The sequence below is a fragment of the Patiria miniata genome, unplaced genomic scaffold, assembly GCF_015706575.1.
Source record: "Patiria miniata isolate m_02_andy unplaced genomic scaffold, ASM1570657v1 HiC_scaffold_20, whole genome shotgun sequence".
NCBI classification, from domain to species: Eukaryota; Metazoa; Echinodermata; class Asteroidea; order Valvatida; family Asterinidae; genus Patiria; species Patiria miniata.
In genome coordinates, this window is record NW_024037059.1 from 4,969,288 (window position 1) to 5,110,196 (window position 140,909).

General features: G+C 39.7%; 13 protein-coding genes and 1 long non-coding RNA gene across 17 annotated transcripts in view; 11 read left to right on the plus strand and 3 right to left on the minus strand.

The window, feature by feature from the left end:
• Nucleotides 1-8,237: 8,237 nt before the first annotated feature.
• LOC119727495 lies at nt 8,238-22,609 on the minus strand. Its single transcript, XR_005270979.1, has 3 exons — nt 22,545-22,609; nt 21,833-22,047; nt 8,238-9,886 (listed from the first exon to the last, which is right to left on the minus strand). It is a non-coding gene; the product is annotated as an uncharacterized LOC119727495 (long non-coding RNA).
• LOC119727492 lies at nt 11,955-17,583 on the minus strand. The gene is made up of 7 exons (XM_038199380.1): nt 17,311-17,583; nt 16,775-16,835; nt 16,260-16,351; nt 15,402-15,494; nt 15,105-15,167; nt 14,591-14,677; nt 11,955-13,945 (listed from the first exon to the last, which is right to left on the minus strand). The coding sequence occupies exons 1-7, from the start codon at nt 17,383-17,385 to the stop codon at nt 13,742-13,744; spliced, it is 675 nt and encodes a 224-aa protein (XP_038055308.1). The 5' UTR covers nt 17,386-17,583; the 3' UTR covers nt 11,955-13,741.
• LOC119727494 lies at nt 21,914-26,643 on the plus strand. 2 transcript variants are annotated; one of them, XM_038199381.1, is made up of 7 exons: nt 21,914-22,032; nt 22,569-22,641; nt 22,919-23,019; nt 23,729-23,827; nt 24,519-24,596; nt 25,396-25,470; nt 26,323-26,643. In XM_038199381.1, exons 1-7 carry the CDS (start codon nt 21,961-21,963, stop codon nt 26,386-26,388), a joined length of 564 nt encoding a protein of 187 aa, XP_038055309.1. In that variant the 5' UTR covers nt 21,914-21,960; the 3' UTR covers nt 26,389-26,643. The 2 variants fall into 2 exon arrangements, with proteins under 2 accessions (XP_038055309.1, XP_038055310.1); XM_038199382.1 differs by lacking the exon at nt 24,519-24,596.
• Nucleotides 26,644-28,527: 1,884 nt separating this feature from the next.
• Nucleotides 28,528-33,515, plus strand: LOC119727491 (lysosomal-associated transmembrane protein 5-like). 2 transcript variants are annotated; one of them, XM_038199378.1, is made up of 7 exons: nt 28,535-29,021; nt 29,231-29,285; nt 29,693-29,814; nt 30,580-30,684; nt 31,457-31,567; nt 31,760-31,843; nt 32,301-33,515. In XM_038199378.1, exons 1-7 carry the CDS (start codon nt 28,947-28,949, stop codon nt 32,469-32,471), a joined length of 723 nt encoding a protein of 240 aa, XP_038055306.1. In that variant the 5' UTR covers nt 28,535-28,946; the 3' UTR covers nt 32,472-33,515. The 2 variants fall into 2 exon arrangements, with proteins under 2 accessions (XP_038055307.1, XP_038055306.1); XM_038199379.1 differs by lacking the exon at nt 29,231-29,285 and having other exon boundaries at nt 28,528-29,021.
• An 11,605-nt stretch (nt 33,516-45,120) lies between these two features.
• On the plus strand, nt 45,121-55,570 carry LOC119727490. The gene is made up of 7 exons (XM_038199377.1): nt 45,121-45,370; nt 49,372-49,432; nt 50,272-50,387; nt 52,542-52,640; nt 53,352-53,456; nt 53,822-53,905; nt 54,589-55,570. The coding sequence occupies exons 1-7, from the start codon at nt 45,296-45,298 to the stop codon at nt 54,775-54,777; spliced, it is 729 nt and encodes a 242-aa protein (XP_038055305.1). The 5' UTR covers nt 45,121-45,295; the 3' UTR covers nt 54,778-55,570.
• An 8,512-nt stretch (nt 55,571-64,082) lies between these two features.
• LOC119727489 lies at nt 64,083-75,526 on the plus strand. The gene is made up of 7 exons (XM_038199376.1): nt 64,083-64,325; nt 71,180-71,240; nt 71,901-72,013; nt 72,646-72,744; nt 73,485-73,595; nt 73,767-73,847; nt 74,679-75,526. The coding sequence occupies exons 1-7, from the start codon at nt 64,251-64,253 to the stop codon at nt 74,892-74,894; spliced, it is 756 nt and encodes a 251-aa protein (XP_038055304.1). The 5' UTR covers nt 64,083-64,250; the 3' UTR covers nt 74,895-75,526.
• Nucleotides 75,527-79,164: 3,638 nt separating this feature from the next.
• LOC119727259 lies at nt 79,165-86,542 on the plus strand. Its single transcript, XM_038199118.1, has 7 exons — nt 79,165-79,381; nt 82,321-82,381; nt 83,402-83,517; nt 84,105-84,257; nt 84,713-84,808; nt 85,201-85,284; nt 86,279-86,542. Exons 1-7 carry the CDS (start codon nt 79,307-79,309, stop codon nt 86,540-86,542), a joined length of 849 nt encoding a protein of 282 aa, XP_038055046.1. The 5' UTR covers nt 79,165-79,306.
• A 5,399-nt stretch (nt 86,543-91,941) lies between these two features.
• LOC119727260 lies at nt 91,942-95,435 on the plus strand. Its single transcript, XM_038199119.1, has 7 exons — nt 91,942-92,083; nt 92,585-92,639; nt 92,818-92,948; nt 93,353-93,454; nt 93,770-93,841; nt 94,237-94,314; nt 94,756-95,435. Exons 1-7 carry the CDS (start codon nt 92,009-92,011, stop codon nt 94,843-94,845), a joined length of 603 nt encoding a protein of 200 aa, XP_038055047.1. The 5' UTR covers nt 91,942-92,008; the 3' UTR covers nt 94,846-95,435.
• Nucleotides 95,436-96,184: 749 nt separating this feature from the next.
• Nucleotides 96,185-102,597, plus strand: LOC119727496. The gene is made up of 7 exons (XM_038199383.1): nt 96,185-96,561; nt 96,873-96,927; nt 98,120-98,232; nt 99,174-99,272; nt 100,118-100,198; nt 100,525-100,608; nt 100,990-102,597. Exons 1-7 carry the CDS (start codon nt 96,487-96,489, stop codon nt 101,200-101,202), a joined length of 720 nt encoding a protein of 239 aa, XP_038055311.1. The 5' UTR covers nt 96,185-96,486; the 3' UTR covers nt 101,203-102,597.
• A 3,541-nt stretch (nt 102,598-106,138) lies between these two features.
• Nucleotides 106,139-120,060, plus strand: LOC119727261. Its single transcript, XM_038199120.1, has 14 exons — nt 106,139-106,401; nt 106,713-106,767; nt 108,434-108,543; nt 109,457-109,555; nt 110,695-110,775; nt 111,108-111,191; nt 111,568-111,786; nt 114,356-114,517; nt 115,395-115,458; nt 116,534-116,631; nt 116,966-117,064; nt 117,435-117,509; nt 118,054-118,137; nt 118,564-120,060. Exons 1-14 carry the CDS (start codon nt 106,327-106,329, stop codon nt 118,873-118,875), a joined length of 1,617 nt encoding a protein of 538 aa, XP_038055048.1. The 5' UTR covers nt 106,139-106,326; the 3' UTR covers nt 118,876-120,060.
• A 338-nt stretch (nt 120,061-120,398) lies between these two features.
• On the plus strand, nt 120,399-124,674 carry LOC119727262 (annexin A7-like). Its single transcript, XM_038199121.1, has 3 exons — nt 120,399-120,473; nt 123,886-123,969; nt 124,417-124,674. The coding sequence occupies exons 1-3, from the start codon at nt 120,399-120,401 to the stop codon at nt 124,672-124,674; spliced, it is 417 nt and encodes a 138-aa protein (XP_038055049.1).
• Nucleotides 124,675-126,763: 2,089 nt separating this feature from the next.
• Nucleotides 126,764-130,955, plus strand: LOC119727162. The gene is made up of 5 exons (XM_038199027.1): nt 126,764-126,999; nt 128,122-128,182; nt 128,586-128,779; nt 129,246-129,308; nt 129,856-130,955. The coding sequence occupies exons 1-5, from the start codon at nt 126,925-126,927 to the stop codon at nt 129,922-129,924; spliced, it is 462 nt and encodes a 153-aa protein (XP_038054955.1). The 5' UTR covers nt 126,764-126,924; the 3' UTR covers nt 129,925-130,955.
• LOC119727161 lies at nt 130,609-135,093 on the minus strand. Its single transcript, XM_038199026.1, has 7 exons — nt 134,725-135,093; nt 133,442-133,514; nt 133,070-133,164; nt 132,518-132,610; nt 132,110-132,172; nt 131,670-131,777; nt 130,609-131,271 (listed from the first exon to the last, which is right to left on the minus strand). The coding sequence occupies exons 1-7, from the start codon at nt 134,797-134,799 to the stop codon at nt 131,107-131,109; spliced, it is 672 nt and encodes a 223-aa protein (XP_038054954.1). The 5' UTR covers nt 134,800-135,093; the 3' UTR covers nt 130,609-131,106.
• Nucleotides 135,094-137,133: 2,040 nt separating this feature from the next.
• LOC119728184 (pachytene checkpoint protein 2 homolog) overlaps nt 137,134-140,909 on the plus strand; it is a 6,826-nt gene continuing 3,050 nt past the window's right edge. Inside the window, exons 1-7 of one of the 2 annotated variants that reach the window (XM_038200308.1) lie at nt 137,134-137,252; nt 138,052-138,203; nt 138,449-138,614; nt 139,027-139,150; nt 139,343-139,489; nt 140,364-140,436; nt 140,629-140,692. In XM_038200308.1, coding sequence (XP_038056236.1) covers nt 138,082-138,203; nt 138,449-138,614; nt 139,027-139,150; nt 139,343-139,489; nt 140,364-140,436; nt 140,629-140,692 — 696 coding nt within the window. In that variant the 5' untranslated portion in view covers nt 137,134-137,252; nt 138,052-138,081. Of the gene's footprint in view, nt 137,287-138,051; nt 138,204-138,448; nt 138,615-139,026; nt 139,151-139,342; nt 139,490-140,363; nt 140,437-140,628; nt 140,693-140,909 lie in introns of both variants that reach the window. The other variant, XM_038200309.1, reaches the window with a different exon arrangement.

Consider the following 140,909-nt stretch of genomic DNA (forward strand, 5'->3'; position numbering starts at 1 on the left):
GAACACGAGCTATGCATGCACTGTATGTGAATACAAACCTGGTAAGTGAAAAAATACCACTGAAGTCTATTTCGTGGGATCCACTCACATGAGCTGTCCCACGGATGTGTCATTCCTATATTCTATATGTCCAAGGGCGGACCCAGAACACAATTTTAGGGGGGGCCAAAAAAAGTTTGGACCCCCAAAAAAGTGGGTCAAAAAAATTAGGGCGTGGGGTTCGGGGCCCGCTTAAGGGCCCCGAAATTTTTTTTGGATTCTAGATGCTCTGTGGTGCGATCTGAGGCAATTTCTGACCACTTTAACCAATGTTTTTTTGAGGAAAAGATGGTGGTGTACTCATTGCCAGCCTTTATTGCGATGTCACATAAAAAAAAAAAATTGGTCTCGTTTGGGGGGGGGGGGGGGCATGGCCCCCTTTGGCCCCCCCTGGATCCGCCCTTGTATATGTCGCGTGCTCACAATTTCCTTGCTATAAATCTTGTCTTGTACCTGACATCCCTTCCAAATGGCTCTTATTATTTTGCTTACAGTAAAAAACAAAAACAAGTGGACTAAGACAAAATATGAATTAAAATGATCTACAAAGGGTTCTTGTATAGCTGTTCCAACTTGATCCGACTTCGAGCCAACTCAGGGTCAACCTTTGGTCTAAAGTCCGGTTCAAGTCCGAGTAAATTCAATGACACTTAACATTAGTTTTTCTTTGCTTAAACAAATCCTAATACATTTAAACCCTGGTTCCCCAAAATTATCAAACAATCCTCTGATTCCATATGATCTGCGTTACATTGACTTAAAGGAAATCCAATCACATGACTCGATGTCAAAGTAAATCCAATCACATGACTCGATGTCAAAGTAACAAGTTAATGATACCTTTTTCCTTAAAGCGTCTTAAAAAAATGTCAATCTTCTGTCCTAGCTTGCTACAGCGTAGTTTGTAAACAGTTGGAAAAAGTCCAACAGCTCTCATCAAGCTTGGACTATTATATTTCCGTCGACCAAATAGTGGCCTTTGTTTATTTACACATTTTCTGTATATTTAGCCCCAATAAAGTGAGTTATATACCAAAGTCATCATGTTGTCATCATTCCCATATCTTTTGTATCGTGTATTACATGATTGATTAGCAGTCATCTGTCCAGGAAACGATCACACTTGACATGAAATAGTCATCTGCAACAAGTTGCTATGACGTGTAATAAAACAACTTCTGCATGGAAATAAATATGTATGGGGCTTTGATAACGAGTAGTAGCAGAATAACAAGCTTTAGTCGTTGGGTCTAGTCAGCCATATCAGCTGTGGATGAAGGAGCTACCAACAGCTGTGGTAGCTGAGGTCGATATACAACAACCCGTTTTTATTTGCTATTTATTTTATGCGTACATGGCTATGCTACTAACCAACAGTAATGTTTCATTTTCTGATCCTGAAAATCAGCCAAGCCATTGAATCTTAACTATACTTCATGGAATAATGACAACTGTCGAGTGCACCTTTAATCGTTTAATACAGTACAGGAAAGCTGCCTAATAGTCTCCCCCCCCCCCCCCCCCAAAAAAAAAAAACATTTTTAGGGTAAATAAAAAACACTCACTGGTAACCACTGTACACGAGGAATAACTCTTGACGTTATTACTACTGAATGGAACAGATCAATTTCTTCAAGGCAGTTGAACTGTGCTTAGGATCTTGCGTAGGGATTTTAATGACCATCTGCGAATTTTCCCCTTAATATCTAATCGTAAGTATTGAATGCTGCATGGTAGAGGCATCGCGTCCAAAACGGGATCAGGTATAGGCCTATCACACGTAAACAGCACACAAAACAAATGACACATTATTGTGCTATGACCCTCTTGTCTTGGGCATATTCGGCAAAATGCACTTATGCATGATGATCATTGTTCTATGTAGTTTAATACAGCATCGGCTCTATTATTTTGCTGTTTATCCGCATTTTGTTTTACGGAACTGAATTTATAATAAATTATGCATGCCAAAACCATTTCATGTATTTTATTGAAAACCAAAAAGCAATGATATTTCATTGCCGGCACAAGCATGAGGGAGTGTTCGTCATAACAAGCATTTTATTGCCTCATAACAAACAAGCACTTGTCATTATGCGATTTAACATATGTTACATTTCGTTCCATAATGCAGCTTGAATTTGCCGAATTCATACCGAAAAGACAATTAACGAGCGAAGACATGGCTTTTATCTTAGTAATCCACACTGCCGAATCAGCTTGAATGTCACAGACATTTTTCCTCTCGCATAAATATCTACTTGCTCGTCCAACCGCTCCCGGTAACAGCGTCTAATGCGATAATAACGTCTTGTAGAATGTCTCGGCTTACCTCATATGCGACAGGCTGCTCGTTTTACACAAGAGGATAATGTTACTGTCAAGTAATCTCACTAACTGATCACACCACTTGTAGTTCAAGTAAAATTCAGGAGTCGGCAGCACATTGAATAATCATCACAGTGGGAACCCACAATGGTATATGCTCCAGTATTACGCATTTTACAGTGTTATACAGGATGGTGCAAAAAGAAGGAAACCCACTTTTGACAGCAATTTTCACCTGCTTGTTGAGCATATTTGAAAAATTCAATTTAATGGTTTTGAAATATTGATCTTTAAACATGAGTGACGACAAAAATGATTGCAAATGCATATTTTGTCTCTGAGTCTGAGATATGGTAGTTAAAACATTTCATGTGCCAAACCTGTTTGTCCACGGATGGCTTTATTCCATCCGCTTGACTGTGAAGACAAAAACACTACACCAGACTTATACGCGTAGACAACAGTGATTTTGGTGACTTGTATTAAAATTAGCATAATATTGCGCATTTTTTTGTTGATTTATTTTTTCATCATGTATGGTTGAAGAGCTATACTTCACTACATTATATAAAAACAGTTCAGGTAAGTAAGTATCGGTTAAAATTCCTGTCAAAAGTGGGTTTCCTTCTTTTTGCACCACCGTGTAGCTTACTTTTTGAGGTATTTTTTGGGGGGCTGATTATGTAGTCTAAGTGCAATGTGAATTCCCATGGGCAGGTAGAGCTTTGAAATCTAAAGTTCTGTCTGTTTTCTTAAGAGGGGATTAGGTTCGGGGGCTATAACACCTTCAGCGGTCAGGTTGGCAGGCTCGGAGCATCACTGTCAGTGCAACTGTCAAAGTTGTCCGCCTCATCTATTATATGCATATTATCGTCTGACTTCCAGAACGTGATTGGGAACATGGCGCCATACAAATAAGAACATCGTACCAATTACAGTTTTAAAGTAGAGTATAGACTGCACTGTGATATTTTGAACCGTCGGGATTTAGAACAGTGCGAAACCGCGTTATTTTTTTTTTCAGAGAGTTTTGATGTTTTGAATATCTTCTCATACCAGCCTTTTTGTTGGTGAGTCCTGACGACCGGAAATGAATTTGCCGATTGAAGAAAAACGCCACTTGTTCATTAGTCGGAGAAAACCTATTTTCATGGTACAGTTGTGCACTTACATTTTTAACAAACAGGGTACAGACCCACTAAGAACAACATGCGATAAAGTAAAACCTTTTCGAACCTTCAAAACATGTTCCGTTATTGTCAGCTAGACAATAGTATGTCAACGCACATTCGAGGAAAATCTCCAAAAGTTTGCCAGTATCTACATTTCGCAAACAACGTGAATTTTCTCAATGGTACCGTTTTATTACCTCCGCCAAGGAGTTATGTTTTCATCGGATTTTGTTGATTGGTTGGTTGGTCGGTTTGTCTGTTAACAAGATAGCTCAAAAAGTTATGGACGGATTTGCATGAACATTTTTAGGGGTGATCCTTGGTACAAGTACAATTTGCAAATCGATTAGATTTTGGAAGTGATCCGGATCTGGGTCTGGATCCAGGATTTTTTTAAGGATTCTTCACCATTTATGCGAGTATTTCTTTTGGGGGTACTGACAATATGGCACGCAATTATTGTCTAGCCTTGGAGGAGGTTTGCGCTCTCTAAGTGCTTTCTAGTCGTAGATAAATTCAAAATGTCTTTTGGTATAGACTAAGTATATCTTTGTAATGAGAATTTTCAATAAGAAAACTAGCAAATCTTGAGTTGATATCGTCGGATGGACTTTATACTACCCGTGCTTTTTGGATAAGGTATTTCTGCATGGTCTATTTCAATCACAGTCGTTTTGTCTTCTGAATTTTGTAAGCTCTCGTCTAGTGTTACCAAATAAAACAGCAATAACGAATGGAATCGTGCCCAAAATGTTATTGTTCTTAAACGCCCATGGTCTGTTTATCCCCGCTGTTAGCAGTCGTAACGTGTTTTTTTTTCGTCCGAATAACTCGGGCAAGTAAGCCGTTTCCATGTGCTGTCACTCGTCGGTCGGGCACTTCGTTTTCCCGCGCTCAGTGTTTGGTTTTTGCTTGACCTGTTAAACGCGTATACTTCAATGTGACAGTGATTAGTAGCCGTTGAGAGGCAAGTTGTCGATAGGAACTCCGGGCCGGCCGTCCTAATAGATGTACATGTACAGTATACAGGTGAGCCATCCCTAAACATGCCTGGCTAGGATCGATCGAGCGGAGTTTGTTCTATATCATGCGGGGGACTCGCCCACCGTTGTGATCGCTCGTCGAGCACGCTGATCAAATACTCGGCCTGCAAGCCTGGGGGTTTTGATGTCGGGGCTGATTTTGGCGGATGCTGCCGTCGGGTGTTGTTAACGAGGATGGTGAATAAGATGAGAGAAGTAATTTGACCTAAATAGGTGTGTATGTACTGTACTGCAACATGTAAACTGAGATGTTTGGGTTTGAGTTGGTAACAGTACATTGCTCACAAGCCATTATGCAATTTTCATCGACACCATTTCGTTGTAGTCTCTTTCTACTCCAGTTTTAAACCAACTTGTTATCATTACCTGTCAGTATATCTAGAAACTGGTAGAATAATTGATAAGTAACCCCAAAAATGGGGCCATTTCAACTTCCATAACATTATTAAGTTTGGGTGGAAGCCTTAACTGCGGAATACGTTTTGCAGCAGTCTAAAAGGTGGCTCAAAACACTTTAACTATTGGCGCTTTATATAATTCGTCTTTAAAAAGTATTGTGGAACTTTATAATAAATTGCATTGCATCGACATGTTGTTCATAAATAGGCCTACATCAGCACTATATTTGCAGGCTTTTCGCTGAACAAACATCCGCTCGCAATATGAATCAAGAAGTGCATGCTCTTGGGTCCCTTTGTCAAGTACATGAAAAATTGACCACAGACTATAGACATTCTCATGGCTCCGATATTTTTTCATGAATGGAGAGCGAATGGCATTTAGCCCGCAACTCCTTCAGTAGTCAGTAACCGAGTCGTGTGTGTATACGTAGTTTATACATTCAGTCTCCAGTGTTACTTTTTATAAGGAGTACAAGGCAGCATTGCACGGAGGCAATTCTCAGCCAGCCGCGACCGTGCTCGCGATGCTTGGCTTACCGGTCACCGTTGGTTGGACTTGAACGAGGGCTCAAGAAACAGACTTTTTCAGTGCGAGTGGTTCTCGATGCATTCACTTTTTGAGTGCGTCAAAAGTCGATTTTTTTTGAAAGAGTGTCATCATATTTTTTGTCACTTGGTTATTTTCTTCTTGCCCACTGAATGGACATGTGCGGGTAACATTCCGTAGGTAACATTCATGGACATTGGTACATTATAAAAATGACGTTAAGTTAAAAGAGAACCACAAAACCCCTCTACGTACAAAATGAGTTTCTTTCATGAAAAGTACCACCTAGTGACGTAACATAGTGCTGTGCCCAACTCCTTGCTGTTAAACTCTCCACCTTTTTGTCCGAGTAAGGCCACACGTCGCGTTGTTGTACGTCGTGTGCCAGGCATAAGGGCATATGTGCATATGCCCTTATGCAATAGCGCGTTATCACCAAAATGTTCCCAGCAAAAGGGCATATACAGAAAACTGCCTCTTTTTTCATGAAATTTAGAAAAAAATCGTCAGAAATTAATACAAGTTGTTCCAAAACTTATGATTTATACGTGTGACAAATTTCAAATTCGTACGATTTATGTTACGCGTGGGAGAACATTGGATTCATTATACGCGTGGGGAAACATTAGAACCTTTCAATGCAATTTTCTTGAAAATGATTTTTGCGTCAGAAGGCTCGTATGCCCTTCTGCCGGGCAGGTTATATATTTTTTTAAATAACAGGTATAGAGTGCAAATTCTTAGGACTTATGTTGCATATTTTGTGACGCATGCCCCTCTTGGTTGCAGTGTATACAGTGTGTAGTTACTTTGGTTGTTGTGAGAAGTTCCAATCGACTCAGATGACTTGTGTGATGTACATCGGGCGCTGCGCACTGCACAAATCGAGGCCGTACTTGGTCCAACTCGACAGGCTAGAAAAGGTCAGGCGAGATCGCGATGTTTTGACGGACGGATTCCCACTCATTTTTGCCTAGCTGTAATCAACGTGTCAGGAAATCGTGAAGAAATCGAAGCGGTTTCCTTGCGGGCTGGGATGAAATATCGACGATTATGGGCCGCGGGGTCTAAAGGCTGTATACATTACGAATCAGCAGGGCATGGTAAGAACCACGACAGCGAAAATCCAGACAGCTGATAAGCGCAGCCGGTTCTGCAAGACATGCAAGCAATTTTGATATTTAGTCGATTTGGGAGTTATACCGGTACTCTACTCTTGCGAATATTTACAAGTTTAAACAGACCTTTTAATCAGTGTACTGTATCTAACTGTATATCGGGTAACTTTTACACGGAGATCTTTAATTTAGTCACTTCTGAAAACCACAGCTAATGAATGATCAATCTGCTCACGCCGAAATCATCTTTAACGCCAGATAGAATATTGATGTTGGTATGCGTCTCTTAACTACTTTTAGCTCTTTTGGGTTTTCGTTGAACTGTATGGCAGTGTTGCAATCGAGTGCATCTCTATGAGTACGAGTAAGAGTACTTTGCCATTAGTACGAGTATGAGTATGAATACGTTGTCACGAGTACGAGAATGGGAATTTGTTTTCTTGCGAGTACGAGTGTGAGTACATTCTCATGAGTACGAGTACCAAAAATGTACTCGATCGAGTACGACTACGCCACACTGCTATATGGTACGTAGATGTTTCCTTATTGTATAGACTAAACGCAGTCTCGGGGTCGTACGTGACGTCACCAAGACGTCATACCAAAATAAATAACGCACCGATCTGGCTAGTTTTTGGGATGCACAAAAGCTCAACTACATTGGGCGAAAATCTGGTGCCGATTCCTGTCACTTATGGCCCTTTACCGCGGTTTTGGAATGAATGAGAATTTTTGTACACTGCCATTGCAATGTGTTCTTACGTAGCTTCAAGCTACAACGTAACGACGCTAAAGATTGTTTCTTTTGCATCATTTTGAAACTGCGGCACTTTCCTTCAATACGTCGATTCCGTGCAAAGAAAGATAGATACATATAGATAAGCTTCGCAGGAGATCGTGCGTGTCAATTTCCTTTCGGTTAGCAATCACAACAATCTTAATCCCTGACGTTGAGATATTCATGATAAAAAAAGTCCAAGTTCCTATGTTCGTCATTGAGACACCACGACTTGCACTCGAAGATATGCAACTCCGTGCCGCAGGGAAAACGGCAAGAAAGTCGGATTTTAAGTAGAAAACGCATAATAATATGCATGAGACCGGGGAAGAAGTCGGCAACGCGCCCGTGGGGTCGACTCGCTCCGGTCCTTGCCGTTAAATTGCCCGATTTTAATCAGATTTCCTGGTTAGATTCACGCGAGAGGGAAAAGTTCCGTGAACGGGTGGTCTGGATGGGATTGGCACACGCTCAGCCCCGGGGACGGAGAGGTTATTTCGTCAATCAGCACGGTGCTTGCGGGAACGGAGACCGGGCGAAGAGAGTGTTTGCCCGGTATATGCAGATCATTAATGTTTAGTGGTTGCTCCCATATCTCCGGGGTGTTTTGACCCTACATAAAGGCCGGTGTATCGAACCGACTTGCAATGCTGTAAGCTTTTATCTTAAAGAAGTTACTTACTCTGGCTTTCGGCGGTACTTTGGGGGAAAGTTTCTTAAGACCTCATTAGAATGAGCAGTCGACAACAGTCTGGGGGCATTTCTTCTATAAGCATTGATGACCACATTGAGGCATATTTACAGAGGCTTCCTTTGCACATTTTGCAGTCCCGAATTAATTTCATTGCATGGTACAAAATCAAAGGTTTGTTAGTCAACTTTATGTACATGTTCATTTTTTTTATTTTGACATTCTTCTAAATTAAATCTACCTGTTATAGTTTTGGTGTCATATTAGCTTTTTAAAAGTTATTCCATAAGGGTTTTTAGGAACACTCGAATACTGATGATTTTAGACTAAAAACTTACCAAAAGGAAATAAGACAAGGATCATACAACATGTTGGTATTATGTTGTTGGGTGCAGTTTATGCACTTTTCTTTGTGTATAAATATGCTCTCTTCTGATGTTATCTGTACTCCAATCCTCCAATCCATCTGGAATCTGTCACCTAGAGGTCCCGAGATTGAAGAGGTGTGACGAACACTGCACTAAAAACATGATCACCGGCTTGCTAGTGCTCTGCCCGCGGAATGCCTGGCCCGGCCGCTGGGCAAGCAATCGGCATCATGATTCTTATTGTCGCCGCTGTGTGTGCATGCTCAACTTGCGCTGGCGACGCGGGAAAAGCCCCTATGAAATTCAAAGTGGCCACTTTGATATTTCCAACGGGGTCCCGTGGGTGGAAATCGGGCCCGGGACACAAATCCGGAGTGGAACACTATACACTCCGAGACTTGGGCTTATTTGCAGGTGCTTTGATATGCGCGTTTAAGTCCCCTAACTCCCCGTGGAGATGCGTGGAGTGCCGTCAATGTATGTATTTTGAAATTGACCGCGAGACGAAGTCAGCGTTGCACAACCCTAGCAGACGGCACTATGCCCGAATTCAGAAGTGTTATTGTTGTTTTGCGTGTCCCCCTTTTTCAGCCTGCAAAGAGAAGCAATATATCCCACAGGTCCGCTTCAGAGTAAGGTCCCATGCAAACTTGCCACAAAATATTGCCATTGATTTTTTCTTGCTCATAATTATTGATGCTTGATTTCATTCCGCTGTCAATAGCTTTTCCAAAAGACAGTTTTCAAGAGCTGTATAGGTTAAGGTAATATTGACCTGAGTGAATGTGCAATCCGAGGTGAAAGAACGCTTTCAGACTCGGCGAATTCTATACGTAATTCGCCGGTAACTGCGTCAGCATTGACGCTGGTCTCTATTTGTCAGCAGTTATCTTATCGAACTCACGATCTCTGTATGCCTATGACGATAAGCATTGCTCTTTTGGTTGTGGATGAGAGCGACAACCCTCGGGGACGGGGAGAAAATGCTCTCCGGCCCCGCATCAATATATTTTCTTCGAGGGTTTATGGAAAGGGAGAAAGCCAATAACGACAGAGGAAAATGGCGAGAACAGACGTAAAACCTACGTACACGTTTTTCAGCCTGATCAGTATACAGCGCCCCCTGTTGGCAGACTGTACCTTAATGCCAGCGCATATTTTCAAGGCTATAAGACGTGCTGATCGTTTCACACTTGTTGGCTGAGTTTGTTTTTATGGTTAAGAATTACCTGAAATATAGACAACGACGTGTCAGTGACGGAAAATCGTTTACTTAGCTGCTAGGGCCGCCATTAGGCGCTACAGAACGTTATTCGTGGTTTACTTAATTACCTTCTTCATGTCATGGGTAGAAAATGGGTAACTTCATATCTCCGCACGTCATTTCTCCAGTGATATTATCTGAAAATGAAAAGGAGACAAATCACTTCGTTCAAGATGTCATTGATGTTTAAGCCACTTTAATTACTGTGGTAAGGAAATAAATGACTGTCCGTGTTCGTAAAGATAACCATAACGTCATTAATGACATGAAGTGAGAAGTACAAGCAAATGAGACACACAACTAATGAAAGATGTGTCATGTACTCAGTGGTGAAAACTTGTAAATCTTAAATCAGAACATGATTGTAAGCATTCATCAATTTGAAAACGTGCACGTCAATGTTGACTGTCTATGTTGTGGCAACACAGCAAAACTACTGATATTTAGGCCCAAAAAAAAAAGTCTCCGGTTTCTGGTATGCGCGCGAGTCGCCGTAGCCATGCGCGTCGGCAAAATGAAAAAGTTTTTTTTTCAATACAAGATGATGTTTCAAAACCGCCAAACTCACTGGTTTGACTGGAATTCTGCTGCTGCACGATTTTAACGTATTTTTAGATGGGGTTATGATCGAGAATAAGATTTATGTGGCCTCTCTGGACTCCCATATATTTGCACTAAGTTTAGTCGGGCACCATTTACAGTCATCAGCCGACATTTGAAGCCAAAAAAAAAAAAAAAAAACCAGGTAAAAAAAAAAAAAAGCCGCGTCGCCGCACCACTTTTGGGGCAAGCTCCATACCAGAAACCGGAGACTTTTTTTTTTGGGCCTTAGAGATCAGTGAGCAAAACCAACCGCCGAGCGATGCGATCTTGCTACCCCATAGCTGTTTCCCAACATACATTGCGCTAGCGTAAAGGAACGCGCACGCAATCTATCACATGTATCATGGAATATGTACTGTACATCCCTTCGGGGTGCAGGCCAGTAAGTGGGCTCAAAGTTGCTTACGCCAGTGTAGCATGAATTTAGGTTTTATGAAATACGGACTCATTGGTGGTATTGCGCATGCTCATGCATAGATAATTAGGAGAGGGACCGGTCACGTGAGAGGGTTTAACCAATAAAAGGGAAAAAGAGTCCGATTTTCATACGAGTCCGATTTTCATATGACACCGGCCCAATCTCGATTTGCGTGTTGTGGGCCGGTCGATCATGAACTTAAGGGTCTGTAAAATAAGAAGGTGGAAGCCGTGAACAGGACTGCGAGCTGGTATTTCTGTGAAATTTGGATGCAAATGGGATAATTACTCTAGTTTGCAATGGAATGTATAGGTATTATTTTTTTTTCAAAAGGTGATTGGCTTCAGGATTACTTCTACTATAGCGTTGATCATCTTCAAGTGGCTGGAAATTTTCTTTCACAAGTCATCAGATTGCCCCGAAAAATAAAAAATAAAACAGAAAATAAAAGATGAGGAAATAAGCTTTCATTTTGATGTGTGCCTCTAACACCTTGGGAGAGTTGTGAGTATTTTCCTGATTTTTGAAAGTGGGGGATTTATCACAGGGGTCTATAGCAGCTTATTTACTGGTCTGCAACCACGCGCGAGACACACCGCCCTCTGTAGCTCCACGGACACCATACCCTTCCCCTAGACTGGCTCCCAGTCCCTACATCATCGACCCTGGGTTCGAATTTAACAGGAACCAGTATAAAAATAATTATAACCCTTCCCCTGAAATTAATTATTTTTTATGAGTTCTCCAGAGTACTCAACGGCGTGACAGGTGAGTACAAGTATCGTTGAAAATTAAAAGATTTGTAATTCCACTTTAAACGATTTGCATATACATGTACATGTATATCACACCCACACTGAACTTATGTCAAATACAATGTACATGTACATGTACAATGTAAAGTACATTAACCTCATCATAATCTTCAATCAAGAAGAGATCATGAGATGAGATGGACGCCGTACTCGGATTGACACAGAATATCATTTGAGAAAAAAAAATCATGCTTTTACAGTTGCTTCCAAGTCCTCGTTAAGTGATTTTTTTTTTTAAATTAGGACGTCAAGAGTGAAAAATCACTCTTCTATTTTCAAAGTCTGGGGGAGAAACTTGGTTAAAAAGAAATCATGAACGTGTCTCCGTCTCCAAAAATCTTTTTCAAAGAAAAACTAAGACACAACGTGTTTAATAACAACAGGCCGTCCTGCTTAATATATTTTCAGTTTGAGGATAATATTTCATCCTGCTTTTACATGTAGTCAGCCTGCTTTCAGTTAACTCTCCAAAATATTTACAAGAATATTACTCGTTAAGTGACGTGCATTCCATTATTCCTAAAATTAGTGTAGGCCTATGGGCAGTTCCAGCTTTATGAAAGGAAGTGTAAATGTGTATCTGTGACAGAGCAAATGAACCATGATACATGTATCTAATTTGTGTTTTAGAGAAATGATTCAAAACCCATAGTCTGTAATGATGGATGTAAGATTTGAAAATACGTTTTCAGGTTTATGAACACTAAATAGCTATGTCACGAGCATTGCATTACGCTGGAATTGCTCACATGCAAAAACTAACAAACAACAGCTGCTTTGTGCAACCTACAACAAAATAACAAAATATCCAATGTAGGGTGATTAATATGAAAAAATAAACTACAGAATTTGAAAAAAAATCTGCATATTCTTTACAAACACTATTTACAGCTTATTAAAGTGTGAGGTTTGTTTCAATTAGGAAGTGAGACAATGAATAATTTTGTCACACTTTGCACGCTTTTGAAGCAAATATCCATTCAGAATTATGCATAAAAATACATAGAGTTCGTCAGAGTTATCATGATTAGCTTTCAAAATGTTTCCTTCAAATAACCCGCAATTGCGTAATAATGTTAGTTTTTAACCCCTGCAAACAGAAAACATACTGAAAAAAAAAAGAAATAAAATACTGACCAATTAGATTTCACACGCATGTATTTTAAGAATACCATCAACTTCTTTAGATTCCTAGAATATTATCCTTTAAACGCCTCATAACAGCGCCACATTGTAAGATGAGCAGGCCTCATTGGCAAAATAGGAGCCTACTGGGGGATAACGACTAGCAATGGCAAAAGTACACTTCACAAGTTAACGGACAAAGTAGTATATAAATATACGTAAAGTATAACCTTTTTGCTACGAAATATTTCCATGAAAAAAGTAAACATCTTAATAAGTGAAAAGCCTCATTGGTGAAGATACTGAAAATGATTTTATGGTATGGCAAACTAATTTACGGTAGTTAATCAAGCAAAATCTTGTTTGTTTATCAAAATTGTGCAATAAAATATATATAATGTGAAAGGCATCATTGGTTGAGGTACTTGAAAAAATACACTACAAGGTATCACAAAAGTATCTTGCACAAACAACACAAATGTAAAACAAAGTCTCAAATTTCAAACAAGCAAGAAGTAAAGTATTTCATTATTATTTCTTGGGCGCAATTCAAAACAATTCACATAGGGGCCTGCGTATATGTTTATTTCGCCGCGTTTTAGGGCCAGCTCTGATGGTTTCCGGTCTTAACATGACAGTAAAATATTGACTTCGAGTCTCCTCTTTTCCTTTTCTTTACATGTTCTTGTTACTAAGCAAAACATTTTGGAAAATGGTCCCGGACTCGTGGCCCTGGACTACTATGGCAATGGCCTCTGAACTTTATGAAAATGGCCCCTGAATTAATGAAACTGGCATCTCGACTTATCAAAATGGCCCCTGGACTTATGAAAATGGTCTCTGTACTTATGGAAATGGCCCCTGGCCGTATGAAAATGCCCCCTGGAGTTTCTGTGCACAGCAGCTACATGAAGTTGGCTCTTGCTTTTTTGGTATGTTTTTTTTTTTTGGCTTAGCTCATAACATAATTTTGTTAGCAGTATTGTAACTTTCTGCGAAGGAATTCAATGCTAAGTGGGCCCCGGTTTTATTTAAGCTTTGAATCCGTCATCGGGCTGGTTCAAGATGGGCTGTTGTGGGGGCGGGTACGCATACCCAGTCTGGGGTGGTGGCTGTGCGTACCCTTGCTGGATCATGGGCTGTCCGTAGGCCGGAGGAGGCTGCTGTACGATGAAGGTTCCTGCTGGGGCCTGCTGCGTGATCACTGGACCACCGGTCATGATCACAGTTGTGGTCTGGCGTGAAGAAGACACAGGACAAAATCAGTTACGTGGGGATCGCTCAAGTATAAAATATTTCTTTTATCACACCCTAAATAAGCCAAGGGTTTGTTTCTGCATTCAATAGGGTACCTTGAACAATAGAGGACAATAGGACCACAATTCCCGATGGTCCAAGATCGTGTACAAAACATATGGGAGGTCTTCCCTAAGAAGTTATAGTACAACAAAAGAGGAACAATACGGGGCCACCATTGCAGGCAAAATACACATTTGTAGGCATGGATTGGTGTGTTCGAATCAAGGAGAAATTTCGTCAGTTTTGTTGTTTCAAACAATACATTTTCTGATCAGCAATAAGATTTACTGGCACTTATTAAAGTATGGGGTGGACAAGTTTCAAAAGTCAGTTCAGCTTAGTGCCCGATACTCTCATGCACAAGAAATGTCAGGAATGTCTTGTAAGCTCAAGTTCTGGGTTTTTTTCAGCACTTGTTACATGCGAAGTGTCCATTATGTTATCATAAATAAAAAAAAACATGGGGAATGTTGTACAGTTTGGGGAGAAACAAATGTGTCCATATAATGTTATCATAAATGAGAAACATGGGGACTTTTGTACAGTTTGGAGAGAAACAAATATATCTGGAGATATCTTACTGTATTTGCGGCCTGAATGTCTTGGACGGTACCACGCCCTGCCTTCAGCTCTTGGTATTGGGAGATGGCGCACAACAGACACATAATCTACAAAAAAGCAAGTTTCATTCAAATTCAAATACGATATTGAAATTATTGATCTTACTTATGTCAACGACCGAAAATGGGCACGCTACAAAAATGAATTTTCCTTTTTTTGTAGTGATTTTCTTTTTACTGTGACGTTTCAAAATTCTATTAAATTTCAAACTTATGAAGACACATAAATTTAATTTTAAAATTTCAATAGTGCATGTCCCCTTCGAGAGCATAGTTTGTAAGCAGCAAAACCATGTTTCATATATGTATTTGTGAGTTTTCACCGAACCTTTTTTAATTATCTCTGCAGCCTTACTACACAATCTAACTGCTGCTGCTAAACTCATTGGGGAAAAAACAACACATTAAATAATGATGTGCATACAATATTGGCCAGCCATTTGCATCGCAGATATTGAGGGTCAAGTTTACTTACATTGAGTGCTAGAAGCAGTAACCAGATCACAAACGGGATGATGAGTAAAATCGCTGCAAAACCCTAAATGAACAGCAAAAGACAGTGAGACAAAAAAAATTGGAGTGTGAATGTAATACATTTACAACAGAGGTACAATATGTAGCTAATTAATATAGCCATTTCCAATAAGCAGGTCCCTTTTTAACAATTAAAATAACCAGAAATTGACTGTTGTTTTTGTTATTTCCCCCCAATAACAAAAGTAGATGATGTAAAACCGAAGAAAAAAAAAACCATGCAGGGCATGATACTTACCAGTACAGACAGCCACACAATGTAGGATGCCAGCTCAACAATCATCATGACCAGCACGGCAACGATATACGGAATAATCAGTCCGGCAGAGTCCTATGAAAACATAAACAACAATATCAAACTATCGTCTATTTGTGTTGATAAGTTTCATGTTGCGTGTTTATGACCCTAGCTCCATCACGCAGCTAGTATGAAGCGGAAGCAGAAATGAAGAAAAACAATAATTGATATCTCGTGCAGCGGTGCAGAACGCAATATCCTTCGTATCTAGCAAACGATGTATACTGTACGAGTTTATATTTCATTTCAACACAACTACTTTTCTGTTGATTCTTAGCAAACAAAATTTGTCATTTATTTATACGTCAATTTCTCAACATGTCATTTTTTTTCTACTCAGTAGACTAACAACAGCTGTTCCAGATATGCAAGGCTACCAATAAAACTGAATAAGAATCGGAATATGTAGCGCACGTTCAACATCCAAAATTTATGAACATAAGAAAATTTAGCAAATCGACTTTTCTCTCATCAAAAGTCGTTTAAACTGGAAGTGTTTCTCAAGTAAAGTCCGTATATAAAGTATAGAACCCCGAAAATGTGCACTATAATAATATAAGCGTGCTACATAATTGTAGGCCTAACACTGGTTGTTTCAGCACATGGACTGCATGCGGACTTATATACAGAGTCATTCCAGTATATTGAATGTTCTTCCATACATGTACATGTAGCCTATATATATTAACAGATACCGTATTTTCTCGAGCGTTAATCATCTTCATTGTCTTTGTGCATAGTAATCTTCATGTGATTCTGGCCACTCCTACTTATTGGACCGAATATCGATTTAATTACCTTGGAAACGCCAACGATGCCAATAATGGAGCAGACGAAAACCAGTCCATAGACCACAAAACTCAAATAATACATGACCAGGACAATGCCACCTGTTAAGAGAGAGAGAAAAGATCAAAAACATTACGACATTCTACAAAGCTAAAGCTAATGCATCTTTCAAAATGTAACCTATAGATGATCTTTTAAATGAAAAAAGGAAAATCACAGGAATATCATCGACATTTAAAAGGAATGGTTTAAACAAATTTTCGTTTCTAGAAATTGGAGAATATTTCTAAAGTATAAGTACAAAACACTATTTTAACTCCCTATATGGATTACAGGCTACTTCTTCATTCCCGCAATTATTTGGGGAAAATTGTCTCTCATAAATGTTTTCATGTTGGTTTTTTGGGTTTTTTTTTTAAACGAGGCACAGCGTCTTGAATTGGCATCAATGTTTTCCCGCCATTTTCAATGCAATATATTCGGTCGGAATGTAACTGTGACACAGCTATTTTTGTTCAACTTACCTAGTAAGTTCAAGAGAGCAAAGCCCGCACCGGACAACGCGCAAAATATTACTGCGTAAATCTGCAAGAGAAAGAGCAATTACGTTAAATAATGTTATAATGTCCTCAAAAAATTCAATATCATTCACCATTAATGGCACATTCCAAAATGTACGTTTCTTATACGGACAAATACTGGTCACGTGGGATTGTTGATGATCCTACTTTTCCCAACTATGGTCATTTATGACAATAATTTAATGGCGTGGTCCAGTGTGTATCTGTTTGCAGTGGGACCTTACCAAGAAATCTCTAGGCCTAATCGTTGAAGACAATATACCGTAATATCTGATTACTTGCTGTATATTTTGTAGAGGCACGAACGCAACGTTTTCTGTTTAAAAAAAGTTCTAGAACGTCAGAATCGGCGCCTGTGGCATACCGTTGTAATAAAGCAATTGAATGCGTCTCAGACTTGCGAAAGCAGTAATTACAGAGCCTGCTATTACAAAATGTTTTCGGCTGCGAAGATGCAAAAATTACTAAAAATTACTTACCAGAGAGTATATAGCAGAAGCCATTGAACCACTGCGGGTATCATTAAAACAGCAACACCTCTTCATGATGGCCATGTTGGCGGTTTTGTTGAGAGAATTTCTCCTTCGTATTTCCAAAATCTAGCAGAGCTCGGCGCAAAAGCAACAGTTCACAAGCGTGAGAGCTCGGCGTAGTATTGACTTGCCTCGCAATTGGCCTACATTTTGTATGGATTGGTGTATATTCACGTGTTGTGAATAAGCGGTTGTTAGGAAACGCAGACGCACAATATTGCCCCCTCATGAATAATACATGAACTGCCTTACAATCACTAAAAAGGTGTTTGCCCCCTTCAATAACCCCCAATCGATCATGTTTTATGGGGATAATCTTGTCCTATATTGCATCATGGCATTCCGTGAATTGCTTTGGTTACGTTTCTTCTTTCTTACTCCCAGTGAAAAAGAATTCCAATAAGCTCAATGATTTGCTAGGTATAATTTAAAATTAATGATAACGTCGTTCCATTTGTTTTCATGCAAACATGGGGAAAAGTTACACATTTTTATGCCTGCTTATAGTATATGTGACCTTTTGTGAGGATTTAAGACATGTATCCTGAACAGAGGGGTGTTATAGACGCCTTTGTGGTATTGCACAATGTCTCCCTGATGCAAAAGGCATGTGTGCCGTGCGTTGTTGTTGATACCAACGTGGCGCGTCAAGGTGTTACCCATGGCAACCAGCATCAACAGTAGCTGTTGTGATTTCGGTGTAGGCCTATTATATTTTGTGGAAGCTTGTCGATTCGTCAGTATGCACGTAAGCCAGCAGCCGCTGGACAGGTACCCTCCGTGTCTGATTAAAGGGAATATACAACATTTGCAAACATCGAAAAATAAAACTACTAAGTTTTTACGAAATACCTTACTAGGATGTTGGTAAATGACAGTCTAAATCATCCTGTAAAATTATTGCACCTGGTGTGAAGTCATTTTCAAGAAAATTGTATTTTTGTATACATTTTCAACGGTGGTCGGCCGACCACCGTTGGAAAAACCTAACTATTTTTCAACTACTGCTCCAACTTTACACCTTTTTTTCAGTCCAAATTTTGTTTGCTATTGGTTACATGTTCATGAACGGGTGCAGGCCAGCTACACTGGTTTCCTTACCTTACAATTTTCCGGCATTAATAAATTGATCCATTTTATCTTTAGTGGAGTCAAGGAACCAGACTACTTGAACATTTTTGTTTTTCTTAGTTTTTCCAGCATTTTTGAACACAAAACTTCAAACATGTCAGTGTAACAATATTTGATCTATTATACTAACCCCTCAAACAGTTCATTTCTGAAAATTACAGCAAAAGCCAATGATGTACATTCCCTTTAAACCATGAATGGTTTGATAAGGGAAATTATACTGGTTTTGTAATTACCTAAAAAAGTATGCCAAGGGAAATATAATATATGTTCTTGCGAGTCGCTTTCACTTTCGTCGCAAGGCTGCCGTGGTATAGAGGAGCAGGAGGTTGTCAACATTCGTTGTACGGAGGGAGGGAGAACCGAGGCATGGCAACCCACAACAACAGTATAACGACGTTATTCAATTTATCATCATTATAATTTGAATGCGCACATAGCAATGCCACAAAAACTGACGAGAGCGAGAGGTCTATCGCCACGCGCCGTTGCAAATTCACAATTAAAACCTCGACGAGACAATGATGAAGCACTTGGATTAATAAGGGCTTGTACAATCAACGAACAATCTATTACATAAGCCACAGCAACAGTCACTACAACAAAAAAGCCAGACATTTCATCACATTCAGGCACTTCGGAAACTGAGACAAGTTATGAAGTGCAGCGTCTTTCGCACTTCACAATACAATGTACATGTATAAACTAGAACGGTCTGCTCTGCGAATATATTTCAATGAGCTCGCGTGTAAAGCTTTTGCGAACTTTTCTGAAATAAGTAAGGTTTGTTAACGTAAAGGGGTATGTTTTGCATCCAAAGAAACAATTATCCGACATTATACGAATGGTGAAGGCCGAACATGTTTTATCAAGCTGTTAGACACATAGTTAAGGCTTATGACTGCACTGATGATCTCGTTTCTAGAATAATAATTTCTATGGCTTTGTTGCAATAACTAGTCACAACACAAAGTAATGGTCGGTGCATGTGAATGGGGGCTTTTGAGACGTTGGTGGCAACAAACACACCGGTCTTTTCCATTGTTTACGCCAAACGCCCAATCTGCCGTATTAAATGGAATGGAAAATGGACTGGTGTGTTTGCTGCAACCTGTATACGTCTAAAAGGTCCTCCATTGGACCTACATGTACATTAATCATCTATTCCTCCGCTAGTTGATTGCTGAGGGAACTTCAGTGATATAGCCTTGATCCCGTATTTGCATTAAGCAGGGCAAAATAGCTCCTGGCTACTATTTATGGAGCAAAAGGCACGAAGGGCTAACACAATATTCCGTACAGAAAATCTATAAAACGCTACGAAGGTAGTCATGTACAAATACGGGTCACGGGCTGACGTTTGTCAGTATACAGCCTTTCTTTCAACTCAAGCATACAGAAATTAATAATCGATAGAAGATGAAGATGACGTCTCCAGGTCTCATTTTGCGTGAGGAAACTGCGGGACTTATTAGCAACGGTAATTTTTTTCGTTGAATACTATGGGTGCACACCGCTAAATAGGCCTAAATCCATCAGCCGAGCTCATGAATAAAAGTTATACCCTCAACATATTCTACATTAGAGAGTTCTGAGCGCCGCAAAATGGGGGAATTGACTGATATGGTAATGAACCTCTGGCCCGGACTTGGGGCTTCCAATGCTGAGCATTTTGGATGCTGTTGGGCTCGAAAGTGGCGCTATTTTGCCATGTTGTAGAGGGATCGTTTTTCAAGATGGCTACTTTTCCGCTTTGGGGAAAATTGGGGTCGTCTTCTTTGGGTGAGAATATCTCGAAAAGTCAATGGTCAACCCACCAAAAAATGAAAAGAAAACGAAAGATGACATGTTGATCATCATTTTTCTGTGCAGCTTGAATACCTGTGAGAGTTCTGAGTATTTTAAAAAGAATTTGAAGTATGGACATTTAGCACTAGTGTCTGTGGGAATTTATTTGCAGGGTTGCATCCCTATTGGAGTTTTGCACAGCCCCCTCTGTTGGCAAGAACTGAACAGGATGATGGATAGTCCCGTGCCCATTATAGCCATCTGCCATGGGATATAATATTGCTACTCTCTGAGGAAAAAACAACAGAACAAAAACAAACGCCTTTCCGCACGTGTTGCGGAAAAGCAAGTACATGTAACAATAAAAAAAATCATTTGGGGTATCTAGGCCTAGCTTTAATGTTTGCGGTTGAATAAAATCAACAATTCTATAATTCATCGAAAACAGGGACTTTTGTGCGCGCGGCATGACAAAAATTCCAGAAAGCAGAAGCCTTTGGATCTATCTCCCTAGAGGAAACGGAAGAAGTATACACGTAGCATTGCACAGGAAATAATACCAGATCCTGTTTGTACCACAGCTGAATCACGATAGAACGAACGAACGGATATGTGCTCTTGTCGCCATATTTGTGACATTCTCCTTCAAGCATTATAAATATTTTGAAGATAAACAGCCTGCCCGACGAAAAACAAATGTGAGTACATGCACACTGTTTTATTTTAGATATAGATTATCCGATGTGGATGTTACTGGCATGGATTGATCAGTCAATTGTTTTACTGATCTCTTCGGATTGACGCCACATGTTTTATAACGCTCAATATTTTGATGCCACGGTCATTCAAAAAATATTGGAGTGACATCTCACCCATAGGTCCAACGTTCGATTTTCAGGGAGTGTTATAGGGGATATGATTATCACACTCTCCCCCCCTTACTATTATCCCATAATCCTACATATATGTATTTCTCATTGTCCTCTGGCTTACCTTCCCTTGTCCCCTAGGCAGTCCGTTCAATGCGGTCCATGTGTGTGGGTTTGAAAGTTTTACGGTATTTTGAGAAACACTTTTATTATTTAATTAAGTGCTTTTCATTGAAAGTTTTAACGTGTATACTGTCTGTTTTTATATTCAACATTCTGTATTGTGTGTATTTGAAATTTTATTTGCAAACCGAGAAGTAAAATTTCATGCTGGCATGATGAGTAAACAAATTGAATTGAATTGAAAAGTTAATAATCCCTTCACCTAAAACAAAATGCTTTTCATTCGTTCGAGCGTAACATTTAGCCGAAAACTGAAAAATTGTCGCTAATGTAATTATTACCCAATAAATTATACTAAAGCGAACCATTAGTAGCATTTCATCAGTTTCTGATGAAGTTGTTGTAGCTACAAAAGCACGAATTCTTGTTATAGACATTGTGTTTTGCCCACCACTTACACTATACAGGGGAGTACAAGTAGAGAGCTCAATTTTGGGGTAAAGATTCTGAATAAGTGTTTCAGATGAAATAAGAACATGAAACAAAATGTGACTTACATCTGTGTTGAAATAGATGTCCTCCTTCAATATCCGCAGTCTCTGATACATGTCTGGCAACAACTTGACTTGAAGACATTGGAAGACTGGGAGTGAGAGGGTAGGTAGAGCAGTAGGGCGCCATCATCATGCCAATCGTGAAGAACTGCTGCTGCTGCGGTCTTCGGACTGGGTGCATAGTGGTCGGGATCTTCTCAATGGTAAGCTGAAGACATCTGCAAATGTCAGATTTGAAATATAGCCCTATGTATTGAGAATATAAAAGGCGGGTTGTGAAGTGTGATAACTGCAAGGGGAAAGAAAAGGGGGCTGTGGCAGTAAAATTAATAAGGAATAGGGTGGAATTAAGACTTATAATGGGTTTCGAAATGCACTCAATCCCAGCCTTCATTTTTCTGAATAGCGCCCTCAGTGTGGTTCTATTTAGGTGTCTCCTTTTTTTTTATATGTAAAAGTACATTACCGTTCATTTGGGTGTCTTTCTTCTTGGAAAAGTACAGCACCATTCATTGGGAAAGTACTACGTGCAGCAGAAACATATCAACAACAGCAACAGGTTGTTTTCACTGTACAGAACTTAAAAGGTTCATCAATCAAACTTACAAAAAGGCCATGACACTTCCGTTTGTGAAGGATATCAATTCCTGGTATTGAAAGACACAATGTTAGATTGATCAACAGGTTGATCATAACAAATTGACAAACCCATTACCTCATTTAAATACTTCATGCTCAGGTGACGTCACTCGCGTGGGCAGCATGGGGCGGCTACAACCTGTACGAATCAGGAATATTACAATCGGAAACATGTAAGTCAATTCTGTATCAGGTGGGCGGTGACCTCATGCAATGAAGAGGAAATTTATTTTAAAACAATTCCTTCTGAAAACAATGAGATAAAGCAGGAATTCATGCAATATGACTAAAAAGAGACAAAGAGAAACTATGACTTTATTGAATCAATATAACACAAATTTCAATTTATATGCATTATCCTGCTGAGAGCATCATTCACCATAAGAAATGAACTGTAAAAAAAAAGAGGAAACTTCTGTTTTAGATCTGCTTCGTTTTTTTTCTGTTCAGTTGAAGACGTCGCCCCGTTTTACTACGGTTATGCCGTCGGTGTGGGGCTGTGGGTATTCTTATGTCTATCGTCGTTTCTAATGGTGGCGGGAGTTTGTTGTGTAAGTACAATAATTATTTTCTTCCACACAATGGCGTGCTTTTGTTTGATTTGACGATTTTTTTTATAACGCTGGGATGCTTGCACCTTGTTGCTGGAGGTGACGGAGCAGGACCAAAATAAATGGATGATTTCAACGCAAAACTATGAGATATGAAATGACGAGCATGAACATTTCCGAATCTCTTTGAAATTGAATTAGCGCCCTCATTTTTTTCATCGGCAGAACGACGTGGTAGACTGGTTCCCAGTCCCTCCATTGTTGTTTTAACTTAAGTGTCTATTTTGTTCCGTGGCGATTCAGTATTTCAGATACACGTAAACGTTCAAATAGGCATTGTCAACAGTGTATGCCTCTGTTGGGATTTGTTGGTTTGCGCAACCATACGTTTATTTTCTGACAAAAGAGCATGTTTGTTTTTTAAGCTATTCCATCCAGTGACAACAGACATGTTCTGAATAGTTTGTCGATTTGTTGGTTGGTCCATTAAATGACCGGTTACTCAGTTGGTAGATTTGTTTTTAAATTGTGTAACCCCCCCCCCCCAAAGAAAAATGCATCCATTGTGTCACATTTCAAAGTCAAAATAGGAACGTCAAAAAATAATTTCGAGTCTGGCTTTATCACAGCCAAAAATTATAATAAAATATGCACACTTTGTATTCGGCTCGGCAATCACAACTGAATTATTTTGTGCAATTTTACACAGGATCGTCGTGGACTGCTGATTCCATACATAGTGGCGGGGGTTCTTGCTATCCTGGTTCATTGCTCTCTGTGTGCTCTCTATCTGTATATCATGATCTTGGTGAGTGCCAAAGGCTTACTCACAGTTGCAAATTTGTCCCCATAATAATTTGATGGATTTTTGTTTTGCTCACATGGATTGTAAATGACAATACATGTACATTTAATTAGTGTCGAAATACTCAGCACAACGCAATTCATTTTGAATACACTGTTTGCCAATATTACGCACAATAAGTAACGATATTCTGGGCATGTTTTGGACAACCGCACTGTACTGCGCGGCACATAGGGCCTAATCAGAGAATATTGTAATAATTTCAATATATTTCAACATTTCATAATGTGCACAATACAATTTTGGGGCAGAGGACAAGCAAAACATGAGTAATGCAATACTGTGTTTATACGAGAAAAAACAAATATTTGTTTTATTCAAATCCCCCCCCCTCCCAAAAAAAGAATAGACCACACACAATGTAATGAGATTGTGCATGTGGCTGTATAAACACCGTTTTCACCAATGTAAAAAGTGTTTTTATTTGAAAACATGACTTCAAGAATGATGCATCATCTCTTAATTTCATGCTTTGCCACTCAGAATTATGAGGAAGGCCACTATGAGCTCGTCGTTGTTACAAACCCATTGAGTGCATGCGCCTCCAATAATGGGGCCCCTATTACCAGTATCACACTACAACTGGTGAACCCAAGTTCATGCTTTGTTAATGTCATGCTGGTTTATTTCTCAGGTGTTTGAGGATGGTTACGTGCACGACGTGTTCAACCTCGTAGCCCTCTCCCTCTCGGGGATATTTATTGTACTCGATGTGAGTTTGCTTTCTGCTTTCAGAGAACTGATCTCGAAATTCAAAACAAAATAAATAAATCTAGGCCTATATCCTGTTTGAAATTCCAACATGAGTCACACGCACAATACATTGTTTATAAGACCTTCAGTTGTTGGAAAATTACCACGGGGTGATGGAAAACTTTTTGTAACATTTGCAAACCCTGTGTATTATTTTGTTTTCATGCATGACTCATGATGACTGCCTCTTTTCGAGTTTTCAGAATAGGCCTTTCAAAACAGCAGGCCTTGGTACATGCCTGTGCATGTACCGGGTGAAAAGGGGATGACAAGCATTTTCTTTTTACCACTGACGGCTCGATTGCATTCACAGGCACAGAAGCGAACGTTCATGACATTTGTCTAGGTCAAATCCCTTGTATCAAATACCGTTCCTTTCAAGCGAGCATAAATTTTGACAGTGTACTTTTTTTTTAAACTGCAATATAGAATGGTAACTTAGGAATTGCACTTCCCTCATCTAGTTTCCATCTCAACCCTTTACACAGGCCTGTCTGTACCTCACACCATTTGGTTTATAAGACATTGATGAAGTTGTGAAAAGAAAACTTGTTCGAGGCAGTTAATTGATACAGTATAAATCCCGTCTGTTTAAAAAAACCCGGCAGGTTTGAGTGACCACTATCCCTGTAATTTGTGTGCACGATACATGAAAACTCACGATCACATTACAATTGAAATAAATGCAATGTTTCTGAGCTGAGGAAGTGTCATTATCTGTAATTTTGTTTTAATCGGTGGTTGTATATTGATTTCAGTCCTTGAGTCTCCTGTGTGTGATCTCTCGCTACCAAGAACTCCGTTACGGCGAAGATGCGCGGCTTGTCAGACAGGTACGTTTATTTAGGATCCGGCCATCTTGAATCCATATTGAGGCTAACCCTGCCTTCTTTTTGAGACTGAATTGGAATGAAAATGATGCGATATTATAGATTCGGGGAAAAACTTGAGTAGCTGTTTTCCTTAGTGTATATAGTGATTCAACATATGTTTCGTCTCCTCTTGTAACGTACTCCTCAGTTTGTCTTTAGGATGTAAAAAAAAGTGTCAATATTAATTTCAGACCAACACAAACGTTTCATTGTACAGGTGACCGCTTGAAGTGGAAAAAGCCCGTAACAAGCCATTGTCCGTGAACAATGTGAGGCACGCGGGAAATCCCCATACAGTTCCCTTTTCCCCTATACATATTATACATTGGTGCAAAACCAGATTGAGACATTGCCCAAACTACCAGAGACCGTCGTTCCTCACGGTATTTCCAAAGAGGATTGTCATAGAATTTCCGGTTTACGAGTATCCTGCTTGTAAGAGTGATCTTGGGAGGATGTAATAAAAAAAGATTGGGACATTTTGCGGATAGATTTTTAAAATTAATTTGGTACATTATTATTTTCTAAAACTTCCGCGACATTTCTCAACTGAAATCAGGAGGTATAACTTAAATACCATCTGTTCAATGTTTGCCAACGGTTGCTCTTTCCCTATACCCTTGACCTGCTGCAGACATGAGGCATTAATACCAAAGATAACCTTTTCTGGGCAGCATTTTGAGACTGAATGGAGGCTGTCAGCTTGAGTAAAATTTAATATCGGTCAAATTAATGAATCAGCAAACCCATGTTCAAGATAACCCACATTTTAAGTAATTTTCTTTTCTATTTTTTTTTGCACATAAATCTCAGGAGAGTGTTTTCCCAGTGCAAGGCCCGGCTATCGGCATGTCAGTCTCCCAATCAAGACGCTACTAGCGACTGTTTTATTACTGTACAGCTATGGTAATTTTATGTCCTTAAAAGTGCCGAATGGGACTAGAGTAAATTGTAACAGCTTTATAACATTCTTTCAAATATGAAAAATCATGGCAAATTACGTCCGTATTACATCTGTCTTATGTTTAAATTAAGTTTGAAAGATTTAATATTTTATACATGGAATGTGTACATAGGTCTTAAATCAGATACAGCATTGTCAATAAAACGAATGATTTTTGATATGTATAGATAGCAAGAAGTAAGTGTATTTTTTCAAATTCGTTTCTATGTAAATGGATGACTGCATGATGAGACACATCCACTGTGTATTTCGAATGATCCCGGCAATGTTACTGGGGAAGGGGGTTAGTCTGGGAGACGCGAAGACGCTGTGGCTAATAACTTGGGCACATGCAGGAAGCCATGCGTACTTCTTGCGCGAACCAGTTCATACAGTACGGTTCGCAAGGAGCCCTAGGCCTATACGGGGTCTGTAGTCGCGGATAATGGCCCGAGCCGAATGTCCGGGTTCAAAGTAATTGTTTAAAATCGGCCAAGCATATATTTAAGCTTGGAATTTCCTCTTTCTGTTTGTTATTTCCCAGTTGCATGACTGATATAAGTATTACATTTTGTAACGCTTATATTAGTCCTGCAACTGGGAAATAAAAAACAGACAGCGGAAATTTCAAGCTGCGCAAGACTTCACACAATGTTTGTAGGCCTACAGTTTTAATGGAACAAGTGTGAAGTGAAAACGAAGAAATCAGTTGATCGGAGTAAAAGTTGCATGCATGTAATCCATAACTTGGTGAAATAGCAGCGACATAAAATGTTTTATACGATTTTTTTATGCGAAAGTATAGAATCGGTATTTTGCATACATTTGATTTATGCTTTGACAGGGGCATAACAGGGTTACATGGGAACAATAGTAACATACTTTGAGAGCAAACACCCGTTTTAAACATTTTTTACTACAATGTTTTTATCCAGCTCTTTTATATATAATATGGCAAGGTGGGTCAAAAAGAAAGTGACTCGGATTAAATATTTTCCCCCTTAAAAAAGAAATTAAATTTGATATAAAAATGAAGTACGTCTTAAAAGAGCACGTGTTTCCACTCACCTTAAAAAATACTGAAATTGATCCATGCTGCCAGAAGTTATGCATGTTTTTATTAATATAACCCATATTTATAGCTGTCCATGGAATTGCCTTTGAAAGCTACTGATGAGCAAAGTGACAATTTCAGATTTACACACAAGCGTCCAAATACAAATGAGATTTTAATATTTTTTGATTGACCGTCGGACATAATGGATCGGACATAATCGGCTGTCGGACACAATCGGCCGTCGGACAGAATCGGTCGGACATAATCGGCTGTCGCTATAGTCAAGATCTACTGTCGGAAATAACTGGACCAAACGGACATAATCATGGGCGTGAACAATCGTCTGTCAGAGCATCCCAGGGGGTTCTCTTAGTGCATCCCATCAACCATTGCACTTATTGCATAGAAGGTCTCTTAGAGCACCCATGGGGCCCTATTCGGAGCATCCAAGCTCTCACTGCACTGATTCCATATAGTACCGCAGGAGAAATGGGTTCCCATGCACCTCCCCCTCAAACCCACCCCCCACCCCCCCCCCAAAAAAAAAATCCAAGATGATTTAGAATGCCTAGGACATCGGATTAGTGAATTTTGATGTTGCCAGCGAAAAAAAAGTCCCATGATGCCCTAATTTGCATAATTCCAAGATGGCTGCCGTGTGAATAATTAAAACGCTAAGTGTCATATGTAACCAGAACCCCTCACCTACTGTTGGGATAATGTAAGAGAACCACCTGGCTCTAAGAGAACCCCTATATGCAATCAGTATGTGGGCTGGGATGCTCTAACAGAACCCCCTGGGAATGTTCCAACCATGTGTCCTTTCTCTATGCTCCACAGATCCACAATAATGCAATCATGTGTAGTGTGGGCTGGGATGCTAAAAAAAAAGAACCATAGGATGCTATAGAAAAGAATCGTTGGATGGTATAAGAGAACCCCTTCTCTTGGAGAATCCGAATACTGTACGGAGAGGAAGGCAGTTATTATAGTTTTCTTATGATTTTGGTTTCATGAAATTTCGATACTAGATTTGTTTTCAATATTCATGCAATCATGCACCGCACGGTCCTACACACACACAAACAATGCACACAGTCTGCACACAGTGATGCACTCATACGGCTACCAACACAAACCTTAGCAGCCAGTCGTGCCGCGAAGGCACAATGTAAAGTCTAACTTTGTCAAAACAACAAAGTGCAGGGGTCGATCGGGGTCGGTCAGGCGTCGCGTCACACGGGTTCTCGTTTCGAAAGAAGGAAATATTGACCTGCGCATGCCCAGAATCTAATATGTTTCTGGGCGACGCCATGATGCTTTAATTGCACAGCTTACAACGGCTCTTTGCTGCGCCACAACCTACGCTAACAATTGTTGTTGGAAGGACATAATTTTGGACGATAAACAGCCATACCCTTTTTCGGCTGCGTAATCATGGCGATTCTGCGGAGATGCTGCTGCTGGGACAATGTTCGGTCCGGATCGATGGCAGCAGGAATATATACGCTGGTAAGATGAGACATGGCGTCGGAAATTTTGATTGAAATATTTTAATAATATTTATATTGCAGTCTCATTGTGTTGATGCAATAATGTTTATTGTGGATTATTTATTTGAATGCATTAATGTCTAAAAACTATTTTAAGCCATGCATGTATGCCATGCGTGTTTTTTTTTTTTAAAGAGAAATTGTTTTTCTTGTGTTTTTTTTAAACAGATATACAACGCATTGTCTGTGGCAGTAGCTGCTTATCAGATCGCGAAGTCTATGGGTAATTGAACTGTCATTCTTTGTCTGTATTTTTTTATTGAATGGTTCTTATACTTTCGATCGAAAAAGGTAAAAATACTATACATTCCTGTTATTTCCTTCATAGGTTTATCAAGAGCGTGCAGTATACATACTAGTTCTTAAACAATGTAAAATTCAGTCTTAATCTAGTTACAATCATTTTACATTTATGATTGCGCATAACGCGTTCATATAAAATGAGGTCATAATACACAATGATCAAAATAAAGAAATCGTTACATTTCACCGACTTTTCATAAAATTAACAACAAAAGGTCGAAAGCGAGTTTGAAAATCATATATTAATACGAATTTCAATTAGGAAAAAATACAGCTTGAACATTGAGATCATAATTGATTCTTTCAATTTTTTTTTTATTTATTAAGAATCTTCCTATGGGAATAATTCAAACATCCAGGACGATATGACCATCGGATATTGCATTGGCTTGGGCTTCTTGGGCCTGCTCATCATCTCGTCCATACTGCTGCTAGTGGGAGTCGTAAAGGTTAGACCTAGTTTTTTTGTTTTGGTTTCTTTATTTTGGGCAAAGGGGTTAGTGTTGTTTGTGTGTGTGTGTGTTTTTCAGTTTATCGCAAATTTTCTGTTATTTTCTTCAAAATATAATGCACCGTTTCCTTGATCTGAACCAAATTCGTTAAACGAAGAATCATCGTCAATTGCTACACAGCTTCACTGTTAAATTGTTGGATAAAACACCGTTGGGCAATGTAATTTACCCAGCATTGGTATGGAATTACCTCATATTGGGTTGAATTGGGTAAAAACTGTCAAACTATTGGGAAGAATTTGCCCAAGAGTGTATAGCAGTTTATAATTCGACCAGCATTGGCCAAATAACAACCCACTTTGCCTAACTTCTTTTTTACAGTGTAGACCCTGTATTGTATAATATGTGTATATTATTATGTTTGTTGGCTTTGTACAGGAGGTGTGATTTCTTGCAGAAGTTGTGATTTCTATGCCTTGTTGTTAAGCAGAGAATGGTGATCGTATTAAATTCATATACAGGACTCGGTGATTAGCCAAGTCGCAAAATTGAGCCCCGATTCTACTAACCCTGGGGTCAGCAGATGGATCATAGACGCAAGAAGCCGCGAAACGTATCCGAATGGAAAGAATGTGCACATGAGAAACCGTCGAGATTTCCCGAGAAATACCGACCAAAGCTTCGGTTCCAAAACTATTATTCTTCAAATGTTTGTGATGTTTAAGCGTACATTGTCTTTTTAAAATGTGTGTTTTTGTACAGGACAAGCGCGGCTTTCTGCTTCCATACATGGTCATGTTGCCCTTGCAGATACTGATGCAGATCATCGTTTGCATCCTCATCATCTATGCCCTGGCTACCGCATCTGTAAGTTCGACTCAAAGGTGTACATGTACATGCTGAGTAATCTTCACAATAAAATGAAGATGATGCACTATTGAACGGTTCCCACTGAACAAACGTATGCACGACAGCTCTGTACTAGTACAGTTCCGAGATGGTGATCTGGAGCTGATACCACAAAGTCTTGCTTTCCCCAGAGACAAATAAAAAGAGAAAAACCTTAGTTACATTTGACCAGAAACACACACATTTGCACCCAACTGACTCCAGCCAGGGTCAGCTGGATGTAAGTTTGACTTTCTTCTAGTCAAAGTTAACGAGTGTTTTCAAAGTAATTCAGACTTCTATCCCCATTTCGATTTTAAGGAAATACAGGTGTTTCTGTGACAGCATAATAAAACTCGATAATGACGACAGTTAATGACATTCTACATCAACAGAAATAGGCATGTTGCGTTTGATTAGATTAAGATTAGATTAGATTGAAACTTTATTATCACTCACATGGAAAATTAAAATGGCCTTGACAAAGAACGAGTTACAAATAATTATGTAAAAATTCAAAAGTTGATACAAACTTATAAATTCAATAATTACATTTAAAATAGACTAGATATTTACACAAAATCACGAGGTATTATGGATCAGAGTCAGCCACACGACAGCTCATTGCTCCAGCTGCTTAGTGTACCATTGCCCAACTGTTCATTGACAAGAAATGTGAAATTTCTTTCGGGTTAATTATCGGTCGAGAGGTGGCTAACGTTTTTGTTCTCTACCGGTTCTTTGATGACAGCACTCTCAGTATGAGATGCCCGACCTGGACCGCCAGATGACCGCTCCCATGTTCATCACCGCCTTTCTGATCTCCATGCTCATCGCCATTTTGGGGCTCACCATACTCAACGTAAGAATACCTGTAGTTTTTTTTTCATTATTAAATCTTAAAACTGGAAATTGGTGTCCTGTGTCATGTTTATGTCATGTCTTTAAGGTTGTGCAAAAAAATAGATATCTACAAAACTGGATATAAGTTCTTTAAGACTTTTTTTTCTGATTCTGCACCAGTTAACCCATGTGTAATAAACTGCTGTTTCAGGTGTTTTGTTTTCTGTGTGTGGTGTCTCAGTACACGGAGCTGAGGGATGGGCGTGGCCGTCTGCAGAACGTGAATGCAGACAAGGTATGCGTGACTAATAACTCAAAGCATTGGCATGGTGCCATCAATATTGGATATAAACACCAATTAAATACTAAGGAGGAAATGTCAGCACCATTATGGAACGTGTCTAAACTCTCATGTTCATGCAGCTTTACTTCGTCCTTCTATATCATTCGATCCCGGCGTACGGTTTAGGATTTCTGTCATTTTTATAAGTAATCTGTGCTTCAATTAGATAACGTTAATGTATGAATGTTGCTAACATTGTGTCTAAGGGTTCAGTGTTCAGCTGGTCATGTGCCCCTGCCCCTGCAGTTTTTAATGCAATCCTTGAAAATGCAACTTTGTGTCCCATTCAACCTTATTTTCAAATTTTATTTTGCCATTTTCAAGGATATTTGGGTGCCTTTTTGTTTTGTATGCTAATGCGAATTTCCATATTCCTGAGCAAAAGTGTTTGTTACATTTATAACAACAGCTTTCAATGATGGGGTACATGCCACTACAAGAGCAGCATCAGCTGCAGCCAATGTTACACAAGCCATCGCAGCAGCAGCAGCAGCAGCAGGGTGATTACTTGTCCAAGCCCTACACTGACTACCCCGAGAAGGACCAACCACCTACATATTACCCACAGGAAGAAGTGTAAAGACCTGCTGTGTTTCCTCGTCCCCACCGCATATCCAAGGGTGTTTGTGACCTCTAATTTCTTTGAGCTCTGATTGGATACATTTTGTTCAGCTAGTGGCCCATGGGTCGGGACTTCCGTGCACGTGACACCCCCCCCCCCCGCGCAAGAAATACACGTACATTGTTAAGGGCGAGTAACCTATAACAATACTAGACCATGTTACCTGATGTGAGTGTGACGTCATACTATAGCGGCAACCGACAGGTTGTGCATGTAATTTGCCCACTTAAACTGATTCAAGACAAAATGAATATGGGGATAATACGGAGGCCTGTAAATGACGGTTTGGATTCTCAAATACTTTCAACGCTGGCATATCGTTTAACCACAGTATGGCAGCACCTGTTTTGGGTTATAGTCGCTTATTTTTTTGTTTTGGCATGTCTTAGATATTTCACCTAACTAAACGTTCAGCTTACTCAGACGTATTGCATAGAGCATTTTCATTAACTTTGTGTAAATATATTTACTTGCATACATGGGTAAAGATGCAGGCTATTTTTGTATAATGTTGATACTTGTGTGAATAACATCTAAGTAAACGGTCGGTTTTGTAAGAACCTCAAGTGTTTATAATTTTGGGACAAATATATGTGCTGTGTACATGTGCATGAGGTGCAGTCACTTTTTACAGCGTACGGTGCAGACTTATGTTTAATAGAATTCCATGTCAGGCAGGATGCGAGCAATATGTAAATAAAAAACAATATCTATGTACTTAAAAAGTCAATAGAATAATCATGATTTTTTTTTTACCAAACCCTACAAGCCTGCCAAAAAAGATTGGATTTGTTTGTTGATTAATACAAACATTGATCGAACATTTTGGTACTAAATTATTGTAAACACAAGCTAGTGAGGCAGTTTTATAGAAACATCTCAGAGACTAATTTTCATTGTTCTCTTATTTTCATTATAACAATGTCAAATACTGCAGCTTGCCTTTTTTGCACAAAGGAAGATTTTATCAATATTAGTAAGTGCCTATTGGAGCTCTTGTGCATATTGTGATGAATCATCAACTATACGTTTTATACATTAACATGAACTGTATAGTGACTTGTCTGTAGTGCCCAGTCACTCATACTAGAACATCAGCATTTAATTGGCCAGCGCTGTTAATGGGCGTGGCTTAAGTCATCTACTAAGCAATACTGCATTTTCATTGGTTGAGGCACCCTGTGTACTTTAGTAATGAGGGGCATTTATTGTATGTGAATGTATATGACCATGTTGGCCTATAAAAGGCACAGTTCGAGAGAATAAATCTCACTTCTTCGCCTGGTGGGACCAAAGAAGTCAAAGAAGTCTCCTGTCTCTGTTTTATTGTCTAATTGTCACTAATTAGGGTGTAAGTCTCCCCCACTTGAGCCACTTGAGCCACTAGAGCCACTCGAGCCACTTAAGCCACTGGTTAGCCACCCTGAGCCACCGGTCAGCCACCCAGAGCCACCAGTCAACCTCCCAAACCACAGGCTAATCCACCCAAAACCACAGGTTAATCCACCCAATCCCCTAAATCCCAAACACAAGTTGAGTTAGCGCTTTCCCCTGGTGGAGCAGATTTGGGAGTGCTGTTCGTCACTTGGTGCTGTGGCCTCCAACCGCAGGTGCTTCAACTCCATCGGGACTGGGCCAGAGAGGCAAGGGACCGACTAGGCGACGCACGTTACATTGGTGGCAGCGGTGGGATCCACTGAGAGTGACGGGACAGCTAGCCAAAGGAACCACAGGGTGAGAGTGGTCAGAATTGATCTACCAGAAGCAGTGATTTGAGGATAACGGAATTCAGGGTGGACGTGGAGAACCACTAGTCACAGTAACAATGGACAGCAGAGACAGGATGTTGGAAGAAAGTGTGGGATACTTTGAGACGACACCGGCCAGGGTGACCAGCAGAGCAAGCATTAGGCTACACCCTGCGGTAACACCATCGCCTCCTATATTGACACCGGCAAGATCTGACGAGAGGATGCCGGGTGTTGGCATCAGGGCGCAGGAGCCAGTGACGGCACAAAAGCTCTTCCAACAGACCGGAAGAGTTGGGGAAGTGATGACGCCTACGGTCGGCACAGCGGAGGCCTTTCCTCAGGCAAGATTCATGTCAACACCAGTGACATGGGGACCGGGGGTGGTAGAGCAGCCAGTCTACCGGAGTTTGACTGATTGGGGTGGAGTAGAACCAGCAGAGGTTCGACGGCAGAGACCTACTGGAACGAGCGATGGTCTGGTGGAGTCTGGGTGGCCTTCGGCCCGGCCAAGGATGCAGGCTCCAGGGGAAATGCCAGGTAGCTTAAACACCCCACAGTCGGCGTTTGATGCGAGGTGTAATCTGCAGCAGCGGTTGGGAGAGGCGCCTGGACATCAGACGTGCACAGCACCACAGCGGGTGGTGGAATAAGTCAGGAGCACAGGGCAGCACCTGAGGAAACCAGTGGATCCGGGAGAGAAAGGATCAGTAGAAAAGAAAACTCTGCCTGAACAAAAGGGGCAGGATCCACCCAAGAGAGCAGCAATTGCAGGGGCAGAAGGAACCAGCAGAGTTCATCGGAAGCCAAATATCGTGCCGGATCGATTCGCCGGGGTGGTGCCATGGAGAGACTACAAATCTCATTTTGAGTCATGTGCAGTTATTAATAGCTGGACGGCAGAGGACAAAGCTTTCTTCCTGGCAGCGAGTCTCAAGAGTCAAGCACAGCAAGTGCTGGGAGACAGGGCTACTGGAGAAGTGCTGACCTATGCGGAGCTAACAGCAAGACTAGAAAGACGTTATGGGCCTGGTGAGCAAGCCGAAACGTACCTAGCCGAGCTTAGGAGCAGAACAAGGACAGAAAACGAAAGTTTGCAAGCGCTGGGGCAGGGAATACGTCGACTCACGGAGCTGGCGTATCCTGAGCTGCCCGAGATAGCAGAGAGCGTCTGGCACGAGGGTATCTGGTGGATGCCATACCTGATGCAGAAATTAGAGCAGGAATCTTCAGAGCGCACCCTAAGACGTTGGATGAGGCGATCAGAGCTGCGCTGGAGACTGAGTCTTTTCTGAAAGCGGAGAGACAACGGCAGCGAAACCAGGGTGGTCGCCCAGACAGAAACAATCGAGTCACAAGACAAGTGGAGATTGTCTCAAGGGATGAGTTTGAAAGGCAAACACGGGCAATGTCGGAGCAACTGAGGCAGGTGCATCAGATGTTGGCCGGGCTAACTCAAGCAATGCAGAATGACACACGGCGCCCTGAACAAGCCGACTTCGAACAGAAGCGTCAAAAACTAGCCTGCTACCACTGTGGAAACACGGGGCACTTTAAGAGAAACTGCCCTGAACTGAAGAACAGCGCACCGTCGGGAAACGACTCCGGACCAACCCAGGGGGTCGTGGGAAGGTCGGCAACACAAGACCCCAAACCTGTGATACAGATCCAGAAAAAGTAGAGGATGGTGGAGAACTTCCAAGGAAGCAGCTCCACCCAGTACCACTACCAAGTGAAGTTGCTTCATATGGGGTATTCGTGCCGGGTGAAATTGGGACACATCCACTGCCATTCCTAATAGACACTGGGTCGTCAGAGACATTGATAGACACAAAAGAGTACAACCTGATGGATCGAGAAACCAGACCTATACTGACACCGGTCGATGAAGTTATCCGCCAAGCCGATGGGAAACCACTCCCAGTAAAAGGAAGTGCCCAGATGGAGATACAAATTGGAGGATATAAAGCGGAGGTGGAAGTCTTGGTTGCATCCATCAGAAACCAAGGAATACTCGGCATGAATTACCTTCTGACAACTGGCAGTGTACTGGACTTGAGACATCGGCAATTGAAGATTGGGGAGCATGTAATTCCTTTACAAGGAAAAGATCAGACAAGCATTTTCAGCTGCCGAGTGCGAGCAGACAGGACTACAAGGATACCACCCGGGCATGAAGCAATCATCACTGGTGTCCTGGACGAGAAGAAAGACCTCCATGGATGGGGGATCATCGAGCCAAATGACAGGAGTAAGGTGGCAAAACGAGGTCTGATGGTAGCGAGGGTACTTGTGGATGCCACTGCAGATAAATATCCGGTTCGAGTGTTCAACCCAAGTACTACAATTGTGATGATAAGTGGAGGAAGTGTCTTGGGGACCATCACATCCACGGCTGATAAGGACATTCAGAAAGATGATCAATCTACGATTAGGATGATGGAAAGAGGGGAAGAAACAGCAGAGAACAAAGCTGGTCAAGAGCTTCCAGAACATCTCACCGATCTGTACCAACAGAGTGTTGAGAACTTACTGGAGAGTCCAGATAGAGACAAGGTGAAGAAGCTACTCATCGAGTATCAAGACGTTTTCTCAAAGGGCACGGGAGACCTGGGGAAAACGGACCTGGTGCGTCACGAGATCAGGACAGATGATACGGCCCCCATACGCCAACGTCCCAGACGTCTCCCTACCTGGCAACGGGCTGAGGCGGACGAGCAGGTACAAGACATGCTACAGAAGGGGATAATCGAGCCATCAAATAGCCCATGGGCATCTCCAGTCGTCTTAGTGAAGAAGAAAGATGGATCCACCCGGTTCTGCGTGGACTACCGGTTTCTCAACGAACACACACTGAAAGATGCATACCCGATACCCAGGGTGGACGACAGCTTAGATTCGCTAGCAGGGGCACAGTGGTTTTGTGCCCTAGATCTGGCCAGTGGATACTGGCAAGTGGAACTAAATGAGGATGCCAAGGCCAAATCAGCTTTCGTTACTAGAGGAGGACTGTACCAGTGGAAGGTCATGCCTTTTGGCCTCTGTAACGCCCCGGCTACATTCGAGAGGCTGATGGAAAGGATTCTCTCCGGGCTTCAGTGGGAAACACTACTACTGTACCTAGATGACATCGTGGTCTTCGCCAAGACGGTGGATGAGGAGATAGGGAGACTTGAGGAAGTCTTCCGGAGGCTGAGACAGGCCAACCTCAAACTAAAGCCGAAGAAATGTAGCCTCTTCAAACAATCGGTAGCCTACCTGGGACATGTGATATCTAGTGAGGGCGTAGCCACGGACCCCGAGAAAGTGAGAGTTGTGGAGGAATGGCCAACACCTCGGTCCACCAAAGATGTAAGGAGTTTCATTGGATTGGCTTCTTACTACCGACGGTTCATTCAAGGGTTTGCCAAGATTGCCCAACCATTGCACCGACTTATGGAAAAGAACCGGATGTTTCTGTGGACAGAGGACTGCGAGGTTGCTTTCCGCACTCTGAAGACACAGTTGACATCAGCACCCATACTAGTCTACCCCGAAGAAGGAGGAGAGTTTGTACTAGACACGGATGCCAGTAGCACAGGCCTGGGAGCTGTGCTATCCCAAAAACATGATGGTGTGGAGAAAGTCGTTGCATATGCCAGCCGCACTATGTCAAAGCCAGAAAGGAATTACTGCGTCACGAGGCGAGAACTCCTGGCCGTTGTGACATTTGTCAAGCACTTCCGGCATTACCTGTATGGTCGACACTTTGTAATCAGAACCGATCATGGAGCCTTGAGATGGTTGCTAAACTTCCGTGACCCAGAAGGACAACTGGCTAGATGGATGGAGATCTTGAGTGAGTACGACTTCACGATCCAACATCGGCCAGGTCGAGTCCACCAGAATGCCGATGCACTCTCCCGCATGCCATGTAAGCAGTGCGGAAGAGGTATGGAGCAGAACGAAAAGGACCAGGTGGAGATGCCTAGAATTAGTTGCCCAGAAGATTCGGCAATTGGCGATCCTCGGAACGAGGGAAGACAGGAGGAGACAGAAGGGAAAAGTCAAGGCCAACAAAACGTACCGACGTCAGGGGTGAATGCAGATCGTGGGACCCGAATGATAAGTCTCTCACCAAAATGGACGCTGAAGGAACTGAGGGAGAAACAGTTGGGTGATCCTACGATTGGACCTATTGTCAGAGCTAAGGAGAATGGAGGGGACAGACCAGAGTGGGAATCTCTCTCCACTGAGTCAGCAGCAACCAAAACATATTGGGCCCAGTGGCAACAGCTGAAGATGCAACAGGGAGCTCTATGCCGACGCTTTGAGACAGATGACGGAAGGCAATGTAAGTTGCAAGTAATTTTGCCATCATGCCTGCGGGAAAGTGTCCTGGATGAGCTCCATGATAGTAAAACGGCATGTCACCAAGGAGTGCGCAAGACCCTACACAAGGTCCGACAAAGGTACTACTGGGCAGGAGTATCGGCCGATGTGCGTTCCAAGGTTCGACAATGCACAGTGTGCGCAAGGAGGAAATCATCGGGCAAGAAACCCCGAGCTCCCCTTCAACAATACACGGTTGGCGCACCGATGGAGAGAATCGCTCTGGATGTTATGGGCCCCCTGCCCAGGAGCGACCGAGGCAATGCGTATGTTCTAGTTGTGGGAGATCCATTTACGAAGTGGATTGAGGCGTATGCACTGCCAGACCAGAAGACACCGACCATAGCAGAAACTCTGGTGGAGCAATTTGTTTGCAGATATGGCTGTCCAAAAGAACTCCACAGTGATCAAGGCACAAACTTCCAGTCTGCCATATTCAAAGAAGTTTGCAGATTGCTTGGGATCGACCAGACGCGAACTTGCCCATGGAACCCTAAGTCCGACGGATTCATTGAAAGATTCAACCGAAGCTTGGTGAATCTGGTTGGGCCGTTCGTAAAGCCAGACCAGAAGGATTGGGATGTCCAGTTGGCATACTCGATGATGGCATACCGAAGTACGGCTCAAGAAAGCACCGGAGAGTCACCTTGCACCATGCTTATGGGGCGGGAGATAGCACTACCACTACACGCGCTTACCGAACTACCAAACGACAGTGATGACCACATGTCGACTGACTATGCCAAAAATCTCCGACAGAAAATGAGTGAGGCACATCAAAGAGCTCGGAGCAAAATGAAAGTAAATCTTCGGAGGCAAAAGCGCAACTATGATCGCCATGTTTCGGGTAGCAAGATACAAGCTGGAATGTTTGTATGGCTGCACAACACTGCACGCAAGAAAGGATTGTCTCCCAAGCTGCAGTTCAAATGGATTGGCCCGTATCTAGTCCTGCAGAAGTTATCAGACGTGACCTTCCGGATACAGGAGAAACCAAGATCAAAGCCGAAGGTTGTGCATTATGACAAACTGAAGATCTACACAGGCCCAGAGAGAAGAAAATGGCGAACCGAGGGGAGAGATAGCGTTCCTGTGGAGCCGGAGACCGAGGATGAGCAGGAACCTCCACCAACTGACGAAGATGGTGTTCACTTGGTGGACGATGATCCGCTTGGAGAAACCACAGACAACATCGGGGAATGCCCACTTCACCTCGAGCCCTCTGTTGAACGATCGACAGAACAAGAATCGGCGGGGGAGGAACGAATTTCCGTCCAAGGAAACGGCAGTGAAGATATCACAACGGGCCTAATTCCAGACGAGGAGCAAGAACCAGCATCAAATACCCAACTCTTCGTCGGGCGGTACCCAAAACGCCAGCGACGACGTCCCGCTAGGCTACAGGATTACGAAGTTTAGCCCATACAAGAAAGAAAGGGATTTAGCAGAAAAATCAGCTAAAATGGTCATCGTTGCGGCAACTTTTAACTGCCGGCCACCACAGCCACCGCTAGTTCCACTTCAGCCACCACAGCCACCGCAATTCCACCTCAACCTCCACTGCCGCACTGGCCACCCCAAGACTGGGGGAAAGTCATTGAAGCTGCTTAGGCAGCTTCACACTGAGATGGTGCCCCAAGTGAGCTCCTCCACGGAAAGTGAAGACCCAGCTGGGGAGATGGCGGCAGATCACATCGAAGTAACCACCATCACAAGAGTTTTCCGCCGAGGGGTCCTGTTCAACCAGAAGGAGGCCAAGCAGGACTTTTATTTCTAGAGAGATGAGAGAATTAAGTCCAGCTCATGTATAAAGTTACACAAAAGTTGTCAAGTATTTATAAAAGTTAAAAGAGTTTTGAAGTTCAAAGTTTTAAAGTTTAGTTAAGTTTCAAACGTTTTACAGTTGATGTTAAAATTTCTAAAAGAGTTGGTTTAATATGAACCACTTTATTTTGTTATATATGTACATGTACTAAGAAGACTTTTATAGAAGTATTTTGAAAGTGTTGCTCATCTTTTTTATATAAAGCCATCTATTTTATATAAAGTCATCTATTTCATATAAAGCCATGTGTTGATAAAAAGGAATAATCATTCCATTTTAGAGTTGTTCTAAGATGATTGTTAAACTAGGTTTGTGTGCACAAATATTGCTGCTTATGAGATTTATTAAACCCACTTTGTCAGCTGTGAAGATTGTAAACTTTATACAAGAATACTGAATGAAGGATGTGGCTCTGATTCAAAATCTTAAGTTTTCAAATGTTGTTGTGTGGAAACTTTAATCAATTAAGACTCAACAGTTTCAGGGACTGAAAACTCTGGGGGGAGGTCATGTGATGAATCATCAACTATACGTTTTATACATTAACATGAACTGTATAGTGACTTGTCTGTAGTGCCCAGTCACTCATACTAGAACATCAGCATTTAATTGGCCAGCGCTGTTAATGGGCGTGGCTTAAGTCATCTACTAAGCAATACTGCATTTTCATTGGTTGAGGCACCCTGTGTACTTTAGTAATGAGGGGCATTTATTGTATGTGAATGTATATGACCATGTTGGCCTATAAAAGGCACAGTTCGAGAGAATAAATCTCACTTCTTCGCCTGGTGGGACCAAAGAAGTCAAAGAAGTCTCCTGTCTCTGTTTTATTGTCTAATTGTCACTAATTAGGGTGTAAGTCTCCCCCACTTGAGCCACTTGAGCCACTAGAGCCACTCGAGCCACTTAAGCCACTGGTTAGCCACCCTGAGCCACCGGTCAGCCACCCAGAGCCACCAGTCAACCTCCCAAACCACAGGCTAATCCACCCAAAACCACAGGTTAATCCACCCAATCCCCTAAATCCCAAACACAAGTTGAGTTAGCGCTTTCCCCTGGTGGAGCAGATTTGGGAGTGCTGTTCGTCACTTGGTGCTGTGGCCTCCAACCGCAGGTGCTTCAACTCCATCGGGACTGGGCCAGAGAGGCAAGGGACCGACTAGGCGACGCACGTTACAATATAGTTGTCATGAAATAGTTCCTTCTCGCTGTAGTTCATATTTTCTTAAATAACCGATTAAACTACTTGTACATTGCCGCTGCAATTGTCGTAACTTGTTGAGCCTTGTTTCTCATGCTTGCTTTGAGAGTCGATGAAAACTGATGAGATCAGTACACAGAAATGCAGAGGGGAATATTGTGATACCGACTAACGATGGACAATGAGAAGATCAAAATCGAAAATTTACCGGTGTTCACCCATGTAACAATTCCCTTCTTAGGCTTACAGCCCTATTAAGGTCGGTATCTCTTGTATATTCAATTCTCTTTTTTATACTATCAAGTAATACGGTGAGTCAAAAAGCGGAACTCAAACCCCCAAAATTATATTTAATATAAGTAGCACCAAAAAATTATACTGACTGGAAAGCCAATTTCATAAGCTACTTTTAAACAATACTGAAATTGCTCAATCTGTTCAAAGAATATCACCACTTACACATAATGACCCTAAAACCTCTTTCATCCAAAAATGTGATTTCAAGAATCGTCGTCACAATTATCTTCAAACATCACCAGCGATAAAACCTCAGTTTAAATATCAAAAACATTCAACAAAAAATCCTTTTGAAGGCCGTCTTTAAAAAAAGTAGATTTGATAAAATCATACTGTTTGCCTAACCAGGGTCGTTAATATAAAGATATTGTGTACTACAGTTGTTTACAGTTGTTGAAACTGAATTCTGTGTCATTTTCTTTGTTGTTCCAAAGAGTCAGAATAAATTGCTTTTTTTTTGTTGGACGAAACAGGTTTTATGGTCATTGCGTTTAAATAGTGATATTCTTTAAACAGAGTGAGCATTTTCAGTCATTTTTTTCATCTAAAAGAAGTTTATGAAATTGGCTTTCTAGTCTTTATTATTTACGGTGCTACATATTTTTCTAAATTTCTGTGACTCACCCTGTACAATTTGCCTACCAGCATGAAACTTTGGATTGGAGATATTCAACTTCCTTTTTAGTTTCCCGATTGTTTGCGTAACTATTGAATCATAAACAGAATATCATATCTGTTTCACAGATTGTCATAATCTGTGTCATATCTATGGTATGCGCCTATCAAAATGTCCCCCCCACCCGCTGCCCCAGGTCCGATTTTGGGACTTGGTCACGTTTATCATGCTCCAGGGTGGGGATTTTGGTCACTCTAATTTTTTACCATAGGCGTTCTACATTGAAAGGCAATCACTATTGTGCCCCACGTATGTATGTCGGGGCATGGTCGGGGATTGTCACTTAAATTTTACCCGAGGGGTGGGGATTTGTCGCTTCAAAATTTACAATCCCCACGTCTAAGGTGGGGCAGCCCGGGGGAGGGGAGGGGTGGAGGAACTAGGCGCATTAGTCTAAAAGAAAATCTCGGATATTGAATGATGCCACTGCGTCAATTTAAGTAGCATACCGGGCACCACTTGAAAGCAGATTCTTTCTTGAACAATGTGAGTGTCAATTTTTTCTCTTAAGGGTTTTCAAAGACTTTATGGTCGTCAAAACTGGCAACGTCCATTTGTTGAGCGCAGTCCCGCTGTGCGAATTATTACATGTACAGTGTACATGCATATATTGTGCGGAGTATGATGCATCATTTCTCCCATATGCACATGACACACCACCAGTGGAAAACTACACGGCTTTTCCCCCATGCACCGCCGGGTGTTGTCATACTACTAAATAGAATCTTCACATATTCATATTCAAATAAGCCATATCCACAAAACCAAGGGAACATATTTCTGACGTCAATGCCCTGATGTTTATTGTTGTTTAGTGTTAGAGCTATTACGTTCAGTTTAGTGTTATTATTTGATTTCAATTGTTTTTTGGTTTATAATTGACTTCTTAAGAAAAACACATAAATAAAAGAGTTTAATCCTCCTACATTATCATTATGAGTATTTCCGTCGTATGCCCGTCGTATGTTCTACTGTAGTTGTTCTCTTACCTTGAATTTTGGAGGTTTTCTTGGGGAATGAAACAGGCTGATGTCTCCATCTTTGATATCAAGATGTTGGTTCATACAAAGTACCTTGGGGATATCAAACAGAGATACGACTGCGTTAGAGATCTTAAGTCTGAATAATTATACAGAAATTAAGATTAAGCATTCTTTCTGCTACTATGAAGTAAAGCTCTTACAAACTGCAATATTCACAAAGCAATGATTATATCATTAAACATATGGGTTTTGTTTATTCGTTTGTAAATATTCCTATTTCTCCCTCTTCTAATGCATTGACCTTTAATGAATAAATGTCCATATCTTAGATCTTTATTGCTGGACATTGTCAACGCCGTGCTGTGCTGTGAACATTTTACGGTCTTTTCAAGTTGATACTCTATTGCCAGATGATATCATTCGGTACTCCACGTGTGAAATTTATTTGTGTTTTGCAAGACGATGACTGCATTGAACTTAGGGAAATAACACTTAGATGCCAGTAAACTCATTGCTTTATGGATTTATGACTGTCTTTTTCCCCAAGTGTTTGTTTGCTGTGAAATATTATAGTATATTGAGTTCCTTTTACAATAGTAAGAATTGGAGTGGATTTGTCCCTTCGAGTTTCCGCGGATTGTCTTTGGCAGTGATGAATTGTGAAAAAAAATCATAGTGAGTTGTGTTCACAGAGAGTAAAGATAAGAATTGATTATTGGACAATATCTACAGGTACAGCCTCTTCGTTGCATACTTAACGTTTCAAAACATTTGTTTTATGTGTACGGAAGTAAATTTTACCATACCGACGGTATCAGTATGGATTTTAATGGTTTATAACGAATGCATTCAAATTCAGTATCTTTCCAAGAACATTGAAGAGATGGTCGTATATAAAATTTACTCTTCATATTGAGACCAAAATAACGACATCGACAAAACGGAATCTGTGCGATATTATGATTTGTGATAAAGATTATTGATTGGTGAAAAATATGACTTTGATTTTAATTTGGGGGTGGTGCGGAGACTGCCGTTTTCACAACCACTGGAGCGTTGGTTTTCTCGTTCACTCGTCTTGTATTGCTAGGTCCGTGGACCGTGTTGCAACTGCTTTCGCGATTTTTGTTTCTAACGGCGTTGCACACGGTTCTCTCATACCTAAAATGTAATAACGTACAAACGACTAATCGAAGAGTTTGAATAACTTGGAATTCCTTATTCTCTATATTTTCATTATTGATATAGGCATATCTTTTGTCAATGAAGTACATCGGTGTTGGTGATAGTACTTAGAATGGAGAGTACCAACACGAAATAACATGTCCCTTGGCCAAACAATAGTTACAAGGTCACTGCCACACGGAGGTCAGATGCTTGACATCACCGTTGCCACGCATATAGCAGGTGGTTCGTGTGTTATATTCACAGCATAAATGACCAATGAAAACGCTTCATCAAAGCAACACGTACGTCACGCGCGCGATCGCGATGTGGCAACTCCCAGTTTTTCCTGTGCGGCAGAACTAGACTAGATTTTTATCGTGGTGCGTCACGAACCTCTGCACATACAACACCTCCACCACTGAACCTATAGTGTTCTCTATTACACGACTTGACCAGATCGACAAGGATTAAAGCAATATCTTTGCTCCTCAGCTAGGAATCAACTGCTGTCAACATGGCTATCATGCAGAGATGCTGCTGTTTTGACAATGTCCGCTCTGGGTCCACGGCATCAGGAATATACACCCTGGTAAGTAGGCATAATCCTACGCGCCATGGCGGTTTTAGAGCAGAGCTCCTCTTGCTCTTTTTCTCTATTCTTTTGCCGAAGAAATCGTTCATTGAAAAGTATTGCGCACAATATCTTTACAGAAAACTAGTATACAGCACATTAGCATCCATGCCATGCATCTTTTTTTGCGTTTTGGACTCGCACTTTTCGATTAGTCGCCACAATTTGATCATGATATTATTTCGGCCATAAAAATTGCTTGGGAAGTTCAGATCGTGAACAGCGAATACAAAATGTACAATACGTGGAATACTGCTGGGATCGTAAAGTGAAAAGAAAGAACAAAATCCCCCAAATGCTTGATTATGGTTCCGCAGTATTAGTAGGCATTGCTTGAGCAGGTACACGAACATTTTTGTTGGCTGGATTCGCCTTTATAAATTATACCAAGGAAATTGAGTAATGGCAGTTTGGGTTATGTGTAGCTTAATGGCGTCCAATCGTACATGTATACAGGGTGCAGATCTGTAAATGGGCCCAGAATTTCCTACGCGGGCCAAATCACATTTTGTGCACCCTCGATTTCTTTGCTATGCAGAGCAGTTTGTGGGCCATAAACTTGAAGGTTTGTAAATTATGGGTGGAAGCCGTGCACAGGTGTGTGAGCTCGTATTTCTGTAAAATTCTCATAAAATTGTGCCCTAAATTGCTCTATTTTGAAATGGAACGCAGACATCATTTTTGAAAAAGGCGATGAGCCACAGGACTACTTTTTGTGATCATCTTTGGACGGAATTTTCTCCCAAAGGTTAACAGTTAACGGAACAAAAATTGAACAGAAAATGAAAGATTATGAAATAAGCTTTCAAATAATGATGGGTTGTCAAACAACTAGGAGAGTTGTGAGTATTTTAAATAATTTTTGGAAGTAAGCGTAATTATCACTAAAGTCTATGGGAGTCAATTTGCAGGTCTGTACCCATACTGTACGACTATTGCAAAGGGCAACTCAGCAAAATACTATGACCCCGGCTCACTTCAGAGACAAGTGCAAGGCTACTATTGCGTTGTGTGTTATGTGCTGGACCGTATTCCATAGTAGACTTGCCCCAAGTCGGGATTCTTCACTGTCCTTGATCATGGTCCGTGTTCCGTGTATGTATAGTGCGTCGTGCCCGCTCGCTCATCAGTAGCGCGCCCTTTTGCGACGCCCCGCTATATGCCCTATGTGGATCGAGAACCCACTGCACTGACCTACGGGTGCAGTGAACTAATTCAAGTGAGAATTTCTACGCGAGCTGATTAGCATAAAAAGTGACCCCACAGTTTCTTTTGAAAACGGAGACCGTTCGGCTTTAAAAACGGGGGAATTGTGTAAATGAAGCCAAGGATCAACTCGCTGGTTTTTGCGCTTCCATATGAGGGCAGGCTTGATAAAATTACTGTTGAAAAATGGGTCCTATTTGCCTGAGAAAGTGGAAGGATGCCACTTGTAAAACGGCTTCATGCAGGCTTGGGAACTATCACTTTTCGGGAGGTGATTTTGTTTTGGTGTGAATATTTAAAAATGTAATCGGCTAATCTACCCAAAATTGAAAAGAAATGAAAAGATGAAGTACAAGACAATAATTTAATTTTGTTTGAGAAACCCCAGTGATGTCGGCTGGCATGTTATTTGGCCCTGAACTTTGTTGATTTTACACGTTTTCAATGGGAATTGAATTGGTTCAGTGCACCCTTACTGCACTGACATTGATGACATCACACGTTGACGCCGGATCGCGGAACGGCAACCAGATGAGGGCGCCCTATAAGCTAAGGATTGAATTCTGAACAAAGCAAAGTACGCCTACGGATTGAACAAAGTAGAGTACGTCCGACTTGGGTCAAGTCTAATTCCATAGCGGTGCAGACCTGCAAATCGACTCTCATAGACCTCAGTGATAATTACGCGTACTTCCGAAAATTATTTAAAATATTCACAACTCTTCAAGGTGTTTGAGACACCCATTAAATGTAAGCTTATTTCACTATCATCTTTCATTTTCTGTTTAATTCTTGTTCAAGTATCCAATGACTTTTTGGAAAAAAACATTATCCAAAGATAATTATCCCGAAAGGTAGTCCTGTGACCCCATCACCAATTTGAAAACTTATGCCTGCGCCCCATTGCAAAATAAATAGGGCCTAATTTTAGGGGCCAATTTCATGCAAATTTCACAGAAATACGAGCTCACACTCCTGTGAACGGCTTCCACCCATCTTTTTTACAAACCTTTAAGTTTTTTAAGAAAAAAATGAACAGAAAATGAAAGATGATGAAATATGCTTTAATTTGATGTTTATCTCAAACACCTTGGAGAGTGTGAGTATTTTAATCATTTCTTTTTGGAAAAGCGTGTTATTGGAAGTATTTTAAACATTTCTTTTAGAAGTGCGTGTATAATTATCATTGAGGTCTATTACTGGTCTACAACCGTATGTATTCCCGCTTTACGTCAACTCTCGGTGGTTTGCAATGCTGTCTTAAGAATGAATTGAAATTTTCGAGTGATTTGAGTTCTCTCCTTATTTCAACTTTATGCAAAATTACTCATACTTTGGAAAGAATGTTGCTCCCTGACGTCCTTTTTTTCATCACGCATTATCTCAATATAAGGTCAGTCATTGCAAAAATGTTGAAAAGACATGAATCTGAGACTGAGAAACATTTCCAATTTTGTAAGAAAATACTTTTAAAAATGCACTCGACTCTCAATAGACTTTGTACGCAACTTTGACTGTATCCAGCGAATACCAAACCGAAACTGAGCGGTCACCGCGTGACAACCAACGTACGTAGACCAGACTTCTAGGGCCCAGCGCGCAAACCGGACTGACCGCACCTGGACTGACTACACTCTTTCCCATACTTTTTGTGGTGTACTTCATTGTGTGTTCATGTTGATGGGAGGTCAAGATCGGCATTTTGTCTTCTTTTCTCTCTTAAAATCTTGAGACGAGGATTCTGTAGTCTGAGTATCACCCGTTATCCATGGAGCCAAGTCTCCTGTTTAACGTCTGATATTATCTAAGCATGCGTGACGTCATTTCACGCCGAAATCAGGAGTAAGACTGTGCTTGGTCAATTTCGATGCTGCGTTTTTGTAATACAACAACCTGTACAAAAATGCTACTCATCGTGGGCGTGATGTTTGCGCATGCAGGGAGCTCGAATTACGCGCGTATAGAAGGCACCTGCTGATTGGTCAGTTTCTCGCTGTCATACGCAGTCTAGTTGCATACTCGCCGATTCGCTCGTACCCCTGCCCGGTTTTATTATATGTCCATGCGCCGCCCTGCAAACAGGACGCTGGGATACACTGATGAGCTTCACAGAATCTTGTGAAGGAAGTGGCCTATGACCTAAAACCTGATCCGAAAACTTCCCCTTAGAAATGCGCACGTTTCATGCATACCGGATGTGATTTCTATTTCATTGCGGACCATTTGGCCAAAATTGTTAGCGTCGAATAATGCAATCCGACCGTTCGTGATTCGAAATGGAGCCTGTGCAAGTGACGGGAATTGTAAATTTACAACACAGATAAATTTTACAGAATTACCTACATTATTACACTTTTCAACAACAAAAAAATCTCTAAACTGGAATAGAAGAGTAATGAATCAGTCTTAACGGCCGTTTCAAACCTTGCAGAGTCATAACCGTGTTGACGCGCAGGTCACGCAAAATCCAACCAATCAGAGCGTGAATTCATCAGAGTATCCCAGCGTCCTGTTTGCAGGGCGGGGGGTACGAGCGAAACTCGCCGAATCTGTTTTCGCCAGGGCCAGGATGTATAACATAGACTGTGGCGCACTGGATTTTAACTCTCGGAGGGATTTTAATTATTATTTTTTAATTCAGAAGAATTAGGCTATTTTTTTATTCAAAAGGATTTGTTGCCATTGTTACACAGGATTGTTCAATTCTTTGAGGACTTCCAAGATTTTCTCATTCGTATTTTCATTACGTACAGATTTATTCGGCTCTGGCGTTGGCCTATTCAGCATATGTGCTCTCACTTTACACGCAAGTTGGTAAGCAACACTTTCTTTTCAGGTGCATTAATAATTACCATTGCGAAAATTACCCCGACGACTTTTGTTCGCAAAGTACCGGTACTGCATTATTGCACTAAGTACGAATGACTGGACGAAATTTAAGGTCTCTTGATATTTTAATGTGTTGCTTAAAAAAAAGTCGCCAAGAGACAAACCTACAAAACCGACCAACCAACCTGCACGGCCACCGACTAACCGAAATTAATCAACTGATTACCGACTACCGATTGATAGACCATCACTGACCAACGGACAACAAACAAACGAATAAAGCGAAGAACTGACCGGCAATCAATCGACAACCGACCACAGCAGACCTGCCGACAACTGAACCAGCAACTAACCGTTGCAACTGAAAGCCAGCCCATCGACAACCGAACACTTTCCCATAACCGACCACTGTCCCATCGACAACCGACCGTCAATCCTTCGACAACCGACCGCAGACCGACTGCAACCACCCACCAACCCACAGACAACTGAATTCCAAACAATCTCCATCCAACCTAGCCTTCATCAATGCTCTCGTCGTTATTCGTCCCGCACACAGTAATCAATCAGCGGCATAGGCCACGCGCGCTATGCAGTGCATGTAAAAATACAGCACGAACAGCGACCTTATGCGGCCACTATTTTTATGCAAATCAGTTGGGGACGATCCCAAACAAACCAGCCGAAAACTGTGCCACCAACAAACCGACAACACTGACCATCAACCAACAGCCTGTTATAGAATCAGTTTATGACAATAACGACGATAAAGATAAGTTTCTCGACTGACGTGATCACACCTTTCACATTTTACTTTGATTTAGTTTCCTATTACGGCGTGCAAGTGGTGGATGGCTTCTTCATTGGAAGTATCTTGGCGGTGTTGCTGTTTACACTGATTCTGATTTCCTCCATACTGCTCCTTGTTGGCGTTTCAAAGGTAAGAACATGCCATCAGTGTTAATACAACCCTTTTATTTCTGAATAATATCATTTAGGTTTTTGTTTTCGTTCAACTGAAATACATATTTCAGGCCATCGTTGTTGTTGGTTGTTGGCCGCATAAGATCCAATGGGGATCATGCTACCGCTCCTTGGGTTGATTGTTTTCGGCACGCCCGTCCTTCCTTGCGCCACTTCTTTTCTGCCGCATCTGCTCCCTCATGGACTGATTTCCGCCACGCTCCCCTCACAGCACATAGCTCTTCCACTCCGCGTTCCTTGATCTGGCAGTGTCGTAGGTCGTCCCTTACGCGGTCTTGGAAACGGAGTAGAGGTCTTCCACGAACTCGGGCTCCAGTGCTGACTTCGCTGAAAAGAGTCCTCAAGGGATGACGGTCTTGCGGCATCCTACAGACATGTCCAAACCATCTGAGCCGGCGCTCTGTGAGGATGGTATGCATGCTTGCACCTTGAGTGCGCTGCAGAACCTCTGCGTTTGACACTTGGTCCCACCACTTGACACCTAGAATCCTCCTCAGATTGCGCAGGTGGAAGCTGTTGAGCCTGGTGATCTGCGCAGCATAGGCCGACCAGGCCTCAGACCCATACAGCAGTGTAGGCAGAACACACGCTTTGTAGACTGCGATCTTTGTCTTTAGCCTAAGCTTCTTGTTTGCCCACACACGCCTCCTGAGTTGTCCAAAGCAGCCCGCAGCTCGTCCGATGCGTCTGTTGAGGTCCGGCCTCCATGCTGGCCATACTTGAGATGCAGGACCCGAGGTAGCAGAACTCATCTACCACTGCTATCTTTTTCCCGTTAACCAGGAACGTCTGCAGTGCTGCCTGGTCTTCCACTTCCTGGCACATGACGACCGTCTTTGACTCGCTGATCTTGAGTCCAAAGACTGCACAGGAGAAAGTGAAACGATCCAACAGGGTCTGAAGATCATCTGCCGTGTGAGCAACTAGCGCGGCATCGTCAGCGAACAGGAGGTCAGCAACAGTGGAGTGAGACACATTGGTCTTGGCTCGGAAGCGCTGCACATTGAAGAGCCCTCCATCGAAGCGAGTGTGCAAGTATACCCCCAGGGTGTTGTCGTCGAAGGCATGGTGAAGGAGGTATGAGAAGTAGATGTTGAAGAGACATGGCGCCATTACACAGCCCTGCTTCACTACGCATCTGACAGAAAAAACTGTCCGACACGTCGCCTCGAAGGAGATGGAGGCTTCCATCCCATCATGAAATGACTGGACAATCTTGAGCAACGTCGGTGGACAGCCAATCTTCACAAGCACTCTGTACAACCCAGCTCGGCTTACTGTGTCAAAGGCTTTTGTGAGGTCCACGAATGCGATGTAGAGGTTTACATGTTTCTCCCTGCATTTCTCTTGCAGCTGTCGTAGGGTGAACACTATGTCGATCGTTGACCTGTTTGACCTAAAACTGCACCGACTCTCTGGGTAGATGTACTCACCCAAAACTTGAAGCCTCTTAAGCACGATCCTAGCCACAGCCTTCCCAAACACATTCAGCAGGGAGATCCCGCGGTAGTTGTTGCAGTCGGACTTATCCCCTTTGTTCTTATACAACTGTATAAACTGAGCATCCTTGAGACACTGAGACACCTGCCCACGTTGCCAGTAGCTGACGACCGAACGATGGAGTTGCAGCAGGGTAGGGCTGTACGGTACAGCCAGGACACATATGGCATTTGTTTAGCCTCGACTGTAATTTCACTGTTCTATCACGAAGTGTATTTTACAGCCATTTTAAATGATGAAGAAACTGTCAGTGCAAGGTGTGGGAGAAAATCCTCTCAGATTTATGTGAAGAATATACCAACACAATCAAGGGGTCAAACAAACCATGAACAAAGACACCCGAAGAGTGCAACAGGTGAGATATGAATCCGGGCACCCATCGTGTGAAAGGCAAGGAAACTATACCTCTGTGCCACCATGATCGCCCGATCTTTATTTGGGACAAGTGCGAGGTATTTTAACGAAACTAAGGATCTCAGAAGTGTGTGGCGAAGTGTCTAATACATCTTCAAGCTGCAAAATTATAATTATGTGTCTACAATGTCATCTGCCGCTGTGTTTTAATTCTATAATTATGAATAATGATGACCATATGTCTTTTCTTTTGAAGGACCAGCGTGGATATCTGTTTCCCTACATGATTGTTATGCCGATACTCATTCTGCTTCACATAGCTTACTGCATCATTATCATCGTTGCAGCGGCCGCGGTAAGTTTATCCAGCAAACTAAATTAACTGTCCTACGACTTTCAGGGTCAAGTATGAATTTCAGTCTGAAGCACATTTTGAAAAAGGGATATCTATGCCTTTGGTATATTTGTAAGAAACGTTTTCAAGCAAATGTAACAGCTGAGATCTTGCCTAATACAACCGTTGTAGACAGGTGGCAATAACATTTAAAGACTGAAAAATAATGGTAAATGTTCCTTTTTAACACTCAGTTCTTCTTTGTCAAGTTTTTGTTGATGTCAACCAAGCTACCTGCTTAATTAATAACGATTTGCTGCACCCCCCACACACACCCATGTTTGTTTCACATACGTAGTGTGGACTTTCCTTTCTTTTCGTGTAGTTAAGGAACACCAGTGGAAAAACTCATTTTTCTCAAACTGTGAAAACTCTTTCAACCCAATTTTTTTTCTATGATTCCCTTTAGTGTTTCTCTTCATCCTGCTACGGATAAACCTAACCCCAAAATGCCTCTAAACCTGTTTTCCAGAAATGGGGAAACAAAGTGTGGACGTGGGCAAGTCCACACTTTGTCGCTGCTACCTACATTATGTAGCTCACAAAGTGGTGAAATAAAATCAGTATACGAAATCGTAACATAAAAAAGCAAAACTCTGATGAGATTTCAAAAGCCACGTCATTAAGGATTAAGTTACTAGGAAGTAAGTAATCCTTCTTTGCACTGCACAGGTTGGCTCCTATGGGTACTCGTCTGGCTACAGCTCCTTGGCGAGTGCTGGTATTGGTCTGTTGATGTTTCAACTCGCCGTTGTTGTACTTTTTACTGTGCTGGATGTGAGTACATTACACACCAAGTATAATCTGCCATTGCTTAATTGAGTAGGTGTCATTGCATTGGTAGGGGCGTAACCAAAAGCAAGGCTTGATAGCGCCTATAATTCTACCCATTCCCATGTCATAACCAAGAGTGCTTTTTAAATTCCCCCCCCCCCCAAAAAAAAACGATTTTCACGCCAATTTAGAGTAATGTGAAAAAAAACATCTATTCCACTTATGACTTAATAGCCTCAAATTTTGCCTCGGACTTTAGAAGCGACATCTCTTTTGGGTGTGTCCATCATGTCCTTGAAAGTCTGAAAGTTTTATTTTCTGTCTTAGGAAATAATTTTTGTACCAAACTTGTGTGATATCGTTGGCAGGTGGTTTGCTTCCTGTGCGTGGTGTCTCAGTACACAGAGCTGAGAGATGGGCGTGGCCGTCTGCAGGACGTGATGGCAGCAAGGGTAAAAAAAAAAAATTGACCCCAAAAAATCCAACAACTTGTTTCTCAGGAAACATTTTTGAACAAAATTTATACTGCAATTCCCTTTGACGCTGGACTTGTCACATCAATTTTTGAGCAAAACTACTTCTGCCGTTGCGAGGATTTTACCATTACATTATAATGTTACTTATAAAGTTAGCACGTATCGCCCTCACTGTGGTCTGGTTTTATTATGCATAAATTCAGTGATTATGAAAGTACAGAATGTAGATCCATACCTATCAAAGACTTGTTCACACACGCTAAAATCTCCTGGGTAAGGTTTGATATGGAATCCGGGTTCTATAGCCTGACACTTTTTTTTCCCTGACATTTTTCGGGGTCAAAATGACACTCTTCCCGGTCAAAATGACCCAGCAAAAATTAATGAGTTAGTACTAAAGAGTCATTTTGACTCGGAAAAGTGTCAGGCCCAATAGAACCTCGATTCCGAGTCATATATGACCCGGGAGATTTCAGAGCGCAGTGAGAGCGCTCTGTGCAACAACTGTATGTGGATGACGGTATTGATAAGCGAGTTGTTAACTACAATTCGGTACAAAACAGGTTCAAATTAAACAGTAGTTACAAAATCATCTAATACGGTCAGTTGCAATACCAAGAAAGAGTTCTTATTTTCAATTTGTTTTCAATTTTTCCCAGACCACCGTGATCACCACTACTTCCCCTGGCTTTGGTGGCGCTGTCGTCGTGACTCAGCAAGGTGGCGTCCCACCGCAGGGTTATGCAATGCAGCAGGGCTACGCACCCCAGCAGGGCTACGCACCCCAGCAGGGCTACCCACCCGCCCAGGGATACCCCGCTCAAGAGCAATACCCTCAGAAGATGTAGGCGTTTGCTGCAAATGCTGATCGATCACGATCATTCACCAAGTTTTCCTATAAAGCTAAAGGATACTTTTTTTTGTTAAACGATACTTTACTACGTCTTGCATTTTAAGAGTTAAGGCCTATTGCAGTTGATTTATATACTTTGTTTGTATCAAAGATTTTGCAGCTTTTGATCTCTTAATAGAAAGGTTTACAATTACAAACTCTCTATGAAGCTTTCGAGATTCAAAGAAAAATAGATAGTTCCTCGAAAACTGATCACTTGACATTAGGAGCTTCCAAACTTTGACAAGAGAAACCGACATTAATTTGTTCAATGATATGTTATCTTTATACGAAATATAACACAACATATTGGGATCATTCATATTTCAAAGCAATACGGTGAATGTGTTTGCACGAAACGATTTGGAATACTGTAGTAACAGGCACAACCTCCATAATAAATATCTGTCACATGAGTATCAAGTGAATAAGCCACTGTGATCGATTTCCCAAAACGGCATCCAAAGAAATGATATTATTAATGTGAACCCAATGTTTATATGTTCTGAAAGTGCATGCACCAACAATTCGTTCCAACGCTTGTTTCTTGTTGAAATATGTGTCACTTTATATGCTTCTAGATTGTAGGTTTTTTGTCACAAAAATATGCCTAATGTGGGAATTTTAAATCGGCGTTTGGCTAATGAAATAGGTGTTAACATTATACCAGCCATATTAATTATCGTGTTATTAATGTATCATTTAAAACTTGTCCAGGGACCATTTAAGATTATAACACCTCACCTACAGATTCTGTGTCTTGATTAACCGAGAGCGAGTCACATTGTACTTCCTATATTTTGCTATATTTCTGTGCCCGGCCAAAAGTACTATCCCCGAAACAACCATTCATAAAGACTGAAAGCGTAGTTTAGAAAACAGAAAATACTTTTCCTACCAATTTTTTATTGAAATTGAAGTTTATCTTATCATTCATATTTAATTAATTTAGGTCAAAATTAGGTCAAAAGTGAGGTCAAACTAGCCTCCCTCGGTGATCCATGGAGCATTCTATTTTCCCTTATCACCTCGGGAGGCTAGATTTACTTCACCACTCGAAGCAGTCAATATTTGTATACTACATGTACACAGAAAACACAAAGTGAGTAATTTCGTTTGCTTTTCCTTAATGATGTTTGATGTAAATATACAGTTTTCTAAGCTCTTTTTCTTGGTTTTTGAACGGGTTCATACAATATCATGCACGACAGACAAAATACTATCTGTTAGGAAAACAGTTTGCATGTAAACTGAAATCCACTTAGTAAGCATTAGGAAGAAGACAACAAGCGATTATGTTGGGTCGGTTCTACGTTGCTTGGGTTAAGACACTTCAATGTCAACCAAGATTCAATGACGAGTGAGTAGTCATTTTTATAACACCTCACCCACAGATTTTGTGTCTTGATTGGCCGAGAGCGAGTCACATGTTACTTTCTAATTTTGCTATCTTTCTGTGCACGGCCAAAAGTACTATGCGCATAGCAACCAAAGTACTATACCATTAGCAACCAAAGTACTATTTCCACGGCGCTATATTTGTGTGCAAATGCATGCTGGTGTGCGCGTTGCGCGTTGTGCGTAGCGCGTATTATTCCAAAGAGAGCGCGCCGCAGACTTGGGTTCAAACATTTCGTGAAGGGGTAGTTTTTAAGAGAGAAATACATTTTCCACCAATTTTGTATTGAAATTGAAGTTTATTTCAACTGTGTTCAGATTTAAATAATTTAAAATATTAAAATCAAGCAGAATCTGTGGGTGAAGTGTTATAAAACAAATATTGAATGCTTTATCTCGTGGTGAAGTAAAACTAGCCTCCCTCGGTGATCCATGGACCATTCTATTTTCCCTCGGCTTCGCCTCGGGAAAATAGAATGTCCATGGATCACCTTGGGAGGCTAGTTTTACTACACCACTCGAAGCATTCAATATTTGTATAATAATGACTGCTTCGTTTTCCAATACTGTATCACATTTTGCATTGGAAATTGAACTTATATTATGAAGGAGTACTGAAAAGGTATGGACCTTTAAAAAGAGTACTGAAAAGAAGGTCCGGGGCTAAGGATTTTTTATTTCTCAGTTGTAAAATTAAGGGCTATAGCCTAGATAGAACTTTATAACGAGACTGAATTAGGGTTCATGCAATGACTTTTTCTCCGGAATATATTTTGTGCAACTCTCTATACTTCCCTTAACTGTATGAAAATTATATGACATCCCTTTTTTGGTTATGTTTTTTATTGAAAAGTTCACTTCTGGACGATCAGGGCGCTGTTGCTGTGATGTTATTACAGGAAGACTTTGTTCAGTTTAGGGGTTTTGTGTTCAAATCGTGAACCCAAATGTTTTCTCATTGGCTTACTGCCATCCACTGACAAAACATCGAATCACCAAAAATGGGAACATTTACACAAGCAAAATATCCAAAATTCTGGCAACTTACTGTAGCATTGAGGTTTGTGACTGAACGAACACTGTAGCTCATGAATATGGGCATCTGCATAAGTGTGAAACTACAAAAGGCACCAAAATATCCCTGAAAACGGCACAACAAAAATTGAAAATAGGATTAAATGGGACACAAAGGGGCATTTCCTAAATTTGCATTAAAAAATACATTGCATGGGCCCTGTAAATATATCGGTTTCAAATGTTGCACCTTACTTTTATAAAAGTTCTATACTTTTCTTCAAACTATGACATCTATTTTTATACTGGTCCTATATAAATCTTACTTATATTTTTACATTGGCTTAACTTTTATAGCGTAAAGGTTTGTCCTTTATATTGGACCCCGCAAACGCTGTGCTGTAAAATATCCGCCAACTTTTCAAGTTTTTCAAATTAACACCTTTTGTGTAATATAGGTTTTCCCGGCTATTTTTAAACATTTTTCATTCAAATTCACCAATTCTATAACATTCAATTTCGTCTGAGAAATAAAATTCACACGCTTTTACCAAAGCGATGTAGTCAAATTGTATTGCACAATTTCAAAAACGGTGAATTCGAATGATAAATGTTTTCAAAATAGCCAGGAAACCTACATTAACGACCTAGCAGCAGAGTTTGCAGGACACCAACTGTAAGCGTTAAAAAATAATAAATGCTTGGAACCTGAAACTCATTTTTAGCTGTCAGTGTTAACTCTTTGTATCTATAACAATTACTGTCCTTTCTTTTGGTGGTATAGTATGCGCTGTGCATGTGGCGATTGGGCTAACGAAACAATGGGTAGGATTTTTTTTAAATTTTTTTTAAATTTTTGGTTTATTTCAATATGGTTTTTAATGTTTTGTTGTGTTCCTCTTGTTTATTTGTTGTTGTTTTTTTGAAGGAGGTTATTTTGGTAATGTAGTGACAATGTCACCTGAACCAACAGCAAAAAGGGGAGACACGAAAATAGGGTTCCACAACATTTACTTACGACATTATGTGAAGGAAAACATCGGTTACGAAACGGCAAGACTTTTTTAAATTTCAAAGTTGATGTTGTCGTTGCCCCAGACCTATACAGTGGTTACAACTACCCCTGACCCTGTCATGGTTGGCGCTGACATCGTGACACAGCAAGGAGGCGTCCCACCCATCATTATGCAATGCAGGGGATTGGGTGGGGGAGGGGGAGGGGGCTATGTACCACCTCAGCAAGGCGCACCCCAGGGATACGCGGCCGCCCAGTGATACCCACCTCCACCGCGAAAATTCCGCCTAAGAGCAATACCCTTATTAGGAAATGTTTGCAATCCCTTGGAAAATATTTGTCAATGTTGCAATTAGCCAGTTTTCAGTATGGTGGACACAATAGGACTATCCGGAGGTCGCAGGTTTAAGCCCTAATCCATTCTATTTCTTTGTTGAGCTTTTAAAAGCACATGCGGTGGAACTTCAGCTCATCTTACTTTCATGCACTTTACTATGTGTTGCCACAATACATACACGATCTTAATAGATGTAACTTGTTTTCACTGGAAGCGACAAGACAGTGGCAGTTTTTTTAATTATCAGCAAATCTTTTCATCATAAGAGGGAGCTATTTTGCTTTTGTCACGCACGGTGCTCCTTGTCAAAAGTGCATATGTGGACAGCACAAAAATTACTCCGTCAAAATTACCCTCAAAAAAGTTTTAAAGAAACTGAATAGTGGCCACTACTATGTCCATACCAGCTGTTTTTAATAACATGATAAACAAGTAAAAAGTGGAGGAAAACAGTTTGATAAAAATGTGCACACAAAGCAATGGAGACACTACTGTTCTGCCTTGAATGACATCACGCTTTGGCTCATGAATATGGAAATTTTCATTTAGCATCAAAACTAAAATGATGAAATTTCTTTTACTGCTACAAAGGAGGTGAAAAGTCATAGTACCATGACAAGATAGCTGTTTATGTATTAAAGTCAAATTAATCCTGTTGCATGTTTCTATAATTATCCTACAGAACAACACATATATTTGGGGGTATTTCCGTCATTATGATCAATATTGTACGATTGTTCTCTTACCTTGAATTTGGGAGCTTTTCTTTTGAGAATGAAACAGTCTAAAGCCTCCATCTTTAATCTGAAGATGCTGGTTCACACAAAGTACCTTGGAGGTAAGAAAGATACAACTGCGTTAGAGATCTTAATTCAGAATGGTTAAATTATACTTAAATGTTAATCGCTCTTTCTACTAATTTGTTATCCAACCACCAAAGGTTGGCACAACCGGGGATGGTAGTGGTGACAAGCCCCCGATTCCTAAAAACCAAAGATGTTCCCTTTGGCACGCGTGTCAAACAGCGTGCGGCTTAGCTATTAAGCCCCGGTGAAACCATTTCTAGAGAAGGGGCAAAAGGCGGTCCACTAGCACCTTTAAACAAGTTGCATCGGGCAGATCAGGCTCCTTAATCTTGGTAGGTAGATCATCTCGGAGAATGAAAACCTTAATTTCAAACCTCTGCTGTCATGCGGCTGTATAGTATAGGCCTAACAACCCATGGGAAAGGCTGGAGTAAACCTTCAAAGACCAAATTCAGAGCTGGAGTCTCTAAGGCAGCTTGACGTCGCCTTCAACGTTCTACTGGCAACTCATGTGACGAAGTGTTTATAAAACTGCGGTTCCTGCCCCTTGCTGCTAAAATTGACAACCAATTTCAACGCAGAACTGCATGGGATATGAAATGACGGGATTCCCAATCTCTTTAAACAGAGACAGCGCCCTCACATATTTTTTTTTCAACGGCAGCACGACGTGGTAGACTGGTTCCCAGTCCTTCCAATGTTGTTTAAATACTAAGTGTATATTTTGTTCTGTGGCGATTCAGTATTTTAGGTGCACGTTCGTCAAATAAGTTGACACATTGTCAACCGCGTTAAAATTGCCTCTGCCTCTGCTGCGTTTTGTTAGTTGGTGCAACCGCGACCTCGGCCTATATATTTTCCGACAAAAGAGCATTGTATGCTTTTGAAGCCAGACCGTATAGACATCATTGACCTCAATAATTTACCGATTTGTTGGTTGGTCTATTAATTGACCGGTTGTTCAGTTGGTACAGGTTTGGTTTATGAATTTCTTAACCGCAACATACAAATGTATCCACTGTGTCACATTTCCAACGTAGGCTGAAATTCAGTCTACAATTCTAGTCTGGTGTTCATCACAGCCAAAAATTATAATCATAAGGTTCGTCGTGGATTGCTGATTACAGGAGTGCTCTCTATCCTGGTTCATTGCGCTCTGTGCGCCCTCTATATGTATATCATGATCATGGCGAGTGCCAAAGGCTAAACCACAGTTTTTTGCCACTAGGCTGTAAAAATGACAACGCATTCAATCATTCTCATTATAGAGCACAACGCAATTCGTTGTGAATACACTGCTTGTAAATATTATCCACAATATGTAGCGATATTCTAAGCATGTTTTTGACAACCAAGCTGAACTGTGCGGCAGATAATAATGGACTATTATTATAATTTATGATAATAGTAAAATCATACACACGGTTCATGTGCCAGGTGGCAAACAAGGCTTGAGCAATACAATATTAGGGAAAAAACTAGTTGTATAAAAAAGAAAGAATTTTGTTCATTCTACAAATCCCTACCCCCGCAAAACAATGTCCACACAATGGCAATGAGATTGTGTATGCGTCTCCATGAACACCTTAATTTACCGATGTTAACAATTTTTTATTTGAAAACATGACTGCAGGAATGATGCATCCAATCTTTAGGCCAAAAAATGTCTCCGGTTTCTGGTATGCGCGCGCGTCGCCGTAGCCATGCGCGTCGGCAAAATTAAATATTTTTTTTTAATGTAAGATGATGTCTCAAAACCGCCAAACTCACTGGTTAGACTGGAATCCTGTTGCTGCACAATAAGGTGTTTTAGATAGGGTTACGATCAAGTATAAGCTTCATATGGCCTCTCTGGACTCCAATACATTTTGCTTTAAATTTAGTCGGGCACAATATTTGCAGTCATCAGCCGACATTTGGGGGGGGGGGGGGGGGAAGTGAAAAAAAAGCCGCGTCGCCGTACAACTTTAGGGGCAAGCTCCATACCAGAAACCGGAGATTTTTTTTGGGGGGGGGGGGTTTTGGGGGGGGCTTAAATTTCCTTGGTCGCATTTGTCTCTCAGAATTTAGGCCTGTGCCATATTAGTCCAACTTTAAATACCCATTGAGAGCCCCTACTGCCCCTTCCAAAATGAGGCTCCTCATTGGTGCCCCACTACAATTATTTTTAATTAAAGCTTAAAAAGTCAATGCTTATTGATATCATGCTGGTTATTTCTCAGGTGTTTGAGGGTGGTTACGTGTATGACGTGTTCAACCTCGTAACCCTCTCCCTCTCGGGGATTTTACTGCGCTCGATGTTTGTTTTCTGCTACAAGGATTGATTTTCAAATTCAAAACAAACATCCTATGATTACTGTGAAGTTCAAACTTATCATATTTACATGTATTACCATTCGCCGGTCAGTATCCCACACAAAATGGGCACTACGACAGCTTTGAGCCAGCTTAAAGTTGGGTTTCATTTTATGCAAAAGAAATGACCTCGAAATTCAAAACTAAATAAATAAATATTTCCTGTTAACTATTGTGAAATTCCAAATTACCACCATCGCCTGTGTGTCGGTATTCCACGCATTATGGACAATAGTTTTGATCTAAGTCACCTGCATACATATTCCCGCCCAGTTCCGGGAATATACCATGGGATGACGGAATTAGCTTCATGATATTTTATAAACCTTGTGTGAATTGATTTTTGTTCATTCAGAAAGGGTCATTCAAAACAGCAGGCTTTGGTACCTTCCTGTGAATGCACCGGGGTGAAGAGGGCATCGTGCGTTTTTTTTTCTTCCGCTGACGGCTCCTAATCGGACACATGAATTGAATGAATTCACATGCACAAAAGTGGTCTTTCATGATTTTATACCTTGTTTGTCCATGTGAAATCCCAACTTTCCCGAAGTAATATAGCAAATGCCATTTCTTGCAAGCGTTGAGCTTTTTTCCCCCCTATATTTTGACAGTATTTTTTTTCTATCCAATTTCGAATTTCAACTCTGGAATTGCATTCTCCCAATGCGTCTATTTGTTTAATTCTCTTTTTAACGACATTGTAATGATCATGTTACATTTCCTGCGGATGAGATTGATATTAATCACAATAGTGTATATTTTGTATGATCTTTTTTCTGAACTATGGCGATAGTACTCTTACAAAGTGCAATATAGCCGCAAAGTAATTTATTATATCATGAAACATCTGGGGGTTATTATTCGTTTGCAAATAATCTTAATTTCCCTCATTTTAAATGCATTGAACTCATAATGAAATAATGTCCATATCGTAAGGTTATAAACGCTGTGCTGTGCTGTGCTGTAAAAGGTTTTGCTGACTTTTCAGTTAATACTCTACAAGGCTTCGGAAAATGCAATTTCGCTACCACTACACTGTATTAAAACAGTGTTTAGATTTTGAACACATTTCTAAACACATTTTTGCACCCACGTGTTAAAATCAACGACGTTTAAATCTTTGTCTGTGACATATTTAGGCACGTACGGTACGAAAGCCGATTAGTATACCATCAAATATAAATTGTTAAAGTAAATAAAAATAACTTATAGGGTTGAAGTCAAATAATCACACTCTCATTATCATCTGTCTAGACGAAAAAACGAACATTGAAATATATATTTGATATAGCTCTATCAGATTTTCATACTGCGCAAAATCTGAGAAAAGTCTTAGACAATGTAAAAAAAAATGTGAGCACAAGAAAATTGTTTAAAAGCTAAGCACCGTTTTTACATGGTATAGTGTGGTTTTCCGTTCACTTCTACATTGCTTGGGTCATGGGCGTGTTGTAACTGCTTAACGTTTTCGCGAGTTTTTAGTAATGGCGTTACACTTTTCACAGTTCTTTCCGACCTAAAATGTAAACGTAAAAACGAGTAATCGAGGATTTGAACATGGAGAAATAATATTTGACATTCCTTAGATTTTCTCTATACAGTGTACTTTCATTTTAGATATAGCCTATCCGTATGGAAAGTCACTGCCACACTGAGGTTCTTTGACATCACCGTTTGCATGCATAATAGCGGGTGGTTTGTGTCTCTCTCACAATCATATTCACCGTTGTCACGAAGTGACACATCTGTGCACACAGATGCAATACCGAGTTTTGAGAAAATTGCGTTTGAAGTTGGGGGATTTTTCAATTGGCATTTTTGTGTACATTTCTCCCCCAGAATTGAAAAAATATAACTGAGACAATAGCCCAGGAGTTAAATAGCCAAAAACAATTCTCTCTAGTCATAAAATCATGTTTAATTAGAAGATATTAATTACTAAATATATCCGTCACTTCGTCAAAACGAAAAAAACTCCTTCTTAACAAAAATGAGGCATATTCTGTTTGTACACAGCGCATGCGCGTATATAAAATTACGCGCACTATTAAGTGACATTTAGATTTGTCACTTCGTCAAAACGAAAAACTTAGTGTGTAGTACTAACAATACTTTGTCCAATTAGCGTAATTAACAAACGATGGAATGTTGTGTCTCGAAATTTGGTAATTATGTAGAGGACATCATAAAATGTTAGAATATCCAAAAATCTAAGATTTCAGAAAATCCCTGTTTTGGACGGATGCGTCACTTCGTCAAAACGGTGACGAATAAACGACCAATGAAAACGCTTCATCAAAGCAAACGTCACGCGATGTGGCAACGCCCAGTTTTTCCTGTGCGGCAAAACGAGACTTGACTTTTATCGTGGTTCATCACGTATCTCTGCACATACAACACCTCCGTTACCGAATCAAGTGTTCTCTAGTAAGACCGACTTGACCAGATCAACAAGGATTAAAGCAATATCTTTGCTCCTCAGCTAGGAATCAACTGTTGTCAACATGGCTATCATGCAGAGATGCTGCTGTTTTGACAATGTCCGCTCTGGGTCCATTGCATCAGGAATATACACCCTGGTAAGTACATGTAGGCATAATCCTACGCGCCCGACGGTTTTAGAACCCAGAGAGCCAAATTCTGTCATTTCCGTTACACAAATGGATCTTCCTCTCTGTTTCTCTAAAAAAAAAATCGGAAATTTTTTTAGAAAAGCTAGTATTTTCTTTCAGACATATCAAGGAAATGCCCTGCATCTTGTTCGTTTTGCCACAATTCAATCATCATAAATCATTAGGCCTCACAAGAAACGAAATTATTTTAACCATAATTATTGCTCGGGAAGTTCAGATCGTAAACCTCAAATACAAAATTCATAATATAGGGCATACACTGCTGGGATCGTAAAGTGAAAAGATAGAACCCCCCCCCCCCCCCCCACAAAAAAAGGCTTGATATAGGGGGCCTAGTGGGGCAGATAGGGGAAATATTTCGGGAATGTGCATTTGATGATACAACTGAGCATGGTATCTGGCACGCAGTCAGAGCATGCCTTAAGAATGATATTTGGCTATAGGGCCATCGCAGATTTGTCCTTTGAAAACAAATATGTATGGAATAACAATCATTTTTCAAAATTTCAAAAAGGCTGCTTGAAAATCTACCTATATTTTTTTCAAAGGACAAAATGCGATGGCCCTCTCTTCATGACATACTCTGCCTGTGTGTCAAATGCCATGCTTGTGTCGTTACAGGCACGATTCCATCACCTATCTGCCGTACTAAAGTCACGTACAGTTCCGCATATGCAGGAATTTTGTCGCGGTCTATGTTGTTGCGTTCATGTGTATAGCTTAATGGCGTCGTATTTGATTATATACTGTGCGACTGCTGCAAATACAGGTCAACTCAGTAAAATATGACCATGCCACATTATCACTTCAGAGACAAGTGCAAGGCTAGCGCTACTATTGTGTGTGAGGAAAGCAGGTTCTTTACCGGTTTCCATGCATCGTTAATGATGGAAGATATGCGCTGGCAGTGCTGCAAATACAGGTCTATACTCAGCAATATATGACCTTGGCACATTTCAGAGAAAAGTGCAAATGCTACTATTGCGTGTGATCAGAGCACTTTCGTTATACTCTTTACCGGTTTGCATTATTAATGATGGAAGATATGCGCTGGTACAGCTTTTGAACTCCCCCCCCCCCCCAAAAAAAAGGGTACCGGGCACAGATTATATCTGTGTCGACGAAAGGGGAACTGATGATGGAAAATTTCCTCCGGTTTTCTAGCAAACTACTGTCAACTAAATGTTTATATGGCACTTCCTAACAGAATGTCAATTTAACTGTTAAGACTCAGAATATAATCAGAGAGCTACATGGTCCATATTTCCTCCCCGTGATTCCAGTTATATAGGCCCCTATATAATGTATTTTTGGTGTTTTAAATCATGATTATTATTACCATTTTTCGGGAGAGGAGGGAATTAACAGCTTTAACTTTCTAACAAACCCCAAAGGGACTTTCTGGGACTTTTGTTGAGTTGGTTCACTTCTTCAGATGTTATGTTTAATGCAGTTACCCATTCCAACACCAGGTTTCTCCAGAGATGACACTTCCAACTTTGAATTTCACTGTTACAGGATAATTTACCATTTTCTGTTAGCCCATTGGGCTTACACTATAGTTTCTTCTTTTTGTACCTCTTGCATTTCCACAGGTGTTTTTGAATTTCCAACCAATTTATCCCCTTCACATAGTATTTATCTTTCGGTTTCGAATTACTGAATGGGGATAGGGTTGGGCTGGACAGCAGTCGTGACACAGAACTATAATTTGCCCGCATGTATTCGCGGTTTACGATCGCCCCCGGCGATTTGCAGTGTCACGGCTTATAATTGAATTTTCGAACGATTTGAGTGCTCTCCGTAATTCAACTTTAGGCTTTAGGCCCCTATGCATAATTACTCATACTTTTTGTGGTATGTTTGTTCGTGTTGGTGGAAGGTCAAGATCGTAGTTTTTTTTTTACTTTTCTACTTGGCTGGATTTTGTCGCGTTTATACACGGAAACTATGGGCATTTCGGGTTGGTGTCGAATTTGATCACTGCTGCAAAAAAAAACTAGAAATGTGTTTGTGGACAAACACTGAGCTGTTTCGACCGTTTTATTAATGACTGCCGTAAAGGAGTTTCATCCAGATCGAATGAACATGTACATGCGTATTCTATACAAAAAGTGTCTATCCTACGTCCCTTACTATGCATGAACATAAAATCTGTCAAAGTTAGCCGGAAATCGGCTAAAACGGTCACTGTGGACAGGATTTGACCTCAGCAACACGTGCGCTGGCGCGGGCTGACTGACATACGATATGTACAACGTACGTGCATGTACATGTACATTGTGGACTGTGCATGTTTTAAAGCAGAGTTATTGTCAACCTGAAGTTTTAAGCGTGCGCAGGGCATGTCCGAGTTTGCTTATTGCCCCGAAGCTTTGAAATATTTTAGACCTACCCTTAAATAGACAATTAAAGTAAAAACTAATATAAAAACTGCCATGGTTGATTTTTCAGGAATTTTTTAAGGAAAAAGGGTCTTTTCATTATAACTTCCGGTCTGATGACGTCATACACCTTAAACTTCGCACACGTCTTAAGTGGGTCAAGGTCATCATATACACCAATATTTAGGCGATTCCGACAAACTTCGCCACAGACATCTATTCAAAATACATTTTTGAAAATTTTCAACCTGTCGCTAGAGGGCGCTCGAAGATTGCATGACGTCATCGGTAGATGATTTGAAGAATACTATCAGCCAAGAGACTAACACAGTTAAAAGCAAGTTCATATCTATTACCACTTTTAAATAATAAGCCACTTCCGGTTTTGGCCTTTTTCGACCGGAAGCAAGGGTCACGTGATTTTACGCACACTGAATGAAATAAAGACCTCAACCTACTCTACCACTTGCCGGCAACAGAATGCTGCGGACGCGTACGGTTGATTTCTTATGCATTTTTAAATATTAAAATTGTCACAATTTAATTGCCTATAAATAAACACCGGATGACGTCATCATGACGTCATCATTACACAATGCTGTTTGAATTAGAGTCTTTGCTTGGACAAAGATTGGTGTAAATGAATTACTGGCAAAGTGTCGAAAATGCCCTCTGAAAATTGACATTTTTTTTTTAATTTCTGTGTACAAAGTCTATGGGAAAAATTAAATATTCAAAATTCTATAATAAATCACGTGATGACGTCAGCATGACGAAAAGTTTCGGGACACATCTTCAGATGGTGGTCTAAGTGTGTGCCAGGTTTGAAGTCGATCGGATTTGAAAAAAAGCCAAAAGTGACTTGTAGAACGAAAACACGTGTTATCCTATGAGAAAAAAGTCTGAAAAATAAAAGAGAAAAAAAAAAATAACAGAAACTAGAGGTCTATGTCTGTTTGCAACAGAACATAGGGCTTTTCCGCATTATGATTTTTTTTAATCAATAATATTCCCTGAATATGCATGAACATAAAATTTGTCAAAGTTAGCCGAAAATCGGCTAAAACGGTCACTGTGGACAGGATTTGACCTCGGCAATACGATGTATGTGCGTGTGCACAAGGTCTTTGCTTGGACAAAGAGTGATCTAAATAAATTACTGGCAAAGAGTCGAAAACGCACTTTGAAAATCGACAAATATTTTAAAATTTGTTGATGACGTCATCGTGACGTCACTTCGAACTTTGCATACTAGTATGATTAACTACCTACCCACCAAGTTTCATGACAATTGGACCTTTCCTTATATGAGTTTTGCAAAATCGCATTTTGATGACGTCATGATGACGTCACACATTTTTTTTCAAGTTTTGTGCAAATAGCTATTACATAACAGACCAAATGCAAAAAAGAATTTTGCATTTTGCATGTTGCGTTCGGGAGATATGGCTAAAAGGTCCAAACAAATAAATATTCATATAAAATCTCAGGATGACGTCATCATGACGTCACCTCATTTTTAATCTATAACACATCCTGGTATAGCCACATACCAAGTTTCAACCCAATCGGACTTACATTTCTGTAGATATAAGACTTCACAATATGTACGTAAATTTTCAAAAATCAATAAAGAATTAGGTGATGACGTCATCGTGAGTCATAGTCTTGGCATAGTTTTTGTATGAGGGTCTTTCTTGGCTGTAACTTTGATGACGATTCCAGATCGCCAAAATACGAAAATGGTGGCTTGAAAACGTGTACAAAGTCAATAGGTTAAAAATCCCACAGCAGAAAAACTGCACCTTTAAATGCGTGATTTTCCTTTAAACTGAAACATTTTTATAAAATATTACTTGCTATTCTAACTCTTGGGAATATTTTCAATCAAATGAAAGGCGTAAAAAAATACGATTTCTTTTTCCTTCTCATAGTAATTCTCAGCCGAAGTTCAGAACTACTCAGTAAGATATATCAGTGTTGTATAGGGAAAGACTTGTGGAGAAAGCTGTGTACAAAGTCTATGAGAAAAATTAATTATTCATAAATCCACTTGATGACGTCACCATGACGTCACTCTTCGGGACACGTCTTGGCTATAGGGACTATGCTTATGGCAACTTTCAATGATATCTGAAAAAGATTAATGCCAAGAGTGCTCTAATACGTCCCTGTCTATGCGCATGCATGAACATAAAATATGTCAAAGTTAGCCGAAAATCGGCTAAAACGGTCACTGTGGACAGGATTTGACCTCAGCAACACGTGCGCTGCAGGCTGACTGACATACGATGTACGTAACTATGTACAACGTACGTGCATGTACATGTACATGTACATTGTGGACGTCCTGTCCTGTGCATGTTTTGAAGCAGAGGTATTGTCAACGTGAAGTTTTAAGCGTGCGCAGGGTATGTTCGAGTTTGCTTATCGCCTCGAAACTTTGAAATGTTTTAGACCTACCCTTCAATCGACAATTAAAGTAAAAACAAATATAAAAACTGCCATGGTTGATTTTTCAGGAATTTTTTAAATGAAAAAGGGTCTTTTTATTGTAACTTCCGGTCTGATGACGTCATTTGCCTAAAATTTAGCACACGTCTTAAGTGGGTCAAGGTCATCATATACACCAATATTTAGGCGATTATGACAAACACAGACATCTATTCAAAATACATTTTTGCTAATTTTCAACCTGTCGCTAGAGGGCGCTCGAAGATTGCATGACGTCATCGGTAGATGATTTGAAGAATACTATTGGCCAAGAGACTAACACCGTTAAAAGCAAGTTTATATCTATTACCACTTTCAAATGATAAGCCACTTCCGGTTTGGGCCTTTTTCGACCGGAAGCAAGGGTCACGTGATTTCACGCACACTGAATGAAATAAAGACCTCAACCTATTCTACCAATTGCCGGCAACAAAATGCTGCGGACGCGTACGGTTGATTTCTTATGCATTTTTGAATATTAAAAGTGTCACAATTTAATTGCCTATAAATACACACCTGATGACGTCATCATGACGTCATCATTACACAATGTTGTTTAAATTAGGGTCTTTGCTTAGACAAAGATTGGTGTAAATGAATTACTGGCAAAGAGTCAAAAATGCCCTTTGCAAATCGACAATTTTTTTTAAATTTCGGTGTACAAAGTCTATGGGAAAAATTAAATATTCCAAAATCTATAATAAATTAGTCGATGACGTCACCATGACGTCAATCTTCGGGACACATCTTTGATATAGGGACTATGCTTATGCTAACTTTGAATGATGTATGACAAAGATTAATGCCAAAAGTGGCGTTGAGAAAAAACGTGCACAAAGTCTATGGGATTTAGGCGACAAAAAGAAGAAGCCAAAAAAAAAAAAAAAATGAGAACAAAAACAAAGGCTTTTCCGCAACTTTGCGGAAAAGCCAACAAGAGCTGTTTCGGTGTGTACACCGAAACAGCTAAAAAGGACAACTGAGCAAAATATGACCTCCGCTCTTCAGAGAAAGCCGCACTGCTGACTGGCACTGCTTTTGTATTACCCCCCCCCCCCCAGCAAAAGTACACAAAGGGCGAATTATATCTGTGTCGATGAAAGGGACACCACGATGGAAATTTCCAAAAGCCTTCGGGGTGTTATAATGTTAAGGTATCCAATTAAAAGGGGATATAGGTCGGGCTGGACAGCATGCGATGCAAGGTGGCGCTATTCACGACATACCGCTAGAGCCGTAATTTGCAGGTATGTATTCGCGCTTTAAGCTCCGCTCTCGGCGGTTTGCACTGCTGTCTTAAAATTTATTTTTTGAGTGATTTCAGTGCTCTCCTTAAGTCACAGTTACTCACATATCTCCCCCCCCCCCAAAAAAAAAAAAAAAACCAATTCTGGAGTTGAGGATTCTGAGGGGCACCTGGAATACTCCCAAACTCTCGGAAGGATTTTTTTAAATTCAGAAGGATTCTTTTTATCGAGAAGGAATTTTTCTATCGGTGTCACGGGATTGTTCAATTCTATAAGAAACTTCAACAATTAGGGAAAGTTTTACATGCTGTGCAAAACAACAAGACAATTGTGACCGGTTGCACTGGCCCACGACACCCTTACTGTTGACGACCTTTTCCTTACTAGAGCGGCCAAACCACACTTTTTGTGTTCGTTAAGAATAACAAACAAACAAACACAACAAAATATGTAACGGAATCAGTCCTTGATGATTACTTTGATGATTTTTTTTTTAATGTCATTTACGGCATACAGTAAGTCTGACTCTGGAAGGTTTTTTTTAAATGTCTGCTAGCTGTTATTTGTACCACTTCTCTACAGGACGTTCGGCTTCAAAAAATTAGTCTTAACCAGTATCATTATGGATGGTACATGTATTAATTGATTTATCATTCATATTTCTTATTACCTACAGATCTATGCGGCTGTGACATTGGCCCTTGCAGCTATTTTGCTGTCACTTTCCTGGAGCTTAGGTAAGCAACGCTTTCTTTTCAAGTGCATTAATAATTACTATCAAGAAATTTACTACGATGACTTTTGCTCGCAAAGTACTGCATTATTCCACTAACTGTAGTCCAAATGACTGGACAAAAGTTAGCTCCTTGTGTGTTTTAATGTGTTGCGTCAAAAAACCCACAAACCGACCAACCAACCTACCTTCATGCCACCGACTAACCAACGCTAATTAACTGACAACTGACTTCCGATTTCACTGACCAATGGACAAAAAAACAAACCGAACGAATAAACCGAAGAACTGATCAGCAATCAATCGCCAACTGGTCACAGACCAACCGACAACTGAACCAGCAACTAACCGTTGCAATTGAAGGTCAACCCATCGACAACCGAGCACTATTCCATCGATAACCGACCACTATCCCATCGACAACCGACCGCCAATGCATGGACAACCGACCGCAGACCGACTGACAACCAACCGCCGACCCACAGACAATTGCATTTCAACCGAACACCGAATCACCGACAACACTGACCATCAAGCGATCATCAACCAACAACCGACTGTCAACCTACCGACAACAGACCATCAACCAGCTAGCCCGTTAGCATCAGTTAGACATTAATAACAAGCTTCCAATTTCACATTTCGTGTTGTACTTATATTTTAGTTGTCTCCGGCGTGCAAGAGGTGAGCAGCGTCTTCATTATACTCATCTTGGTGGTGTTGCTGTGTGTACTGATACTGATTTCTTCCATACTGCTCCTTGTTGGCGTTTCAAAGGTAAGAACATGCCATCGTTTTAAAACCCTTTTATTTGTAAATAATGTATTGTTTGTATATGTTTATATACACATTTGTTTCTTGTGGTCGATTGAAATAAAGATTCCAGTCCATCGTAAATGACACACAAATGACATTTGTTTATCGCCATAATTATGAGCCAAGAAGCTTTGATTATAAAGTAAATAATCTACAGTATAACCAGCAACGAAGTGTACATTATAGCCATTGTAAATAACCAAGAAACTCTCAGTGCAAGGTGTGGGAGAAAATCCTCATAGACTTCTTAAAAAAATACCTACACAATCAATACAAGGGGACAAACAAACCATGAACAAACATATTCAAAGAGTGCAACATTTGAGATGTGAACCCGGGCACCCGTCGTGCACGTGGAAGTCAGGAAACTATCCATGTGCCACCATGATCGCCAGATCTTTATTTTGGACGAAACTAAGCATCGCATAATATCCTATAATGTTAGTTCATTAAAAACATTTTTCGACCAGTAACGATGACGAAGTGTCCAATACTTCCTGAATCTGCAATATAATGTGTATACAATGTCATCTGCTGTTGTGTCCAAATACTGTTAATAGTTAATGAGGAACATAATGGCTTTTCTTTCGAAGGACCAGCGTGGATATCTGTTTCCATACATGATTGTTATGCCGATACTCATTCTGCTTCACGTAGCTTACTGCATACTGTGCATCATTGGGGCGGCCGAGGTAAGTTTGTCCATCAATCTAATTAACTGTTCTACAAATTACAGGGTGTGAATTTCAGTCTGTAGCAGTTTTTTGAAAAAGAATATTCTGTGCCTTTGGTATATGCAAGAAATATTTTTTTTTAAATGACAGTTCTTTTTTTTTTCGCTTCACGATTCTTCTTGACACCGAGAGTGATGTTGCTGTGCTTGGGAATTTCTTTACAATAGACCTGTGAATTTTCGTTAACGTCCGCGCTTTATAAGTTGACTCGTTAACTGGCTATCATTTACTATAACAGTCCCCCCCCCCCCAAACAAAAGAGGGAGAATTTGGGCCCCCCCCCAAAGAAAAAAAAGAAAGAAAGAAAGAAAGAAGAGGATTTGCCACGCACAAACAATCACAATTCTGTCAACTTTTCGTGTTCAAGCAGATGTAACAGCTGAGCTCTTGCCTGTTAATACAACTGTTGTAGACAGATGGCAATACAATTTAAATAATGGTAAATGTTTTCCTTTTTTCCCACTCAATTTTTCTTTTTCAAGTTTGGATTGATGTCAACCAAAACTGCCTGTTAAATTTTTAACGATTTGCTGCCGCAAACATGTCGGTTTTATCATTGAAGTTAGCCCTGGCCTCACAAACAGTGGTATACGAAATCATAACATGGAAAAAGCAAAACTGAAAAGCCACGTATTTACCAAAGATTGAGTTACCATACGAGATAAGAATGTTTGGCCTTTCCTCTTTGTACCACACAGATTGGTTCGGAGGGCCAGGGATACTCGCCATACCAAAGGAGCGCGGTGGACGGTAGTATTGCTTTCTTGATGATTCAACTCGCCATTTGTGTCCTGTTCACTGTGATGGATGTGAGTATATGACACCCCAAAACTTAAGACTCAATAGCCTCAAATTATGCCTCGGACTTCAGAGACGATATCTCTTTTCCGTGAGTCCGTCATGTCCTTGAAAGTCTGAAAGTTTTGTTTTCTGCCTTATGACATGATTTTTGCGCCCGACTTGTGTGATATCGTTGGCAGGTGGTTTGCTTCCTGTGCGTGGTGTCTCAGTACCAGGAGCTGAGAGATGGGCGTGGCCGTCAACAGGACATTGTAGTCAGGGTAAGAAAACCTTTCAATTTTCGACCCAAAAAATCTAATTACTTATTTCTCAGGAAACATTTTTGAGCAAACTTAATACGGTAATTCTCTTTGACGTTTGACTTGCCACGTTAATTTTTGAGCAAAGGTATTTCCGCCGATTTTGTTTAAACATTACAACATGTTTGTTACTAAAAGAGTTTGCACGATTCGCTCTCACTGTGGACAGGGTTTTTGTTATTTAAATTCCGTGATAATGAAAGTACAAAATGTCTATCCAGTGTCAAACCTTAACCCTAACCCTAAAACAGTGTATAACCCTAACACACTGAGTATACGGTGTTTATACGTCGGTGAAGGGCAAAACCCAATATTGATTTACAGAGTGTGCATCCATGACTATCAAAGACGCGTTGGCATGGAATCCGGGTTCTATCGCCTGACACTTTTCCAGGTCAAAAAATTAATGACCCAGCAAATGAGTGCGAGAACTGTTCATTTTGAACCGATAATGTGTCATTTTGACATGGAAAAGTGTTATTGACCCGGAAAATTGTCATTTTAACCCGGAAAAGTGACATTTTGACCAAGAAAGTGTCAGCCCAATAGAACCTCGATTCCGAGTCAAATATAACTTGGGAGATTTCAGAGTGCAGTGAGATCGCTTTGTTCAAGCTCTCTTGTACATGTACACCGTTCTCTCTGCAACAACTGTGGATGACGGTATTGATAAGCGAGTCTGTTGTTATCTACAGTTTGGTACCAAACAAGTTCAAACTACAGTAGTTACAATATCATGTCAGTTGTAACACCAAGAAAGAGCTCTAATTTTCAATTTCAATTTTCCCACAGGCCACCCTGATCACCACTACTGCCCCTGGCTTTGGGGGCGCTGTGGTCGTGACCCAGCAAGGTGGCGTCCCACCGCAGAATTATGCCATGCAGCAGGGCTACGCACCCCAGCAGCGCGACGCACCCCAGCAAGGCTTCGGCTACGCACCCATGCAGGAAGACTTCGGGCCCGCACAGGGTTACCCCGCCCAACAGCAGTACCCGCAGGCGATTTAGGCTTTTGCTGCACATGCTGATCGGTCACGGTCAATCGCCAGGTTTTCCTGCATCCTATTCAAACCAAACAAGGTTTTTTCGGCTTTGTTAAACGATATTTTCGGCTTTGTTAAACGATATTTACTATGTCTTGCATTTTAAAGAGTTTAGGCCTAATGCAGTTGACTTGTGTGTATATACTTTGTTGCGGTTTTTATCAGCTTTTGATTTCTTATAAAGGTTTACAACCCCTAAAATGTAATGAAGCTTTCGAGATTTAAAGGCAAATTGATAGTTTTGAAAATTGATCGATTGCCATCAATAACTCCCCAACTTTGACAAGAGTGTGAAACTGACATTAATATTCTCACAGATATGTTAGCTTTACGAACTATTAAACAACTTGTGATCATTTACATAAACAAAAATGTTGGATTTGTTTGCGCGAAACGATAATAGTACTGTAGCAATAGGCATAACCTCCATAATGTAACGGTCTGTCACATGAGTATCATGTAAACATGTCAATGTGGTCAATTTTCCAAAACGGCATCCAAGCGAAGCATATTATTAACGTAACCCCAATATACAGGGTGAGTCAAAAATAACGAAACCCAAATGTCGGGACCATTGTTTTAGTGACGTTCTGCATGTAGCACTTTCAAAATCTAGGATATGAAAGCCCAATTCATAAGCTTTCTGTTAGTATAAGAATCATTCAAATCACTCATGTACCTTTCAAGTTACGGAAGTTTAAACACAACAACCGTTGTAAAGTTCTGTCCACCGATCACAGAAAAGGTGTGCGTTCTTTCAGCAAAACGAAAACAATTCAGACACATCCCATACGTGAATTGTTTTCGTTTTGCTGAAAGAACACTTACCTTTTTGTGATCCGCGGACAGAACTTTAAAACGGTCATTGTGTTTAGAATTCCGTAACTTAAAAACTACATGAGTAATTTAAATGATTTTGTACCAAAAGAAAGCTGATGAATTAGGCTTTTATATCGTAGATTTTGAAGGTGCTACACGCAGAAGTTCACTTAAACAAGGGCTCCGACATTTGGGTTTATTTTTTGTATTCACCCTGTACACTCAGTGTACATCGTATCAAGATCCAACGCTTGTTTCCTATTGAACTACATGTAGATTTTAAGGTGTTTTTTTTTAAAGACATTACCCAGATTGTAGTCGTTTCTCATGTGGGAATTTCTAATCCCCGTTCAACCGATGAATTAGAGTTTAACATAATATACAAGCCATATTAATTATTGTAATATTAATGAATTTCTTTGGTATCATTTAAGACATTTCCAGAAGAAGTTCGTTTTTCCTTACCTTGATCTTTGATGGTAATCTCATGGAAGTTAGCAGAGTGACCACTCAGTCTTCAATAGCTGGGGATCACACACATGAACCTTGGAAGCAACAAAGATAAGAGTTCAATTCACGATGGCTTATTTACACAGACACATAAAATGCTCTCTTATGATCTTTATATATTTCTTATTAATAGCTGGCTTATCGTTTGCTATTCGCTAATTACGCTTGATGCAAAGATGTATATATTTTATTTTGAAGCTCTTTATCTTGATTTTCGTACAACGTCATGAACAACCGACAAAAACTATCCCCATCTGTTAGGAACACAGTTAAACTGAAATCTACTTAGTATTAAAGGAAGGATACAAAAAAGCGATTATGTTGGGTCGGTTCTACGTTGGTTGGGTTAATTTAAGACACAAGTATTCGATGTCAACCAAGATTTAATGACGAGGGAGCAGCCATTTATAACCACTTTGTTTTCAAATACCCCATTTTGCATTAGAAATTGGACTTATGTTATGAAGGATTACTGAAAAGGTATGGACCTATGAAAAGAGTACCGGTACTGAAAAGAGGGCCCGAGAGTTTAGGATTATGTTTTATTTCTCGGTGGTAAAATTAAGCACTACAGCTAAGATGAAATTGAACGAGACCCATTTGGTTGAGGAAATATAAGGACTTTTAATGGTTTAAACAGGGAACCGTTTAAATAGTCCATGCAATGATTTTTTTCTTTCTCCTCCTCATACTGTAAAATTATATGACATCCTGTTTTGGTAGATTTTATTGAAAAGTGCACTTCTCTAAACATTCATAATTGTCCATGCATTTACCGAGGGCGCTGTTGATGTGACCTTATTTCAGGAGTACAATGTTCAGTTTAGGGGTTTTGTGTTCAAATTGTGAACCCAAAATTTTGCATTTGTGAGAAACTTTGCTCATTGGCAATACAATGCTGCCATGTACGTGACACAAATACGAATCAGAAAGAAAGGAAAAGAAAATTTACACTTGAACAGCAAAATATCAAAAAGTGTGGCAACTTGTGCTGCTGAAATTACTGTAACATTGAGGGTTTTTCACGAATACGGACATTTGAATTAGCATGAAAACCAAAAAGGCACCAAAATACCCTTGAAAATGGCACAGGCGAATCGAACATAGCGTTAAATAGGACACAAAGGTGCATTTGCGAGATTACCCTGCAAGAGCCCTTTAAATACATGTATATCGGTTTCAAATTGTGCACAATACTTTTATAAAAAGTGTATATTATTCGTCCAAACTATGACATCTATTTTTCCACTGTTCCTATACGAATCTCATTTATATTTTTGACATTGGCTTCTTAAATTTTATAGCATAAAGTTTTGTCCTATGCATTGGACCCTGCAATTGCTGTGCTGTTAAATCTTCGCCAACTTATCAACTTGTTCAAGTTAACACCTTTTGTGTAATTTTAGCACCCTGGTGGCAGTGTTTGCAGGACACCAACTGTAAGCGTTTAATAATAATAAATGCTTGGAACTTGAATCTCCCTTTTTTGCTGTCAGTGTAAAGTCATTGTATTAATAACAAATATTATAATTTGTATTTTTGGTATTTCAATTTGGTTGTTACTTTATGGTTTGTTTTGTTTCGTCCATTCGATTTGTTTTTTTTGTTTTTTTTACACGATGCTCCACAAACTGACATGGTTTGTGTGACCTTCAGGAATTAGGGAAAGTCCCGACGGTACGAATGCGGATAGAATTATGCCCTTGAGCGAATGCCTACGTGCCACAACTGCCGGAACCCAGAGGGGACCCATTTCTGCCGCGATGTGAAGAGAAGGGATCACAAGAGATAGTTTGAGAGGACCATGAGAGGACGGAGATTTTTCTATCTTAAAAGGGAGAATGTGTGTGGCCATGGGTGCAGACCTGTAAAATCGACTGCCATAGACCTCAGTGATAATTACGCGTACTTCCAAAAATATTTGAAATACTCACAACTCTCCAACTGTTTGAAACACCCATCAAATTAATGCTTACTTCATAATCTTTCATTTTCTGTTCAATTATCCGATAACTTTTGGGAGGAAATTTAATCCAAACATGTCGTCGGTTGCATGACGATATGTTTGGATTAAAAAAATTGTGTTTCGAGAAAAACCGATTTAAGGTTGGCCATTATTTTGCGGGCTCATTCCATATACTCCCTGTGTAAGAATTCAAGTTGTTTCGTTTTTGCTATTAAATTATAGATTGAACTTTATTGTATGCAATCCGTATGCATCAGAGTTGCTTAGTTTTTGAGAAATTCAGCTCCAAAGTTATTCGTCACTTCGTGAAACAGATTTTTATCATGTTTATCGTATATGTCATACAACGCGCGTATAGTGGCCGTGTGCCAGATACGGAGATACGTCGGTTCGTGAAACGCTGAATTCCAATTTTTCATGTCGACGCTCCTTTGTGACGTCATAGCACTATGGGAATTAGCGTGTAAAGTGGCGTATTTTTAGAGATACGCCACACAGTCTAATAAGCGTTCTTAGGTAATTAGAACTCCGATTGGAATAAAACTTTCTGAGAATGAGCACTTTAATGAAATAATAACGTTAAAAACAAAAACTCAATTTGGCAAAAAATCGAGATCCGCCGGTTCGTGGTGCGATATATTCATGTAAGGGTGCGTGATGTGATTGGTTAAAATACGATGTGTGCTTCCAAAAAACAGCAAAAAAAACAATAGGCCTATCCGCATAGGCATATGGAAGAACATGTTCCCTGGTCTCAAGTGGAAAGTCACTGCCACACCAAGGTCGGATACTCGATCACCGTTGCCATGCATATAGCAGTTGGTTCGTGTCTTTCTCACATAAACAACCAATGAAAACGCTTCACGTCACGCGTTGTCCTGTGGCAACGCCCCGTTTTTCCTGTGCGGTTTGCATGTACGTATAGAACGAGACTTGACTTTTAGCGTGGCGCGTCACATATCTCTCTTCACATACATAACACCTCCATGACCGAAGCTAGTGTTTTCCATCTACAACTCGACCAGATCGACAAGGATTAAAGCCATTTTTTGCTCCTCAGCTAGGAATCAACTTCTGTAAACATGGCTATCATGCAGAGATGCTGCTGTTTTGACAATGTCCGCTCTGGGTCCACGGCATCAGGAATATACACCCTGGTAAGTAGGCATAATCCTACGCGCCCGACGGTTTTAGAACCGAGAGCGCCACATTCTGTCATTTATGGTTACACAACTTAGTGCACGAATCTCGCTCTTTTTCTCTCTTTTTCCCCGGCAAACTCTTTCAATCGAAAGTATTGCGCACAGCATCGTTACACAAAAGCTAGTAGTTTCTTTTAGACATATTAAGGAAATGCCGCTGATGGAAATATTTTCCCACTATAGTAACAGCTTGCCCTGCATCTTTTTCGTTTTAGACTAACACTTTTCGATTAGTCACCATTATGATCATTATATAAAATGGCGTCGAGGATATGAGGATATACATGAACTGTGCAATTGCTGAATTCTGAATATGAAGATCTACTGTGTCGATAAAAGGGAACTGATGATGGAAGTTTCAAATGCTTTCCGGGTGGAAGTTTCAAAAGCTTTCCGGGTGTAAGTTTCAAAAGCTTTCCGGGTGTTTGTTTTAGAAACTAGGGGTGTGCTTTTACGTGTAGTACGGGAACCGGGAACCCGATTAAAAAAACACGCGTGTACCCAGGTACCCGTTAAAGGGAAGATACAACATTTGCTAACATCAAAACACGAAATGATCAAGTTATCACGAAATACCTTACTGGATTGTTAGAGAGTGACAGACTGAAGCATCCTGTGAAATCGTGGCTCCTGGTGTGCTGACATTTTCAAGAAAACATGCATTTTGCCAACGCTGGTCGGCTGACCAGCGTTGGAGAAAACTGGCTTTTTTTTAAAAAGTGCTTCTCATTTTTCGTATTAAGTTATTCCTCATTTTCTTTGCAATTGATTACACGCCTGTGAAGGGGTACAGGTCAGCTAGACTGATTCTCTACCTTACATTTTCCCAAAGTCTATAAATAGCTCCATTTCATCTTAAGTGGGGTCAGGGAACCAGACTACAAGAACATGGTTGGTTTTCTTGGTTTTTCCAGCATCTGCAAGCCCTAAACGTGAAACAAGTCAGTTTAACAATATTTGCTATGACAAACTAATCCTCCAAATCCATTTATTTCTAAAAATTACAGCAAAAGTAAATGTTGTACATTCCCTTTAAATAAGCCGTACCCCAAAATTCAAATCTCGGACGTTGCTGTTTCGAAGGTCCGCACAGATCTGTGCGTCGATACGGCAATATACAAATGTGTACGTCATTGGCGTGCAAAGGTATTTACGCACCAGCTGTACGATTTTCAACCTGAAATTTTACTTTAAAATATCATGGATGGTCAATAATTTTCCAAAACTGTGTCTTGTGTCATTATTTTAGTCATTAATATTCAACTTTCCAACACTAAACGTCCTTTTATTCATGTAAAAAAAACATGACACCACTTTGCGACAACATTATGGGCTCATGAGTGTGAGCTCATAGATATCATTACGCTGGCATAAACCAATGGGGGGGGGAATCGTCGTCACCATTCATAAATATTGAAACTATAGAATCGCCAGGCCTTATAAGGGATGGTTAATTTGCATGTGAATGCTTTCTGAAAGCCCCACGATGCCAGAAGTTTGAACATTGACAATGAATCCATTACCTACACGATATTTACAGGAATATTTTATATAATTTTCCCGATATCTTTTGCCGATCCACCAGTCTCGGAATATGTTTACATCATTGTGGCAGCTGCGATTGCAATCAAATGATTTAATGTGCAATGTAGAAGGGAATTCCCAAGATGAGAAATATCCCTCACGTGTTGGAGTATGGTCATTTAGCACGCAGGTGCTCATGTCAAAGGAATTTCATGATGAGAAATACGCAAGCCATGTGACTGCTCCACAGTACACGTGCACGCCAACCTCGTTTCCAAAGTGTCAAGAAGTACGCTCCCACCACTACCCGCTATTGGAAACCAGGTTGAAAATAAAGTAAGCCCCGAGGACGAGGTTGACGTGCACGCGTCATGCGTTATGCATGCAGTGTACTCCATTAAATTCTGGAGCTGAGGATTCTGTAGCACACTCTAAATACTCCCAAACTCTCGGAGGGATTTAATTTTTTTTTTCACTTCAGAGGGATTCTTTTTTATCCAAAAGGATTTTTTTCTATTGGTGTCACGGGATTGTTTAATTCTATAAAGAATTTCAACCATTAGGGAAAGTTTTACATGTGCGAAACAACAAGACAATTGTTACCGGCTTGCAATGGCCCACGACACCCTTACTGTTGACGACTTTTTCCTTACTAGAGCGGCCAAACCACACTTTTTGTGTTCATTAAGAACAACAAACAAACAAACACCCCAACCCAACAAACAAACAAATATCTAACGGGATCAGTCCTTGATGATTACTTTGACGAACCGATGGAAACAAAATGTCGTTTAGGTCAGTGAGTCTGAGTCTGGCAACATTTTTTTTGCCAAAACAATTGTTATTTTGCACCACTTCTCAACAGAATGTCCCAGGCGCGGATCCAGAGGACGTCCCATGCGCGGATCCAGAGGGGCGGGGGGGGGGGGTGTTCATAGAAATACATTAAAAATAATGTGAAATATGAAAATTATACTGTTAATAATATCCGCCCTCGCACAGAATTTTATCAGAGCCAACTGGGTTACGGGGGTATTTCTACACTTTTCTGTAAATATAGTGTTGATGATCGTCGGATTTGAACAACGCCCCCATTGAAAGTATGGTACGAGCCCCCCCCCCCCCCCCACCACCACCACCACCACCACCACCACCACCACCACCACCACCACCACCAAATATTGATTTTACGGAGGCCAATTGTCCGGAGAAAACATTTCACAGCATTTCAACATTTATTTGCTGATAACCCCCCCCCCTCCAAAAATTCCTGGATCCGCCCCTGCACGGTCCGGCTTCAAAACAATCTGAACCAGTATCATTATTGATGGAATTAATTTATTTCTCATTCGTATTTTTATTACGTACAGATCTATTCGGCTCTGGCGTTGGCCTATTCAGCATATGTGCTCTCACTTTACACGCAAGTTGGTAAGCAACACTTTCTTTTTTTTCATAGTATGTTAATAATTACTATCGAGAAAATTACCACGATGACTTTGTCCATTATTGCACCAACCGTTGTCCAAATGACTGGACGGAAGTTCCTCTTGATGTTTTAATGTGTTACGTCAAAAAACAACGTCGCCCATGAGACAAACCCACAAACCGACCAACCAACCTACTTGCATGTGTAACCTGGAAAATGACACACTATGGAGAACTCGCACTAAACAGACTCTATGTGGATTAACTAACCAAACTAAACTAAACTCAGGATCTTTGAAGGGAAAAGTCGCGGGGAAATTGAATTAATAGGGACCAAAGATAAATTTTAGATTAAAAAAAAAAAAGACAAAAAGAATGTATTTACAAGAAATTCACACACAAAAAAACTGACCAAATAATTATAAAACTAAAACCACGAAAATCAAGACTAAAAGTAAAGACTAAAATCGACCTAAAAACCTAAAATCAAGAAACAGAGACTTAAAACCAAAACCCAACACAGTGAGTAATAGTGGACTTTAAAGTACACTTTGGCAGAAATCTGTAAATAAGAAAATACAAAAAGAGAAAACATGATGAATATTCACTAGCAATAAACAAGTTCTAGTACAAAAGGAAGTAGTAGACACTAATTCCCTAACTTGTAAATTAGCACAGGCCATGTGAATCAGGATAGGAACAAAGAAAATTCAATGAAAAGCTTAAGCACATGGTCCAGATCACTTATGAATTTCTTAAAAATATGCAAAAAAAGGAAAATGAGAAAATCTAAAATCAAGATGAAATCTTATCTTTACTGAATAAAGTAAAGCAAAGCCTATCCTTTAGTACAACCAAGACTGAATAAACTGGACAACAACTTAATAGCTTTTCTCAAAATAACTAAAAAACACTGACCATCAACCAACAGCCTGTTATAGAATCAGTTGTTGACATTAATGACGATAAAGATAAGCTTCTCGATTGGCGTGATCACACCTTTCGCATTTTACTTTGATTTAGTTTCCTATTACGGCGTGCAAGTGGTGGATGGCTTCTTCATTGGAAGTATCTTGGCGGTGATGCTGTTTGTACTGATACTGATTTCCTCCATACTGCTCCTTGTTGGCGTTTCAAAGGTAAGAACATGCCATCAGTTTTAATACAACCCTTTTATTTCTAAATAATAATAATAAAGATTTCAGTCCATCGTAAATGACACACAAATGTCATTTGTTTATCGCCATATTAGCCAAGAAGCCTCAACTGTAAACTCACTGTTCTATCAACAAATGTATATTATAGCCATTGTAAATAACGAAGAAACTCTCAGTGCAAGGCGTGGGAGAAAATACTCATAGTTTTTTGTGTGAAAAATACCAACACAATCAAGGGGACAATCAAACCATGAACAAACATACCCAACTGAGCATGCAACAGGTGAGATATGAATCCGGGCACCTGTCGTGTGGAAGGCGAGGAAACTATCAATGTGCCACCATGATCGCCCGATCTTTATTTGGGACTTTAACAAAGTTTGAGTTATTTTAACGAAACTAAGGATCTCAGAAGTGTTGTTTGATTAAACATTTCTTCAACTCGGTAACAATGGCGAAGTGTCCAATACATCTTGACGCTGCAAAATAATTATGTGTCTACAATGTCATCTGCCGCTGTGTTTTAATTCTGTGAGAATAATGATGAACATATGTCTTTTCTTTTGAAGGACCAGCGTGGATATCTGCTTCCATACATGATTGTTATGCCGATACTCATTCTGCTTCACATAGCTTACTGCATCATTATCATCGTTGCAGCGGCCGCGGTAAGTGTACTCCATCAATATCAATATAAACTAACTGTTCTACAACTTGCAGGGTAGGACAAAAGTATGAATTTCAGTCCGAAGCACATTTTAAAAAAAAGAAAGAATATCTATGCTTTTGGTATATATTTGTAAGAAACGTGTTAAAGCAGATGCAACAGCTGAGCTCTTGCTTAATATACAACCGTTGTAGACAAATGGCAATAAAATTTAAAGACTGAAAAAAAAACCCAAATGGTATGTTTCTTTTTTACACTCGAATCTTCTTTTTCAAGTTTTGATTTGATGTCAACCAAGCTATCTATTTAATTTATAATGATTTGCTGCCGCAAAGATGTCCATCATTGCAGTTAGCCCTCCCAAACAGTAGTCAAATTAAATCGGTATACGAAATCATAACATCAACAAAGCAAGACTCTGGTGATATTTTAAAAGCCACGTCACTACCGAGTTTAAGTAAAACTATACGAAGTAAGAATCATTAGGTTATCCTTCTTTGCACTGCACAGATTGGCTCCTATGGGTCCTACAGCTCCGTGACGAGTGGTAGTATTGTTCTGTTGATGTTTCAACTCGCCGTCGTTGTACTTTTTACTGTGCTGGATGTGAGTACATTACACACCAAGTATAACCTATATAGATATATTTGATGTCATTGCTTAATCTAGTTGGTGCCATTGCATTGGTAGGGGTGTAACCAAAAGCACGGCAGGTGGCTTGATAGCGCCTATTAGTCCACCCGTTCCTACGCAATTGCATGGCATTACCAACAGTGCTTTTTAAAATTTCCCCCTTATAAGCGGTTTTCACGCCAATTTAGAGTAATGTGACAAAAACATCTATTCCACTTTATGACTTAATAGCCTCAAATTTTGCCTCGGACTTCAGAGACGACATCTCTTTTCCGTGTGTCCATCATGTCCTTGAAAGTCTGAAAGTTTTATTTTCTGCCTTAGGAAATTATTTTTGTACCCAACTTGTGTGATATCGTTGGCAGGTGGTTTGCTTCCTGTGCGTGGTGTCTCAGTACCAGGAGTTGAGAGATGGGCGTGGCCGTCTGCAGGACGTGATGGTAGCCAGGGTAGGAAAACCTATTTTTGACCCCCAAAAAATCCAAGTTTGCTTAAAAATTTTCCTTCAAAATATGTATATTTCGCAAGAAAATTTTGAGCAAACTTAATTCGGGAATTCTCTTTGACGCTTGACTGGTCACATTAAATTTTGAGCAAAATTATTTCTGCCGATGCGACGAAATAATTTTTTTAACCACTAGAACTTTTTTTTTTACTAATAGAGTTAGCACGCATCGCTCGCAATGTGGTCAGGTTTTGTTATGTAAATTCAGTGATTATGAAAGTACAGAATGTAGATCCATACCTATCAAAGTCGTGTTCACACACGCTTAAATCTCCCGGGTAAGGTTTGACATGGAATCCGGGTTCTATTGCCTGACACTTTACCCGGTCAAATGACACTTTTCCAGGTCAAAATGACCCAGCAAATGAGTCAGTACTAAAGTGTCATTTTGTACCCAGAAAAGTGTCAGACCCAATAGAACCTCGATTCCGGATCATAATCCGGGAGATTTCCGAGTGCAGTGAGAGCGCTCTGCTCTGTGCAAGCTCTCTATAACACAAACAAGTGCGTAAACACCTTCAATCGTGGACCCCCTACATTGTCCCCTTTTGTTTGTGCCTTAACCTTTTAGGAAGACCTCCCATTATGTTTTGCACACGATAGTCAATTGTGGACCTTCGAGAATTGTGGACCCATTGTTGAACGTCCCCTATTGACAACAGCGTAGCCAGGGTTCTCATATAGGGGGGGGGGGCGAGTGGGGGGCTGGATGTTACAGTGGGGGGGGGGGGGGGGGGGGCGGGGGGCGAATTTCATCCGTGCTAAAAGCAAAAACAATCTCCGTTCTTTCTGCAACTGTGCATTAAACGGTGTTGATAAGCGAGTTGTGTACTACAATTCGGTACAAAACAACTTCAAACTACAGTAGTTACAAAATAATTCTGTCAGTTGCAATACCAAGAAAGAACTTATTTCCAAAACATTTAAATTTTTCCCAGACTACCGTGATCACCACTACTTCCCCTGGCTTTGGTGGCGCTGTCGTCGTGACCCAGCAAGGTGGCGTCCCACCGCAGAACTTAATGCAGCAGGGCTACGCACCCCAGCAGGGCTACGCACCCCAGCAGGGCTACGCACCCCAGCTGGGCTACGCACCCCAGCAGGGCGACGCAACCCAGCAGGGCGACGCACCCCAGAAAGGCTTCGGCTACACACCCCTGCAGGAAGACTACGCTCCCGCCCAGGGATACCCTACACTCTAAAAAAGAAGTGTAAATTTATGTTGTGTAAAACTGTTGTGTAAAAAAATTGTGTTATTTCTGCCTAATATTGAGCAAAATGAAAATTTCGCTTGTACCTCCTACTTGTGTCAAATGTGTTACACATGAAAAGGGTAAAATAGTACCCAACATTGACTACAAGTCCCAGCAGCACAGGCAAAAAGTTAAAATCATGGTATTATTACCCAAGTGATGGGTTAAAGAAACTGGATTTACCCCAACACTGTGTAACAATTCTTTCATTGTACACGTCGAAGAGTAGAATTTACCACGACATTAGTAAAATGTTACCACTGTGTGGGGTAAACTGACGCACGTGACAGCGTTTACCCAATATTGTGCACGCGTATCACTCATGTACAAGATGGCCGCCGCATGTGAGACCTTCAACAATTTGGGGATTTTTAAGACGTGATTTCTTTGTTCCAGGTAAGTCAGTGAAATGAATTTCAGTGTTGTTTCCTCCAAATGGGATGCTGATGTATGAGGATTAATATCCGGGGAGATTGGAGAAGTGAAATGCTTATTATTTAGACATTTATTTGCTGCTTGGACGTTACGGCTCTGCCAACCACGATTCCATGCACATGATGCATGCGTTTCATGTACCGTATAGTGAGTTCTCAGATCTAGAAACACTGAGGAAAGTGACCGACATTTTGGAAATTGTTTTTGAATGAGTTGATTGAGGGAAATTCTAACACCCCTGCCCATCATTTAGCCCACGTTCCTCGTAATAGTCCTCATGCATCAGCACCATTTTTGGGGAAATATCATCTTATTCATTTGACTGACTTTCCAACCCTGGACTCAGTGATTGAAATCCCTCGCGATTGCTGTCTGTAGCATGCAATTCACATTGTAGAGTTCAAAGTTGAATAAAACCACAAGGATCAATAACAAAGGTACACAACAACTACAAAAAAACAACCCAAGTGATGGGTAAATTTAGGACCCAACAGTGTAGGGTAAAAATTAGAACCCAATATCTGGGTAAGAAACTGACACAACACTTGGTAAAAGGAGGGTTGGGTAAAGTTTACCCAATAATTGAGTAAAAAGGGAACATGGTCGCCACATGGGTAAACTTTCTTACCCAATCTTGTTGTGCAAACACGTAACACAATTATGGGTAAAAGTTACACTGAAATGGGTACTTTTCTACACTTTAGCTGTTGTGTAAAAAAAAGTACACAAGTTGACGACCATGTTCCCTTTTTACTCTCGAAAAGGTAGTAATTGTACCCAATATTGAGCAACTATTTTTTAGAGTGTACTCAAGCGCAATACCCTCAGAAGATGTAGGCGTTTGCTGCAAATGCTGATCGATCATTGCCAATCCCCCTTTTTTGACTTTGTTAAACTATACTTTACTATGTCTTGGTTATTAAGAATGATATTGCATTTTAAAGAGTTGAGGCCTATTGCAGTTGACTTGTGTATTTATACTTTGTACCGATTTTCATCAGCTTTTGATTTCTTAGAAATGTTTACAAACACTACATGAAGCTTTTGAGATTTATAGGCAAATTGATAGTTCCTCGAAAATTGATCTCTTGACAAAACTTTGACAAGAGTGTGAAACCAACATTAATATTCTTACAGATATGTTATTTTTACGAAATATAAAACACTTTGTGATCATTTATATTAACTAAAATATTGAATTTGTTGGCGCGAAATGATAAAAAGAAATACTGAAGTTACAAGCATAAAACCTCCATAATAACGATCTGTCACATGAGTATCATGTGAACATGCCACTGTGGTCGATTTCCCAAAACGGCATCCAAGCAAAGGATATTATTAACGTAACCCCAATATTATATTCAGTGTAGGCCTATAACGGGAAGTTCTGGAAGTACATGTACATCAACAATTAGTTCCAACTATTTTTCCCCCTCAAACTACCCAGATTGTAGTAGTTTGTCATGTGGGAATTTTAAATCGGCGTTCGACTGATGAAGTTAACATTATATACAAGCCATATTAATTATCGTCATTATTTCTTTGGTATCAATTAAGACTGTTCCAGAAAAAGTTCGTTTTGTCCTTACCTTGATCTTTGATGGTCATCTCATGGAAGTTAGCAGAGTGACCACTCAGTCTTCAATAGCTGGGGATTACACACATGAACCTTGGGAGCAACAAAGATAAGAGTTCAATTCAAGATGGCTTATTTACACAGATATAAAATGCTCTCTTATTATCTTAATATATTCTTATGATTTAATAGCCGGTTTATCGTTTGCTATTCGTTCATAATGCTTGATGTCGATATATATATTTTTATTTTGAAGCTCTTTATCTTGGTTTTCGTACAATATCATGGACGACAGACAAAAAGTAACACAGGTTATCTGTTAGGAACACAGTTAAACTGAAATCCACTGTATAAGGAAGGAAGAAGACAACAAGCGATTATGTTGGGTCGGTTCTACGTTGCTTGGGTTAATAAGACACTTCGATGTCTCCAAGATTAAATGACGAGTGAGTAGCCATTAATAACCACTTGGTTTTCAAATAAGCTACCCCATTGTGCATTAGAAATTAGACTTATATTATATGAAGGAGTACTGATAAGGTATGGACCTATGAAAAGAGTACAGAAAAGAGGGTCCGAGAGCTAAGGATTATGTCATATTTCTCAGTAGTAAAATTAAGCACTATAGCTTAGATGAAATTGAGCGAGACCCATTTAGTAGGGTAAATAAGGGTTTCTAATGGCTTTAATAGGGCACCGTTTAAAGGGTACATGCAATGAGTTTTCTTAGGAACATATTCTGTATAACTTTCTCCTCCTCGTAAATGTATGAAAATTATACGACATCCCTTTTTGGTTAATTTTATTGAAAAATGACTTCTTTAAACATGCAAAATTGTCCATGCATCTTTTGGACACATAAGGGCGTTGTTACTGTAATGTCATTTCAGGAGGATCATTTTCAATTTAGGGGTTCGTTTTCAAATTGTGAACACAACAATTAGCATTTGTGAGAAACGTTTGCTCATTGGCAATACTATACTGCCATGTAATTGACACAAAAACGAATCAGAAGGAAAAGAATATTTACATTTGAACAGCAAAATATCAAAAATTCTGGCAACTTGTTGTGCTGAAATGACTGTAACATTGAGGTTTTTCATGAATACGGAAATTTGCATTAGCGTGAAAACCAAAAAGGTACCAAAATACCCTTGAAAATGGCAAATCGAAAATTGAAAATAGCGTGAAATGGGACACAAAGGTGCATTTTCAAGATTTACAATTTAAACATTACATTGCAAGGGCCCTTTAAATATATCGGTTCCAAATTATGCGCATTACTTTTATAGAAGTTTTACATTATTCGTCCAAACTGTGACATCTATTTTTAGCTGCAGATAGCAGCTCTAATAAGTGCTCATGTCTCTCCGTTTGTCCATAGGTTAGTTAGTTAGTTACTAGTTATAGATATAGTTAGTTAGTTAGTTAATTTCAAATTAGCCCGAATAAGCTCAAATAAGCTCAAATGACAAAAGTAGCGCTGTCAACATGTTGGCCTTCATCAATCCTTAATAAATGTTCATGGCGACCTCTTTATCTGAACTACAGCTATGGGGTCAAAGGCCAAAATAAGGTGAACAAGCATTTGTTGACCCGCAGCTTCCGAGATCCGATCGAGCTTGTTCTACTGGTCCTATACGAATCTTACTTGTATTTTTTACACTGGCTTCTTAAATTTTATGGCGTATAAAGTGTTGTCCTATATTTGACCCTGCAAATACTGTACTGTTAAATCTTCGCCAACTTTTCAATTTTTTGTAATGAACACCTTTTGTGTAATTTTAACACCCTGTATTAGTGTTTGCAGGACACCAACCGTAATAATAATAATAAAATGCTTGGAACTTGAATCTCCCGTTTTGCTGTCAGTGTAAAGTTTATTTCTAACAATTATAACGAGCCTTTCCTTTGGTGGTATATGATGCGCTGTGGCGATTGGTCTAACGAAACAATGGGTAGAAAGATATTTCTGTTATTACTTATATTGTTTGTTTATTTCAAAGTGGTTGTTAATTTATATGCCTTTTTGGGGTGGGGGGGGGGGGGGTTCACGAGGCTTCACAAACTTGTGTGGCCGACCTTCAGGCTAGGGATTCGGGAAAGTCCCTGCAAACGCGGATAAAACAATGCCCTTGAACGAAGGCCTACCCCGCAACTGCCGGATCCCGGAAAGAAGAACGTGATCATTTCTGGAAATGCATGACACGGAATAGGCCTAACCGGTTCCGACTGTGCACTGCGTTTGACATTATTTCACACCTACATTGACAGCATCATATTTCTGCCACCAAACAATATTGCCGCCTTTTCTTCAGCATGTCGATCAAGACATACAGGCCTACATGATCGATTTACGATTTATCCGAATATTTCAGCAATATGATCAAAACTTAATATCTGGGTTTCATGAGCTCGGGGCGTCAACCCCGATTAAGCTTAGGAGATTTTGAGCCTTATACGGTGGACTCCGACTCAATATAGGTCCATATACTTTGCTGTGTTACAGAATATCGAATTCAATAATATCAGGCCAAAGCTTAGATTTTTTTTATAAATATATCTAAATGCTTCTCAAATGAATTCCTAACCCAGCGACAAAGCCGAATCGAACTTTGAAGCGAATGATTATGAGTATTGCCTCAGATTGAAGACAGTTATTATTCCTGTAACACAGTGTAACTAATATGCATATCAGAGAGAAGCCCATGTCCAAAATGTAAATGAACAATTCTGCTTACGGTCAATGTTTTAGACCATGCTATTTTAGATTTTGAATGTTGAACTGGAAACATACGAAAAATGCAAAAATATTTCCGGTTTGAGTTGTAAATCGCAAGAATAAAAAAACCTTGTAATATACAATGTAAATTACTGCTTACTCGTGAATTTGGATTAACAACATTTGGTAAATTTAACTGAAGTTGAAGAACAAGCCTTTGTTTACAGAATCATACACACGGAACACGTGGTACAAACATGGTACATAATGGGCTGACATTTACACAATGGTATTTGTCCTGAGGGTCATTACTCCAAACTTCGATTTCTGGAATTCGGGGAGAAAGAGTGATCAGTGCAGTGCAAACCCACAGACCAAAGTAAATCACAGCGTTACCGAGAACATGGCCTTCAACGCCTAGCCTGCGCATTATCCACCCATCATTCAACCTGTCGGACGGAAGTTGTATTTCTCGACTAATGACAGGGCGAGATCGGCGTGTGACGTCACTGTGATGCATCCTCAAGTTCCGATTGCGAGCGTGCAGTCAAGCCTATATATTAACCTGGATTTGATTGTCCGGAACATAATTATACACGCCTTAGCTAGAGACTTCAGTACGACCGTTCAAGAACCACATTAGTTGTTTCGTATATCAGGAAATTGTTAGTTTTTGTATAAAATGGCCATCGTCAACAGATGCTGCTGTGCGGACAATGTCCGAGCCGGGTCTGCATTATCAGCCTTTTACACGGTGGTAAGTTCAAAGAATGGTTTTGGTACAAGAAACTGCAGTCACCGTGAGTCACGGCTCAATAGACACCTTGCGCGGTCCGCCCTCACTGATGGCAGTGGCTGTTTTGTAAAGTCAGTGCCAATGAAAATATGTATCTACACATGCTTATCACAGAGGACCAAATATCTGCCCTAAATGTGACGTCAGAGGCAAGGTGATATCTATCAACAAAACAGTCGACTGAACAATTACTTTCAATTTACAATTCAAACGAAGAGAGCTAATTTGGCATATTAATTGGAGAAAATAACAGCTTTGTAACAGCTAATTCAATTTACAAGAATATGCTAAACAACTGTAAAAATTCCAAATCCGGCAAATAGCAAAATATAAATACTATACCGTACTATAAGTTATTTAGGAAAAAATGAAAATAATTTGGAGTTCGATAAACATAAAGCTTATAAATAATTATTTTTAAACGTGAATTTCATGTGTGCATTTTCTTTTCTTTTTTGACAGATTTCCTGTACTGTGTTCTTAGGATTTGCAGCAGCCCAACTTAAATCCTACGTTGGTAATAAAAACCCACCTCTTATTTCACATTTATTTTCTTCGACAAATCACATGCCCTTCATCGTAAATGTGTTATTGGTTTCTCCTTATTCTCGTTTTTATTTTGGGTGGGCAAGTTGCGTATGAATTCTACACTGCCGAAAATAATCTTTCAACAAGCAAGAGAACTTTCAACTAACCATCTTTCGTTTTGTTCAATTTAGCTTCAAACACAGAAGCGGATTTACTCTTCATGGCTTCCAGTTCGTACGTGGCTTTGTTGAGCTGGATTATAGTGTGCTCCGTACTTGTCCTTTGGGGCACTGCAAAGGTGAAAGACAGGACAGGGAATATAGATTTTGTTTGTGTGGACTGTACTCTTCTTCTTTTTTATTGTACTTGGATATATTTGAATGGATACACGGCCCGGGCGGATCTGGAACCATATTTGGTCGGGGGGGGGGGGGGGCTTTATTTGACTCTATGGGACGTACGCTCTTTTTACAATCAGTGGCGCATCAAAGCTGGTGCATAACACGAAACAATATTTCATAACACGAATTATGCAAATCCATGTAGCAGCCAAGCTTAAGCTTTCAATACTAAGCCATTATCAGTACGGAACTTTTTGTTTTAATTATCACCACAGGAGAGAGCACTTTGGCCCCCATGTTCAATGCTCATTAGAAATGTGTCCATGGAATGTATACATTCATTTATTTTCCCGTTCGATAGGATAACCGTTGGTTTCTGTTGCCCTACATGATCACGATGCCGGTCTTGATTCTGGTGCAGTTAGCTTCCATCATCTTCATCATTGTAGTTGTACTCGGCGGGGTAAGTTCATGGTCACAGAGTTCATTGAACCCCCTTGGTGCATGCCGATACCATTAGGATTACGCTTATTCCGGCGTATTCAATTGAGGAAGTATTTTCTTGCTATACTAAATGAAAGCTGCCATTTGCAATTATGATCATGCATTAATTGTTGAGTAAAGTTTTGACGTTCACTTTCTTTTTAAAACAAGGCTAATAAACAAATTAATAAACGCATACGGTATATGCCGATTGGGGGATCGGTTACTGAAATTGGTAAAACAAAATTTATTTCATTAATAGCCGATTTATTTTCCCCTTCTGACTTTCTGACAGTCTGTCTACTATTTTGGCTCGGCCTACGTGTACGTCGTCTTAGGCGTCCAGACCCTTCTCATGGCGCTTAATGTGAGTAGAATAAAGCAAGTAGGGTGTGGTTTTGCCTGTGCGACATAAATGTTCTTTGTCTTTTGTTTTTCTTTTCTTTATATTTTTTTTCAAATGATATTGAATTTATTTGGCAATTTATTTATTGGGTTTGATATTGTCTTTCCGCACCATGGTGTAAAAGGATTAAATGAGCACGTTCTTATTTATTTATTTTATGTATCTCTCCTCGTGTGTTCTATATACATGTAGTGAACAAAAGTAAAATCACTTTACATTTACCATGGCCTATAGAAAAAACTAGAAGTTTTTGTTTTGGGTGGACGTTTTTGTTGGCGGTGTTCTTTTAATTTTTAAAATTAGCCGAGAAGTGCACGACAAGCATAACATTTGTCTTTAATGTTACTGTTGTATAGGTGTCCTGTTTTCTGACTGTGACGTCCCAATACCAGGAGCTGAGAGATGGCAGGGGAACAATTGATGATGTTAGAGGGGTAAGGATTTTGTTATAAGGATTGATTTTTAATTTTCGTGTTTTGTTTTTGTCTTTCTTTCTTTTTTTCGTTTTCGTTTTCATTTTCGTTAATTTTTTTTCGTTTTCATTGTCCTGTTTATTTTTTCGTTTTCATTTTTTTTTTCTTCTAATTTCATTTTCGGTGGATTTTCTTTGCTAGCCAAGTTTGCCGGTTTGTTTCAATTGCAATATCTTTGTTCGATTTCTCATGTCGTTAACTTGACATCTGTACGGTAAAAGAAAAGCAAAGATAAACAAAAAAATATAAATATTTGGTTTTTTTTCAAAAGGCAAACAAGTATACCTACAAAGAAAACTGTTATGCAGACGATTATGTCAAACAATTATTGCATTTCGAGGCTCGATGTTGATTGAAAAGAAATCTATTTTATGTTGATTGGGTGGTTGTTGTTTTTTTCAGAGGACGACGAACACTAACCACCAACCCTTCGGTGGCATACTGGCTCAGCAAGCACAGGGTTTCCCCATGCAGGGACAACCTCTGAAGTAAAGGAGTCACCTATATTTATTATTGGCCTGACAGGATAGGGGATCACCTACAAAAATGTGTCCATTGCGAATATGTAACTATTGAAGATTACCTGAGCACATGAGACCGATACCATAAGTTGCTATTTCGCAAATACATCTGTTATCATGTTCCCATAATGTCTTTAAAGACTTAATGCGTACAGCAGACATTTTGTGGTATGCTGCACATGCGAAGATGTTTATATTCAGTTCAATTTGTGAATAACATTTTTTCTCAACTACCTGAAATTATTGTATTTTAATTTGGGAATATCTGAGGAACACATGATTCCATAAAACTGGGCTTTCGAATTGCGAACTTATTCTTTATTTCTTTTAAGCAATTAAATTAAATTTATCTAAATATAATTTGTATACGCAAAATAACATTTAATATTTTGTATGTATCTTTATGTAGCCTGAATCAATGTTGATGTATATTGGGTAAAATGGTCATTATGTGGCGATTAAATCAATAATTAAACTTATATTGAACTTGTTTCTCAGAACAAATAAAAAGGTGCGCAACTTCGCCATACAATTTCGAAAAGGTCGATAGTAAAAAAAAAATTAAAAAAAGAAGAAGATATACACAGTCCACACAAAAAAATGCTGAAACGAGGATTCCTAATTTCAGACTTTACTACGAAAAGAGATGATACATTCAAATAAAAACCTTAACACTTGTTAAGGTCGAGAGACTTATGAAATGTCCCACAAAATTGAAAGCGTCACCATACAAGCAAAATATTCTGTCATCAATTAATGTATTGAACCCACATACAATAATGACATATACTAGCTCCGACATCACTACGTACTATCAGTTTCAACTGAGGTGTTTTATAGAGTGTTTTGAATAAAATAGAATATTCATGTAAAGGAATAGCTCGTTCATAATTATTTAAAGATTGTTCACTGATGTAGTCTCCTTGCTTCATTTTACCACCGAACATTAATACCCAGTAAGTGAATGATAATAAAACCAAAAGTCAAACGCAATGATTGAAATAACCAGGGAGGATAAGGTATGCCCGACTAGATCTCATTCCATTTCCACCATAAGAAACCTAATTCAGGTCGACTTCGTCCTGGTATGGAATTCGACCTCCTTCGTTAGAATAAATTACAGATTCCTTCCACAATGCGTTGGAAGGACGGAATGCAACAATATGGCTCTTTTGGAAACCAAATTGGAAAATAAAGAATAAGTAAGTTACTGGCGTGTATTACCATGGATATAGAAAGGACTGCTCAATTTAGTCACGCTTTCCACTGGACGGGCTGACACATCATACATGCACTGATCATGGCTCGTGATCGTTTTACAACAAGAGGTCAGCAGTGTTTATTCCTCAGATGCAACCAATCGGAGTACACCGTTGGGCACCGTCATTCACCTGGGTCGCACACACCCAGATCGAGCACAATAAAAGGCATGGTGCAATCCTGGTGTATACCAGCCCGCACAGTGCTGAAGACTGAGCGTCTTGACCTTGTCCCGTCGCCTACAGATCCAGTTTAATATCTTGAACAGTGCCGCACCCGATATACACAACGCACTTGAACACAGACAGGCTGCGCAAGTTCAATCGGCAGGACATCTTTGCCCTCCATCATCATGGCGATTTTGCAGAGATGCTGCTGTTTTGACAATGTCCGAACTGGTTCCATCGCATCAGCAATATACACGCTGGTAAGTAGTGTGGATGACACATCGTGAATGTTTTCAAATCGTGACCATGCCCCAGCATGGAAACATTGTAGCGTACGCTATTGCTAGACTCTAGGGTCGCCATTTTCACTAGTGCAATCATAATAAAAATATGCATTTTGGTGTCACAGAAATACAGAGACATTAGCGGCCTATAAACAAGCGCGTTATACTAATACCCGTTATTCTTCCATCCAAGATACAATTTGCCATCAGGTCACATCCTTGTGACTTTATTACGCTTGCTGACTGAGTCTCATATTTTAATACGCGTACGTTTCCTTTCTCCGCAGATCTATGCCGCCATAGTTTTGGCGTATTCTGCATACAGCATTGCACAGTTGGCTGGTAAAATACCCTTTTCTGTTTTTCTGTGTGTGCGAGCATGTACAAATGTTTCCTTCCTCCACATGTGCGTGTCTACTACAATTTACGTTAACGACATTAACATATTTAAAACTGACAGCACTACAGTTAATTCCGATGTGCGGCATTTTAAAACACCCTTTCCAATTTTATGGGTGTGCAATCAAGCATGGAGGGAGGAAAAGACACGTGCAAGCATGCATGGAGGATTTTCCTTTCTCCGTGGTGCGTGTCTATACTACAATTTACATTCATGTTTAAACTGACAGCACTACAGGTTCCGCTGTGTGGTATTGCTGTTGTACTACATATTCTATTATTTTGGAAACCAACAATTGAAGCATCAAAGGCTTTGCAGCAGTAACAATTTGAGAAATATCTTCATACTCAACTAAATTCTTGCTACTGGAATTGCTTTGAAATATTCTTTAAAAAAATCAATAGGAGTTCTTACACATGTACATGTGTATATGATTTGTGGGAAGTCCTAATTATTTTATTACCATTAGTTGGGTCAATCATTGTTGAAATATTCAATGATAATTGTCTGGGCTGACACATGGTCACACGAGGCCTATTTTGAGGTATGGCAGACACAATAGCAGGAGCTGTTTGATTGGAGTAAAAGTTAAATATCAAATCGCAAAATGTTCTTCTGTATACTGATGGGGTATGTTACACCGGTTTCCAGTCCATCGTCGATTCTGAGTTTTTCTTACTTCGAATGAAGAGACCGGTACCGCCCAATTGAGTTTTGTATGCTAGTTAGAAATTAGAAATATATATATTCCCACAATGCAACAATATTCCCACAATTCAACGAGCTTTTGATACTCGTTTTTTTTGCGTACAGAAAACCACAGAACAATCCTTGGTCTATGGGAAAACGTAGCCTGAAATTTGGATGTCTCCATGTTTACATGCAAAGGGCTTCTATATACATGTCATGTGCTCTACTGGCATTGATGTATGCATGAAAACGTTATTTTCTCTATATGAACAGAACTATGTTTGTACGCACGCGCAAATGGTATCCAATCAAAACCTTATTTTATGGGATCATCAGGAACCACGCTTGAATGGACAGTTTTAAAGCGCAATGATCAGGTTATTGTGCTATAAGGTCTGGTATTATTGTGATAATTGTTTTATATATATTTTTTTAATTACCCAGGATGGTATTATGACTATCAAACCTCTCTATACTACATCGTGGACTGTTTCAGTCTGGCTTTCCTGGCCCTGATAGTAGTGGCCTCCATACTTGCCATTATAGGCGTCACACGGGTGAGTTGCATATTATTATTGGAACCCAATTTGGCGCACCTGCTGCTATGAAAATAAATATTTCTATGTGCTGACCAAAAATATGCGGACAGCCTGCCACGAGGAATTTACATACGCTATATTAGTTCCTTGCAGTTAATATTAGTTCCTGTACTAGTTAATACCTATCCCAACCCTATTCATACTGTGAAGAGATTAGATTAGATCTTGTCTTGTTTCAGTGTTAGGGGCTGGTTCTTCCACACTTTTATTCTGAAGCCCAAAACACACCTCGAGTGGCCTTTGGCCTTGTGATGGCTGATTTGCATTAAATTACAAATATATATATAGCAATTTTAGCAACGAACAATTTTTACTTTAACAGCAATGTTTACAGCGCCTTGAAAAAGTAAAATGTTGCATTTATTTCGATTTGGGTTTCAAACCATAGTGTGTTAATTTTTAAACGCTTAAAGGCGTTTATTTTGGACGCCTATATATACATGTAATACGTTTTTGTGTTAAAAAAATGTGCAATTGTCATACTTGTTTTAACTGGAACCAGGAATATATACATACGCTTTAGCAATTTTACCCGTGATCAATTTCTGCTTGGATTATGTTTACAGCGTCTTGAAAAAAAAATGTTGCGTTAATTTCGATTTGGGTTTCAAAAGTTAATGTCTTTATTTTAAAATGCTTGGAGACGTTTATTTTGGACGCCTGTATAATGCGTTTAAGTGTTAATTTGCAATTGTCAGTTTTTTTAATTGGAACGGTTGTGAAGAACACATTTTATAATTTTCAAAGACATTTTGACCTATTGGGCACCTGAAGGGACAAGATGGAAATTCCGTGACCGCGGAGAAGCTTAGAAATGCTGAGAAGAGGAGACTCTGCCATAATTTTTTTTAACACCTGTGATTCTTTGTATTAATTGGAATTGATTGTCTCGATGACAGGACCAGGCTGGATTTCTGCTGGTGTATATGATCGTGATGCCAATAGTGATCCTGATCCAGGTTGTTGAATGCATCTTGCTCATCGTGCAGATTGCCAGGGTGCGTATATAGTTCGGACTCTGCCCGTTGAGGAGTGACCACGTTGACAAATCAATCATTAAACTGCATTCATTAATACCTAAGACATATTACCCATTCCTATTGGTCGAGAGCCCGTCACGTGGCCGGCTTTAAACAGTTGACAAAGACCGGTTCGCTGGTATTAAACACTTTTCCAGTGTCACATGACATTTGGACTCTGTGAAACCCGGTGCCTTTTACCGTTTTAATGGTTGAACGTTCAGAATACTCACGTACACATGTGCAATTGACCTATCGCCGTTTGCGAGTTAATTACCCTAGCCGAAGGCGAGGGTGAATATCAGCATCCAGATTCCAACCGGTCTTAAACAGAGTATTTAATACCGGCCAAGCACACATTTATCCCCTTAATTATATCTATTACGTGACACTAGGGAATAGTGGCGAGTATGCCAAGTTTGTACATGACATACTACACCTTCCTTAATTCACATTATTTTGTGCTGTTCCCAGAGGACCAGCCTAATGTCTTCTTTGTACCTTTCTGGCTATAACTTGTTACTTAGTCGGGGCAGTGTTTTCGTATAGTGTCACGCCGTCACGCTAATAGGAAAGGTCCAAATCTGGCTAATTGTGACGGCCAGTTGCAGTCGATAGCCATTCTGAATCAATTGAACAAACTTTGTGTGTGAGTTCAGACCAGCTAAACTACAGGCTGGCCTGATATTGTTTTTTCAGGATGGTTTCTGACCGTTTTAACACATTCTAATTGCCGCTGCAGCAACCATCCAAGCAACATTTGCGTTGACGATAATAGTCGATTAACTGTTGATTGGGTCCTTTTGCTCACAATGTCTGAATAGGCTGGTGCTTACGGAGGTTACAGCGGTGTTGCTGTGTTGGTAGTTGCGCTGATCATCTATGCGCTGTTCACCATACTGGATGTGAGTACAGAACATAATGAGCATGTTCATATGTTATGTATCTTTTTGGAATTCTTCGTTTGATACCGTTAGCCTGATCGAACAGATTGTCACCATGCGTTCATTACGCATAACTCAAGTTTTAGTGTGGGATTTTAAAGTTGAAAATGTAATGTATATAAGTGCGTCATAGATTTAAGGTTGTTTTTTAAAGTTCATCACATACGAGAGTAAATCAATTATATCAAATATGAAGGTCACACAATGAAATATTATAGTGACATCAGTGATGGACAATGTTCTGAAGGATAAATTATTCATAACTTTCTCGACATTATTTGGTGCAGGTGTTTTGCTTCCTGTGCGTGGTGTCTCAGTACCAGGAACTGAGGGCTGGGCGTGGCCGTCTGCAGGACGTGATCGCCGCAAGGGTAAAAAAAACAACAACAAATTATTCTCCAATCTATTAATGTTTCTCATTGTTTAAAGGTAGAAGTGGTATACCTCTGTATATTTCAGTCGAGGTCCGATGTTAACATATTTGAACCGAAGTATCACGCTTTTTGCAAAGTGATGTTATTTGCCCTAATATATTTGAGCTTTTTGCAATCAATAATTTCGAAATGATGTGTTTCGTCTTTTGACAAAGTTGGACATCATTGACTAAACTATTACAAGTGAAATTTTACTTGTAATACATGGCGTTCTAATACACGTAGTTCCACCTCTTGAACTCCTGCAAGGAAGTATCATTCGAATGCTTAATTTATGTTGAGAATCAAACTTTTAAAACAAAATCTTTTTTTTCACAGGGCCAAGGCACAACTACCTTCATCACCACTACCCCTGCAGGCGGTGGAACTGTCGTGGTTGCGTCTCCAGGTGGCGCCCCACCACAGCAAGGGTACCCACCACAGCAAGGGTACCCACCACAGCAAGGGTACCCACCACAGCAAGGGTACCCTCCTCAGCAAGGGTACCCGCCCCAACAGGGGTACCCGCCCCAGCAAGGGTACCCGCCTTAGCAGGGATACCCTCCACAAGAAGGGCCGCCTGGGTATCCGGAGAAGGTGTAAGCGCGTGGGAATACGCGAAGGAATACTGAATATGAAACTGTGAAACTAAACATGGAAGTTCAGGTTTTGTTTTCACCTTTTCAACATATACTATTGTTAAATGCCGGCAGTTTAACGAAAACTTTAATATCCCGGCGCAGTTAGAATTAACAGGGCTTCTTATACCTCCGCCAATGAGGTTATGTTTTCATCGGATTTTTTTACTTTGTTGGTTCAACTTGGTTGGATGGATTTTCTATTAACAAAATAACTCAAAAAGTTATGGAGGGATTTGCATGAGGTGGTCCTTGGTACAAGTACAAATCGATTAGATTTTGGAAGTGATCCGGATCTGGGTCTGGATCCGGAATTTTTTTGTGAGAATTCTTCACCATAATAGGCGAGTATTTCTTTTCGGTGTACTGTCAATATGGCGGGGAATTGTTTAGCCTTGGCGGAGGTTTGCGCTCTCCAAGTGCTTTAACTTGGCTTTTTAGTGTATATTTAACCTATTTCAATTGTGGTATTTTATACATTTTAATTACTTCTAGTGATTTGTAGAACTTGCATGAAAATATTGCGGGAAAAGTCATAGCATTAGAATTAGTCATTCGGTTTATAAACGGTTTGATGACCCATATAATCTGCGAATATTAAGAAGCAATTCATTTTACTCGTTTTATTTAAGTAGCAAACATGTTTAACGAACATTTTTCTACTTCTAGTGATTTGTACAACTTGCATGAATTGTAGAAAAAAGTCACAGAAAAGAATAGTTTTCGGTTTATGAACGGTTTGATGGCCCTTATTATCAACTCATTTTACTCGTGTCATTACCGTGGCGTGTAAAGGATTCGTGCATATTATTTCCAAGGGTTGGTTGGGTTTTTTTTTTATATATTGATACTGTCATTGGGGAAAACATGCATTTTCACCGCAAATGAGTCAAATTGCATCAGGCAGTGCACCCAGCCCACTCGCAAACCAACCAACAATGTCATCCTCGAAAAACGGCGTTTGTTGTGAATAGACTTCTTGTATTAGTAGGAAATGTTTAGGTGTTTTTAGAATATTTACTTACGAATTTCCGTTGAAATCACAACGAAATGTGCTACAAATCGAAATTGCATGGATATGCAAACGCAGGTTTTTTTCTATTCTCCTATATGGCCAAGAAGTAATAATGTGCTCAACTATAAAACTACTTTCACTGGTGCTTTATACCACATAAGCTTGCGCAGCTTTTTGAATTTTTGTTTTTTTACAAGTACTGTTCTTGTTTATTATCAAAAATACGCATGGTTACATATACTATATGATAGATGTACAACAATAAATGTTTACTGAAATTCTTCACTGAATATACTTCCAGATATCGAATAGTGTCATTTTCACTGCTTCTGAGTGCAAGTCAAATATGCAAACGCAATTACGGTCAACGTTTATTTGCTTTAATGCAAAAGACTGCCTGTGAGTTCGCTACAAAATCCGTCAGTTGAAATGTCCAGCATATGTTAAATGAAAAACACAAATGGCTGGTCGAAGAGGCCTGGTTGATGGTGTGCGAACTAAATCCGATAGTGCCGTGGAAAAAGATGTACCCCGTGTTGGGGCTAAACCAGGCCCATTGTGTAGACCAGAAGCATGTGACTTCCAGTGAAAAGCCATACTGAATCGACTTAATAGAATTTTGTGCGTCTCGAGACCAGCTTTCCTAGGTTTGCTTTGCATTGATTTTGAAGTGAAGAGCTAGCAACACTAATAGACAGTCAAAGGAAACTTACAAAGGAAATTTCCATTGTTCCCAATGGCGTGACTAATGGCTGCATGACTTCCCATAACCTTTGTCCGAGCTGATTACCAGTGAACGATTTACCTGTAATTCCCGAATAGAAGTGTGATTTGAGGACTGTGAACTTGACAGATAGTAAGATTTCGAACGCCAAGTGTTGTCCGTGATTTGTTGCCCCCCCCCCCCCCCGCAGGATGGTCATTTATTAAAGTTCGAGGAGTGTTGCTGTGCGCGTAAACGACCATACAAAAGTAGGCTAGTATTTTTAGGGGGTTGTTTATTGAGAAGTTTGGACAATTTGTGTGATCCCCGGTTATCGACCACGATACCTTTTTTGGTTTCCACCTTATTGAAACGGGGAAAAAATAGGGAGTTCTTAGTATTTCTGAAATTGTACATTTGGCTATTTGACAGTGGCTTGCCGGCCTTAAATGGCAATGCGTAACCTCATATCAAACAGTTTTCCCACTTTTAGACATGACCCTATCGGTGCTTTACTTTGCAATCCAGCTTGGTCCCAGGTTTTGTTTACGACAGTCCTAGCACACAGTGTTCATTTTCTTTGTTACCAGAACTAACAGCGCAATAATTGTACAAAGGCATGATTTCAATGAACCTTTAGGGACGCTCCCGGATCTAAATCTATTTTATTCACGAATTGTGTATTAGTTTACCAAGTTCAAGTGGTTTGCTGTCGTGAACCATTTGTACAAGCCAGTACCACACATCCATTACAAGGGCCAAGGTTCACTGCATATAGTTAGTGTGAAGGAGTGGAATTCGCGCAGTTATTTTTCCTAAAGGCTGTGTCGTACAAGGACGTTTATTTAGCTACCATTCACAACATCATCATGGCGATTATTCAGAGATGCTGCTGTTTCGATAACGTCAGAAGTGGGTCTGCTGCGGCTGGAATATACTCGATTGTGAGTAGAAAACAATGCCATTAACCATCTGGGCCACGACGACCAAAAATTATCAAAAAGTGGAAATTTCGTTCCTCGTGACAGCTGAATCACTGCATGGCACAAGCACCGCCAAAACTTTGAGTGTGAACCTCACACACACCCTACCGGTGCACTTCGTGATTCTAAAAAAAAAAAGGCCCATAGTCTTACTTAGGTCTATACATTTTGATACTGGTAAAAAAAAGACCATTCCTCACAACATGTTCCCGGCTTTGTTGCACATTTGAAATGACAAGGCCGTATCGTAAATACCAGTATTTCATGAAACTTTTGGAGTTTCACTTTTTTTTTAACAAGGCTTAGGCCAAAAAAAAAAAATAAGTCGGTCTCTGGTCAGCGCGCGCGTCGATTTTAATCATGCGCGTCGATCTTTTTTTCTTCCAAAATGTTCCGCGGTAGCTCCAACAGCGCCCTCTATTTCCGCACCTCCTCATTTTTTTTTTTTACCAAAGAGCACCAAGGAATGAGAAATTGCACCAAGGCAAATGATCGAAAGCACCAAGGCAAATTATGGAGGACACCAATTTACATGAGGACACCAAAAAAGCAAAATAGTACCCCACCTTGTCTGTACAATCCAAGCTTGAAAAAAAAAAAAAAAAAGCCGCGTGGCCGCGTCAATTCCGGAACTTTGGTCTGACCAGAGACCGAATATTTTTTTTTTTTTTGGCCTTAGGCCTATAAACAAATTAATAAACGCATACGGTATATGCCGATTGGGGGATCGGTTACTGAAATTGGTAAAACAGAATTTATTTCATCGATAGCCGATTTATTTTCCCCTTCTACCTTTCTGACAGTCTGTCTACTATTTTGGCTCGGCCTACGTGTACGTCGTCTTAGGCGTCCAGACCCTTCTCGTGGCGCTTAATGTGAGTAGAATAATTGTGCGACACAAAATGTTCTTTGTCTTTTGTTTTGTTTTTATTTTTATTTTCTTTCAAATGTTATTATATTTATTTGGCAATTTATTAATTGGGTTTGACATTATCTTTCCGCACCATGGTGTCAAAAGGATTAAATGAGCACGTTCTTATTTATTTACTTATTATGTAGTGAACAAAAGTAAAATCACTTTACATTTACCACGGCCTGTAGAAAAAAAACTAGAAGTTTTTGTTTTGGGTGGACGTTTTTGTTGGCGGTGTTCTTTTCATTTTTAAAATTAGCCGATAAGTGCACGACAAGAATAACGTTTGTCTTTAATCTTACTGTTGTTGTAAAGATGTCCTGTTTTCTGACTGTGACGTCCCAATACCAGGAGCTGAGAGATGGCAGGGGAACAATTGATGATGTTAGAGGGGTAAGGATTTTGTTATAAGGATTGATTTTTAATTTTGGTGTTTGGTTTTTGTCTTTCTGTCTTTTTTCGTTTTCATTTTCGTTAATTTTTTTTCGTTTTCATCGTCCTGTTTATTTTTTCGTTTTCATTTTTTTTTTCTAATTTCATTTGCACTGCAATTGTTTTGCCAATGATGTCACAAATCAAACATTAGAGCAGACTTCATTACAAAAGTCTCCTTTACTACAACTCAGTTTTCGGTGGATTTTCTTTGCTAGCCAAATTTGCCGTTTCACGTTTCAATTGCAATATCTTTGTTCGATTTTCTCACAGCGTTAACTATATTTACGGTAAAAGAAAAGCAAAGATACACACAAAAATATATATTTGGTTTTTTTTCAAAAGGCAAACAAGTATACCTACAAAGAAAACTGTTATGCAGACGATTATGTCAAACGCTGATTGCATTTCGAGGCTCGATGCTAGATTAAAAAGAAAACTGTTTTTATGTTCATTGGGTTGCTGGGTTTTTTTTTCAGAGGACGACGAACACTAACCACCAACCCTTCGGTGGGATACTGGCTCAGCAAGCACAGGGTTTCCCCATGCAGGGACAACCTCCAAAGTAAAGGAGTCACCTATATTTATTATTGGCCTAACAGGATAGGGGATCACCGACAACAATGCGTCCATTGCGAATATGTAACTATTGAAGACTTATTACCTGGGCACATGAAACCGATATCATGAGTTGCTATTTCGCAAATGTTTATTCCTCAGATTCAACCAATCGGAGTACACCGTTAAGCAACGTCATTCACCTGGGTCTGCACACACCCAGTTCGAGCACAGTAAAAGGCATGGTGCAATCCTGGTGTCCAGCCCGCACCATGCTGAAGACTGAGCGTCTTGACATTGTTCCATCGCATACAGATCCAATATCTTGAACAGTGCCGCACCGATATACACAACGCACTTGAACACAGACAGGCTGCGCAAGCCGTGGCAGATCATCGTGTTCAATCGGCAGGACATCTTTGCGCTCCATCATCATGGCGATTTTGCAGAGATGCTGCTGTTTTGACAATGTCCGAACTGGTTCCATTGCATCAGCAATATACACGCTGGTAAGTAGCGTGGATGACACATCGTGAATTTTTTTAAACCGTGACCATGCCCCAGCATGGAAACATTGTAGCGTACGCTATTGCTAGACTCTAGGGTCGCCATTTTCACTAGTGCAATCATAATAATAATATGCATTTTGGTGTCACAGAAATACAGAGACATTAGCGGCCTATAAACAAGCGCGTTATACTAATACCCGTTAATCTTCCATCCAAGATACAATTTGCCATCAGGTCACATCCTTGTGACTTTATTACGCTTGCTGGCTGAGTCTCATATTTTAATACGCGTACGTTTCCTTTCTCCGCAGATCTATGCCGCCATAGTTTTGGCGTATTCTGCATACAACATTGCACAAATCGCTGGTAAAATACCCTTTCCAATTTGTCTGTGTGTGCGAGCATGTGCAAATGTTTCCTTCCTCCACATGTGCGTGTCTACTACAATTTACATTAACGACATTAACATATTTAAAATTGACAGCACTACAGTTAATTCCGATGTGCGGTATTTTAAAACACCCTTTCCTATTTTCTGGGTGTGCAATCAAGCATGGAGGGAGGAAATGACACGTGCAAGCATGCATGGAGGAAATGTTTTCCTTTCTCCGTGGTGCGTGTCTATACTACAATTTACATTCATGTTTAAAATATGTTTTAAAGTGACAGCACTACAGGTTCCGCTGTGTGGTATTGCTGTTGTACTACATATTCTATTATTTTGGAAACCAACATTGAAGCATCAAAGGCTTTACAGCAGTAACTATTTGAGAAATATCTTCATACTCAACCAAATTCTTGCTACTGGAATTGCTTTGAAATATACTTAAAAAAATCAATAGGAGTCTTTACACATGTACATGTGTATATGATTTGTGGGAAGTCCTAATTATTTTATTACCATTAGTTGGGTTTTTTCGACCAAATAAGGTCTATCATTGTTGAAATATTCAATGATTATTGTCTGGGCTGACACGTGGTCACACGAGGCCTATTTTGAGGTATGACAGACACAATAGCAGGAGCTGTTTGATTGGAGTAAAAGTTAAATATCAAATCGCAAAATGTTCTTCTGTACTGATGGGGTATGTTACACTGGTTTCCAGTCCATCATCGATTATGAGTTTTTCTGACTTCGAATGAAGAGACCGGTACCGCCCAATTGAGTTTTGTATGCTAGTTAGAAATTAGAAATATATATATTCCCACAATGCAACGATATTCCCACAATTCAACGAGCTTTTGATACTCGGTTTCTTGCATACAGAAAACCATAGAGCAATCCTTGGTCTATGGGAAAACGTATAGCCTGAAATTTGCATGTCTTCATGATTACATTAACGATCTTGCGCTCTCGATTAATTGTTCCATGCTAAGGGCTTCTATATACATGTCATGTGCTTTACTGGCATCCATGTATGCATGAAAACGTAATTTTCTCTATATGAACAGAACTATGTTATACGCACGCGCAAATGGTATCCAATCAAAAGCTTCATTTTATGGGACCAGGAAGCGTAATTTTTTTCCTAGGAGGGTTAGGGGCAATGTCATGAATAATTCAGTTTTTCCTTTGAATCATTGCAAGACCTAGGTTCTCGTTCTATTTTCCCCTTAATTTAAAATTATCTCAGTGATAAATTTGGAGAAGAAAAATAGCTGATGAAAATGAGCAGCGACGACGTGGATTCGAACCAGGGATCTTTGTATCCATAAGCTCATCTCGCTATCCACTAGGCTACTGTGTGCATGGTAGCTCGACGACAACCGTTCTTTAAAATGCTCTAATGTATTGTAACTAGTTGAGTATTACTAACAACAATGCTGTTGATGTCATTGTCCGTTCTCATGGATAAACATAATTTTCCCATCGACACTACTGAATTATTCATGACATTGCCCCTAACCCTCCTAGGAATAAAAATTACGCGACCAGGAACCACGCTTGAATGGACAATGATCAGGTTATTGTACTATAAGAACTGGTATTATTGTGATGATTGTTTTAAATATTTGTTTTTTAATTAACCAGGGCCGTATTACTATGAAACCTCTCCATACTTCATCGTGCACTGTTTCTTTCTGGCTTTCCTGGCCCTGATAGTAGTGGCCTCCATACTTGCCATTATAGGCGTCACACGGGTGAGTTGCATTTTATTATTGGAACCCAATTTGGCGCACCTGCTGCTATGAAAATAAATATTTCTATGTGCTGATCAAAAATATGCGGACAGCCTGCCACGAGGAATTTACATACACTAAATTAGTTCCTTGCAGTTAATATTTGTTCCTGTACTAGTTAATACCTATCCCAACCCTATTCATACTGTGAAGAGATTAGATTAGATATTGTCTTGTTTCAGTGTTAGGGGCTGGTTCTTCCACACTTTCCTCTGAAGCCCAAAACACACCTCGAGTTGCCTTTGGCCGTGTGATGGCTGATTTGCATTAAATAATATATATATAGCAATTTTAGCAACGAACAATTTTTACTTTAACAGCAATGTTTACAGTGCCTTGAAAACAATAAAATGTTGCATTTGTTTCGATTTGGGTTTCAAACCATAGTGTGTCAATTTTTAAACGCCTAAAGGCCTTCTATTTTGGACACCTTTATAATGTTATACGTTTTTGTGTTAAAAAAATGTGCAATTGACATGCTTGTTTTTACTGGAACCAGGAATATACATACGCTTTAGCAATTTTACCCGTGACCAATTTCTGCTTGGATTATGTTTACAGCGTATTGAAAAAAAAATGTTGCGTTAATTTCGATTTGGGTTTCAAAAGTTAATGTCTTTATTTTAAAATGCTTGGAGACGTTTATTTTGGACGCCTGTATAATGCGTTTTGGTGATATTTTGCAATTGTCACGCTTTTTTTTATTGGAAAGGTTGTGAAGACCACATTTTATAATTTTCAAAGACATTTTTGACCCATTGGGCACCTGAAGGGACAAGATGGAAATTCCGTGACCGTGGAGACTCTGCCATAAGTTTTTTTTTTAACACCTGTGATTCTTTGTATTAATTGGAATTGATTGTCTCAATGACAGGACCAGGCCGGATTTCTGCTGGTGTATATTATCGTGATGCCAATACTGATCCTGATCCAGGTTGTCGAATGCATCTTGCTCATCGTCACGATTGCCGGGGTGCGTATATAGCAAAGTTCGGACTCTGCCCGTTGAGGAGTGACAGCGTTGACAAATCAATCATATACTGCATTCATGAATACTTAAGACAGATTACCCTTTCCTATTGGTCGAGAGCCCGTCACGTGGCCGGCTTTAAACAGGTGACAAAGACCGGGTGGCTGGTCTAACACACTTTTCCAGTATCACATGACATTTGGACTCCGTGAAACCCAGTGCCTTTTACCGTTTTATTGGTTGAACGTTCAGAATCCTCACGTAGACATACGCAATTGACCTATCGCCGTCTGCGAGTTAATTACCCTAGCCGAAGGCGAGGGTAAATATCAGCACCCAGATTCCAACCGGTCTCAAACAGAGTGTTTAATACCGGCTGTCGATGTATCTCAGATCGCAAGTTGTAGACTCACAGTACATGTATTTCACTGAAGTGTCAAGTATTTATTTGACGTGCTCCTTTAATCCAAATTCTTGGATCCAAAATCTTTGTAATAGCCACCTTCTATGAATCACTCCTTACTCCTTTAATACTCCATGTTATAACTCACTCAATGTTTTAGCTCACTCCGTGAAAACTCCATGCCTCTGAGTCTTAAAATTTGACTGAATTTAATGACTGTAATTTCTGAGACACAACGCGTGATGAACTTATGTGTGGTGAAACTTCTGATCGCTTGAGGGCGCTATAACGAAGTACCGTCATCAGTTACACCGGCCAAGCACACATTTATTCAAGTATGACATAGGCCTACTACACTTTCCTTAATTGACATTTGTGCTGTTCCCAGAGGCCCAGCCTAGTGTCTTCTTTGTACCTTTCTGGCTATAACTTGTTACTTAGTCGGGGCAGTGTTTTCGTATAGTGTCACGCCGTCACGCTAATAGGAAAGGTCCAAATCTGGCTAATTGTGACGGCCAGCTGCAGTCGATAGCAATTCTGAATCAATTGAACAAACTTTGTGTGTGAGTTCAGACCAGCTAAACTACAGGCTGGCCTGATATTGTTTTTCATGATGGTTTCTGACCGTTTTAAAACATTCTAATTGCCGCTGCAGCAACCATCCAAGCAACATTTGCGTTGACGATAATAGTCGATTAACAGTGTTGATTGTGTCCTTTTGCTCACAATGTCTGAATAGGCTAGTATTAACGGAAGTTACGGCAGTGTTGCTGGGTTGGTAGTTGCGCTGATCATCTATGCGCTGTTCACCATACTGGATGTGAGTACAGAACATAATGAGCATGTTCATATGTTATGTAACTTGTTTGAAAGTCTTCGTTTGATACCATTAGCGTGATCGAACACATTGTCACCATGCGTTCATTACGCATAACTCAAGTTTTAGTGTGGGATTTTTAAAGTTGAAAATGTAATGTATATTTATAAAGTGCGTCATATATATAAGGTTGTTTTTAAAGCTCATCACATACGAGAGTAAATCAATTATATCAAATATGAAGGTCACACAATGAAATGTTATAGTGACATCAGTGATTGACAATGTTGTGAAGGATAAATTATTAATAACTTTCTCGACATTATTTGGTGCAGGTGTTTTGCTTCCTGTGCGTGGTGTCTCAGTACCAGGAACTGAGGGCTGGGCGTGGCCGTCTGCAGGACGTGGTCGCCGCAAGGGTAAAAAAAACCAAATTATTCTCCAATCTATTAATGTTTCTCATTGTTTAAAGGTAGAAGTGGTATACCTCTGTATATTTCAGTCGAGGTCCGATGTTAACATATTTGAACCGAAGTATCACGCTTTTTGCAAAGTGATGTTATTTGCCCTAATATATTTGAGCTTTTTGCAATCAATAATTTCGAAATGATGTGTTTCGTCTTTTGACAAAGTTGGACATCGTTGACTAAACTATTACAAGTGAAATTTTAAATGTAATACATGGCGTTCTAATACACGTAGTTCCACCTCTTGAACTCCTGCAAGGAAGTATCGTTCGAATGCTTAATTTATGTTGAGAATCAAACTTTAAAAACAAAATCTTTTTTTTCACAGGGCCAAGGCACAACTACCTTCATCACCACTACCCCTGCAGGCGGTGGAACTGTCGTGGTTGCGTCTCCAGGTGGCGCCCCACCGCAGGGATACCCACCACAGCAAGGGTACCCTCCCCAGCAAGGGTACCCGCCCCAACAGGGGTACCCGCCCCAGCAAGGGTACCCGCCTCAGCAGGGATACCCTCCACAAGAAGGGTCGCCTGGGTATCCGGAGAAGGTGTAAGCGTGTGGAAATACGCGAAGGAATACTGAATATGAAACTGTGAAACTAAACATGGAAGTTCAGGTTTCGTTTTCACCTTTTCAACATATACTATTGTTAAATGCCGGCAGTTTAACGAAAACAGTAATATCCCGGCGCAATTAGAATTAACAGTGCTTCTTATGCCTCCGCCAAGGAGGTTATGTTTTCATCGGATTTTGTTACTTTGTTGGTTCAACTTGGTTAGATGGTTTTTCTATTAACAAGATAACTCAAAAAGTTATGGAGGGATTTACATGACATTTTTTTTAGGGGTGGTCCTTGGTACAAGTACAAATCGATTAGATTTTGGAAGTGATCCGGATCTGGGTCTGGATCCGGAATTTTTTATAAGGATTCTTCACCATATATATGCAAGTATTTCTTTTGGGTGTACTGACAATATGGCGGGGAATTGTTTAGCCTTGGTGGAGGTTTGCGCTCTCTAAGTGCTTTAACTTGGCTTTTTAGTGTATATTTAACCTATTTCAACTGTGGTAATTTGTACATTTTGATTACTTCTAGTGATTTGTAGAACTTGCATGAAAATATTGCGGGAAAAGTCATAGCATTAGAATTAGTCATTCAGTTCATAAACGGTTTGATGACCCATATAATCTGCGAATTTTAAGAAGCAATTTATTTTAATCATTTTAGCAAACATGTTTAATGAACATTTTTCTACTTCTAGTGATTTGTAGAACTTGCATGAATTGTAGAAAAGTCACAGAAAAGAAAAGTGTTCGGTTTTTGAACGGTTTGATGGCCCTTATTATCAACTCATTTTACTCTTGTCATTACATGGCGTGTAGAGGATTCGTGCCTATTATTTCCAAAGGTTGGTTGGTCTGTTTTTCATATTGATACTGTCATTGGGGAAAACATGCATTTTCACTGCAAATGAGTCAAACTGCATCAGGCAGAGCACCCAGCCCACTCGCAGACCAACCAACAATGTCATCCTCAAAAAACGGCGTTTGTTGTGAATAGACTTCTTATATTTAGTAGGAAGTGTTTAGGTATTTTTAGAATATTTAATTACGAACTTCCATTGAAATCAAATTAAAATGTGCTACAAATCGAAATTGCATGGATATGCAAACGCAGGGTTTTTATTCTCCTATATGGCCCAGAAGTAATAATATGCTCAACTATAAAACTACTTTCACTGGTGCTTTATACCACCTAAGCTTGTGCAGCTTTTTGAATTTTTGTTTTTTACAAGTACTGTTCTTGTTTATTATCAAAACTATGCATGGTTACATATACTATATGATAGATGTACAACAATAAATGTTTACTGAAATTCTTAACTGAATATACTTCCAGATATCGAATAGTGTCAATTTCACTGCTTCTGAGTGCAAGTCAAAATTCAAACGCAATTACGGTCAACGTTTATTTGCTTTAATGCAAAAGACTGCCTGTGAGTTCGCTACAAAATCCGTCAGTTGAAATGTCCAGCATATGTTAAATGAAAAACACAAATGGCTGGTCCAAGAGGCCTGGTTGATGGCATGCGAACTGAGTCTGATAGTGCCGTGGAAAAAGATGTACCCCGTGTTGGGGCTAAACCAGGCCCATTGTGTAGACCAGAAGCATGTAAAAACTTCCAGTAAACAGCCATTCTGAATAGATTGAATAGAATTTTGTGCGTCTCGAGACCAGCTTTCCTAGCCTTGCTTTGCATTGATTTTGAAGTGAAGAGCTAGCAACGCTAACGCGGACAGTCAAAGGAAACTTACAAAGGAAATTTCCATTGTTCCCAACGGCGTGACTAATGGATGCGTGACTTCCAATAACCTTTGTCCGAGCTGATTACCAGTGAACGATTTACCTTTAATTCCCGAATAGTAGTGTGATTTGAGGACTGTGAACTTGACAGATAGTAAGATTTCGAACGCCAAGTGTTGTCCGTGATTTGTTGCCAACCCCCCCCCCCCCTCCCTCCCTCCCCCAGGATGGTCATTTATTAAATTTATTTATTTAAAGTTCGAGGAGTGTTGCTCTGCGCGTAAACGACCATACAAAAATATGCTAGTATAATTTCAGGGGGTTGTTTATAGAGAAGTTTGGACAATTTGCGTGATCCCCGGTTATCGACCACGATGCCTTTTTTGGTTTCCACCTTATTGAACAGGGAGTTCTTAGTATTTCTGAAATAATACATTTGGCTATTTGACAGTGGCTTGCCGGCCTTTAATGGCAATGCGTAACCTCGTATCAAACAGTTTTCCCACTTTTAGACATGACGCTATCGGTGCTTTACTTTGAAATCCAGCTTGGTCCAAGGTTTTTTTTACGACAGTCCTAGCACACAATGTTCCTTTTCTTTTCTTTGTTACCGGAACTAACAGCGCAATAATTGTACAAAGGCATGATTTCAATGAACCTTTAGGGACGCTCCCGGATCTAGCCTAAATCTATTTTATTCACGAATTGTGTATTAGTTTACCAAGTTCAAGTGGTTTGCTGTCGTGAACCATTTGTACAAGCCAGTACCACACACCCGTTACAAGGGCCAAGGTTCACTGCATATAGTTAGTGTGAAGGAGTTGAATTCGCGCAGTCATTTTTCCTAAAGGCTGTGTCGTACGAGGAAGTTTATTTAGCTACCATTCACAACATCATCATGGCAATTATTCAGAGATGCTGCTGTTTCGATAACGTCAGAAGTGGGTCTGCTGCGGCTGGAATATACTCGATTGTGAGTAGAAAACAATGCCATTAAGCATCTGGGCCACGACGACCAAAAATTATCAAAAAGTGGAAATTTCGTTCCTCGTGACAGCTGAATCACTGCATGGCACAAGCACCTCCAAAACTTTGAATGTGAACCTCACACACACCCGACCGGTGCACTTAGTGATTCTAAAAAACAAAGGCCCATAGTCTTACTTAGGTCTATACATTTTGATACTAGTAAAAAAAAAAGACTATTACTTACAACATGTTCCCGGCTTTGTTGCACATTTGAAATGACAAGGCCGTATCGTAAATACCAGTATTTCATGATGACACGACTGACGATAGCACTTGATAAAAAGTGTACCACTATGACTAAGTGGAAACATTGAAATCCCGACAGATAATCTTGTCGACGCCTCTGATGTTTGTTAGCTGACTTTTGACAAAAGTCGACATCTAAAAGAAATTATTGTCGTCATGCTAAAAAGATATTCTCAGAATCTCGACATCATCCCGTGATGGTATAAGTAATAAATCAGTATGTCAGCACTATACCTTCTTACGTCTTATGAGGAAATTTCCCTCTGTGTTTCATGTTTTACCATATGATTATGAGTTTTTACGAGTAGGGGCTTGGGCCATCTTGGGCCACATACTGTTCAGTGTCTATATCCTGAATGATATATGAATCAGTTTCATTTGTCATACAGCTTCCACATAGATATTCCGTCTCGAATACGAAGGCACTGCATTTACAAACGTTCCGCTCACCATTTTAAAAGAATAACAGGCGTAGCCAAACCCCCAGACTGCAAATGAACAAGCTTACAAAAGTTGAACGTGATCTTATGACAAGGTTGTAAGAATGCATGCTGCATTTGCTATTTGTGTTTCAGATCTATTCCTTTATAGCCGTGGGATTTGCAGGATGGACGATGTGGAGATACAAGCATCAGTATGGTAGGAAAACTTGCCATTTCGGGTATTTAATTTTATAACATTTACATCCAATCAAAAGCAAGGGTAACAATTCACGAGAACAATATCGCAACAACTCTGAACGTATAACATTTGAATAGGCGGTATAACATGGCTTTTCTCGTCATCAAATATTTTGAAATTTTTAAACATGAGCTAGGCTATAGGTTTTACAGTTATCATTCATTTTCTTTGCGATGTTGGATTTCAAGTTATGGATGTTGAATTTTGTTTAACAACTTGACAAATTCATTAAAGTTCGAGGAGTGTTGCTCTGCGCGTAAACGACCATACAAAAATAGGTTGTAGGGGTTGTTTAGAAGTTTGGACAATTTGCGTGATCCCCGGTTATCGACCTCGATGCCTTTTTTGGTTTCCACCTTATGGAAACCGGGAAAAAATAGGGAGTTCTTAGTATTTCTGAAATTATACATTTGGCTATTTGACAGTGGCTTGCCGGCCTTAAATGGCAATGCGTAACCTCATATCAAACAGTTTTCCCACTTTTAGACATGACGCTATCGGTGCTTTACTTTGCAATCCAGCTTGGTCCCAGGTTTTGTTTACGACAGTCCTAGCACACAGTGTTCCTTTTCTTTGTTACCGGAACTAACAGCGCAATAATTGTACAAAGGCATGATTTCAACGAACCTTAAGGGACGATCCCGGATCTAAATATATTTTTATTCACGAATTGTGTATTAGTTTACCAAGTTCAAGTGGTTTGCTGTCGTGAACCATTTGTATAAGCTTTTGTTTAACAAGGAAATAACATTAGATGTTGAGTACCACCCGATGCACTGATAATGCATGCATTCCAACTATTTCAAATAGTTGAGTTGTATGATATATACATTTATAGCAATACACTTTTAATGAACCATCTCCTTAATGTCATTATGTGCTTTGTATAACACTGACTTAAAGTCAACCCGTCAATTTTTAAGAAGATGTTTACATTCGCAATTAAAAAAATCATTATCCGTTACCAAACTTTTAATGACTCAACTCTATACTGTTTAATTGGTTTTCATTTTTTTTTTATACTATGCAATAGGTATTTCTGCCGATAGTTACATTACGGTCTGCATTGAGACTGCTTTGCTGGGCCTGATTTTCCTCACTTCCATTGCGCTTCTTGTGGGGGTTTCAAAGGTGAGCTTCTTGCGAGTTACCCTTACGGCCATGCTGACTGTTACATTTTTGACATTTGACATTTTTACTGATGACTCAAGAGTTTGTATGTAACAGCCTGATTGGTTTACAGGGTGTCTGTTGGAACTACTTTGGGTTTTTTTGGTCAGCCTAATCATGAAACGATAATATTGAAACGATAATCCATTTTCCGTATACTATAGGACAGGTAAAAAGTTAGACGCCTATTTTCAAATTGTTTAATTCTAGTTAGAATTGCCACACTGCCCTGTGCCGATGTCGATGATAAAAATTATTATATTATTATCTGTATTTATTTATTGTGTTTCAACAGGACAAGCGTGGATATCTCCTGCCGTACATGATTGTGATGCCGGCGATGATACTTCTCGAGTGCGCCTTGCTCATTTTATCAATCTATTACTTGGCCCACGTACGTACTATCTTCACTTATGACAATACTTATCAGCTTTTTCTCATTACATTATATTTCCAACTGTATCGACCCATTCGCCATCTTAACGGCGATTTCACGATGTGTATATATCTTTACAATCTCCTGCTGGAAAACATGCTAGCACACATGTATACCTGACCATACCAGTATGGCCAACATTAGCTCCATTTAGTCGTGTATAGTGTCATTCGTGACCACGTAGCCAAACATTACCGTTAGTACTTTTACATGATGATGTATCATTGTTAAAAATATATCACTTTAGAGATAAAATAATCATACGAAGATCAATTCAACCTTTTAGCTTATCTAAAATTAACTTTTTGCTGCTCTCTTCCAAAAATAGCCCAACTACTACGTAGCAGACGCTGTGGCGTATGGCGTAAGCGTCGGTCTTACGGTGCTATTCACGTTGATGGATGTAAGTATGATAGGCCTATACATATTTTCAAGCAATAATATTGGCAATAATGAAAGTCGAACCACAAGTATTTGCAACACAGGAAAATATCATGATACAATGGTTGGCTGTGTTCAAGCGCACCTCTCTCCTCAAATAAACCGAATTGGTGGCTCTTACCTTGGTCCGGAAAGATCCGGCACAGTTGACCGTTAGACCATAGAGCAAGGAACAGATTGCAAAGATCTATGGAGAAGAAAGTTAGAGGAAGAATATAAACGTTCGTAATAATTCATGACTTAAGCTACGCCAAAGAAAAGACGAACAGAGAAAGAGGCATGAGACTCATGCCCCCCCCCCAAAAAAAAAAGTGGGGCATGCCGCACGTTTCCGGGTTGCGACATAATGTAACCTTATCAGCATGCCCGAGGGTAGGCCTTCAGTGGAAATTTAAACACTTGGCGGACATTTCAGGCACTGAGGGGGCGTATTGCTAAGCGTCAAGATGTTACGTTTTCGTCGAAATAATCAGATACATTTTTGTTTTCATGTGACATACATGTAGGTTATTTGCTTTTTGTGTGTGGTGTCCCAGTACCAGGAGCTGAGAGATGGACGAGGCCGTTTAGAGGACGTGATGGCTGCAAGGGTAAACATTGCTTGTAATTGTAATTCAAAACTTGTAGATTTACTGCTAGTACTCTGCAGATATATGAATCAAACTTTACAATTTATTTGATGGCAGTCCCTCGTCCTCGCCTGTTAAAGCTTGTACTGTTCCCACTCTCTTATAACAGGAATAAATAACTAAGCGTTGTTGCTCAAAGTCTTGTCAAAATGTTGGTCAAATTAATTATCAATTGCTACGCTAATTGGGAAAAATATTACCCAAATTTGGTAAATTATTAAGTTAAGTTTTAAGTTTTCAATATATATAATTTTATGTAATTTCATACCAGTGGTTCGGTGGAATGATACTGCCAACCATTTTAAACCTTTTTTTTTAAGTGCATTTCTATTTATTTGTTCGGGGTTTTTTTCCAAATCAAATGTTGGGTTTTCCTTTTTTTCGCAGCGCCATATCAACATTATCACTACCACTACCCCTGGCCTTGGAGGCGCTGTCATCGTCTCGCCATCAACACAGGGCTACCCTCAACCAGGCTACCCACCCCAGTCTAACTACCCTCCTCAGCAAAGTTACCCACCCCCGCAGGGGTACCAACCCCAGCAGGGGTACCCAGCCCAACAGGGGTACCCAGCCCAACAGGGTTACACAGCCCAACCCGGTTACCCTCCTCAACAGAAGGCGTGCTCGGGCGAACCTCCGGGGTATACACTTGCGGTCGAAAACCCACCACCTTACTCTGAGAAAGAGGCGCCCTAAAGAACTGTACACACGGCTCTCAGCAGGGGCCGATTTCATCGAGCTGCCATAACTATTAATAGAAATTTGCTAAGCACAGACAATAAAGTGCTTTGGTTAATAATTGTATTAGCTCACAAAATTATGATATTGCTTGTAAACATGCAGTTCTCAGATATTTTATAGCGGATAAGCTATAGTTTTTGCTCAGCAGCTGGGCTATAGGCCTAGCTACCCAACTTGGCAATTCGGAATTTACAGATTTCACGCACGAAACCTAGTAATCAGTATGTTATGACACCCTTTTCAATTGAAAATTCACGTAAGTTATTTTGAGTTTAATGTGATAGGTTGTGTTTGGTAATTAATAATACTATTTTTAATTGGAACTAGGCTTCCAGTTTTTACTGGCATCAGCAGAGCCAATTACATTTACTTTTGCAAACTATTTTTTCGATTTTCAAAAGGTGGGTTGTAACTTTAGTAGCATGTTCACCTCAATCGTTTAGTTTTGTATCAAATTATTAGTTCATTGTTCTGTAAATGGGTCAATTCTATATATATTTTTTATAAATTAATTAATGGCATTTTTTGTGGATGGAGTAAAAATCTTTAACCTGGGCATTCCTACACAGCTATTTAAATTATTGCGACTGCTTGACGAGATTTAACCAGTTTTAGGCTTTTACATAATATGTTTTCAATAAAGGTGATAATACAGCATTTGAAAGGCAAATCGTATTGAGTCCTCACTCACAAATTTCAGGATAAGTGTCCATGTTTAAGGATATGACGTTGTGTTTTTCAGTAACTGTATGCTTTGTCTGAAAATACAAAAGTGATCTTCTTTGGAATTGTAAAACAAAGTGTCTTCGTGTTAGAAACGGAGAGGCCATTTGACAGTTGCTTGTCGGACCTTTTTATGAGAATGTGCAACCTCAGAATAAATACTTTCCCTCGGTTAATGTTTCGAGAAGTGTTGCTCTGCGTAAAAGACCATTCAGAAATAAGCTAGTATTTTAGGGGGGTTATTTTTTTTAAGGGAAGTTTTGCCAATTTGTATAATCATTTGTCGGTAGGCCACGTTGCCTTTTCGGGCATTTGACGGTGTCTCAATGGGCCTTTTTATGGGAAGACGCAACCTTAGTTAATAGTTTCCCACTTGCAGACATAACGCTATAGATGCTTTACTTTTCAATAAACCTTGGTACCAGTTTCGTAATACAACAGTCCTAGCACACAATGTTTCTCTCTTTTGTTACCGGAACTAACAGTGCAATACGTGTATAAATGCACGATTTCAACGAACCTTTGAGGACGATCCAGGATCTAAATCTATTTTATACACGAATTGTGTATTAGTTTACCAAGTTCAAGTGCTTTTTTTTGTAATTTACTATCAGTACGTCATCAACACACACACCCACAAGGGACAAGGTTCAGTTCGTGTGTAAATACTGAATATTAAATGTGCGAAAGAACGGACTTCGCGCAGTATTTTTCCTAAAGGCTTTTTGACGTATGAGGAAGTTCAAAACATCATCATGGCGATTATGCAGAAATGCTGCTGTTCCGACAACGTCAGGAGTGGGTCTACTGTGGCTGGAATATACTCGATTGTGAGTAGAAAACCTTGCCATAAAAAGTCGGCCATGGAGACCAGAATTCTCAAAGTAACAATTTTGTACCTCGTGACATGTGACAACATGGCACAAGGGCGTCATAAGTGAACCTAGCAAACACCGACGCACTTGGTGAATCTCAACACATAAATGACGAAGACCCACAGTACCACTACAATATGTACATGTATGTTTATGCTTATAAACAGTCCCTTGCCTTAAAATTTCCCGGCAATGATTTGAAATGGTCATATCTCTACGGGGAATTCTGTATGTAGCCCCTGATTTTCTCATGGTGATATGTCGAGATGACACAAGTGCCGTTACTTGACAGCGCGCATGACAAAAAGTAAAGCACAATGACGTTGTCGGAAACGTCATTCAGATCCCGCAGGATGTCGACATCTTGCATGTAGGGTGTCTGCCTCTATGCATGGAAGTTGAAGACCAGTCTCGATAAATTGTTTAAAAAGGCCTTTTCTCAGAAAGTCGACTTAGTAATGTCAAGTTATAAATCAGGACGTCGCCACCTCACGCAAGGTGCAAATATGTTTCTATTTTATTCCACGTTTATAGGCGATTGGCGAATGTATTCAAACGGATTATGATAAGTTTCATCTGTCTTTAAGGTTTAAGTGTAATTACTGTCTCGCACGAATCCACTGCAATAACGAGTGCTCTGAATACCATTTATAAGGACACACTAGCGTAGCCAATACCCCAAAGCAAATACTATATAGACTGCAAGCAAGCTTACAAAAGTTGAACTTGGTTGTACATCAAGCTATGAACTTTTTTCTTTTTAAAGATCTATGCCTTGACAGCCGTGGGATTTGGAGGATGGGAGATCTGGCAATATGAGCATCAATTCGGGTTTACCAATTGCGAACTCCGAATGTATAAACCTGACGGAATGGCGGAAAAGCATGCCTTTTCTCTTTATCAATTATTACATTTTTTTAATGAGCTTGGTTAAATAGCTTCCATCAGAAGTATAGTTAAATTTCATTGAAAACATATTTCTATGCGATGTGTTGGATTTCAAGTTTCTCCACAAATTATGGATGTTATGTAAGTTTAGTTTAAGCAGGAAATAACTTCAGAAGTTGAATACCATCCAATGTACTGGCATGCATTTCAATCAATTTAAATAACTGAAAATATAGCTTTATAGCAATACCTTTTTCAATAAGCCAACTCGTTAATTTTATGAATATAGGGTGAATGCGTATAAGTAATAATCTCACCGTCCGCAACCCAACATTCAATGACTCCTGTTTTAATTTGATTTTCTGTACCTAAGGTTTGTCTGCAGATAGTTACGTTACGGTCTGCATTGAGATTGCTTTGCTGGGCCTGATTTTCCTCACTTCCATTGTGCTTCTTGTGGGTGTTTCAAAGGTGAGCTTCATGTGAGTTACCCTTACGGCCATGCTGACTTTGAAATTTTACTAATAGCCAACATTTTGTGTGTTCACCTGATGTGATGCGAGTAGCCCTTTTGGCCCAGATCCAGATACTACACCTAAAAAGTAACACTAACAGCCAGAATAGTTTACAAGGTTTCTTTTGGAACTGCACAATTTTTTGTCAGCCTAGACACAAAACGATGGAAAAAAAATGTCTGAAATCCATTAACCGTATAGGACAGGTTAATGTTTAGACACCTATTGCCACATTACAAAATATTCTGGTTATATAGGATTGCCACCCTGTCCTGTAGCGATGTTGATGATGATAATAATTATTATAAATATTATATAATTATGTATTTCTTGGGGTGTCTCAACAGGATTCGCGTGGATATCTCCTGCCGTATATGATTGTGATGCCCGCTATGATACTCCTGCAATGCGCATACCTAATATTATCCATCTATACCTTAGCCCAAGTACGTACTAATTTCACATAAAGTATGCTACGTTAGTTTCGAGTTTTCCTTCTTATAACTTTTATTTTCTCTTGTGTGTCGACAAATTCACCATCTTTAATTAATGGAAAACGTTTTGCCCGATTATGTATCTTTATAAGCTCTTGCTTAAAAAATGCATACCTGACAGTATGGCCAACTTTAACTCATTTTATGGACAAGGTTGTGCACATTGTCAAACATGAACACATAGCCAAAAAACCACCTAAAGTACAAACATCACTGTTTATTACAACAACGCGTCACTGTTTATATACAGGGTGACCCCCCAAAAATGCAACATTTGCCTTTTTTCAAAAACCTGATCTGTGAATTTTTATGTATTGGATATCAGATTAAAGCTGATATTTTTTTCTTTCAAATACTAAACAAATTATAAAAACAGCAGAGAAAACGCCAATTATGTAACACAATTCCTTTTTGGTCCATTCCAATGGCATTACCACAGTTAAAGGATTTACACTGTACCTATTTGTGTATAAAATGCATGTAGCGCATTGTGTCTTAATCCTTACAAACAACTAATATAGTGCATAATAGAGTACAACTAAATTTGATGGAATACCGTATTTTCCCCTGAACAGGCATCTTATCCTTTTTAGTCCCCTTTTTTGAACCTTTTCAGTATCATGAATATGTCAAAATATTAAAGAAATTGCACAAATGAAAGGCAATTGTACAATGGGCTTACAGTATAATGTTTCACCGTAGTTGATTGGGAAAGATGAAAAAAAATCACTTCTGTTACATAATTGGCTTTTTCTCAGCAACCAAATGTGCTGTATTCACGATTTTTTGTTCAGTATTTTAAAGAAAAAGCTCTCAGCTTTAATCTGATATCCAAAGTATAAAATGCCCAGATCAATTTTTTTTTAAAGGCAAATGTTTCAGGGTTGCATTTTTGTGGGGTCACCCTGTATAAGTTTAGACATCATACTCATTGGGAGATCAGTTCCAGAATGTATCTTGTCTAACACATGGCGTTTGTGTGGTTCTCTTCCAAAATAGCAATACTACTACGTAGCCGCTTGGGTATACGGAATAGGTATCGGTTTTACGGCGTTATTCACGTTTATGGATGTAAGTACATATATAGTTCAAGCAATTAATTCAGGTAATTGAAATACGATAGCTGGCTGTCTTCAAGTGCCCCTTTCTCGTAAAATAAATCAAAATGGCGGCCCTTACCTTAGTCCACACAGATCCGGCAGACTTGAGCGGCAGACTAACTTGTACTTTTGCAAAGACCTATGGAGAAGAAAACAATAACAATATAACGGGTCATCATAATGGATGACTTAAGCTATGCCAAAGAATGACCGACAGTTCACTTTGATTGATTGCACTCATTGCAGTATAGGCCTTCAGTGGAAATTGAAAAAATAGGAACATTTCAGGCAAAAGTGAAGTAGGCTATTGCTAAGCGTCAACGAGTTTCGTTTTCGTCGAAATAATTAGATTTTCTTTCGTGTGGCATAGGGTCTTTGCTTCCTGTGTGTGGTGTCTCAGTACCAGGAGCTGAGGGATGGGCGTGGCCGTATTGAGGACGTGATGGCTGCAAGGGTAAAAACAACACTTTGACATAGCAATTAAGACTTCTAGATTGACTGCGAATGAAACCAATGATGGCTTGCGGGGGGGGGGGTGCTAAGGCAATTCGACCGTTGAAGTTAGACATCTGGAAGTTTAGGAAATTGTTTTGACAAACATGATCATCTCCAAATTCAAAATGTGTTAAATTGGCAGTTCCTCATCTCCACCTCTTTAACTGTTCCTTCACCCTTACAAAGGGAAAAATACGCATTGTGGCTCAACGTCTTGCCAAACGTTAGTAAAACAAATTTATAAATTGCCTACGCTTATAGAAATTTTAGTTTTGAAGTTTAAAAAGTACAATTAAAGGAATTTCATACCAGTGGCTGGGTGGAATGATAATGCCAACTATTTCTTTATTTTTTATTTTTTATTTTTGTTACAATCAAATGTTGGGTTTTACTCTTTTTTTTGCAGAGCCATATCAACATTATTACTTCCACTGCCCCTGGCTTTGGGGGTGCTGTCATCGTCTCGCCATCAACACGGGGCTACCCTCAACCAGGCTACCCACCCCAGTCGAACTACCCTCCTCAGCAAAGTTACCCACCCCCGCAGGGGTACCAACCCCAGCAGGGGTACCCAGCCCAACAGGGGTACCCAGCCCAACAGGGTTACACACCTAGACCAGTGCTAGAAAACCCACCAGCTTACTCTGAGAAAGCGGCGCCCTAAAGAACTACACACACGGCTCTCATGCAGCAGGGGCCGATTTCATCGAGCTGCCATAACTATTAATGGAATTTTTGCTAAGCACAGACAAAACAAATTGCTTTGATTATTAGCTCACAAATTTAACCAGTTGTTTTTTGTTTCTTTTGGCTTAAGCACGAAGGCGGCTAAGCTTAGTTTTGGCCCATATGGAATTGGGTTGTATAATGTCCAACTTCACTCTAAATACTCCTGGGTCGGATTGAGCCAGAATCTGAATATATGCCCAGTCCTTTTCCAGGAGAAAAATGAAACTTTTCTAGGTCAAAAAGACAAATGCCAATTTGGAATTTACAGATTTCACGCATGAAATCTAGTAGCGTCCGTATGTTATGACACCCTTTTCAATTGAAAATTCAAGTAAGCTATATTGAGTTTGAATGTTAGCCTGTGTGTTGCAATTAATTATGCTTTTATTAATTGGATCTAGGCTTCCAGTTTTTACAGGCATTAGAGGCACCGTCGTTTGCTCTCTGCAAACAATTTCTCGATTTTCAAAAGGTGAGTTTTAACTTTGGTAGCCTTCACCTCTATTGTTGGTTTTGTATCAAAAATGATTACCTCATTGCTTTGTAAATGCGTCAATTCTGTATTTTTAATAATAACATTAATTGAGTTTGTTTGTGGATGGAATTTGGGTCTTTAACCACGGCATCCATAAACACAGCTATTTAAATTAGGGCAACAACTGGACGAGATTGAAGTAGTTTCAAGCTTTTATTTTCACTAAATTTGATGATAATAAACAGCCTTTGAAAGGCTAATCGTGTTGAGTCCTCACAAATGTAAGGATTGGTACCAAGTTTATATATATATGACATTGTGTTTTTCAGTGCTTTGTCTGAAAATAGAGAAGTGATCTTCTTTGGAATTGTAAAAAAAGAATTGTCTTCATGTTCAACACAGATAGAAAAAGTGAGATTTAAACAGACCCGAAACTCAAATTTACCCCGTCCTGTTTCAACCGACCTACAAAAAAATTAGTAACAGCTCGGCATACAAACTACCGGTACTGGAAACGGACTTCCGATCAACCGACAGATTTACTTCCCTAACGCCTTTGGCTCCGTTCTTATTCATATCCATTATGCTCTTATTGGAATAGAACGGTATACGTTGTATATGACAAATAGTACCGGTAGTCGTTAATTCATTCAAAGCATATTCTCTAACACTTCGTCTAATTATCTGTTCATTGAACACAATTCCTTATCTGACGACTATAGTGAATGCAAATAAATTTCATTTACAACCTATATACGGTACATCGCACACACAATTTGAAAAAAAAAACTAATGAAAAATTGACAGTTCGTCACAAAACCTGTACAATTTCGTCGCAGATATTACATACCGACTTCGCTTCCGCTAAAACAAAAGCATAAACTATATCTTGCGACGTTTAGAGTATACCACTGGAAATAGCCGTAGATTACTGCGCGAACTATATGAGCAAATTAATGTCAGGACGTCAGATTCTACGATGAAAATAACTCTCTACGCACAGCAGGCGCGCAGACTAGACCCGAGGAATGATTCAAGTTCAAACTGATCTGACTCATTAGGATGCCTGCGAGTGAAATCCAAGGTCTCCAGAAAATATCTAGGTCCCTAGATGTATTACAAGATCAGTTACCTGAAGAAAAATATAAGGAAACAATTAATCTGTGCGTGACATGAATTATTGTTTTGATTAGCAGGGTCTGTATAGGAATTTTAGATCAGTCAAATCGATTTCGCATAGGGAAAATCTTAAAACTTGTGTCATTTGTACTGTAACAAGTCATACTCTACTTTGGATTGTTTTACTAATTTTAGCTATCAGTTGATATTATGTGAAAGTATTATGTAAAATACTCAAAATCTTACAACATTTTAAGAAAAACCGGTTGACGGGTCCGGCCAATGAATTTGGACTTTCCGAAGAAATCGTGGCAGATGTGACGCGGCTTAGATTGGTATAGCATTCCATCTTATGAGTGCCAACGGGGAAAGGCCGAAGGTTAGGACATATTAACCGGCCAGGCCTGTGATCACTTCCAAGTATGGCTCGTCCGCGGTGCGCCGACTGTGAACAGTACTGCCATCCCGTATGCAGTGCGATGCCGTAATAGGCCTATACGCGTCTTCAATTTTGTACTGCCGCTTTTGTGGAATTTATAACTAAAAATTCTACATTTTAACGGTCGCTGGGGAAAGGACTGGGGCAATAATATGGCAATAATAACGAGGTGTTGCTGCTTTGACAACGTTCGCACCGGCTCCTATGCGAGTGGAGTTTACACGTTGGTAAGTCTTGTCGAATATTTTGTGAACATGCACGGATTGGAGTCTGTACAGTAAAAAAGTTATCATCAATTCAGTAATGTATGTCATAGTAATTTCTTTTACAGATTTGCGAGCCCGATATCGATTTCATCTCACAAGAGATTTACGATATAAATCTGCTACGTGTGCCATGGAATAATTGTTTTACAATATCAGTCTTTAGCGCGTTTTCAATGCTCTTGGTGTTTGGATTGCAGCACACTGCAAGAAATGCGAACTGTGATGGTATCTGATGGTTTTTGTTAACCACTCCTCCGATGTAGATACCGAAGGCATGGGAGATAGTATACCAATGACTTTATGTTATTTTAGCTCGGCAAAAATTGCTCACAAAGTGTAGAACCCTGTATGTCCCTGATCTTCAATACGTGTAAATGATTTTATTCTCAATATTATAAAACTTCACCTCTATACCAACAATGAAATTAAATTTTGTTGCAATTATACTTCCTTTGTTAACTTTCCTAAGTCATTGCAGAAGGGACAAAACATTACAAGCGTTTTCTGTATTTCCTGACTTAAATTCCATGATTTTCCGATAATGCATTATTGTAAATGTAGTACACAATCCCTGCTTGCTTGCTACATGTAAGTCAGATTAATTCAATCCTTGAGGAATAAAGTTCTGGAGGTTTATGGTACACGTATAGGGATACTGGTACGGACTTTACTTAACGCATAAGTTAATATTGGTTGCGATTATCAAATTGTAGCGAGAAAAATTAAGTGTATTTTTATAATATAGGCCCCTTCAAATGTTATACGGTATGATTATTTTTAACCAGATCGTCATGCAGTTCACGCGGCGCTGAAAGAGCCTAAGCGAAAGTATGTGTGCCTTTGGGGTATCCAGCGACTGTTCCATGTTTTATGTTTAGAAAGTATTTTTCAAGGAACCCATTAAAAGTTGACATGGAGAAAGGAGTTGAATGATCTCTAAGCTTGTTAATGAAACGAATAGTGTACCGTAGCCATGATACTAGCCGTTTCGGGAAAGCTGGTATCCATTTATGTTTTTTAGAATTTGGGCAATTAATTTGCCCTATCGTAATACGACAACTGTTTTTTTTTTTTATTTTGAAGGTCTATGCTCTGGTGGGCTTTGTGTACTTTGCCGTCCTCATTGTTCAAACCGCAAACGCAAGTAAGTGTTTAATTGACATCTGAGGGGGGGTGTGATGGATCAAAGCCTTATAGCACCCTAAATTCCCTGGGCCACACCCCTATATGACTTCAACTGAAACAAAATATTTGCTCCGAAGAGCTGGGCGCAAAGTAATTGAATAATGCATAATAAGGGTTGAAAGGATGTTCTGTTTTAAAATTCTGAGGGCGACCCCATGCAGGAAATAAAAATCATAAGCACAGGTCTATGGGGGATGTCTCCCAAAATGTCCAATCCAGGGTAATCCCAAAACTGGCCTACTATATTAGTAATGGTAGTACAGTGGACCCTTGAATACTAGTTTTCCCTGTTATTCAATTGCAGAACTTTATATAAAGCCTTACGACTTTACGAAACGACTTTTGTTCTGTGTTCTTTTCAGACGATGCTTCGACTTATTTCGTGACGTCCATAATTGGTATGATCTTTTGGGGACTGGCCTTCATTACGTCCATATTCATGATGATCGGTGTGTATCAAGATCTGAAGGGGATGCTGATACCGTTCGTCATTGTCAAGACGCTGATTATTCTGCTACAGTGCGCAATGCTGATCATATACATCGTTGAGCTTGTGGTGAGTCCCTGAAGTACTCATACTTCAGGAACATAAATCATGACCCAGCTTAAATTTATAACACCCCCCCAAAAAAAAAAAACAAGACCATTGGAAGTCAGACGAGACTTAATTGGTAAAATGAAAAAATAAAACCAAAAATATATACATAATTTATATATGGCCTACAAGTATATTATTAGAAAATCTTAGATTTTTTCGAGTTTTATTTTCACCTTGACCAAAGTAAGTCACATTGACCTGGAATCCGGGTATTATTTGGCGTAACCTTTTCCGGGTCAAAAATGCCACTTTTCCGGGTCAACCTGCAGACCCGGATGTTTTTTTTTAGAGCGTCCGTGTGATCCGACACAATCTTTACAGGTAACGAGGTGTTGTATTTTATTATCGAGAGAAGACTTTTACATGTATATTGAATGCAGTGCATGATAAATGAAGATAGTATTCAACTTCTTATTTCTTTCAGAGATTCTTCTATTGGCTCACTCTCTTGTTTGTACTGGTGGTGATGGCAATCATCGCTGTGAATGTAAGTTCACAAAGATTTTGACTTTTACAATATCTATATATCGAATGTTTCGGACAGTAGATTAACAAAAAAATCAAAAGCAGTGGTAACGTAATAAGTCACATTATATAAAAAAAAAATTATTTGATTGTAGCTTGTTAAAGGCATGTCTATAGTGTAACAGAAATTCCAAACTTTCATAAACACAGACATGTTTACGTTACATACTATATAGTGTGGACATTCCTTTGTTTTCGTGTAGTTGAGAAAAAAAACGTGAAAAAAACATCATTTTACTCACACTGTGAAAACTCTTTCAACCCATTTTTGATCTATGATTCCCTTGAGTGTTTCTCTTCATTTTGCCTCGGATAAACCTAACCCAAAAATGCCTTTAAACCTGTTTTCCAGACAGGGGGCAACATTGTGGACGTGGGCAAGTCCACACGACGTCGCTGCTACCTGGCTTATTTGGACATCTTTTGTTCAGACATCCACACAGTGAATGTAATGCTTGTACAGTAAATACTAACAAATAACGTCAATTTGTTTCTTCTTTTTTTAACAGATAATGTGTTTGCTGTGTGTGGTCTCTCAGTACCAGGAGCTCAAAGCTGGTCGGGGAATGAGCATCTGAAATGTCATCAGGAGGTGGAAAAGAAGTTGCATGCTTACTTCTTCCTCTGATAAGTTTACCTTAGGTAGGCCTATACCTCTAATATAGAATAACCCCCTACTGCCTGTTTTCTTCTTGTCAGTGTCGAATGACGCCATAGTTTCTTGTATAATAGTACCCATAATTCAAGTGAGTAGACCCTTCTTTTTTGGATTGTTGGTGAGAGCTAGATAGATGAGCATTTTTTTCTTGAATAATCTGTAATCACAATGACTGAAATGCTGAAATCTTTAGCCATGTGGAAGGCCTGAAAGTGTCTACAGTGTAATGTGCTTAATTTAAAGGAGGTAATCAGAAATTAATGATGACTTTATTTCGTATACTTTTATTCGAGAGCATACATTTAGATCGCGTGCCGATGTGATCCAAGACTATAACAGGTGAATGTCGTGATTGACGTGGTGATTTTTCAAAGCACGCTTACTCAAGTTTGGAATTGAAGTTTTCGTGATCTCTTGCTCACTCGAAAAGTGTACTTTAATTCAGTATCTGCAAGATTAATGCGTATATTAATTTAAGAACGATGGAACAAAATATTAGTTTGTACAAGTTACCATGATGCCCGGGCCCATGGATGTTTGTTCGCACACACTCGAACCCTATTTTTTAAACGACAAAACCAACACACATTGTAACAAAAATAGGTAGGCCTAAGCTAATTTATTTTCACACAATTAAGATCCAATGGGTTGGTGCAATTATATTCGCAATAAATGTTTTCATATTTTATTTTATGCACTACGAGCTGAAATGCTCATTCTTACACAAATTTAAGTAAATGCACTCAAACTAATTTTAAACACCTATGAAAGACCAGAACTTTGACACAAATGACTGACCACAGGCTGAGGGCTAATAACTGTGAGAAAATTCTACAATCAGAAATACGCTGACTTCTTTTTCTCCAGTTTCCAAAAAACGTAAAAAGAAAATATCAAGACAGTGTGGTTTCTGTGTGCCTATTGAGTATTAAAATATTGAGAATGATTTCATATGCTGCGTAATTCATTTTTAATCACTTGGATGAGGGTGTTTTATATTAAATAATTAGCAAATTGTAGCCACATACAAACGTAGTTTTGTCTCTATAGTTCAACATATTTATTGTTAGAGTGATTTAATTTTTAATAGTGAATGGTATTATCAGACATATCCTTGTTGACGGAAGCCCTTTCCGTGGATGGGATGGTGTGTTGAGTCGTGGTTCCGGTCCGGCTGGTGACACTTCAGCACGATGACGCTGGGTGCGGGCTGGGAGGTAGGCACTAAGCCGTGGATAGTGGTGGTCGTGGTGTTGGGGTAATGTGGCTGCTGAAACAAATGAGAACAATTTATTAATATCAGAAAAAAATCACACTTTACGTGCCTTCGTTGATTACCCCATGATGATACGTATTTTTTACACAGTTAGACTTTTTATTTAGTTGATAGCAAGCATAAGATCAGAGATGGGAAATGGGTATTTTTAGCTTAAGATGTTCTGCAAAATCCTTACGCCCACTCATTATTAATGTCGATATTTTTTGTGTAAAATATTATATTTCATAATACGAATTTGTAAGCTGCCTTTGTAATCAAATCAAGAGATCAAAATTGCAGTCATTCTTACGCATCTATTGATTTGTCTGTTGTTAATAATTTTAGGACTATCAAGCTGAACTTTGAAATTCTAAGCAAAAGGTATGAGGACGCCCTCCAGGAAATACCTTCAATTCTTGAATTTGTGTGGCAGGACCAGTAGTGTTGATTGCCTGTACGCCTGCCCGTTGTATCATCCCTTGGTATTGAGAGATGACACATAACACGTTGACAATCTACGAGTATAAACAAGATTTCTAATAAATTTTAACGCTATATATTGCTCTTGTTTTCATGTTTTTTGTCTAAATAATAAGCTCTTTTGGTTTTTTTTTAATCACAGTCATTATGTAATTTCCCAGTAGCTTACACAATTTGTAAGCCACTTAAAAGCAAGGATTGTGCGATTTTCACCTATTGTCATTTTTTTTTAAATCATTATTTTGTTAAAATATATTAGTTGCTTCAAACTTTAAACGACAAAAAGAAGGAAAGAAACCAAAGTTTGTTCAGTGAGAAATTGATTCTTTAAGGAAAGGCTTTTGAGGCAATTCTAGCTTACACTCACGTGGAAAGGGAGACAGGTCAGGTAGATTACAAATGAAAGGATGACACAAGCTTCCGCAAAACCCTGTGGAAATTCGGGAGAGATATCAAGTCAGCATTTTTAATAAAATGAAAAAAAATGTCAGAACTTAATCAGCAGAAGTGTGAGACAAAATTGCTGCCGTTGATAGGCAAGAAAGCAATCTGATCTTTTGGAAAACATTACTCGAACATTTTGAAATGTCTGAAACATTTTGCTTCACTGAGTCTGTTTAGCTTGTTCTGTTATATTACAAATCTGACAAGATTGAACAGAAGTTGAAACATCCTTACCAGAAAAGGCATATCTTTGGGAGGAAAACAAATTGTCGTGAAATTTTTAAAGTAAAGACTTTGACTTTGCTACGCTCTATTCGTCGTAAATGCTTACCAGTGTTGCCAAGGCAACGACCCAGAATATGACCTCTGACAACATCATTGTCATTAGAAATATGATGTACAGCTTGAGCGTTATTGGTAAATCCTGTAAAAAAAGAAATTAAAGATGCCAGCTAATTGTCGATGTAAACACGTTCAGTGCATTTTAAAGAGGAATTGTGAGGTCTTGATGGATTACAATTATTCAATTGCTTTCTAGTGTTATAAACTGAAATTACTTGAATGAGATGTCAATGGTAATTAATCATCATCCTATTGTAACATGAACCAATCACAGTCTTTATTCCTAATCAAGCATCGTCATAGTCGCCGACTTTATCTCAGACTAATGGCAAAAATTCTGAAATAATTTTGAAACAAGTCTTATTTTGTAATGATTTTTTTTTGGGGGGGAGGGGAAGGCAGTTATCGCAAGTTTATTTTTTTTTAATAAATAAAATCATATTTTGTGTGTCGTTTTACAAATAACCTGTCATCATTCTGTGGATATTTTTTAAGTCATGGATGATTTCAAATTTATTTTCTTTGAGCATAAAGCAATTACCTTAGAAATTCCGACAAGTAACCAGACTGATGCGATGGATAATATGACATAACATGCAAACAGTACGTAGTAGAAGTACAAGATGAAGCCCATATCTGGAAAAGGGAACAATTATTGTTGACATGTGAGAACGTATATTTCATAGATTTCTTTCTTCAAAATTTCTGGCGTGACTGAAGGAAAGAGTCATCATTCTCCCCATATATCTTAATTTGGATAGGATATTTTTTCAACATAGACGACGCATGAATATTTATGATTTGTTTATGTTTAAAAAATATAATTATGAAAGTATTAATTTTTTTATTGCCCAATTATCCAATGTCATGGTGCAATAAATGAGAGGGATTTATGTTAAAACAAATCACTCACTGTATAAGAAAATGTAAACTGATATGCAGACATAGCTCCAAACACTGCAACCACCCAAAATTGCACAATATATCTGTGGAGAAAAATAATGTCTGATAAAAAAAAAATGAATCGTTGATTTATAGAACACGTTGCTTATAAATAAGCATCAAACAGAAGTGGGGGGTTGCATAAAAGCACAGACTCTTATTCAAACGTTATCCATTTGGGAAATTGTAATTTTCACTTTCAGTTTCTTTGTGGTTGTATCTGTAGAGTGCAATCACCGGTGTATTTTGCAATGTCACAGCCACTGTGAAAAGCCACCCTGTGGGTCCCCATGCGGACTGCGTATTCAAACCAACTGTGCATGATAATATCGCAAGGAGTAGGATATTAACGGCTGATGGACAAAATGAAAGGCGGCGAAATGGCTGCCGCGTTGCCTAGGTAATTGACCTCATCTTCATTCACTGGCAAATGCTCATAGACCTCCGTACACCGTATACGATGTGATCAAATCGATCCTTCAAGTCGAACGTACTAAAGAGTGTATAATCTATGCACTGGAAAATACCAATCAAAAGATTTGCATAATATGTATGACCAACTATCGGTACTAAACAAAATACTATCGTTTCTTTGCATTATTTTTTTCTTTCTATCTTGCACATTGCTCATGTCATAAGCAACAAGTGATACAATTGAGGCATAAAATGTATATCCACATAAGATAAACATTAAATATTTAAAAAGTGTCACAATTGGCTTTTGTGAGCAATCCCAGATGAAATTAACTGTTTGCTTCTGAATCAGTAATCTTTGTATTGTTTTTATGTTGTTGATTTCATCTAAATAAAATTGAAGATAAAACAAATGTATATTACAAATCTACCTGCCCTCATTATGTATCACTGCCACATGCATTTAAAATTCATAAAAACACACCACAAGCATCATAGTGTAAATTAACATAAGGTGTTTTTCCCCTTCGTCTGTTTTGATTGAGGGAAAGAACCTAAATAAAATGTGCATTTCCTTTTTTCTCAAAAATAAAATACACACAATTTAACTGCATATTTCTTTGGCTGTACATTTCTTTTTAATTATGGGTCTATACTTATTTTTTAAAGATTATATAACGCTGTAGGCCTATAGCGGAATTATCCGAACAATGTTTGTTTATTTAGGCCCTACATGTTTTTAGTATGAAACTATTTAACCTTAAAACATGTTTGAGTAAGTTAGTATTACACTACGTTTTAAGCCCCAAACCCCTCCGAGAATGTCTACAATTGACTTACCAAAGAAAATATCCCAGCCGCAATTGCACCTTTCCTTGTGCTGAAGCAACAGCATCGAGTCATGATAGCCATCATCACTACAGTCACAGTGGTTCTGCGTTAGCTCCGATATTTTTCCAGATTTACTGGTTCGATTTTATTAATATCGCCGAGACATTCAGCGGATTTTAATCATGCTTGTCCTTATTCTAGTTCCACAGGCCATCTCTCGATAAAGAGGCCCTCTCCGTTCTGATGGTGTATGAAATTTTTAATCATATTCATAAAGCTTCTATAAATAAGACGAGCGATCACGGGTCACCGAACACGACTGTCAGGAGTAGCTCAAATACTGACGACAATCAACTGCATAAAAAAGGCCACGTTTAATCACAGATATTGTTAACTTTCATACATAGTCTATTATTTGGACAGGATTAAAAAAAATCTTGGAATGCATGTAGGCCTACAAACATGGGCACATTTTTTTTGTGTCAGTGTTTCAAATTGCGCTAGCAGAAAAAAAACCCCACATAGTCATGTAGGTCTTGTACATCACTTTAAAAAAGATATCTGGCAGTAGAGAAGACATTTCACATAAGATTTCACAGGTCACCGAACACGAGTTTCAGGAGTGTCTCACTTACTGACGACAATCAACTTCATAAAAGAAGGCCAGGTACATCCACAGATATTGCTCACTTTCACACGTAAATAATTGGACAGTTTCTTTATTATCTTTTAAAAAATACATGTGCTTACATGTGCAACATTTTGTTTGCGTCAGTGTTTCAAAATATACTGGCAAAAATTACACATAAGAAATAATGAAGGTACTGTAGGCCCCCACATCACTTTAAAAAAACAGAAGATTTTTGGCAGTAGAGAACAAATTTGAAAAGGGACCGTGAGAAGTTTTATTTTAAACGGACTAATGGTTTGGTCTAAATTGTTTTATTTTACACCACTGTTACAAAAAAATCATTAAATGGGCTTGCCTAATTGAGAAGCAATGCAATACGCATGTGGCATGATTAACACACACAAAAAATATTTTAAAAAATCAAATAGGGCCTAGATGATAGAATATACTCAGTTGAAACAGTGATGTTGAAAGCATGTAACAAATGTGGATCCAACCCCAACCCTGAAGTGAAGGACAGGTCCGAAAATGTGACTCCACATTAGGGCCTACATTCATGAGCACTGTTTTGTCTTATTTTTTTCTATAAACAATTGTGTCGGAAATAGGCGTCTGAATATATTATCTGTTAATTACGTTATAGTCGCTGCAATACAAGTTACAGCCAAATTCAGAAATAGGCCTTGCATTCTCGGTTTGCGTTGCTTTTAACGCTAGTAAAAAGGCCATGGTCAGAATCAGTCCGGGCAGTTGTTAAAGTGTAGCGTCGCTTTACAGGGGTACGGGTGCATGCTAGCCCAGGTTGGACTCCGTTGTGTACATGTGTTATAATTTTTTTCGCTATAGCCTAACTTAAGGTGGTACAATTTATACCCTGGACGTCAGTCGTAATGCAATGAAGACGTCGTCCAACTTAGGCTAGGACTGCATGCATATCCTCGACCCTCCATTATCTACGCAGGTAACGCTTGCATACGCGCGCGCGTTTTCACACACAATTGAAGGTAAATGCGTAGAAAAAGGACCGCGTAGCTTTAGGGGGCCTGACGATACACAAAATATAAGTTTACAACTTATCGTCTGCTCACACTTAACCACATAATAACGTTACAAAAACATATACCTGCTAAAATACTCTTTGAATTTGAACTTACTCAAACGAGTTATCTGATGCTTTGCGGTCAACAATCCCCATAATCATCTTTCCTGCCTGCGTAACGGCCAAAACAATCTGGAAAAGTAGGATTTTTTCCAACCTGTAGGCCTACATGTACAACGAGTAACGTCGACGTCAACGTTGAAAGTTCCGCCAAAAATAATGGAGGGCCTATTTACTCAAGTAGAAAGTTCACATATCCTGCCGCCTTCCAAGGAGACATCACGAAAATTGTACAATTAAACATTGCAAAGTGATTACAAGCAGATAAAATTGTATTACTAAAACTCGCCTATAGTTTCTATGACTCTTTTTGTTCATCATATTGTTAAAATAATTAATTATGGAGACTTACTTTTTGACAGGTATGGATACGTTTTCTAAGATGACATAGACGGTGACCAGTACAGCATGCAGGCAATGATTTCTTTGAGACGGTACATAGGAGGTTTTAATGATATACATTTTACGATGAAATAAAACTTGTATTTTCATTAATCGGTAAATTTTCAGCATTTGAAGAAAACAAAACTACAATACGGGGTTTGACCACGGAGGAAGGAATGTGTGACAATAATTGTCATCGGCGTCTTTTTTTTTTAATGCTTCAAACGAGATCCCTTTAGTTACCGTCAATTTTAAAAGAATATCTCTTAACTCTTGGGGGCGCTTGTCAACACACACGGCGGTGCGGCGCGAAATACGATCACAAATTTGTCGTTACAAATCCAGTACAAAACTTCTATTTGCGTAAGTAATGTGATAAACTTCACGTTTCCTGTCGGTGAAGGTCTGCATTATCCTTCTACAGCTTTGTTAATTGTGTCTCGTTTTAAATTATTGGAAGTCATGAGCAACTTTTTAAAGAAAATGACGATGAACTCATGAAGAAATGTTTAAGGCCTATAAATATTAGTATTATTCGAAGTGGCTATCGTTACGGCAGCCGTTGTTTAGCGCCCTCTACGATACTTTTTGATACGCACGCAGGTGTATAAATATTTGTTTCCCCACGTTTTAGCGAGCAGTGCGACAGCTCAGTCGATAGAGGGTAGGATTTTGCACCGCAAGGTTGCGGGTTCGCATCTCAGTTTTGCACTCGAAGTTTTTTCCTTTTCTAACCTGAGGCTTTGGAGGATTTTTTTAAAAGGGGAAATAAAGTCCGAATTTCATAACTTTCAAATTCACTTTTTTCCTTCTAATTTTATATTTTCTTCTCATGTTTTTATAAAAGTTGCAGTACTACCGTAACGATAGAAAATGGGAAATGCGTTACGGCTGCCGTAACGATAGCCACTGCGAATATTATTTACTTCATGATCATGAACACGATGAATGTTACGACTCGATCATTGTCAATCATCATCATGATCATGCGCCTATCAAATGTCAACTTTGCTTTCTGTTCTGTTCATTTTCAATCAGACATGTTTTTTGCTCTATTAAAGTGATCTTTCCGGAAGTGCTGTGTGAGACTTAAAGTAATTTAATGATCATCCCTCAATTGACTAATGTAAGAAATTTCCTTGCATTTTATTTCAAATTCAAGTTGGTGAAGTAAATAGCAGTGATCATCTCTATGAACTGCCACGTTGTCCTGCACAAGCTGAAAGATATGTACAGAGTAACCGATCTGGAAGACGCCTTGCCAGTTACGCCAGCCAAGTCAGTTCATGTGGAAGTCTGTCAAAATCCCTGCAGGTAAAAAAATGCAACTTGAAAACCTATAACATAAAATTGATCAACCACTCAGACCAGCACCACTGATATTTCACAGTTAGGATTTTGGGAACCATTTATTTGGGAGGGTGTCGTTGATGCCCCTAGCAAACTAGCATTTACTAACGCTTTTAAAGACATTGTAAACTTGCATATATAGCTAAAACTTTGCTGGAAGTCACATAAAAAACAACATATTGAGGGGAATTTTTACGTTTCATCTACAGCACAGTGCACAGGGAATCTATCAAGGATCATGTCACCAAGTTGCTTCACAGACAGCGGGTGTCGTATGGGGACATGAACCTGACGGAGTTTGACGATCCGTATCTGAAGGAGCACGTCAAGTGGATTGCAATATGCGACACAGAGTTGGATGGCTCTGGTAAACAGGTAAGTCCAACCTCGCTGCTAATTTATAGTAAATTATTGAATTTATTTTTTATTTATTTCTTCATTTAACTGGGTAGCCCATTCAGTGGAATCCACCGGTCTCACAATGTGAAGAAATGACAGTTTAAGAGGTGGGAGGAAAACCCCAAAAGAGTATTCTGAGGAAAAGCTAAGGAATCAGGTAGGGACTGAAAACCCAATCCACATGTTGACCCAGGCAGGAATCAAACCTGGGTCACAGCGGTGGAAGGCGAGGAAAGTACTGCTACACCAACCTGACTGCCATTATCTGATCTTACGACACTGAAATCATATAACTATAGTTTTTCCACTTTAGAACTAGCATGATGTTCTAATGCTTCACCAAAAATGTTTCTGGACTTTCCAACTTTTTTTTTCTTAATATTGGTAGGCCATTGATCTGTGTCAGTCAGAGCTGCATCTGCATGTTTTCCAACTGTCCAATGAGGAGCCAGGGATGGAGGAATTGGAAGGCGAGGAGATGGCAGCTGCCTCCCATTGGCTGCTTCCAGCAGGTGGGTAATCATGTAAATTCCTAGGTCAGCCAATCACATCTCTTGCTTAATACAGGTGACATTTTACCAAACACTTTGTGAATGTACTTGTTCACAGTGTTGAGGTCGAGTCCATTTCGGAGTCACCAAGTTTTCCACATTAAAGAGGTTTGTTGTTTTGTATCCTCATCTTTTCATCCTATTTCTTCTCAGCGGACTTTGAGGGAATCTGGGACAGTCTCGTCTTTGACACTCACATCAAATCCCACCTGCTGCACTATGCCACCACAACGCTGCTGTTCTCTGACTGCAAGGTGGATCCCAACATCATATCATGGAACAGGGTGGTTCTGTTGCATGGTAAGAAAGACCCATTTGCTTTCTTCTGTCTCTGAATCTCTGCAATCAAATGATACCTATCTCCTTTGCAGACTTATATCAAGTCCATTAGAAATCAATCGGAAGTCAATCACAAGTCATTCAGAAGCCTGTCATAAGTTTATCACAATTCCTTCATAACTCCATCCTAATCATTTACGAGTCAGTCACAAGTCAAATCACAAATCAATCACAAGCCCATCAGAAGTTAATACTAGTCCCAACACAAGTCAATCACAAGTCCATCACAAGTCCATCACAAGTCAATCTCAAGTCAATCACAAGTCAATCACAAGTCAATCACAAGTCAATCACAAGTCAATCACTAGTCAATCACAAGTCAATCACAAGTCAAGCTCAAGTCAATCTCAAGTCAATCACAAGTCAATCACAAGTCAATCACAAGTCAATAACAAGTCCATCACAAGTCCATCACAAGTCCAATCACAAGTCAATCACAAGTCCAATCACAAGTCAATCACAAGTCAATCACAAGTCAATCATATTCCATATCAAGTCAATCACAAGTCAATCACAATTCAAATAGTCAGGTCAAAATTTCACAAGTAACACACGATGAACGATGACAAAGGAACACCTTTGTCATTGTTCATTTGAATAGTTTGTGACTTGACTTGGGACTGAAGGAATTGTGATGGACTTGTAAGGATCTGAATTCAACTCATGTTCTTTAATTTTATATCAAATCCTGTGGCACTTTTTGGACTTCATCAAATTTGGGCCTCAAGGCCCACATATACAGTCCTGAAATCATCCAAATACACCAAAACCAGGGCTCAATATCTTGACTCTGCTAACCGCAGAATTCTCTGCTTTATTTTCCCTTTTTTCACAGGTCCACCTGGTACAGGCAAGACCTCATTATGCAAGGCCTTAGCACAGAAACTCTGCATTCGACTATCAGATAGGTGAGGAACTGTTGAAGTGAACCTCAGCAAGATGTCGTAAAAATTTCAATTAATGACAATAGTTTATCACTGAAGATCACAATTTTGGTTTATTCGATTTACAATTTAATGGTCAGAAAAGATCGTAGAAGATCTATGTACCAGCAACTTAATTCCTTCTATGGCATACACTATTGTTATCTCCTTTCACAGGTACACCTATGGCCAGTTGATTGAGATCAACAGCCACAGTCTCTTCTCCAAATGGTTCTCAGAGGTAAGATTGTTAAGGAGACACATGGATATTTTGTTTTCAATATTTATCTTTGTTGCCTAGGTGTGGAGTTTGTGCATTTTGTCATGTGTTTCTTTACTCTTTACAAGCTACTGCTAGCTGATTCCAATTTGCCTGGTTTGGTTAAACTTGCAGGAAAAAAATAAAGAACAATTCAACTTCTTGCTTAAAACCAATTTATTTAAGAGTTGAGGTTGGA

What these genes read in the sequence shown, in the direction of transcription:
- LOC119727491 (XM_038199378.1), top strand. Translation starts at nt 28,947, where the DNA reads ATGGCGATTCTGCGGAGATGCTGCTGCTGGGACAATGTTCGGTCCGGA. An exon ending in TGGGGCTCACCATACTCAAC is followed by an intron (nt 31,568 to 31,759) that starts GTAAGAATACCT and finishes CTGCTGTTTCAG; the next exon opens with GTGTTTTGTTTTCTGTGTGT. An exon ending in AGAACGTGAATGCAGACAAG is followed by an intron (nt 31,844 to 32,300) that starts GTATGCGTGACT and finishes TTATAACAACAG; the next exon opens with CTTTCAATGATGGGGTACAT.
- LOC119727262 (XM_038199121.1), top strand. Translation starts at nt 120,399, where the DNA reads ATGGCGATTATGCAGAAATGCTGCTGTTCCGACAACGTCAGGAGTGGG. An exon ending in TGGCTGGAATATACTCGATT is followed by an intron (nt 120,474 to 123,885) that starts GTGAGTAGAAAA and finishes CGTGTGGCATAG; the next exon opens with GGTCTTTGCTTCCTGTGTGT. An exon ending in AGGACGTGATGGCTGCAAGG is followed by an intron (nt 123,970 to 124,416) that starts GTAAAAACAACA and finishes TTTTTTTTGCAG; the next exon opens with AGCCATATCAACATTATTAC.
- LOC119727496 (XM_038199383.1), top strand. Translation starts at nt 96,487, where the DNA reads ATGGCGATTTTGCAGAGATGCTGCTGTTTTGACAATGTCCGAACTGGT. An exon ending in CAGCATTGCACAGTTGGCTG is followed by an intron (nt 96,928 to 98,119) that starts GTAAAATACCCT and finishes TTAATTACCCAG; the next exon opens with GATGGTATTATGACTATCAA. An exon ending in AGGACGTGATCGCCGCAAGG is followed by an intron (nt 100,609 to 100,989) that starts GTAAAAAAAACA and finishes TTTTTTTCACAG; the next exon opens with GGCCAAGGCACAACTACCTT.
- LOC119727261 (XM_038199120.1), top strand. Translation starts at nt 106,327, where the DNA reads ATGGCGATTTTGCAGAGATGCTGCTGTTTTGACAATGTCCGAACTGGT. An exon ending in CGCCTGGGTATCCGGAGAAG is followed by an intron (nt 111,787 to 114,355) that starts GTGTAAGCGTGT and finishes GCATATAGTTAG; the next exon opens with TGTGAAGGAGTTGAATTCGC. An exon ending in CAATCTATTACTTGGCCCAC is followed by an intron (nt 117,065 to 117,434) that starts GTACGTACTATC and finishes TTCCAAAAATAG; the next exon opens with CCCAACTACTACGTAGCAGA.
- LOC119727489 (XM_038199376.1), top strand. Translation starts at nt 64,251, where the DNA reads ATGGCTATCATGCAGAGATGCTGCTGTTTTGACAATGTCCGCTCTGGG. An exon ending in GTCACTTTCCTGGAGCTTAG is followed by an intron (nt 71,241 to 71,900) that starts GTAAGCAACGCT and finishes CTTATATTTTAG; the next exon opens with TTGTCTCCGGCGTGCAAGAG. An exon ending in TCCTTGTTGGCGTTTCAAAG is followed by an intron (nt 72,014 to 72,645) that starts GTAAGAACATGC and finishes TTTCTTTCGAAG; the next exon opens with GACCAGCGTGGATATCTGTT.
- LOC119727162 (XM_038199027.1), top strand. Translation starts at nt 126,925, where the DNA reads ATGGCAATAATAACGAGGTGTTGCTGCTTTGACAACGTTCGCACCGGC. An exon ending in CGAGTGGAGTTTACACGTTG is followed by an intron (nt 127,000 to 128,121) that starts GTAAGTCTTGTC and finishes TTTATTTTGAAG; the next exon opens with GTCTATGCTCTGGTGGGCTT. An exon ending in TGGCAATCATCGCTGTGAAT is followed by an intron (nt 129,309 to 129,855) that starts GTAAGTTCACAA and finishes TTTTTTTAACAG; the next exon opens with ATAATGTGTTTGCTGTGTGT.
- LOC119727260 (XM_038199119.1), top strand. Translation starts at nt 92,009, where the DNA reads ATGGCCATCGTCAACAGATGCTGCTGTGCGGACAATGTCCGAGCCGGG. An exon ending in CCAACTTAAATCCTACGTTG is followed by an intron (nt 92,640 to 92,817) that starts GTAATAAAAACC and finishes CTTTCAACTAAC; the next exon opens with CATCTTTCGTTTTGTTCAAT. An exon ending in TCCTTTGGGGCACTGCAAAG is followed by an intron (nt 92,949 to 93,352) that starts GTGAAAGACAGG and finishes CCCGTTCGATAG; the next exon opens with GATAACCGTTGGTTTCTGTT.
- LOC119727494 (XM_038199381.1), top strand. Translation starts at nt 21,961, where the DNA reads ATGCCAATCGTGAAGAACTGCTGCTGCTGCGGTCTTCGGACTGGGTGC. An exon ending in AATATTACAATCGGAAACAT is followed by an intron (nt 22,642 to 22,918) that starts GTAAGTCAATTC and finishes TTTTCTGTTCAG; the next exon opens with TTGAAGACGTCGCCCCGTTT. An exon ending in ATCTGTATATCATGATCTTG is followed by an intron (nt 23,828 to 24,518) that starts GTGAGTGCCAAA and finishes TTTATTTCTCAG; the next exon opens with GTGTTTGAGGATGGTTACGT.
- LOC119727490 (XM_038199377.1), top strand. Translation starts at nt 45,296, where the DNA reads ATGGCTATCATGCAGAGATGCTGCTGTTTTGACAATGTCCGCTCTGGG. An exon ending in TACTTTTTACTGTGCTGGAT is followed by an intron (nt 53,457 to 53,821) that starts GTGAGTACATTA and finishes TATCGTTGGCAG; the next exon opens with GTGGTTTGCTTCCTGTGCGT. An exon ending in AGGACGTGATGGCAGCAAGG is followed by an intron (nt 53,906 to 54,588) that starts GTAAAAAAAAAA and finishes AATTTTTCCCAG; the next exon opens with ACCACCGTGATCACCACTAC.
- LOC119727259 (XM_038199118.1), top strand. Translation starts at nt 79,307, where the DNA reads ATGGCTATCATGCAGAGATGCTGCTGTTTTGACAATGTCCGCTCTGGG. An exon ending in CTCACTTTACACGCAAGTTG is followed by an intron (nt 82,382 to 83,401) that starts GTAAGCAACACT and finishes ACTTTGATTTAG; the next exon opens with TTTCCTATTACGGCGTGCAA. An exon ending in AGGACGTGATGGTAGCCAGG is followed by an intron (nt 85,285 to 86,278) that starts GTAGGAAAACCT and finishes AATTTTTCCCAG; the next exon opens with ACTACCGTGATCACCACTAC.
- LOC119727492 (XM_038199380.1), bottom strand. Translation starts at nt 17,385, where the DNA reads ATGGCCATCATGAAGAGGTGTTGCTGTTTTAATGATACCCGCAGTGGT. An exon ending in TGCTCTCTTGAACTTACTAG is followed by an intron (nt 16,352 to 16,774) that starts GTAAGTTGAACA and finishes CTCTCTTAACAG; the next exon opens with GTGGCATTGTCCTGGTCATG. An exon ending in TTGTGTGGCTGTCTGTACTG is followed by an intron (nt 15,168 to 15,401) that starts GTAAGTATCATG and finishes CTGTTCATTTAG; the next exon opens with GGTTTTGCAGCGATTTTACT.
- LOC119727161 (XM_038199026.1), bottom strand. Translation starts at nt 134,799, where the DNA reads ATGATGGCTATCATGACTCGATGCTGTTGCTTCAGCACAAGGAAAGGT. An exon ending in CGGCTGGGATATTTTCTTTG is followed by an intron (nt 133,515 to 134,724) that starts GTAAGTCAATTG and finishes TTTTCTCCACAG; the next exon opens with ATATATTGTGCAATTTTGGG. An exon ending in AGTTTACATTTTCTTATACA is followed by an intron (nt 133,165 to 133,441) that starts GTGAGTGATTTG and finishes TCCCTTTTCCAG; the next exon opens with ATATGGGCTTCATCTTGTAC.